The sequence below is a fragment of the Desmodus rotundus genome, chromosome 4, assembly GCF_022682495.2.
Source record: "Desmodus rotundus isolate HL8 chromosome 4, HLdesRot8A.1, whole genome shotgun sequence".
NCBI lineage: Eukaryota > Metazoa > Chordata > Mammalia > Chiroptera > Phyllostomidae > Desmodus > Desmodus rotundus.
The window spans coordinates 158,092,116-158,236,294 of record NC_071390.1 but is presented as its reverse complement, the minus strand read 5'-3'; the positions used below and the strand labels follow the sequence as shown (position 1 = coordinate 158,236,294).

The following is a 144,179-nucleotide window of genomic DNA, read 5'->3' as shown; positions in this document are numbered from 1 at the left end:
CGGGAGGACTGATCTAGTCTGGATAGTATGCTTTCTGAGTGTGGTAAGCAAAATCCCTGCCACTGATGTCTCTGCGGTTTATCTGGAGTCAGGAAGTGCTGCTATAAGCTCGGGGCCTATGCAAGTTTATTGGGCTTATGGTTGTTGATACCCATTGCAGGTCCTCCAAGAAATGTACTGGCTCATTTGTTTGATTACTGCCATGAATTGGGTAAGTCCTTTGATTAGTACACTATAAATACTTCAAGAATGATAGATAAAGTTTTAAGATCAGGGCTTTACCTAATGTCAGTAGTTCTGGATCTGAGACTCTGGGGTTCTGAGGGAACTCAGAAAATGTGGACTATGAGCGCCCCCTGCTGAGAGGAGGACCCAGAAGTTTGGGGCCTCAAGTTCAGAGCCAGGGGGTCTTCTGAGGGTTCTTGGAGCATCTCCTGTTCCTCTCAGTTGACTCTTCTAGGACTGGGTCATATAACAGTAGTTCAAAGCTACATGGCTTAGTGGTAAAAAGGGTAAGCTCTACAGCCAGACTGCCTGGGTTCAAGTCCTGTCTCTGCCACTGCTGTGTGACTTTGGATAGGTCACTAAACCTCTCTATGCCTTACCGTCCTCAGCTGTAATATCAGGATGATAATATTAGAACACATCTCCTAGAGCAGTTATAAGACATAAATGAAGCAATATGTCAAGCACTGAGAAATAAATGAGTATTATAATTGTTAATTATATATTATATAATTATGTGTTGATTACTGCTATTAGTGCTAGCATCATTATTCTCATTCTTATCATTAATAAAATCTAAGAAAAAAACTTCCTTTCTCTCAACTTTGAGGATCATTCCTGACCATCAAAAATCCTAACAATTTGGGAGTCACTAATGGGCAGATACCTCAGTAAACCTTCAATTCCCGTCAGTCATTCACACTTCGGCATGTATCACAGAGGCACATTATCCTAGGCGGCAAAGGAAAGAAAGAAACCATTAGCGACACTTCAGTAAAAAAGCATTCTCAGAGGAAAAAGGTAGAATAATTCTGTATGAGCCAAGCATCTCCAAAGTTTGTCGGGTCTGTTGGCTTTCTACGATTGCAAAGTAAGAAGTGTAAGAAGCGGTAGGCTGCCTTCTGTTTCTGCTTTTGGGGAAATTTAATAGTTTGATGTCTGAAGTAACAACAGGTAACCATCAACTGAACAATTTTTCTTGGGTATTTGGAAATTATACATATGTATATCTATACATGTTTTGTGTGTATGTTATGTATGCAAACACATAACCTATATATTATATTTTAAGGCATTTGCATGTATACACTGAACATTTTTGAGACCATACATATATACATACACACATAAAGCCTTAAAGATGTTTATGGCCCTTTGAGTGCAACATTGGTGGTCATGGGGAGGGAGATAAGCAGGAGAGAGGTTTTCATAGCTTCGGGGCCACACAGAAGTTTGGAACTTGGGCAGGGCAGGCCTTAGATAGGGAGGTACTGGTGGTAGTGGTGCTAGTGATGATGTGTCTAAATGATGCAGCCGATGAGTGGAAGACCCCAATAGCTTGATCTCAGGGGCAGCTGATAGTTGTGGTGGAAAGAGCTTTGTCGTCCTTTTGCCTGGAGAAACTTGTGCTCAGCATCACTACCTGTGGAAAGCCTTTCCCAAGCCTCCGCAGCACCCTTCGCGGGCCCTGCACTTGTTACTCTCTTCTCTGACCTCTCCTGAGAAAGGGAGTTTCGTGGGAGTGAGGCTGTGCCTTTCCTTTTCACTTCTGTATCTCCAGCACAGAGTTGGCATGTGAGACATATTTGTGGTATGGATGAATGTTTCCATAGGAAAGGCAGATGGACACATGTATCAATAGATGAGTGAATGAGTGAATGAATGAGTAAATGAATAAGAGCACGGGGCCGGGTGTCTGGCACTGAGAATGAGTCCTACCTGAGGAGTTTCAGGAGGCGGAGTGAGCGCCTACGGTCTATCTAATGCATTTGCCTCCTGGTAGAAAGAGGATCAATGGCAACAGCGGGTTGCCGCAGCCCAAGCACATAATTTAGTGTTCTGAGTCAGGAAGGCTTATTTTTCTCAGACTGAAGAATCTCCTAGGTGACATTTTCTAAAGCGGTCAGAACCAGTGGGAAGTCATTTTGGATAAAGCTACTTTGGGGCAGTTTGGGGGAAAAAATACTATCAACACCTTGAGCCTGCAGTTAGAGCATCTTTAGATGCCCCGTAGAGTTCAAACTTCACCTGAGCCTTGTAAAGGAGGCATGGCTATCCTACAGATAAGAAAACTGCACAGCAAAGAGGTTGGGTGACCTGCGTGAAGTGACATTGCCGGTAAGTAGCAGAGCTGGGATTCAACCCCAGCGCTGCTGGTTTAGGTTTCGCTGGCAGCCATTTAGGAAAACAGGAGTGAGGGAGATGAAGAAAGTGAGAAAAGCCTACCTGTTGGTTAGGGCAGCACTCGCTGCTGTAACAGACTCTGAAATTGAGAATCACTCCAACAATACAGGCTCATTTCTCCCTCACATAAAGTCTAAAATGGATTTCTGGATAAACAGATGCTTCTCATCCAAGCAGGGATTCAGGAGCCTATGCTCTTTCCGTCTTGTGGGCCCACCACCTTCAGCCGGTGCCTTCCAGCTGCCCATCTGCACTGAGCAGGCAGTAAGAGAAAGATTGCAGAGGGCGGGAGGCCTTAGGGGTCACACTTGGAAGTGGTACATGTCTTGTCCAATCACATTCCTTTGGCCAGAGCTCAGTTATTTCATCAATAAGGCAAGGGAGGCTACAAGATGATGTTTAGCTCTATTCCCAGGAAAGAAAAGGAAATAAGGTTGGGAGAGCGGGGGAGTCCTTGCCACCACCCATTTTCAACAAGAAGGAATGTGAGATTCCCAAACAGAGCAAAAGCCCACATCAGAGCTCCACTGGGGACATTAGCCCCCAGGCAAGCTTGCAGGAAGCCAAACTTTCAGGGGTACCTCAAGCTGCAAACGCCCCAAAGCCCTTCTGTGATAAGCCTTGTTTGTTTCGTCCTGTTCTTTGGGGAACTACTACTCTCCAATTTCAACCTTGCCAGTCCCAGGACCCCCAGATCCAATGGCTAGAGATGGGCACATGCCCCAGGTGGGCCCAATCATATTTCCTCCTCACCTTCGAATCAGAGGTGGGTATGGGAAGGTCATGTGATCCAAGGATAGCCTATTAGCATCCTTCTCTAACAAACTAAGAAGGCTCTTAATTCTCCAGTTGTAAAGCTATAAGGATGGAAGTGTGGGAGTGCTCTAGCAACATCCCTGCAGCCTCAAGGACACAGCCAGGAGAATGAAGGCAGTGGGTGGAAGAGAGCAGAGGAAGAGAAAGAGAAGTTCCTGGATCTTCCAGGCTATTCCTTCCTTCCCTACGATTTCAGTAGTTTGATTATATAAGCCAATACATTCTCTCGTTGCTTAATCTAGTTCAAGTGTGCAATACAAAACATTCACAAGGTTTGTGCTCAAAGTGAGAAATCACGCAAGTATCCCAAAATTAAACAAGTTCAATCCCCAAACCGTTCAGACAAGTGAATTGCAAATTGTGTCACTTTGGTTCTAAAACATAAATATTCTCTCTCCCTCTCCCTCTCCCTCTCTTCCCCTCCCTCCCTCCCTCCCAAACTATATTGGTCTCCACATGGCACAGAACTTCATCGAGTGATTTTGGTGACAATTACACAGTTATTATAATTTAAAATACTCTTTAAATGTCCTGTGACCCTGCCATTTGAGCATTGATAATGTGGTAGTTCAGAGACACAGCAAAAGCCACACATTTATTCCGGACTTTCAGTGTCATCAAAGGTTCTGAAGAAGACTTCACAGCCATTATGATATAACATGCTAGCAGTTTAGCAGATTCATTTCTGCAAAACATCAGAGATCATGCTGAGGAAGGGAAAAGTGCCATTAAAAGGAAGTTACACACCAATGGATGTAGATTTATATGCTCTGGGAACATACTCCACCACACTTTAAATTTATTAATATGGGAAAATTCGCTTTGAATTTCATGAGTCTTGAATAATGCAAAGTCTTCAAGAATACATCCAGTGCATAAAATGAACACAAACTAAAGAAATCATTACTTGCTCCCAGGAAGTTAAATATCCAATGAACTCAGTAGCTATATTTTTCATTATGATTTATAATTGAAAGTTGATTCATACATCAGTCCTTACTGAGCTTGATTATCAAGAGTTGCCTCTGGAAATACTGAAGAAAAGCATTTTCCTTGTTCGTAAGCTGAGGCCCTGCCATTTTACTGGGCCCCTGCAGCCCCTGTTATGTGAAAGCATCCAGTAAGCCCAGCTGGGCCCCCGTTCCATCCCCTCGTTTTACCACAACGTGGACAGAGAGCCAGGGCTTCGGAGGGGCAAACGGAAGATACGCAGTGGCATACACAGCCTTCAGCATATGATAGTAGCTTCCATTTATTAGTTGCTTTTAGTATGTAAGACATAATCCTTAGTATTTTACATGCATTATTTAATTTTATTGACCCAACAATCCATGTGTTGAATAACTTTTTTTCAGGTCATTAATCAGAATGTGGCAGAGATGGTTGTTTCAATGTCTACAATTTACTTTTAAATAGTTCCATATACAGGGGTGGGCAAAAGTAGGTTAAATGACCAGCCATCATTACCCAGAAGATAAATCATAAGTAAGGATACTAAATAACAATAATAAGAAAAATAATACAAATAAATAATACAATAATTAATGAATAAATATTACAAGAATAAGTGGTTGCATGTACTCACAACTGTAAGCCTACTTGTGTCAGCCCCTGGATACTGTGTAGTACATGTATTACTTTGGTTGAGAAAAGCTCAGGTGGTCTGTTCTAATAAAGAATCCGCAGTCTGGTGTGAGCACACACACACACCACAGCTTGCAGTTAGTTTTTTAGTGCTTCACTCTTAAATATAACATGCTTGCTAAAGGTAACCAAACATCAGAGATTACAGTGTAATAAAAAGAAACTGAGATCATAACAATCCTCTTTTAAAGAGTTGATAAAAAGAGAAATAATGCAAGGAACAGAAGAAAGTTGACAAAGCTATAATTAATATGCTCAGAGAAAAAAAAGAAGGAATTTAGGAATTTATATAAAAGCTCATTGGAAGACCAAAGCTTGAGCTCTTGGAAATTAAACTATGACAGTAGACATGCAAGATGCAATAAGAAGATTGGAAAGCAGAAGAAATATCAAAGGTAAAAAATATAAGAGAAAAAAAGAAAGAAAATTTGGAGACCAGGCCAAGAATTGTAATATTCAAAGAAAATAGGAGACCCAGAAAGAGAGAACAGAGAATATGAGTTCCTCAGACCTGAAGGACATGAGTTTTCATGTTGAGAGGCCTCACTGAGTCCCCTGCATAATGGGTTTAAAGTTTCACACCAAGACACATCATCATAAAATCTGGCATCCCAAGGACTAAGAGAAAATTCTAAACACCAGAAAAATTCCAGAAAAAAACCCCCAAAAAACCCAGCCATCAAAGATAAAATAGCAGACTCTCAATAGCTGTCCGGGAAGCTAGAAGAGCAGTGCCTTCAAATTTCTAAGAGAAAAAAATATTTGTAACTTAGAATTCTATACCTAGCCCAACTATCAATCATGTATAGAAGTGAAATAATATTTCAGACATTCATGATCTGGAAGCTACCTAAGGATGTCCTCACTCAAAATGAAAATGTAAAGCAAGAAGGAGGATTTTGTGGGAGAGAAAAAAAAGATCCATGTAGGGGAGAACCTTAAGGAATTTTGAGGCTGATAGTGAAAGGGCATCCCAGGGCGACACCTGTGCAGCAGAATAGCCAGTCCTGGTCACAGCAGGAGAGGGAGCTCCAGCAAGGATATCTTGTCCCAAAAATTTTACAGTGTCACAACATAGCAAGAAGAAAATTTACATTTCTGGTAGAGAGTTTGGGAATGATTTAAGTAGTTGGTACATAGAAAGCTAAGTACAATATTGTGATTTATAGTAAGGAATATGCAATATTTGGTCTCTATCCCCATTCCTTGGAATTTCCTAAGTGATGAGAGTGACAAAGGTATCTTTTGTTAGGTTAATGAAGTGACTCTTGGGAAGCCTCCAAGTCACCTAAAGATTGGAACTGGTTGCCAGGAGAACCAACCATGTGATTAAGGGGTTGGAACTTTCAGTCCTACCCCCTGACCTCTGGGGAGGAGAGAAGGGCTAGAGGTTGAATCAATTGCCAATGGTCAATGATTTATTCAATTATGACTATGTGTTGAAGCCTCCACAAAACACAAAAAGACATGGTCCAAAGAGCTTCCTGGTTGGTGGACACTTGGGGATTTGGGAAGAGTGGCCCACTCAATAGAGCATGGAAGCCATGTGCCCATTCCCCATATCTTGCCTTATGTTCTCTTCCATCTGGCTGTGCCTGAGTTATAGCCTCTTATAATAAACTGGTAATCTAGTAAGTAAAATGTTTCTGAGTTCTGTGAGCTGCTCTAGAAAGTTAATTACCAAGGAGGGGGGCTGTGGGAACCTCTGATTTATAGCCAGTCATTCAGAAGAACAGGGGACACACCTGAGTTTATGACTGTCGCCCAAAGTGGGATGGGTGGGGGGCTGTCCTATAGGACTGAGCCCTGTGGAATCTGATGCTACCACCAGGTAGACAGTGTCAGAATTGAGTTCAATTGTAATACAACCACCTGGTGCCAGAGAATCACACTAAGCAAAGGAAAAAAAAAAGAGAGAGATAATGATTAACTCCAATGAGGAAGAAAATATAATCATAATATTTCATATGGCTTGGCTATAGGTTTTCAAGGTTAAAATATATAAACACTAAATATAGATCTTAAAAATTTATGATAGAAAAATATTGGCCAGCAAGCAGGAGGGGGAACTTTGTGTGTATGTAATAGGGCATCATAACATACTGTTTTTATAGTAGGAAGACTACAGATAATAATGAAAACCGAAAAGTTCATGTAACAACAATGCCAAGCACTTTCAAAAGTGCTTTCTCTGAATTAATTCCCTTTAATGCTCATACAGAACTTTGAGGTTTTTAAACTCACTTTATAAATAAAGATATGAAAAATGGCAATATAAGCATAATTTAGAAATATGGAGACAAACTCCACAAGAAACAGCTTTAAGAAAAAGCAGTTGCCCCTGTGGAGAGGAAATCAGGGTCGGAAAAGGAGAATAGGAGACCGCTGGCCTTCCACAGAAGCCTCATAAACCCATCTGACCTGTTGTTAATCTCTGTCCATGCTGAACGCTGATAAAACTAAAAAACTAATTAGCCAATGCATACTCATAATACATTATTTTTAATTCATCAGGACAATCTACCTGTTGTAATCAGCTCAATGGGAAAAACCTCACAGGAAGCAACCCTCAGACTTGCCTCCTGCCAGCCCAGGCTCTCGGGGACACACTTCCCCATCCTGCAGACCCCCAGCCCAGCAAACCCGCCATTGGGTCCCCCTCTCAGCAACAGTGGAAGGCTCTATGGCACAGACTGATGACCAGTCTTCTTCCAAGATGTTCAGCAAGTGTGTGCACATACCCACATGCATATAAATCAGATTAAAGACAACTTAAACCAAAAACATTAATGCTCATCATTACGAACATTTGAAAACTGAAAGCCCTGTGCAATCACTTTCCATCCAAATAACCCCTCTGGGGGCTATGTGGTCTCCTGCTGTATTTTCTGAGGAGAAACCTGTTAAACAGATATAGTAAGCCCAATTACAACATCTAGTTTTATTTTATTTTTTTAACATCTAGTTTTAGTTAAAATACAAAATTAAACACCACATTTATTTTGGTCAGTTCTAAGGATGATCATCCTACTGATATTTTCATCAGGAAAACAGTTGCTAATTAATACATGCTAGAGAGAGAAACAAAGAATAATGAATGCTTCATTCATTATGCCAGCTGCCCTGGAGTCCTTGTTTTAATCTCCTGTTAAGCCATTCTTTTAGTTCTGTTCCTTTTAAGGCTGAAATTTTTTCACTGTCACTCAAGGCAAAAACAGAAGACTCCTTAAATTATGTTAGAAACAGATCAGCTCCCAGATAACATGCTTCCATCAAAGAAAGGAAGGAAGGAAGGAAAGAATTAACCCCTGATGTACATGGTGGAACTTTACTCTCAAACTCCAAGGCAGAGAAGCAAACACTAAAAACGGCACCCATGATTGTACTGAGCTGATTGGTGAGGAGTTTGGGGAGAGGGAAGGAGGAATCCCTAGGCTCTTATATTCAAATGAGCCTTTTTAAAAATAGCCTTTGGTTTTTAGAGAAGTTTTGGGTTCACAGCAAATTTGAGTGGGAAGAAAAAAATAGCTGAAGGGAAAGCACGGAGATTTCCCATGCAGCCCCCTCCCCATGCAAGTGCAGGCTCCCTGCCCTCGTTACCCGAGCAGTACACACGTGACAACCTGTGCACTAACATGGACACATCACTAACACCCAACGCCTGCAGTTTACATTATCGTCCACTCTCAGGGCCGCACATTCTGTGGGTTTGGACAAATATCCGACGCCACGCATTCCCATCACAGTATCCCACGGAATAGCCCCAGTGCCCTAAAAGCCCCCTGTGGTCTGTCCCCCACGCCCCCTCCCTGGCCCCGGGTGACATGTGGTACATTTTACTTTTCCCATTATTCTGCCTTTTTCAGAATGTCATACTAGTTGTAATCACTCAGTCTGTGAGCTTTTCAGATGGGATTCTTTCATTTAGCGATTAATATGCATTTAAATTTCTCCCATGTCTTTTCGAGGCTTGATTTTTAAAAGAATCTTAGCATATCTACTGCAGAATATATGTTTATACTTTAAAACCTCAGAGAAATGCAATACGCTTCCACTCACTTCCTAGTTCTCCCCTTTCCACGTTCTAGAGGGTCCAGGGACCTGATGGAAGCCATGGCCCACCATCCACTAATGTGTGCACCGTCTGTCATAGACCTCTGTCCTGACTACCCTGTTTGCAGAGCCAAGGGCCCAATACTTAGTGGTGCAGGACCCACATGCACTTCTGATGGCCACAGATTCTGTGGGTCACGAGTTTGGGTTACCTGGTCTCTGCCTCCGGTGGCTCAGGTTTCGGCTGGGAGACGAGGCCTGAAGGGTGGAATTGTCTGAGGGCTCGTTCACTCACCTGGCGGTGGAACCGGCTGTCAGCTGGGGCATCATTTGTTCCCCACATGATTTAGTTTAGGCTTCCTCCTCACAGTCTGGTGGCTGATTTCAAGGGTGAATGTCCTGTGAAAATCAATGAACAGAAACCTCAGTCAAAGTGGAGTTGTGCCCTGGCCAGTGTGGCTCGTTGGTCGGCACATTGTCCTGCAACCTTTGGTCGCAGGTTCGATTCCCATCAGGGTGTGCGCGATCCCGCTCCAAGAGCGCATGGGAGGCCGCCAACAGACGCTTCTCTCTCTCTCTCTCTCTCCTCTCTCTCTCTCTCTCTCTCTCCCTCTCTCTCTCCCTCCCTCTCTCTCTCTCTCTCTCTCTCCCTCTCTGTCTAAAAAGCAATGAAAAAAGGTCCTCAGTTGAGGCTAAAAAATTTGTTTAAAGGAGTCGGGATGCTAGAAGACAGAACTCCCACCCAGGTCACTCAACACTACTACTGACCTCAGTGGCACGTGACCTACCTGGCCCCTCCCACAGGAAGTGACACTCCTTCAGTCCTCAGACGGAGGAAGAAAGGATTCCCCCGGACCAGTAACAGCTCAGCCAATGGGAGACTGCCACAGCTCAGCCAATGAAAAGTCACTACGCAACTGGAACTTTCAGTTTTCTCCAATGGGCTCTTTATTTACAGCGGCCCCTCCCGAGTCCTTAAAAAAAAAAAAAAAAAAAAGCATTCCCCTCCTTTGTGTCTCTGGGCTTGCACGTGGTTCACTCTTAGTCTGCCAGTCCTGAGTTAAAATTCTTCGTTGTTTCTGAATAAATCCAATTTGCTGGAAAAATATCTGACTATCTAATTGTTTAAGGTCAACAGTCCCAAGGAAGGGAGCATCAGGCAGAAGCCTCGTTGCTTATTATAATCTAGCCTTGGAAATCAAGCATTCGGCGGCACTCTGTTCACTGAAACTGCCCCCAGGTCTTCCCTCCCCCAACCCTGGATCTTGGGGAAGGGGAAATAGATTCTGCCTCCTGGTGGGGAGTGGGCAGTTTGTGGAAGAACACTTGAAACTGAAAATAATGCTGATGCTAACTTTGGAAAACAGAATCACTTTTGTATTGCGGGGACTTGGCTAGGTCCTGGGCATTGCTAGTGAAAAACCTGGTTGCTGACCTGAAGACCAGAGAAAGGGTGCAGGAGGGTTGAGTGAGCAGGCAATAACGCTCACAATTTTAACTTCCAGGGTAGTGAATAACCAGGGTGCTTTGAAAAATAGAGAAATGGCATCCTAACCCAACTTTGGATCTCAAGATAGGTTTCACAAGGAAATTGTTGCAGAATTCGATGCAAAATCATGCAAATTCGATGCAAATTCGATGCAAAATCATACCTTCGTGTGAACACGAAGATGTGGATCTGAGGGGTCCTGTTGCCACACAGGCTACAGCGCTACCTCCCGACACCACGAGTCCAGCGCCCGTGGGCACTCACCTCCGAGATGGGTTGTCCCAAGTCCTCCTCAGTCTCCTAAGAGAAAGACGTGACGTTAGCAAAGACCTTTCATACTTCCTATAAGGTGGCAACATGGACCAAACCAGTGCAGAGGCAGTGGCTCTGATCCCCGGAGTCCATGGAATTGTTGACCGAATTAGCCCGTCCCAGAAACAGGGCTGTGAGGTTTAACTGCTCCACCAGGTTGTGTTGGAAATGGTCTGAGGTCAGAGATAATGGAAGCAGACCTGGGCTAATTTGCTCCATTACTGTTTCCATTTCCCCTTCTTTCACCTGTTGCAGGCTTCAGAGAGGACTCAGGAGAGTATTGTTGGGAGAAAACTGATCTAGTTTGCACCTTTAGTTTACAGAGAGGAAACGAACAGCCAGACAGATTGAAGTGACTCATTCAAGATGACCCAAACCCAAGGTTGGTGTGTTGTTGCTGTTGTTTGTTTTGTTTTATTTTTTTGTTTTGTTTTGATTTCATACTATGTAAAGTGCCAGAAAACATTCCTTTGAAATGTGTCAACAAATGTCCAATTTGTAGTGAGATTTTGGAAGATTATCTCTAAATCAATTCCCTAATTCATTAATTAGCATTTGGGATGCCTCGGAGAGAAACATAGGTGGGTACTCTTACTTCTTAATCATTACCACCCCTGTCTGGGAGATGCAGACCTCCCCCCTCTCCCCCACTGCCCTGAAGCACACTCGGTTCTGTCAGAGCTGAGAGGTGATTGAGGCGAAATGAATGATACAGCCTTTTAATTTGCTTTTAATTACTGTGGCCTGCTAACCCTTCCAAAGATCCTTCACAGAGAGTAGTTTTATTTTTCCACTTATTAACCTCATTCACTAGACTGGAAAAAGAATTCCCATCACTCAAGACCTCTCTCACTTTCATTCTTCTAATTCCTTCCTTTCTTTCTTTCTTTCTTTTTTTTTTTTCCAGCACCAGGAAAGTAATGTGTGTAAAACCAGAGCCAAGTATATTGTGGTTTCAAACACAAGCCTGTTTGGAGCAGAAGCCCGTGGGATTGTAGCGTTTCAGCCTAAGGGGATGGCCCCGGTGGCCTTAGTCTGTGAAAGGGAGGGGCCTGAATGGCCCTTTGATTCAGCCCAAATCTGGGTGTACAGGCTGGGGTAGGGGCAGGCCTGTCATTTGACACTCTCTGTTGGGCTTGGCCCTGGGCCTCTTTCCCCATTCAGGCCTCCCTGGAGCCTGCGGGCCCCTCTGAGGATGCCCTGACTTGGCCAGAGCTGCAACGCCTGAAATTCCTTGCTCCTGGGGAAGTATAACAGCAGTCCCAAGGGTCTGTGAATTCCATTTGCATTGAAAAAGCTGCTCTTCGTGAAGTTACCAACACACACACACACACACACACACACACACACACACTCCTTGCCCTTTGCCCTGCTTTAACAGGGTCTTAACCACGGGTTTTCTAGTTGATTTTTAAAGTATTTATTGTTTTTGTTGTTTGCATGGCAAACATAAGAGCAAAAACAGTCGAATGATTAGAATTAATGCAAGAGGTTAACCCAGGTTGAGAGGTGAATATAGTGTGGTTATAACCCGGAATATTAGACAATGAGTTTGGATCCTGGCTCCACCACGTATGATCTTGGACAACTGCCTTCACCTCCCTGAACTTCTCTGGACCTGAGTTCCCTCATCTGCAAATACTTATAATAACAGAACCTGCTTCACAGAGTCATTGTGAGATTGAATGAATTCTATTCATATAAGACACTTAGAAGAGTACCTGGCACCTGGTGAGGGTTATATACATGTTTGCTATTTATAATACACATTGCTGGTTTTGAGATCAATATACAAAATTGATTATATTTTATGCTCTGCCAAAAATAGTTAAAAGATGTAATTCTTTAAAGATCACTTTAATATCACTTGTAACACCATAAAAATAAAATATCTAGGACTAAATCTAACAAATGATGTGCATAACCTTTAAGAAGAAAATTATTACATTTTTATTGAATATAACTAAAGATGACCTAAATAAATGGACAGATATTCCATGTTCATGGAGAGGAAGATTCATTATCTTGAAGACCTTTTCCCCCCATATTAATTTTTAATCCAAAGAAATTGCAAACAAAATATCGATTGATATTTTTAGTGCATATATATGGAACTTGACAAGTTGATTCTAAAGGAAGATTAAAGAGCATATGATTGAGAAGTGCGATACCAGCACAAAGGTTGATGAGTAGAATAATGAAACAGACAAGAGAGTCTAGGGGGACACTTCTGCATTTATGGAAACTTGATACATGACAAAGGTGGCATTACAGATCAGTGGGAATAGAATAAGTTAGGCAAAAAAAAAAAAAAATGCTGGGGCAATTGATCAGTAACTAGAAAAACCTCAAAATTGGATCCCTGACTCCCACAGTGATGCCCTCTCTATGGCAACTTTGGATGCCTGCTTGGAGAGTAGGCACAATATATATCTCCACACAGCTGAGTTTGAGCTTGACCATGGGACTTACTTTGGCCAATCGAATGTAGAATAACGTGTATGACACTCAACTAGAGATTTTTTTTTGACAAGAAGACAAATTCATCTTACTTATTTACTTTTCATTAAGGTTCTTTCCTTGAGGGGTACAGTGTTACACAGATTCTGTGTCTAAAGGCCTTAGCAGAAAGGTTGCTTTGGAATTTAGCAGGAACCAGCCACTGTTTCCTTGAGCACAAGCTCCCTCTCCCCAGGACACTGGTTTTGTTCCATTAGCCACCAGGAGTCGCTGTGTTGTTCTTTCCTATGTATACGTTAGCATAGCTCTTGTCCAGACAGAATTCAGTTTCATCTCGAGCATAAACACCTTCAATTTTAAGAAGAGCTATGTGCTTCCTATAGACCCTGCCTATAGCTGGCAAGAATGGCCTCAAACCACAGCCTTGCGGACCACATTTGTGGTTCCAGAGGACCTGCTCCCAGCAGGCCTCTGCGGGCTCCAAGGTGCCAGGAGAAAAGTCAACCAGAGATTTTGAATGTGTTTTTGTGGCTCACCTTGCCCCCTACCATCTATCATGAGAACAGCGTGCTCTGAGTAACTGTCTTCCAATGAGAGGTGCCTGGAGCAGACATGCCCCCACCTGAAGTCTGAAACAGAACTGGCCAGCCAACCAGCAGTCCTCTGAGTTAGGAAAATAAAATTTTGTTGGTATTAACCACTGAGGTTTTGAGGGTTTTTTTTTTAATACAACATATTCTAGCAATAGCTGACTAGCACATTAACTTAATAAAAAAATTTCTGAAGGATGTTGGGAGCTCACAGAATCAATAAGAGGTACAGGCTTGGAAACAGGCAGGAAGTAGAACGTTCCTGGAGGATAGGATTCAAAGGCCACCAAGAAATGTAAAAGCAGGCTGTCGAAGGCCAGGGCACCACTTCTGGGTTGGAGTAGAATTGTTGTCTGTTTCTTTGATCCCCTGGTCAATATTCAAATACCAGGGAGAGAGCATGCAAATGTTTTAGGAGCTTGAGCCACCTCTATACTAACTAGAGAGTGCTGGAGACTTCTCTCCCAGACTATACCCAGTGGGAAGAAAAAAATGCCTCAAAAAGAAATGATACGCTTTTAGGAAGAGAAGATGGGCACTGGGCAGGCAGAAACAAAAAGTGGCCAAAACTCACACTGGCCAAGCAAGCTTCCACCGGGGGCCTGTGGAAGTTACTACCCACTGGCACGTGCACTTATTTGGTCAACTCAGTAATTCTGATTTTCCCGGTAAGCTAGTGTGGTCTTGAAAGAAGGCCCTCTGACTGTTACTTGCCCAGAACTGTTTTCCTGTGTCTGTGTAGGACCTAACTCTGCATTCCAAGTAACAAAATCAATGGAATGCTTGCCGGAAGGGTCACCATAGCCACTAACTGGCCTCCTAGAGGTCTTCTCTGAGGCCATGATTCTCCACTGGCACCACAGAGGACAAGAGAAATAGTCTAGCCAGAGCACAGGGGAAGGGAGTAGCAACAAGCAGGTGGGTCGGTGTTAGCTTTTGCTTTGAAAACCTAGGTAGTCAAAATAGGTTTTATCTTATGTAACCAGTTGGACATAGTTGGAGGTAATTCTGAGTTGGGGAATAACCCCGACAGAACTGTGTTTGGAAAATTATTCTTCTCAGGGAGTATAGGTTGAGGAATAGAAAGGAGAGATTGGTTACAGAGCCTGTTTGTTTCTATAGCGTAGCTTCTCAAACTAAGAAGGATACCATGGGCGACTTCTTTGAAGTCCGTCTCCCATCCAAGGCCAAGGCAGGCCTGGTCCTGCTAGACCTCAGAGACCAGATGAAATTAGGTGTGTTCAGAATTGTACGGTATGGCATCAGTAAAGCATTTGGGCTGTGCTTCTCCACTGGAGTTCCCAGACTGTGGGCCACAAGTCCTTTGGAGAGCCTTGGAGCTGTTGCAAGAGGCCCCAATCTCTATGTGTCCCAACCACAGTCCGAGGCTGGGTAGATAACATATCTTGTATGCCTGCACTATTCTCCTCTAAATATATATAGAAGTGATTGGGTTTAATTCAATGCAAATTCATTTTCAACAGTTACTAGATTCATAGTAATAGTTTCTTGTTAGCATAGATTTTTCTCAACCAGCAAATACGACAGATGAAATTACTGTCGGATGGGCTTCTACAAGATGGAGATAATATAGCACCTGTCTCACTGAACTGCTGTGAGGTTTAAGTGACTAAGTGCATACAGGTGCTTCAAACAGTGCTTAAAAAAAGGAAATGTTTGATAATTATCCACCATTATTATAAGACAACCCCCATCCCTGAGAGGGGGAGACCACCCATCTAGATAATCTCTAAAATCACCCCTGTGCCTCTGAGTTTTAATGGTCTTACAAATTTTGTGAAAAATCTTGTGAAAGGGAAAGAAATTCTTTGAGATGTGACGATCCTGTTGTTTCTAAATCAGACAAGGGCTCAACTTATTAACTGCCCGAAGCTCCGGAAGGAGGCGTCCTTGGAAGAGGGCCCACATCTCCTCAATTGTCAACGTAGTGGAGAGAAGCCAACCCGGAGACCTCTGGACACTAGTACAAGGGTCATCTGTTTCCTGCAGTGATGAATGAACTAACTGCTGTTCTGCCCCACTCAGCTTGCCCACCGGAACGCTCAACAGCAGCTGCTAAAGTAACCACAAGGTGTCGCTGTGACCCCAAATTTCACACAAGGACCCGCCCCTGGGGGCAAGACCTCTCAGCTCATTTCTTTTTTAGACCTCAGTTCATTTTTATGTATTTTATTTTTTATTGAATTTATCGGGGAGACATTGGTTAATTAACTTATATAGGTTTCAAGTTTATAATTCTATAATACATCATCTGTATATTGCATTGTGTGTTCACCATCCCAAGTCAAGTCTCCTCTCACCATTTATCCCCCCTTTACCCTCTTCTACCTTCCCCCACCCAACTTTTTTTGCTGTAGTCACCACACTGTTGTCTGTGTCTGTAAGTTTTTTCTCAATCCCTTCACCATGTTCACCCAGCCCTCAACCTGCCTCTCCTCTGATGGCTGTCAGTCTGTTCTGTGTACCTAAGAGTCTGTTTCTATTTTGTTTGTTAATTTATTGTGTTCATTAGATTCCTCATATAATTGAAATCATATGGTACTTGTCTTTCTCTCACTGCCTTATTTCACTTTGCATAATACTCTCCAGGTAAGATTTCCTTCTTTTTTATCCTCAGTTTATTTGTTAACACATTCTTTCCAGTATTTCTCAAACCTTACTGTGCATAAGAATCAGCTGGGGAAGTCTTGTTAAAATGCAGATTCTAATTCAGTAGATCTGAGATGGAGTCCAAATTCTTCATTAATAAATTCTCAGGTGATACCTATGCTGCAGCAAGGTTCTAGTTTTCAGCAATTTTCCATCATTGTCTACCGTTTTTCCCAATGGTTTCTGATTTGGGACAGGAGTAAGAATTAAGTAGACCCCAAGAGTGGCCTCATTCTACTCCTTTTGGAGGAAGGGAAGAGGAAGAAGAAAGAAAATGAGAAGCAGCAAAATAAAAGCCAGGGTAGCTTTCTCTTAACACTACAATCCCAAGAGTCTCTGGAAGTTCCGTCCTCTGAAGGATGACTCTGATGTAGTGGGTGTCCAAGGTCAAGGTGAGCTGTGGAGGTCAGACGGTTCTTCCCTGCACATTTTTTCTCTGACATGAGGATTCATTAAGGCATTTATTGTAGAATTTACAAAACACTAAGTGGCCGAATGCTTCAGCAAACACTCCATAGCTTCCCCCCAAAGCAAAGTCAGGGTTTCTGATAGAGTCCATAAAAACAGGCTGCAAAGAGCCACCCTGAGAATTGAAGAAGTAGATAACAGGAAGAGATGCTTGGCTGGTAGCGTTACTCTTGCATGCACAATGCATCTATTTTAATATCATGAGCTTCTGCTTTCCCCAGCCACAAGGGCTGGTGGGGAGCAATCAATGAAATAAAACTGCTTCTAACCCCTTTGCTGAGCGTTTGACTCCTATGGTCTTCTTGCTTTAAGGTTAGGTACATTATGCAAAACGAGAAGTTTTGGTGTAGTTGGTTCCTGCTGTGCTGCTTTTCTCTTGCTCCTTTCTTTTCTTTTTCCTGTTTGGTTTGTTGGGTTTTTTACCTTTTTAAAAATCTTCATATATCATTTTTGTTCTTTCCATTCTTGGGCCTGAAGCTGAGTTTAGGACAGAGAGATTTTGTAATTAAGAACAAAATAATTCCGTTTTTATCTAGTATATCTGTTCAGTGTAACGGTTATCCAGCTTCCTGCTTGTGAAGGCTAAGGAAGATAATGACTCCAAGTTCTCTAAGTCTGACAGTGGAGTTAATTTCCCACCTCCACCCTCTCCTGGGCTTCCTTAGGGGGCAAACCTCCCCACCCAATTTGCAGGGTATCCTAGCTGAACCCAAACGTGGAACAAAAGGTTGGCTGATTGGGTGAAGCTCACTCCCCTCCATTTATATGCATAAATTGATGCGCATAGGCAGGAGAAGAGGTAAGTATCGTCAAGGTTGCAAAGGAGAGGTGGGAAGGAATAAGGACCATGGAAGGGATGGGGAGCAAATTCCCACCCTGGCCCCCGCCCCCCTCCGCACACGGGCTTACAGTGATGTCATGGCTCAGTGACACTCTGGGTCCCAGCACAGCGGCCTGGGAACGCCAAGGTGCTGACACCCAGTTTTGAGGAGAGAGTTGTTTGTTTGATTTAAATCTTACATAACGCTTGTAGTTCAGCTATTTGTTTTGATTACATAAACTGTGTTCTTGGCTTGGGGGAGCTGATTTTCTGAACTTTTAAAAAAAATCCAAGTTTTGAAGTTTTCATTGAAATTTACTATATATATTGTAATGGCTAAGAAATAGAACACAACTTTATGGTCTTTGCATAATTGTGAATCTTGGAACGACAAGGTGCAAAAACTGGAAAGGGAAACAGCAAAAGACCGAAGTTTGATTTTGCTCAATTGACTGATTATTCACAATTTCATCCTCATAAACTTATTATTATTTATTTATTATTAAGCATCAAAAGATGTAGTGATTTTCTTCACTTTTACTTTCGGAAAAGATAGTACAGAAAAGAGTCTAAATGAATGTTTGACAATGTTTTAAAAATGGACAGGGTTTTAAATATGCATGTTGTGGTAGTTACAGAAAGATTTCACCAGCTCATTAGGTAGATTACGCATATTCATGGCGCTGTTGTTATTAGAATGAATATGCAGAGTTTTCATGCTTTACTTGGCACCTCTAATTATGAAGGCTTCTAAGACTCTATATTTAAAAAGTTAATTGGCCATTATTTTATAGATTTGGCGGTTTATAATGTATATTTATGTGCATCTAATTAAATAATAATTTCTAGTTTTGTTTTTGAAAGTTTATTTCTTTATTTTCTAACAGTCACTTAACATGATATTAGATTTCAAATTATTAGTCATTTTAAAATAATCTCCAAGCACTGGTAGGATTGTCTTATTCCCCACCCCACCCCCAGTTTTTTTAATTGAGGCATAATTGACATAACATTATATTAGTTTCAGGTGTACAACATAATGATTCGGTATGTGTATATAGTGCAAAATGATCACCACAATAAGTCTACTTAACATCTATCACCATACATAGTTACAAAGAGTTTTTTCTTGTGATGAGGACTTTTAAGATCTACTCTCTTACCAGCTTTCAAATATGCCATATGATATTATTAACTGTAGTTTCCAAGCTGTGCGTCACACGCCCACGACTTATTTATAACTGGAAATGTGTATCTTTTGATCCCCTTCACACCCATACCCACACACTCACACACCACTTCCCATGTCCGGCAACCACCAGTCTGTTCTCCGCATCGATGGGCTTGGTTTGCGGGGCAGGAGTTCTTTGTGTTTTGAGTCTGAGCCTTGTGTCAGACTCCGGCTCAGCTTGTGTTAGGTTTACATATGAGTGAGTTCATAGCGCATTGTCTTTGTCTAACTTGTTTGACTTAGCATAATGTCCTTAAAGCCCATCCATGTTGTCACAAATGGCAAGATTTTATTCTTTTTTATGGCTGAGTCATATTCCATTGTGTGTGTGTGTGTGTATGTGTGTGTGTACACACTTCTTTATCCACCATCCACTGATGGGCAACTTAGATTATTTGCATATTTTGGCTATTATAAATAATGCTGTAATGACATATGGATGCACTTTTCTTTTGAATTAGTGCTGTTTTTTCTTTGGATAAATACCCAGAAGTGGGATGGTTGGATTGTATGGTAGTTCTAGTTTTAATTTTGTTGAGGAATATCCCTACTGTTGGCTGCACCAACTTCCATTCCCACCAACCGTGCACAAGAGTTCCTTTTTCTCCACATCCTCACCAACATGTGCAAGCTCTTGCCTGTTTGATGACAGCCATTTTAACAGGCACGAAGTGGTATCTTGTTGTGGTTTTGATTTGCATGTCCCTGGTGATTTGTGGCGTTGGGCTTGCTGTTTCAGTGAGACTCTCCATCCCAGCCCCGCAGCTCTGGGATGCTGAGATGTTAACATCAGCTTTGAGGAGAGAAGTATTGAACCTCTCGTGGAACCACTACGTGGAACTCAGCAGGGCTCCCATCATAAGTATAAGCAAATTGGGGATTACTGAGAGATAGCATCATTAGCCTGGACGCTAGCACCCTCCAGAAGGCACCTTCATTTGGCAATGCCAATAGTGCGAGGCTCTTTCAAGGACCTTGCAAGGTCCCAGGTCTAGCCACCTGAGGTAACGGAAGTGAAATAAACCATGGTGGCCCCCACAGTGAGTGCAGCTGACAGTGTAGTATGAGAGCACAGCGAGGCTCCTTGGGCTCTTGCAGAAGTATTCTAGGGGACCTTTGCAGGAGGGCCAAAAGTGCTGCTTAAGCAGGTGGGGCAAAGACAAGAATTTGGTGTCATTGATGTTGATGTGCCTCCTTTGTAGCCACAGGCTGGTGAGGACTGGCAGCCTTTGGGTCACACACTGATGAGGATGGTTCTCGAAAAGGTACTTCCCTCCAAGAGTAGGGTTTAGCAAGAACAAGTATTTCCAGCAACTATAAATATGAAACAGTAGTTAATTATGAAGCTCCTGGAAGACAGCAGAGCAGAAATGAAAGCAGGCTCTATAACCTGGGATTTCTGTCATTTACCAGCCATGAAAACCTTAACTTTTTGATACCTTGGGTACCTTCTCTGTTGCCTGAGAAGAAGAATGAAATTTAAGCCACAGTCATGGAAATGAACAAGTATAACTTGTGACAGCCTTAGAACAGTGACTGGTACATAGAATCTTCAAGAAGGGTTAGCAATGTGTACCATAACATACAAGGCCAGCATAGTAAAAACAGCATCAAGGAAAGCTGTTCATCGTTTTTCCAGAAATAAAGGAACTAGGAGGAGGTTGAGGGCTGATGGGTTGCTGGGTGGCCTCAGGGCTAGAAGGAATGAAAAGAAGTTATTCCTCACGGACTAGTACATCTAGCCTAGTGCAGCTTCTTCTAGTATCTTTTTCTGATTTATTTTTTCTTGGGGCCAAAGGTACTGCTTTAAGGAACTCAGACACTTCAGGTTGTTAGGTTTACAAAGTTCCTAGGCACAACTAAGGATCTCACTTCCTCTGTGCGGAGAACAGAACTTAATGCGGTGCTTTAACACAATGAAACATATAATAAGAAATGACTCTTCTCCTTTCAATTTTTTCTTAAAGCCATAAGAGGAACTTCCAACAACCTTATAATATTGTGCCACTAGAATTTGCCTGTTCCAATCTGTCAGACCCATCAATTTTTAATTTTTATTTTATTTTTCAATTATAGTTTACACTCAATACTATTTTGCATTGGCTTCAGGTGTACAGCATAGTGGTTAGACAATCATATACTTTACAACATGCTCTGCCCAACGTCGCCAGTACCCACCCGGCACCAAACACAGTTATTGCGACATTATTGACTACATGCTCTATGCTGTGCTTCGCAGCCCCAGGAGGATTTTGTTACTGCCATTTTGTACTTCTTACTTAATCCCTTCACTTTTTTCACCAATCCCCCAATGCCCCTCCTCTCTGCCATCCATCAGTCTATCAGACCCATCAGTTTTACCCCTGAATTTCCCCGCATTACCTGTCAATTAGCACTTGAGACAAATCGTCCTGCTGCCAGTGACTTACTCTGAAACTGAAACAAGTCGTTGTGCCACCAAGAATTAAGAAGCAATGTTTGTTCCGGCTGCACAAGCCAGGACGTTCTCCTTCTCAGAGCTGCTCTACGGTGTACAGGCCCCCGGAAAAAGATTTTTGACAGTGCAGAGCTTCTGTCTGTACAAATAATTTGATTTTAAGTGGTTTCCAAATGTATGGATATGTGTGAGGTTTCGTGACTTCTGAATGGAGATGGGTAGAGAAGAGAGCCTTCTGCATTGTTTACTGTCCAGTGGGTGCACTGAAAGATTATTTGTAGGGTCCAAGCACCTTCTCTCCCTGCTCAAACCCGGGAACCATATCTCCGGGTGCTATCTTGTCCATGGTACTCCTCCTGGTTAATTTTTATGTCCCACCAGGGGAAAATAGTAGCGGTGCTGTAATTAATCACAAGGACATGACTCTTCAGAAGCTGTTTTATACTACACAGTATAGATCTTGCCTCCCCGTTCCCTAACAGCATGGATGTAATGCTGGTTACATTTTCACCTGTGATGTCGCACCACTCACCCACACTGCCTTTAGTGACTCTCTCGCAGAGGTTGGTACTGTGCTTCCTTGATGCAAGTGTTCCCCAAAGTACGCAGGAAAATGTGAACCAGTGTTTGTTTTCTGGTTCTGTTAAGCTTACCATTGAGAATTTTATGGGATACATGTAGAATAAGGCATATTCTAGCTGTGGCTTCTCTTGGACTCAAGGTGGTAATCACTGCATTCCTAGAATTGGAACTTGGGATGTTGACTGAATCCTTGTCTTCTGCACTCCACCACCAGCGGGGAGGGCTGGGAGGAGTCCACGCATGAAGAGAGAGGCACAGTCCCACTCCCGCAAGACATGTCTTTCCCTCATCACCACGGCTGAAGACAGGGAGAGCACAATGTCAGCGCGTTAATGGGAGGCAAGACAGGATGTTGGTCAAAAGGCCCATTGGTGTTCAGTCTTGAAAGCCGTCCTTGAAGGACGGCATGACACAGGGCACAGAGCCAGCAGCAGTGGTGGTTATCACCTTGAATTCCAAGGCTGGGGGACAAGGGGGACTACAGGGTAGAGGACATCTGCTACCATGCCTGCCATCCTCAGGTGCTAGAGACAGGAGGTGACACCACGATCAAAACAGATGGACATAGGCCCACACAGGTGGCTCAAGCCCAGGGGTTGGTGGTAAACTGTTGGTAGCCCAGACCCCCAAAATCATCTTGTGTTCAATGTGAGCATCACCCCAAATCAACATGTCAACGCCATGCTGGTGGCTCAGTCTGGGTGATCCCGCACTGCTCTGGCCAGTAGGAATGACCTCCTTGCCTAAATGTCTACCTCAGAGGAGGGCCAAACAACCAGTCTCTGAGAGGACCCCATAGGTATGAGCTTCAGAGCCCCTCAGAATACCTGGGTGACCTTATATGCAAGGTGGTGGGCCAAAAATGCCCCACAGGAGACAAATGGAGACCAGGGGGTCTGGGTCTCACTCATCCTTCTCAGAGAGCACCTTCAGTCCTGGCAGCTCCAGGCCCCAAAGACTTAGACAATTCAAGGAAGGTCCCAAAGAGCTGGCAGTGGTGGCAGAGGCCGGGGCCTGAGGCATGGGCTCAGAACTTCCCCTTTTCCTCTTCAAAGGCTGAGACAACAATAAGCCCAGAGGCAGGGGTGGGGGAACCCAAAAACCCCATTTGTGGTGACTCATATAATCTTCAGACTCTGAAATAGTGCAAAAGCTGCTCACAGCAAATCCCCAAGATCAAGCAGATCCCAGTAGGAGGAAGTGAAGAGAAGAGCCAAAGGTGGGGGTGTGGGGAGACAACCCAGTGATGGCAGCTCCCAGAAAGTGTAAGCAACCACACGCTTACTAAAGGTGAGGAACACTCCTAACGAGTAAAATCTGTATCTCTGATTTAACATTTTAAAAAAGATTTTCATTTTTTTACTTTTAGAGAGAGGAGAAGGGAGGCAGAAAGGGAGAGAAACATCGATGGGTTGCCTCTCATACATGCCCCAACCAGGACCAATCCTGCAAACCAGGCACGTGCCCTGACCGGGAATCAAACCAGTTACCCTTCACTTTGCAGGACAACACCTAACCAATTGAGCCACATCGGTCAGAGCTAGCCCTGATTTGCAACAACTGGGGATGACACTAAAGTGGGCAGCCTTATCCACAAAGAATCCACAAACAAACTCTGCTTCCTTCAGAAAAGACTCAGAGTGGCTACTTGCTGGTCACTGTTCTAGGCAGAGTTGGAGACAACGTCTGTGAGCAACACGGAGGAGAATCTCCTCTCTAAAGGCATTTGCATTCCAGTGGGGGAAGACAGAGGAGAGGCACGACAGACAGAATAATAATCCAGTCATTTAGGAGGCTGCAAATGCTACTGAGAAATAAAAAGCAAGGAAGGTGGACAATGAGTGCCATCATTTTCAACTAGGTCATCCAGGAAGTCTTCACTGGAAATGTGGTTGGAGCAAAGATTCGAAAGGCAAAGTCTGTATTGACATGTTTTGGGGAAATGTGAATGGATTTAGAATCTATTCCATTGGATTTTATTCAAATTTTTAAAGTAATTTTTAGAATGTGCATGCATTGTTAGTATTTACCACTGAGCCACTTCGGACACCACTAACAAGGCACATTCTGGAGATAAATACCTGTCACTGAAGAAGGAGACTTCCGGCTGCTACCTAGAGCTGTGCTGGCAGGAAGGCCCCACCCAACCTCTGTAACCCTGACTCTGAACAATTCCACCTTTGGCTGCACCTTTGTCCTTGGACAACTGAACGTAAAGGACTTCAGCAACTCCATAATGGCTTGTCTGTGAAGGTGGCAGAGTGTCAGCCGCTGGCTGTTGAAATAGATGTCCAGGTTAGAACACCTCCTTATCCACAGTGAGGAGGTCTCCACTGTGCTTGCCGCCTGTGGGGACTTCCGAACACACTATCAGACCTTCGTGTAGTTTGGTGGAGGACTGATGTCAATACCAGCAGCACACCTGTCACCACAGCACACCAGTGAAAAATGGAGCTCAGGGACTATGGGAAGCATCTCCACACAGAGTACCAGCGATGTCCTCAAAACATCCAGGGAAATCAGGCTCCCTGTTATTCTTTATGCTTTACACTGACAACCATCTTGGGAACAAAGAGGGGATGCCCTGAGGAGCTACCTCATAACATGTTACTGAGAGAATGTTGTTTTAGGGGTGTGAATTCAGTGGCAGATGCAGGCTGCTTTGGTAGTGTGGAGAGACTGCAGACAGAGTCCAGATCTCAAATGATTATGGGGAATATAGGGCTCCGATCTTGGCAATGAAAATGAAAGGCTCAAGATAATAAAGTCAAATGTGAAAAATAAAGGCCACCTAGTTGTGGATTGGAAGGAAATATGTTCATTAAGGAGTTAAAAGACTAATGTTTGGCCACAGGCTTCGGTGAGTTATTTAAAATTCTAAAGACTCATTTTCCCCATTTGAAAGTAAGAACTAATACTTGAAAAGTTCTAAATTCTCACTCAGTTTAATTATTCCTCATTTATGCTTTTTTTTGGACCGGCTTGTTATAATAGATAAAGGAGTTGAACCTTTTAGGAACATTTGCCCTAAGTTAGATTTAAAATTCTTACTTTCCCCCTCTGAGTCACTTGGGAGTCGAGGACTACAGTCCCATCTCAGTCCTCTCTGCCGCCTAAGCCTAAGTATCGACACCGAGCTGTCGTCATCCAGCCAGTCCCACCATTGATCTGCAGAGATGCACAGTGGTTATGAAGGGCCTCAAAGCAACCCACAGGTGGACTCCAATCACATTGGTGCAGCGGGCAAAAATACCCTTGGGGGGAAATGGGAGAAGCTCTAGGCTGACCCATGGCCAGGTCATTATAAGGAACGTGCAAGTTTACAAGTCTGGAGTCATTCTCAAAACAAGATCAAAGCTGTGGCACTGGCTTCCATTACCTCGTGCTCCTGTGCATGTTCGCTTCCCTGTCAGCATCACGGCCACTTGGTGAGGTCTGAAATTCCCTGGGGAAAAGTATATCATCAGGCTTGTTTGAGGCTAGGTGCTATTGTATCTCAAACCCCACCGGTAAACTCGTGTATACTTCGTTTTCTCTTATCATGAGCCATAGCAGTCAAAACCAAGTGGGTTAGTACATGGATGGTAATCAAAGTTTCTGAGAAGGAAGAGTACAATGTGATCTGACAGGTAAGATTTAAGGGAAGTCCAGTTGCTGAAACAAGAAGTTGCTGAGAGCTAAGCCCAATGTGTTATTTTTTCATTGTAATAAAAATATTTCTATTTTAAAAACCATATGACTAAACTGAGGATTCTACTATGGTGTACTACTGGTGACTTTCAGGCAAATGTTACCTACTTTGCATGTTACTAATTAATCTTTAAAGGTACGAGTCGCACACTGACTAATGTACTCAAGATTTACAAGATCCTCATATGGTATTTGTGTGGCTCCTCCAGAAGTCACGCATGAATCACACTGCTTAACTGTCAGCAGCCCAGCTGCTGGGAGCCTGGGAGGAAAGCCCTTCTGCCGCTTCTCTGCCCTCACCCCACTGTGGTTTCCTTGGGCTTTCCCTTCTACCAACAGACTTGGACTCAGCAGGAAGGAAGAAGAGAGACACAGCCTCGTGGTTTCTGGACTTGAGCTCCTCAGAGTAGACTGGCCGTTGGACAAACGGTAGCTCACCTGGCTTCTAGATACACACCCAGCCCTCTCCTTATAATTTCAGGTTGACTGTCTTGAGTACAATTTTTCAAATGACTACTAGCCTAAGGAATTCATGAGACCACAACCATAAGGAAAGAAAGCAGATGAAGAACCAATTTCCCCCTGCTCAGGAGATGAGTTTTATTAGACAGAATGAGATAAAAACATGTTGTTGGAGGTCAAGAGCAACCAAATATTGACAGTTTTACATGACTCAAGCTGTACTCAGGAATCCTTCAATTCTGGATGCTCTGTCTTCTCACCTGGCTTTAACCTGTTCTTGATCTTCCTGTCCAGCTCCCCAGAATTTGCCTTCAAATTCCACGATCTCTCCTGAAGCCTGTGGAGTCCCCACTAAGTTCCTTCAGTTAACCCAACACCCACTTCAACATTCACTGAGCACCTTCTCTGAACCAGGGACTGAGCGAGTTCGGTACAAGGTACAAGGACAAGGTACAAGGACAGAGGGAAGTCTGTCCCAGCCTTTGATCTAGTGAGAAATGGAAACTTTAAAAGCATGCATTATCACTTCGGTGACAGAAATATGTCTGAAGTGTTATAATCAAGTGTTAATCAAGTAGCATCATGTTTTGGGGAAGAAGTGGGGAAGGTTTCAAAAAAAAGTTGGCTTTTTGGGTTGTGCCTTGAAGGGTGTGTAAGATTTCCTGAATAAGCAAGGGGAAAGGATATCACAGGCAGTCACAGCACCAAAGACTCGGCAGGGGTGTCCAAGCTTTTGGCGTCTCTATGTCACACGGGAAGAAGAGTTGTCTTGGGTCACACATTAAACACATTGCGACACATATTCACAAAAAATTTCATAATTTTTAAAATAAATTTACAGTTTTGTGTTAGGCCTCATTCACAGCCATTCTGGGCTGCATGCGGGCCACAGGCCACAGGTTGGACACCCCTGTGCTAGAGCCTGGGGGCCTGAAAGAAGATGGAATGTTCTGGGAAAAGATCAGTAAGTTGATAGGGCTCAGTGACAGGGCACAAGAAGGTGAGAGGACAGTGGTGTCAGACCTTACAGGAGCTTGGCATTTCCTTCCTTTATCATGGGAGTGAGCCACAGACATTTTTCTAAGCAGGGAAGTAACGTGTTTTGAAGTATAATGTTGCAAAATTTCAAGAAAGCTGATTTTTCCTTTGATGATCTGTGAGACTAGAAGAGAAGAATTAAACAAAATGAATAGGTTTTAAAAATAATCTTTATTGGGTTTTTTTCCTGATAAAAGTAATAAGAGATTCATTCTAAGCAACTCCAACATTATAGGAATATACAACATAGAAACTAAGTGCTCCTTGTGTCCAGTCTCCCAAACTCAAACCACTGTGATATACCAAAGTACTGACACAGATTCCTTTAGACTGTTATTTCAGCGAATAAACCACCAGATTGATAGAATGTTCCCCATACCAGTAAATATAGGGCTACCTCATTCTTTTCAATGGTGGTGTAATGTTCTATTGCATTAATGTATTTATAATTTATAGAATCAATCCTTATTTTGTGGACATTTGAGCTGTTTTCTACTGTTCATGATTATAAACAATGCTGGGACAAACACTTTTTTAAATAAATAAATTTTAAAAACTATTTTATTTATTTATTTTTAAAGAGAGGGGAAGGGAGGGAGAAAGAGAGGGAGAGAAACATCAATCAGTTTCCCCAGGTGCCCCCAAGTGGGAACCTGGCCCACAATCCAGGCATGTGCCCTGACTGAGAATCGAACTGGAAAACACCTTTTTACATAAACCTTTGCAAACCCCTGTTTCTATAGGACACATTCTTAGAAAACCTTTATGGAATTAATATGAAGGAGCGATCGTGTTTCATTTTAACGGACATTGACAAATTGTCATCCTAAAGGTTGTATCAACTTGTATCCCAACAGTGTATATGGGCCCCAATTTCCCTAAGGGAGAATGGGGTTTCATACGTAGTCTGTTCTTATCAGAGAGATTGCAGAACCTCGAGACTCTTCATTCAACTCTGCGAATGTCTGCAGTTCATACGTGTCCCTGGTTTCTAATAAATTAACATTAATATTGGCTCGAAGGTTTGCCCAAAAAAGCCCACATTTACGCCTATCCTTGGGCCATTCCAAGTATGCTTTCTTTTCCAAGAGGGCTTTCAGCGTTGGGTACCTAGTAGGAATGCAGTAGAGTGGAATGGGCTCCAGCAAGATGAGGATTATGCGATGAGAAATTTCATCGAGGAGAGAGTGGTGGGCAAAGTAGAGTTCATAATGGCACCACTCACTCAGGACAAAGCTGGGAGACAAAACCAATATACACTTACAGCTTCCCTCAATGCAGTTTAGGATATTTTCAATAACTGTCTGGCTGGTGTCAAAGTTTCCCTCAGGAAGGCAAATCAAAACAGAGCCATCTTCTTTCTCTAGAGTGGGGATCAGTTCATGCTTCACCCAGGCGGAATCAGGTTCACTGTAGGAAATGAACAAATGGAATTGGACATTTCTCTTGAGCTGTTGGGTTGTCTTCCTAACCCTGTGCCACATCCGTGTCCACTGGCCCAGCATCCGGACATACCAGAGCAGATCAAAGTAGTGGCAGCAGAAGGCCACAGCCGCCCCCAGAGCTAGCATGACGGCCACAACAGTGACGACCAACAGAGCTGTGTTGCAGGATAATTCGGGGAGGTAAACATCCTTTAACTGAGTCCCCTTTAGATTCAAAGGGTGTTCACAGATGTATGAATCTGACCATCCAACCATCATGCCCTTGGAATATTTTTCAAGCTGAATGAAATCTCTTAATTCACACGTACACCGGAATGGATTTCTTCCTGCATTTAGAGTCTTAACTCCTGGGCAGCTCTGAAAAAAATTCGGAGATGGGCTGAGAATTAAGTTCATTTCAATGTTTAGAACTGAGAGTCTTTTAAAAGGACTGCACCCAGGAAGATCAGTTAGGACATTAAATGCAAGATTTAGCTCTTGCAAAGACTGCAGATGAATAATCTCTTTAGGGACAGTTTGAATTTGGTTATTATTCAGGTCAAGTATTTGAACACTTGTGGGCAAACACCGGAAAACAGAATCAACAAATTTGTTGGATGACAGGTTCATGGTGGTCAAGGTTTCTGGCCAAAAGCAATTTTCATTATTTTCATGTTGTAACAGATTTTGGCTTAGATCCAAGAACTGCAAAGTTGTGTTCTTAGCAAAATAACTCACTAAGGAAAGTGTTTCCAATTTGTTGCCCTTCAGAATGAGAGTTTTCAAATGAGGCAACTGGATAGGGTTTTTAAATAGTTCATCTGTTAAGATATTATCAGCAAAATTTAAATATTGGAACCTTGTAGGGTAAACAGGGAATAGCATGTGAGGCATCTGTGCATCTGATATTGTCAGGTTTTCTATATCCATTTTGGTAAAAAGCAAGTAGACTCTCTCCTGTGGAATATGAAACAATCTCAAACGTATATGCTCCAATTTTACAGTTCTCATTACAGTGTTTGAGTAGTCAAATGAGCTGCGGTCAAGATAAACCACGCCTCCAAAAGTCACGTGCTCAATTTGGAGATATTCTACTGATGTATGCCAAACAAACTGGAGGATAAAGAGAAGATCATCCCAAAGTACATCAACGTTACTAAGTAACAGAGTAGATGTCTTAGAATTCTCTAAAGTAAAGTTGTTTTGAGTTTTGTAACTTGCAAATTGGCTTTTTCCATCTATATTTGTCATTTCTAATATTTTTGAAGTCTTGATTCCATCACGCAAAAGAACCCAGAAATTTGTGTTCACTGGTAAAACAATGTGAAGTTTTGTTGTATTTAAGATGGGCAGGCTGCCTTCTTCGTAATGAGACAGGGTCCTCAATCCTAAAACAACAGTATTTAGATGCAAATAAGCAATTTTCTGGAAATCTGATTTTTGTATTTTTGCCCCACTCAAACCTAAGACTTCCAGGTGAGACATGTTGCTCATCTCCTCACAGATCGGCATGGTGTCAAAGTCGTTGAAAGAAAGGTCTAAATGTCTGAGACCTGCCAGGGAGTACCAAGTCACAGTCTTCAGTACGTTGTAAGACAGGTCTAAGTATTTTAACTCCTGGTTAAATTCAAAGGTCTTGATATCCAGCTCTCGGATTTGGTTGTGGCACAGGATCAAAACTTTCAGTTTAGAGACAGAACGAAAATCTGAACTCTGGAGTTCACAAAGGAGGTTGTAGGATAAGTCCAGTGTGGTTGTGGCTGGGGTCAAGTCTACAGGAACCTTTCTGAGAGACAGGTTGGAGCAGTTGGTCGTCAGTTCCCTTTCTTCCGGTGGCTCTGAAGCCCAGACGTGCACTGACATGACAATACCACAAAGCACACAAATGCTTCTGAGATGTCTCATTGTGATTCCAGGGATTTTATCATTGGTTCCCGCATATGAGTGATGAAGAGGAGGTCAAAATCCTAGAAAGACAGCAAACGATGTTAAGTGGTTATGTGGTTTGTTAAATCCTGTAGGATTTTAATTTTTTAAATGCCTATATGACTATATTCACCAAGAGTTTGAAATAGGGTCCCAATGTGTATGCTGACTCTTTGAACTTGATGTAGGGGCTTGGCTCGTAGACTTCCAAGCCAGTTACTGTGGCATATCTCCATCATGGAGACACGTCAGGATTCCCAGAAGGGAGAAATACAATAATTGGCAGAAGTGCCTCTCTCTTGGTTTAACTCAGGAACTGTACTGCCAGGACATACTCACACCCTCTCTCACAGTCCCTCTGGATAGCCTGAAGGCTTTAAGGAAATTGAAAGCAATTTTTTAAAGACTTTATTTTTTAAGAGCAGTTGAAGTTTCTCGGCAAAATTGAAAGGAAGGTACAGAGATTTATTTTGCCATATCCCCTGCCCCCCCCCCACACACATAGCCTCCTTCCTTGTCAACATCCTCCGCCAGAGTGATACATTTGTTACAATCGATGGACCTACATTGACTTATCACTGTCACTCCAAGTCCATAGTTTACATTATGGTTCACTCCTGTACATCCTGTGATTTAGACAAATGTATGATGACATGTGTCCATCATTATGGTATCATACAGAGCATTTTCACCACCCTAAAAAAAACCTCCGTGCTATGTCATTTTATCTACACACACACACACCCCTAGGCAAGCCCTGATATTTTTATTATCTCCACAGTTCTGTCATTTCCCAAATGTATAGTTGGGATCACACAGTACGCATCTTTTCAGATTGGTTTCTTTCCATTAGTTACATGCACTTAAGTTTCTTCCATGTCTGCATGACTCGGTTGCTCATTTCTTTTTAGTGCTGAATAGAATTCCATTTGTCCAGAGGTACCACAGTTTATTCATTCCTTCACCTTCTGAAGGACATCTCGATTGCTTCAAAGTTTTGGCAATTATGAACAAAGCTGCTGTAAACACCTGTGTGCAGGTTTTAGTGTGGATGTAAGTTCTCAATGAAAGCAATTTTTATCACTTAATACTGTAGGGCCGCTAAATTAATGTTATGAGGTATTCCTCAATTTTTGTAATTTGTGGAAGTAGAGAGTCCCCTCTCTACTATATCTGACTTTGAACACTTACCAACATACATGGAAGGTCCAAAGCATAGAAGTAACCAGAGTGGTCCCCATCCTTACGCCTTCATATGTCTTTGGGTTGGTGCAAAAGCAATCTGAATCCTGCCAAACAATCACAACGATGAAGATGAACACATTTTCCATTTCTTGGAGGCTTTCTATGTGCCAAGGAAAATACTGAATCCTTCATGTGAATCAGCTCACTGATTTACCACAACGCTCTGAGGGAAGTTCTAGTTCTTGCATTTTACAGGTGAGGAACCTCATGGATGCAGAATTCTGAGGGCTTTGAGAAGAGGCAGGCTTCAAGTTGTTTGATTAGACCCAGAGCGGAGGTGGTCGGAGACCTGAGATTTTCACAGCATTCGTACTTCAAGACATTTATGAAGTACCCACTTGGCCAAAACTTTTCTAGGCACTGGGGATATAGCAGTGAATAGAGCAGACAGAACTTCTGTTCCCACACAGCTTGCATCCCAGTAAGGGGTAAGAAAAGGGAGACTATAAGCAAAATATAAATGTATATCCAAGGTAGTGATATGGACTAGAAAGAAAAAATTAAGATACAGGGGGTGGAGAGTGGCTGGGGAGGGTGATATTTTGCATAGGGCAGTCCAAAAGGGTCCCTCTGATATGGTGGCCTTCGTGCGGAGGTCTGAAGGGAGTGAGGGAGCAAGCCGCTTGTCTGGGGAAAGAAGTGTCCTGCAGAGAAGCACGAGCACAAGGTCAGAGGCCTGGTGGACAGCACACTTGGAGAACGTGAGCAGTAGCTACATTGGGGTTGGGGAAGTGAACTGAAGGGTCAGTCGATCTTGCAAGGACTCTGGATTCTCCTCTGATTGAAATAAGAAATCAGGAGAGGATTTAGGGATGAGAGTCACAGGTTCCCAGGTACGTTTTAAAGAGTCCTCTACTTGTTGGGTGGAAATGGCTGGAACAGCACAAGCCTGACAGGGAACATCTGCTGGGATACTATCAAGTAATTCATGCAAGAAAGAAGGTAGTGCGGGAGGTGGTGAGAAGTGGTGGGATTCTAATATTAAAGCAGTAAACTCTTCAACTTTATGGCCTCCCACACCCAGCACTCGGAAACACCAAGGGAAGGTAAGTAGTGGTGTGAGTTTTCCCGCTTCAACTTGCATGTGTCCGAAACACACCGACCCTCAGACTGGTCACTCCCACACACAAGCAGGAGGGACAAAAGGCTCCCTCCACGTGGCGAGGCGACACCTCGCTGCGCTGTTCTTGCGGGCCGTTGTTGTGAGCAGCTGCGTGTGTGGACAAGCGCCCACCGGCCCCGGTGTGGTGGGGGTGCCGAACTGGCAGAACTCGCACAGCACGACACCCGAAATATCACCTCACTCTCATCTGCATTTCTCTGTCTCTAGAACCTACTCAAGTTTGGGGGTTTTATTTGTTTGTTTGTTGTTGTGAAGAAATTCTAGAAATTGTGGGTATTTCTCTAAGTAACTTAACAGTGAAAATACTTTATAAAATTGTTTCATAGAAAATAGGAAACCAAACACAGAAATGCTCGACCACCTAGTGACATGGCAGCGAAGAGAAAACTTGACTTTGATAGTCCTTGTCCCCTGTCCACGGCGGAAAGGTGCCATGACAGGCTCTTGGTGGGGATGGGATTGAGGAGCTGGTAGCCTGGAACAAGCCCAGGGTTTTCACCTTTGCACTGAGATATTTCCTCCATTTTTCCTCCTTCCAGCCCGGCCGAGGTAGTCCTTGGTCATCTCCTTTTCATGTAAAATTTATTATAGCATCCAACGGTCAATGGAAGAACAACTATGAATATAAAAAGAGCCTCTATGATGTAGCATTATATCTGTAATAATCCTCCGGATTTCAGGAATCCAGCAAAATAAATCGGTCCCCAGTGCCATGATTTCAATCTATTATCCACATTTAGGAAGACATGAGTATGAGTAACTTGTTGCGTTTGATGAATCTATACATTTATATCGACTCAGCAAGTCTGGTGGCATCTCTGCTCCACGTGGACTCATGCTAATGACCCGGGGGCCACTTGATGTCTTTGGGGGCAAGGACAGCCAGGATTCGATGAGCTAAGTAATACTAACCTTATGCAGATGGATCCTCCTGACAGCCAAGCGCTGTCACCACTGCCCCTTTATGGATGCGGAAGGCGGGGGTCAAAGACGCGCCCCACAGTCACTGAGTTACTGCCCTGGGCCCAGGGCCTGGGCTCCGAGCTGCTCCAGGGTGAGTCAAGGCTGATTTGTTCACAGAATGAGCTATACTACCTTAATCACAACGAAACTACATCTCACTAAGTTGTATTGATTCTTTAAAGTCTCCTAATACACAGTCCAAGGAACCTATGAGTGAGTCTGCAAATGTCACCCAATTTAGATTTTATTTCAATTACTTACAACGACACAGATTGAGTCATCATATTGAGCACTAGCTTGTTTAAGCCGCTGTGTTTTGTGACAGCAGCCAGCCTGTGGCCTAACTCACCTCTAATACTAGTCCACGACACGCTCCATGAGCTGCTCTTGCTTCCTTCTGGGATCTTACTTCACATTACTCTTCTCCTGCCCTCTACACTCCAGCCGTACTTGCCCCTCTTTAGCTCCTTGGCCATACTATGCTTGCTCCACCTGAGGGCCTCGGCACTACCTTCTCCCCTGGGCTGGCATGCTCTTCCCCCAGTCCTTCCTTGGCTGGTTTTTTCTTGTCATTTAGATCTTGGCTTAAAGTTTGTCCCCTCTAAGATACCTGATTTGACCACCTAATCTAAAGTGGCCAACTTGCTTTTGGTTCATATCACTCTATTTTAATTCTTCTACAAAATGGAGCGCTTACTAGTATCTAAAACTTTGTTCATTTATTTGTTTATTGATTATCTCCCCCACCTCTCATGCCCAGGAGAGACAAGAGTTGACGGTCCTGTTCACTTCCATACCCCCAGCACATAAGATAGAGCCTGGCACACCGCACATGCTCAGGAAATACTTTTTAAAATGTATATATGAATGAACAAATGATTTCATTTTGTATTTTTTAAGCACACAGTGGTACATAATATGCTCTCAAAAACATGTGTTGAATGAATGAACTGGTGTTGTGAATTCCTGGTCTGATGCAGTGCATGAGGGTTCAGGAATGAGTTTAGGGTAAGGGATTGGTCGATCTGTGTTCAAGTCCAATCTTAGCCACTCACTGGCTGTGCTAGTTTAGATCATTTATTTAGCTGCTGGAGAGTCCCAGCTTCTCATCGGTGAAACAGGTTTTGTGAAAAGGCATAAAAGAGAGAATGTATATAAATCACATGTCACCGTGGCTAGCATATTACAAATGGTAGCACTTATCAGGGCCAAGACTAGGGTGATTTCAGGCACAAATTTTAAGGGACATGAAGTCACTCATTAATCAAGATAACATTTTAACAATTAAAATTAATGCAGACATTCATGATGAACAAAATATTAAAATTTTCCATTGACACAAGACCTGTGTTACTGATTCTCCCTTTTGTCTCAGGCTGCAGGATGGCGTGGCAGGACAATGGCAGGGACAGTCATTAAGCTGATCGAGGTGGTTTGAACAGTATCGTGTCACAGAATGCTTGCAGCTGTGGTCACTTACCTTGAGCTCCTAGGTCTGAGAGCTGTGGCCCTAGAAAAATGCAGCAGAATCTAACCCGGTTGCTTTCTCTGAAATCCCCCAAGTTGAGAGGTCAGAGCTTCCATGGTCTACCCGCCTCTTCTCCCCACCCAATACCACAACCTCATGTAGAACTTATTCTAAAGAAGGGAGAGGAACTAACTCTCTTTAAACTTCTCTTAGTAATAAAAAGATCCTATTTCAGGCAAGCCGTATGCATTATGGCATTTCATTAAAATATTTTAAAAAGTAGGACATAAACTTTTCACAAAACATCCATCCAATAAGTAGTATTTATTATTATTATCATATTCCTACTGCTGTGACTACTCTGCTGAAAGCAGGTGAAAAACAGAATGACTTTCCTTAATAGAGTATGATTTAAAAGCCCAAGTCAAGGACACCATGAAGTGACTATTGGTGGTTTGTCAAAGAATATCTAATCCTCTAATTTCTCTTTCCCAATGATGCAAAAAAAACAAACAAAAAATGGAGGAGGGTTTAAAAACTCAGTGAATGTTGAGTGATCTTGGTAACATAAGAATAAAAATGACTGACATTTGTTAAGTGTTTTTTATCTGCCTGGCATGGAGCTACCTGCTTCCCATACATTATCTTGCTCAATCCTCCTGACAGCCCAACAAAATGGTGGCTACTTTTATCCTGATTGTACAAATGGGAGCTGAAACCCAGAGGTTAAGTAACTTGCCCAAGGTTGACCAGTGAATAAGTGACAGAGCTTGGATTTGAACCCACACCTGTCTAGTCCCTTCTAGAACCCAAGTTGAAGGCGATTTGAACCCTGAAATGAAGTAGTTTGGGAGGTGATTACCCAGGTTGACTCCACCGTCAGGGCCTGCTGCCATGGCGGCCTCTTCCTTCCCACTCCATGTGCCTCTCTCACGAGTGGCAGGCAGCTGCTATGGGACACTCTGCTAGGTGTCACAAGAGTTCAGAAGATTTTGCCTACATGCACAGAGTTACACAGTCACAAGAATTAAAATAAAACTCAGAAAGTGCACCAAACTCTAATATATGGCTTAGCGCAGGTGGTCTGTGAGAAAGCTCTTCTGGGGATCAAATGCCCAGATGCCCCTGATCCATTCCCTACAGCAGCCACATGGTCACTTTGACCACTTTGGACTTCTAGAGGACACTGAGCAAGAGCCACAGTGTACAAAATCCACAAGATGTGCCCTGCTTTTAGACATACGACACACAAGCAGAACTTTTAAACTGTAAATAAGCAACATGTATGCTTTAAACAGCCAAACAGCAGATGTCACTAACATGCATTACAGGAAAATTAAAGCTGGAGGAAACTCACCACGACGCCTGGGACCATCCACTGCAGGCAGAAGGACTAGCCAGGTTTAAGCAGCAACCAGCGAAAGGAAACTCAAACCCCATGCATCTTCAACACAATTCCTCAGGTCAGTAGCCCTGAGGTCTGTCACTATTCATTAATTCTCAGAGTAATAGAGGCAAAATAACAAATACTAGAAATCTGAGTAAGGCTGCGTTTTTCCCACATACATAAGTGCACATGACTCTTGAGGGAAGGCCCCTGCAACCCTCACTGCCTTTCCGTGAGTGTTACGACAAACAAAGCTAACAGCTCTCACTCCCAGGCTCGCAGCGCCCGTCTGAGCCGCAGGTGTGGGTGAATCACTGATGGGCAGAACCGGCTGCAGGAGTGACTGAATCAAGCTTTTCTGTGATGCTGAAAGTCCTTTGCCCTCTACTGCATCCCGGTGGTACTACAGGTTGCCTAAATTGGTTATAATCTCAGAGAGCCTTTTTAAAAAATGCAGTAAACTACAGATACATAGAATGTATCATTTTAACCATCTTAAAGCAGTGTAGTGCCCCCAAGCACATTCCCACTGCTGTGCGACCGTCACCACCATCCACCTCCAGATCTTTTTCCTCACCCCACAGTAAAGCTCTGTCCCCATGGAACGGTAACTCCCGATTTCCCCCTCCTCTCAGCCCCTGGTAAACAATATCCTACTTTCTGTCTCTATAAATTTGACATCTTTCATTACCTCATATAAGTTGAATTATCTACTATGTGTCCCTTTGTAACTGGTTTATTTCATTTAACATAATGTTTTTAAGGGTCTTCCATGTTGTAGCATGAAGGAAATCTGAATTTTCTTCTTTCTTAAGGTTGAACAATATTCCGTTGTGTGTAAATGCTTCATGATGTTTATTCATTCACCCGTCAATGGATACTTGGATTGTCTTTAGCTTTTGGCTATTGTGAATAATGCTGCTCTGAACGTGGGCACATGAATAATCTGTTCAAGACTCTGCTTTCAGTTCTTTGGGGCATATACTTAGAAGTGCAGTTGCTGGGTCACACAGCAATTCTATGTTTAATTCTCTTGTGGACCTGCCATCCTGTGCCCCAGAGCATCTTAGAGCTTTGCTGGCACCTCACTTTAAGGTTCAGATCAGTTACCTCACCCATCACACTGGGGGGAGTGACCAAGTGGCGCTGAGAAGGAATAGAATGCTGGCTCCATAATTTTAGAAATCTGACTGGAAGAGGGTGGGAAGGGGTAATAGAGGCTCTGTCTTGAAATAAAGTGGTAAGACAAGCATGGTACAATTTACAGAGATTGCAGAATGCAGATCAATTTTTCCAAAGCAACACTTCTTGAGGTTTTATTTATACTTAAGAATTAGGTGACATTGCTGGAAATTACTAGTGAAGATGAAAATTTCCAAATGGATTTGTTCATAGGAGGAATGGTCAATTTTTAAATGAATGATAAAATTGGTTTATGTAAATGTGAAATTGGGGAGGGGTACATTGTTAAAACAAGAATGTTTTTACAATATTTTTAAGTAAAAATGTAATAAGTGTATTTCTACACATATTTTAGGGGAAATCATACCATAAATAACTGTCTAAAGAAAAACAATAACAAAAACAGTCTGCTGCCCACATAAACATACACAAACATGTGTGCACACACAAGAAAGCAGGAGCCAGATACACACGCATAGGAATGTTGGAGCGGGTAGTCCTCTCTTGTTGGATGAACCAAGCTCTAACATCTCTTTTATCTCAGAAATTCTCAAACCACTATGATCAGCACATTCATATTCATGATCATCCTCTCAAGGAAAAATAATCAGTTGGGGTTTTCTGTGTCCAAAACCATAATTTTTTCCCAGAGTCCAACATGTTTCAACACTTTACACTGTCAGTAGATGGAGACATTTCCTTTACCTCTTTTTAAAATTTATTTACCAAAAATGAGTTGAGCCAAGTTAGAAAGTAGGATTCTGTGTTACCATGTTCATTACCACTTTAGATTGCATTTACTTCTTAAGTGCAGGGAGTATCACATAGAAGATACCAGCTAATGTTCACAACAGACTACTGAGAAGTTACATATAATTCCCGTTTGACAGATAATGAAATTTGTTCAGAGAGAACAAGAACTTGCTAAGGTCATCATCCAGTAAGAAATGGAGTTCAGATTCAAAACTGAGTCTGTCTGGCTCCGAAGCCTGCGATGATTTCACTACACCAGGTGTGCAAGAGCTTATGTACTATTCCCTCCACCTTCATTTGCAATTTCTAAAAATTTTAAATCCTTATTTTCACTTAGCAGTTAGAATAGGAAGCTCAGAACCATATGTGTTGATAACTTGGAGATGCAATTTTTTTGTTCCCGTCAAAAATCTTGCCTCTTTCCCTTCACTTCCTTTTGAAGCAGTGCACCAGCACACTGCCAGTCCTCACAGAGCCCCGGAACAATGGCAGCCTGGGACAGTGGCTACCACCTGGCCTTCTTGTATCCTCCAAAGTGGGCAGCAGCTATTCTCTATTCTGGTTATGACTGGACTTCTCTTTGACTCTTCCTCTTTCTCAATCTGCTTCTCTTTTCTACCTTTAGCTTCTCTTTATTGCTGTCTTTGCTTCTATAGCCTTTTCTCTGTGTCATGCTTATGGGCAGAGCAGAGGCTCTTCCTGAAGGCATTTCCCTCAAGATAAGAAATCACAGTGGGTCCTTGAATCACCATCCAAACTGGAGCGTCTCTATTGGGCACAGGACCCATGGACTATTGGATAGTCTTCTGGCCTATTTTATGTCTTGCCTTTGATAAGGTACAGGCACCTGGACCAGGCAGATAGGACAGTCACAAAACTCAAGGCTGCCTGCATGGTGGAAGAGGGACTGAGGCTGCTTTCTCCCCACACCACTGAAAGCCTGCTCACAGTTTAGTATGAAGCATGTGTTAATTGAGTAAAGCTCCTCTAGTTCAATTATAAATATCAATAAGAGAAAATAGTGTCCCAGGCTACTTTTTCTGAATTGTGTGTGTGTGTGTATTTGGTTCCTTTTATTTTATTTTTTTTAAAGATTTCATTTATTTACTTTCAGAGAGAGGGGAAGGGAGGGAGAAAAAAGAAAGGACGGAAGGGAGGGAGAGAAACAGCAATGTGTGACACATACATTGATCAGTTGCCTCTCACACGCCCCCAACCAGCAACCTGGCCCAAAACCCAGGCATGTGCCCTGAGTGGGAATTGAACAAATGACCTTTCAGTTAGCAGGCCAGTGCTCAATCCACTGAGCCACACCAGCCAGGGCTGAATTATATTTTTGAAAAATAAATAAAAGGTAATAAAATTCTCACATGGTTAGGAAATGCAAATAGTTTTACTACACTTGACGAGTATAAGGAGGGGAGAAAATTTTAGTTTGAACAAAAAAATTAAATCATCCCAAATATGTAGTGGGAACCTAATGAGAGACTGCAGAGATTTGGTAAATACATCATTATCAAGAGCTATAGCAGCACTATCTAATAGAATATAGAAATAATGCCACTCACATAAGTAACTTTAAAGTATCTAGTAATTATATTAAAAATACAAAAAGAAGCTCCCGGCCAAGATGGAGGCATAGTAGACACACTGTGCCTCCTTGCACAACCAAAAGAAGGACAACAACAATTTAAAAACAAAAAACAACAAGAACTGACAGAAAATCGAACTGTATGGAAGTCCGACAAGCAAGGAGATAAAGAAGAAACACTCACCCAGACCAGTAGGAGGAATGGATACAGGCAGCCGGGGCAGGGAGGACTCACGGCGGCGAGGCGGCGGCTGGCGGACCCAGCGAGGTGGCGAATTGTGGAGCGGGGCAGGCCAGGCTGCAGCTAGCAGAACCCACAAGGTGATGCCTGGCAGACCCTGCGGCCCCACATTCGCTCATAGATAAAACGGAGGAACAGCAGGGGAGCAAAACAGACTGCACAACCCAGGGCTCCAGCATGGGGAAATAAAGCCTCAAACCTCTGAGTGAAAACACCCATGGGGGTTGAGGAGAAACTCCCAGCCTCACAGGAGCATTCATTGGAGAGACCCACAGGGGCCTAGAGTGTGCACAAGCCAACGCACTCAGGAACGCACCAGAGGGGCCCAGTTTGATTGTGGGTAGTAGAGGGAGTGATTGAAATCCAGCAGAGAGCAGAGTAAGCGCCATTGCTCTCTCTAGGCCCCTCCCCCACATACAGCATCACAGCACTACAACCAGCGTTACCCTGCCCTGGTGAACACCTAAGACTCCACCCCTTTACGTGACAGGCACACCAAGACAAAAAAAATGTCCCAAATGAAAGAACAGATCAAAGCTCCAGAAAAAATACAAGTAAGCAACGAAGAGATAGCCAACCTATCAGATGCACAGTTCAAAACACTGGTAATCAGGAAGCTCACAGAATTGGTTGAATTTGGTCGCAAATTAGACGAAAAAATGAAGGCTATGCTAAGAGAAATAAAGGAAAATGTACAGGGAACCAATAGTGATGGGAAGGAAACTGGGACTCAAAGCAACGGTGTGGACCAGAAGGAAGAAAGAAACATCCAGCCAGAAAAGAATGAAGAAACAAAAATTCAAAAACATGAGGAGAGGCTTAGGAACCTCCAGGACATCTTGAAACATTCCAACATCCGAATTATAGGGTGCCAGAAGGAGAAGAGGAAGAACAAAAAAATTGAAAACTTATTTGAACAAATAATGAAGGAGAACTTCCCTAATCTGGCAAAGGAAATAGACTTCCAGGAAGTCCAGGAAGCTCAGAGAATCCCAAAGAAGCTGGACCCAAGGAGGAACACACCAAGGCACATCATAATTACATTGCCTAAGATGAAACAGAAGGAGATAATCTTAGAAGCAGCAAGAGAAAAGGACACAGTTACCTACAAAGGAGTTCCCATAAGACTGTCAGCTGATTTCTCAAAAGAGAACTTACAGGCAAGAAGGGACTGGCAAGAAGTATTCCAAGTCATGAAAGGCAAGGACCTACATCCAAAATTACTCTATCCAGCAAAGCTATCATTTAGAGTGGAAGGGCAGATAAAGTGCTTCTCAGATAAGGTCAAGTTAAAGGAGTTCATCATCACCAAGCCCTTATTATGTGAAATGTTAAAGGGATTAATCTAAGAAAAAGAAGATAAAAAATATGAACAGTAAAAATGACAGAAAACTCACAGTTATTAACAACCACACCTAAAACAAAAACAAAAACAAACAACTAGAACAGGAACAGAACCACAGAAATGGAGATCACATGGAAGGTTATCAACAGGGGAGTGGGAGGGAAAGAGAGGGAGGAAAGGTACAGAGAATAAGTAGCATAAATGGTAGGTAGAAAATAGACAGGGGGAGGGTAAGAATAGTATAGGAAATGTAGAAGCCAAAGAACTTATAAGTATGACCCATGGACATGAACTATAGGGAGGGGAATGCAGGAGGGAGGGGGTGGGCAGGATGGAGTGGAGTGAAGGGGGGAATAGGGACAACTGTAATAGCATAATCAATAAGTATATTTTAAAAAGTACAAAAAGAAATAGGTGAAAATGATTATAATATTCTCTTTAATCTGTATAAACTACATAAAATATTTGCACGTGTTCAATATAAAAAACTATTAACATAGTTCATATTCTTCATTCATACAATGTCTTAGAAATCTTGTATGTGCTACCGCACGCGTCAGACTTGCCACAGGTTAAGCACTCAGTAGCCACATGAGGCCAGCGGCTCTCACGTTGGACAGACAGAGCTAGAGCCTTGTTAATAAATGACCACCCTACAATTAGCCAGCAAACCAGACCTCTAATTCACCCACAAAACTTTCCCCAGTGATGCCAAATATTTTTTAATATATTTTATTGATTATGCTATCATAGCTTTCCCATTTTCTTCCCTTTATTCCCCTCTACCCTGCAACCCCCCTCCCGCTAGCATTGCTCCACCTTAGTTCATGTCCGTAGGTCACACATATAAGTTCTTTGGCTTCTCCATTTCCCATCATATTCTTAAACGCCCCCCCCCCAGTCTATTTTGTACCTACCATTTCTGCTTCTTATTCCCTGTACCTTTTCCCCCATTCTCCCCCATCTGCCTCCCCTCTGATAACCCTCCCTGTGATCTCCATTTCTGTGATTCTGTTCCTGTTCTAGTTGTTTGCTTAGTTGTTTTTTTTTTTTTAGGTTTCAGTTGTTGATAGTTGTAAGTTTGTTGTCACTTTATTGTTCATAGTCGTGATCTTTTTTTTCTTAGATAAGTCTCTATAACATTTCATATAAGAAAGGTTTGGTGATGATGAACTCCTTTAACTTGACCTTATCTGGGAAGCACTTTATCTGCTCTCCCATTCTAAATGATAGCTTTGCTGGGTAGAGTAATCTTGGATGTAGGTTCTTGCCTTTTGTGACTTTGAATACTTCTTTCCAGCCCCTTCTTGCCTGCAATGTTCTTTTGAGAAATCAACTGAAATATTATGGGAACTCCTTTGTAGGTAACTGTCTCATTCTCTCTTGCTGCTTTTAAGATTCTCTCCTTGTCTTTCATCTTGGGTAATGTAATTATGACATGCCTTGGTGTGTGCTTCCTTGGGTGACATTGGTTAAGGGCTGCTTCCAAGGACAATCTCCAGCACTTCTGAATTGCCCATCTTGTGGGCCAAGTGGGTTCTCATGGCCAGAAAGAAAGCCCTTCAGGAAAAGTGTCTCCAGCATTAGCAATAAGCAGCCTTCAACAAATAGAGCCAAATGCTGAGTGGAAATGAAGAATGCACCAACAGTTACAGAAATATGCTATACAAACCCAGCTACTGGTATAAAAAGCAAGGAGTTTTCTATCGTTAACTCTGGGACATGGGAACACATATATCACTGAAGTTGTTGGAACAGGTGCTTCTCTTGATTACATAATAAATTCAGTGAACTCAAGTGAAAAACAAGTGAATCCCTCATAGGCTAGAAATTAATGGTTTATATCAAAATTATATCATTTCATTTATTTTTATTACCATAAATGGTGAGCTGGAGCATGAAAAATATACATTTTTATCTATGTCACAAATTCAAAGTCATATTTAGGTTCATGTTGATGTGAAATAAAGTCATTGTTGGAACTTCCAAAAGCAGCCACAGTGAGAAGGGAATATTTTTAGATGTATGTGTGATTATTCTTTTGCTTGCTCCATCAACTTAATACAAATGGATGCTCTTAGGTTAGCCCAAAAAAGTGCATGTTTGCTTTTCTCCTTGGGCCAATCCAAGTAAGTCCTCTGTGCCATGAGATTTTTGAGTTTGTGATAGGTGCTAGGAATAGAATACTTCGGAATGGGTTCCAGCAAGACCAGGATTAAGTTGTCAGATCCTTCATGAAAGAGATTGTGGTGGGCAAAGTAGAGCTCATAGTGGCACCACTCGCTCTGAACAAAGTTGGGAGATAAAACAAAGATGGACTTGTAACTCTTCTCAATGCAGTTGATGATATTTTCCACAATGCTCTTGCCAGGAACAAAGTTCCTCTCGTGGAGACAAATCCGTATATCTTCCTTTTCTAGGTTTGGCAGTAATTCATTCTTCACCCAGGCAGAATCATGTTCGCTGTAGGAAATAAAAGCATGGAACTGGAGAGTCCTTTGCAGTTTGTCTAAAGGTATGTTCCTAGCCCTGTGCCGGGTCTGGGTCCACTGACACACCATCCTGAGATACCAGGGCAGATCCAGATACATACAGAGGACAGTCAGAATAACAGCTGACACCAGTCCAGTGACCCCAATGGTGACAATCAGCAGAGCTGTGTTGCAGCTTAATGGAGACACGTGAAAATCCTTCAGTAGGGTCCCCTTGTGGCTTCCTGGGTAGTCACACTGGTAAGAGTCAGGCCAACCCTCGACCACCCCACTCGATACTCGGCCTACACTTTGGATAAATTCTCTGAGCTCACACGTACATTGGAATGGATTGTGCCCTGCATTTAGGGACATAATCTTCTGGCAGCTCTGGAAGAAATGAGCGGATGGGTTGGAAATTGAGTTATAGTCAATGATCAGTACAGAGAGGCTGCCAAAGGTACCACATCCAGGCAGGTGGGCTAAGGAATTGAAAGCAACGTTGAGTTCTTGCAAAGCCTCCAGACTGGTGACATCTTCAGGGATCCTTGTTATTCTGTTATTGTGAAGATCAAGAACCCTGACCCTGGAAGGTAAACAACTGAACAGAGAGTCAGTAAGTCTATTTGAGGACATATTTAAACTTAATAAACTTATAGTCCAAGAGCAATATCCTTCACTTTCATCATAACTTAGAGAATTCTGGCTAACATCTAATTGTTGTAGAGATTTCATCTCCTTTGTCATCTGAGCTATATTTACAAGTTTTTTGAATTGATTCATTTGTAAACTAAGTGTCTCTAACCTAGCCAAGGTTCCACAATTGTCAAAAACTGTATCCGTTAAGAGATTATTGGAAAAATCCAAATGCAGAAATGGGCTCATTTGGGATGGGCAAACCATGTGGAGCATGTGTGTGCCAGACACTGTGAGATTCTGGATGTTCATATTTGAAAAGATTCTATAGATGTAACCTTGTTGAAAACTGAACGTGTAACTGACAACTTGGCGTATGGATAAGGCCTTCAGTGAAGTGGCTGAATTATCAAAATTGCTAACATAAAGCTGACCTTGTAGTTTCACATTTGAAATTGAGAAATACTCTACGCTTGTATGCCAAACCAACTGGAGCATCGTAATGAAAGAATACCAATTTGCTTCAATGTTGTTCAAAGTGAGATTTGATAATCTGGAATTATTTTGAAGTTTTGACAGAACATTTAGGAAATAACATCCACTGTCATTTAGCACACATTTAATATTGGACAGTTCCAGATTTACTGCTGTGCTGGCTGACACATCCAGGATAAAGCTGAATTCCTTTCTTGTGGGGAAAACAACATGCAGACTCTCTGTATTAAGCTTTTGAAGGCTCTCAGGGTCTTCTTTTTCCCCATAAAGGTCTCCTAAGATGAGTAAAACCTTATTGATATGCAAATGAGCAATTGGCAGCATACTAGATTTTTGTAACTGTGTGGCACTCAAACCAAGAAATTCTAGCTGAGACATGGCGCCAAACTCTTTGCAGATGGGCAGGGCATCAAAGGCATTAAATGAGAGGTCTAAGTGCTTGAGATTCACAGTAGGATGGCAAGAAATCTCCTTCAACTTGTTGTTGGACAAATCCAAGTATTCCAATTCCTTGTTAAATATGAAAACACTGATGTCAAGATGCTGGATTCTATTATGAGAAATTATCAAAATCTTCAGCTTTGATAGTGATAGCATGTCAGAAGTTCGAATCTCAGATATATTGTTTTGTGATATATCTAAGACTGTTGTTTTCAGGGACAGGTCTTTGGGAACATGGATGAGACCTCTCTTTGATCTGTCAACTACAAATTCACTTTCATCAGATAATTGGATTTTGATCTCAAGTGTTAACATGAAGATGATGGCAAAATGGAAGATGGTAAAATTAGTTTCAGTCATTTTGTCACACTAGACATTACAGGTGCTGTTCTTCAGAGCATGTTGATACAGATCCTAGAAGAAAAAATCCACATTCAATGATGACATTAAATTAGGCATGGCTGACATTAACCATTTTTAACTAGAGACTCATAAAATGAAGGCAACATTCTTTGGCGTCACATAATCAAAAACCAGGGACATACACACACTGATAGATAATTACACTACCTCTAGAGTGTAATGACTTGAATGGTGCTCCCCCACCCCCCGGTAGATACGTCCACCTCCTAACCATGTCAGAATGTCCAGAAACTGTGAATGTTACATTGTTTGGGAAACATGGTCTTTGCAGAGATAATTAAGGATCTTGAGATGATCGTCCTGGATTATCCAGATGGTCCTCAAATCCAATGACAAGTGTTCTTGTAAGAAAAAGGCACAGGGGTATTTGACAACGACACAAGAGCAGACCACAGAGACACAGAGGGAAAGCCATATTAAGACAGAGGTGGAAGTTGGAGGGATACAGCCACAAGGCAAGGAATGACGAAAGCCACCAGGAGCTGGAAGAGGCCCTAGCGACAGTATAGCCTGCTGACACCTAGATTTTGGACTCCTGGTCTCCAGACCATGAGAAAATAAATTTTTGTTGTTTTAAGCTACCAAGTTTATGGTAATTTGTTACAGCAGCCACAGAAATCTAATACAGATGGTTTTACACATCCACAAAGACTCCCAACCCCAACCCTCCCAAGATCATTTAGAATTCAAGTGAGGTGTACCTTTAATGTACACTTTTCTAGGACTTTCTTACAGGTTTTCTTCCCATGTGATTGAATTCAGACCTTTATTACATTAGCTTTTTTATCTACACATGGTTTAGGGCCTAACTTTGGTTTATTCAAAAGGTACTTAGATCATAATAAATGGTCCTTCAGAAAAATCTATTCATTCAATCAGTATTTACTGACAACCTATTGGCATCTTTTAGGAACTGGAGCTAAAGCAGGGAACAGGGTAAAATTCTAATTATCAAGGAGCTTATTACCTAGTTGGGAAACAGAAAATAAACAAGTAAATGACTAAATGTAATATCATATAGTGATAAGTGTTATATAGAAAAGTAAAACAGGGTAGATTAATTAGGAATAATGGCAGGTATGTAACAGTGGTTGATGGGGCCTTTTTAGATGGATTAGTCAGAGACAGCCTTTCTGAGAAAATGGCATTGGGGTAGAAACCAGAACAAAGATCTCGGGGCAGGTGGGGAAGCATTTCTGGTGAAGGGAAAGGCAAGGGGAAAGGTCTTGAGGTGGAAGCGAGGCTGACTTTTCTGAGGCATGGTGAGGAGCTCAGGGCATGGAGTGAGCCAGGATGACAGGGGTCAGGGCCAAAGCTGTACAGGGTGCAGGTCATTGCCAGGAGCTGGGGTTCTATTCTGAGAGTGATGTGGGGACAGTGAACTGTGAGAGGTTTTGAGGATGGGAGAAATTCCCTCCCCTGTCTTATTCAGAGAACTTGTTAAACTCATTTATCCAATATGCATTTATTCTCTATGAAGTGTTTTGTTCTAGGTCATGCTCATTGTTCTAGTTACCAACCCACTACCGTATTTTGCTGTGTATAATGCACACCCACATTTTTGGCCCAAACTTGTAGGAAAAAAATCTTTCATTTTAATTTTTTAATTCAATTTTTAATTTATATATAAAATTGATTACCATATTCCAGGGTATTATTTTGTATACAGATATCATTATTGCTTTCTAGAGTTACACTTTTAACACACATGCATAAATAAAAGAATTAAAAACATTTATGTAGATACCGAACTATTACTACCCACATATAAAGCACATCCTTATGTTTCCCTCAAAAATTTGAGCCAAAAGAAGTGCACATTATACACAGCAAAAGTATGGGTATATCTCAGATACTATTTTGGTACCACCATTTCAATGTCACATGAGACCAGAGGGAGTTGTGTTGGGGTGAACCATAGAGAGCGATACATCCCTCCCTGCCCAGCGACACTTAGAGCTGGTGCTATGTGGCTACACAGATCTTGCAAGGATCTTATTCCAAATCCCTTAGACTGCATTGGACGAGCAAGCCAACTGTATCAGCAAAGTCAAATTCCTCTTCACATATCCCCTCACCTCTATCAGTGAGCACAGAAAGACCTAAATACAGTCAGCCCTCTAAGTCCCGAATTCTGTGTCCATGGATTCAACTAACCTCAGATCAAAAATATCCTTTAAAACATGTTATATTATTTCTGGTTTGTACTATGTTGCTAAGCCTAAGATGGTTGTATCTCTGCTGAACATGTACAGGCTTTTTCCCCCTTGTTATTTCTCCCTCAACAATGTGACTATTTACATAGCATTTCCATTGTATTAGGTTTAAAAGTAACCTAGAAATGATTTAAAGTCTATGGGAGGATGTGCTTAGGTTACATGCAAATACTATGTCATTTTACAATATATAAGAGACTTGAGCATGAGGGTTTTGGTATATGAAGGGAGTCCCGGAACCATCTCCTACGGATACCAAAGGCTGACTCTAATTCAAGCCCCCGAAACAACCCTGTGTTGCAAAAGTTCTCTAAGTTAGATGTGCAAAGGTATCTGGTTTTTGAAACATTGCTTGGACTCACCCTTTTGTAGAGGTGCCCAATGATCCCTTGTTACCCTGCTTTCTCTTAATATAGGAGAGGGCCCAGTAGCACCCCTCCATCACCACTCATGGAGACTCTGCAAGAAAGAGAACACATATATTAAAATGCATGTTCAAAGTCAACATGGCATTTTTATGGCATTGATTGTATTTGACTGAAAGTCCCAGATATTTCCCGATTCTTCCTCCCAGACTTCCTGAAAGAGCTACTCACACAAAGAGAAGTACTTAAGTGAGAATCAAAATAATATTCAATTATTGCCTGGGCCAGTGCTTACTATCTCCAAACAGAACTATCTGGTAAAAGCAGATTGAAGTAAAGTGGCTTGGGCTTAACGTTCAAATGAGGTTCCTTACTTATTCAAAGCCTCAATTCAAAACTGGGGACCTTTCTGCCTTCTGTCCAACTCGAGTTCAAGAAAGCAGCAATTGGTAGAGTCAGGCCTGGAGTACAGACAGCAACCAGAAAGACAAGGGTCGGAGAGAAGACCCTGTGCCTGGGCCATGGACCGTAGCACCTAGTGCACAGTGACCCCACTGCAAGCAAGACCAAAGTTGTCTTCACTTCCTCAACAACGGTAAACACCACAAAGATTTAAACTTTTAAAACTGTCCGTCCCCAAGCATTTGATGAAAACGTGGCATCGGCTTTATATTTAGCAAAATTAATTGATTCAGCTATCTTCTATTTGCCCAACTTCCATTTTACCCTTTCATTTATAGTAATTAATTCGAAGTACTCAGAAGTACCATCCCTATTTCTGTAATCAATGAGTCAAAGTATTTGTACATACTAGAAACTGAGTTTTAGAGACTTGTAAGATCTTTAACTTTTATATATATACCAAACTTGTTAAATCAGTGAAAATCACTATTTTAAAATTAAAGTCCTAATAACCAGCACTGAATCTCATGTATATTAGAATCTGAAAACTGTTTTACTACCCAATAGAATGATTATTTGCTAAGTTGATTAGTAAAAGGATGCTTTAATTTGAAAGTATGTCTGGATGTATCTATGCCAATTTCTGAGAGATAGTAAGTTTAGCCTCCCAGTATATGATATGATGCATCAATTCATTTGAATTACCTTCGTTTGGAGACACTGGGAGCATCAAATCAGGACTCTGACTTGGCTTAACAGATGATCCCACAGTCTATCCAGCCCACCGACTTCAGTCCGCAAATACTAAGTGAGTCTTCTCTGCACCAGGCCAACCAGCTATTTATTAACCACAGGCTGAACAGATCAGAACAAGTTCAAGAGCTTTTCTGCTTTGTTACCTATGTGGTTTTGTGACTCTTTTTTTTGTAAAGACGCACTTACTTTCAATTCTTTTGATCAAATCAGGTGAAACCTGGGAAACATTTTCAAAACCTACAGCTCTACCTGCCCAGGAGCACCGCAGACTAGTTTCAGTGGTCTGAGAAAACAAAAGAATAGCTTGTGGGAACAGCTCAGAGAAGAAAACTGAAATAAACCTGCCCACGAAAGCAGAGGAGCCGTAAGGCAGCACTGCCTGCAGGAGTAATCCGCCCGTCCCATTCTTCTCAGAATTCTCATTGCAAAGAGATGGACAAGGGGCCATATGAAGAGCAATACAACCTGAAGTCAACAGCTAGCAGCTGCATGAGAAAATAATGAGAAAATGTGTGTGACCCAAATACTCATCTCCCAACTCAAATATATCTCTTGCAAGCAAATCCTGCTTGACATGAGGTGTCATTCAAGAAAACACACACACACACACACACACACACACACACCCTTTCTCTGACTTAGGACAAGGAAGTAACAAACAAATGCTAGTTCAAACTGCAGTAAGTATATCAGAAATAACCCACTTAGAAAAACACCCAGAATTGATCATAGCGACTGAGATTTCTGTGTCAAAATACTGGTTATACCATTATTTTCTCTTATAGAATAATAATTTCAAAAAGATAGCACTTACCAAGACAGTCTGCTCTTCCGTGTCACTGGCGGTCTGTGGAAAAGTGAAGCACTTCCTCAAATATCTACTCACTGGTGACCAGATTTAACGCTGGGAGCGGAGCTCTTCTGTGCCATCTAGTGAAGCCCGCTGAAATTACATTGCGTAGTGAGGGTAAACCTTACTACTTTCTCCTATTCGTATGTGGAATATGGACTGAGGGTTAATTCGATAGGCCAGTATTGAAGTAGAATTACATCTTTGGGGCTCTGTATTTCACTACAGTCAACTCACTATTGAACTGAAAGAGGTGGTATTACTAGTCCACAGATCATTGTTGGTCGAATCCAAAATGCTTGTGGGTGTAGCCATGCTGGTGGGGGCGGGAGTGCCAGTCTGAGTGTGTTTTGGGTGTTCTGCTTTCCTCTTGCCTTTTGATCAGACCACTAGTCAGTGACCGAGCAGAAAGAGGGAGGGGTTGAGGTCAAAGTTTTGCTTAAACTCATTCATAAAGAAGAAAGACCTGTCATGTGCTAATATAAAATGTGTACTAGTCATGTCTTTTTTAAAACAAATTGGTTGTCATAGTAAATCTGGTGCTCACATTGTTTTCCATCGATATGTTCAAACGTTCTTCAAAGAGTGATTTTTTAAAATGTTCCTGTGAAGAACATGCTATCTGACAATCTCTATTCTCAGGTAAAGTCTGAAACACTTGCTCTGGGTTGTTGCCAGCACACCCAAGGAATCCACTCTTGTCTTTTAAAATAACAGCAAAATAGCAAAACAAAAAATGGGCAAATAAAGCTAAGAAATGCTAGCTGAATTCCCCTGGACTTGCCCTCGTCCTAGTGTCGCATGATGTCCAGTGACAAACTGCACACGATGCTTTGCTAGGGTCTGCTTTCCTACCCCCGTGAGCAAGGCCAGCTTTCCTAAAGCTTGGGGTATTTATTTCTAGACACATCACCCAAACTTGAGATTTTGGGATTCTTTGTGACGTGTAATGTTCTCTCTCTCTCTCTCTCTCTCTCGATATCTAAATTTGAATATTAATACAATATATACTTTATTCCTGAATTTGTGCTTCCATTCAGAATTCAATAGAATCTATATTTTAAAAAGTTCTCTCTAGATATCTAGAGAGAGAAAGAGAGAGATATATTTCCCCCAGCCCCCTCACATTTTCTTTAAGAGGGGAAATGTGTCTATAAATATATTTCTGAAACTGAACGAATGAACCTTCTCCCCCCTCCACTCCCACCATCTCTTCCCTCAAACCCAAACCTGGAGATGAGTGTGGCTTTTGACTAAGAATTCAGTTCCTGGCTTCCAAAGGCATGCGACCTTATAAACCAGATCTAGAGAGTGCAGACATACCCGCCCCCACCCTCATCCACAGAATATACATTCCAAGATTCCCAATGGATAGTATATATACTATGTTTTCCCTATATAGACATATTTGTCACTTAAAGGAAGCACTTTATGGCTTTTTTTTTTGGCATGTTTGAATCATCAGCATCACTACTTTTGTTCTTTAGGACCATTATTAAATAAAATAAGGGTCATTTGAACCCAAGCAAGCAGATCTCAGTTGGGCTACTCATACCTCATGCGCTCAGTGCTCACATGGCAGTGGCTACCGTATTGGACAGCTCGGGCCTTGCTGGCACTACCACAGCCATGCAAATCAGCACCAGCCCAAGTTCAGTTAATAGCTGCCAAAAGAGCGAACTCAAAACAGAAGTCTACCCACATGTTAGACTCCAGGCACCCCTCTATTTCTCTAAGCAGCAGTTTCTGTCCACCCCCAATTCATCCCCAAGATTTTGGATCTGGGGCAGTGTAAATATCCTGCAATTAAATGTGGCCTATAGTTGTTTTGTTTTAAACAAAAGCTTTATGGAGACATAATTCACATACCATTAACATTTTTCACTCATTTGAAGTGTGAAAATGACAAAGGTACAGGTGCTGACTTACTGAGCATAGAACAATTTGTCAGGATACTCACAGTAGAAACCCCAGCCAAGAAGCGTGACATGCAACAAATGGAGAAGCTGGGAGCAATGCCTGCAAAGGTATCAGCAACGGCAATCGGAGAAGACACAATCCTAGCATCGACCTCTTCCCAAACCTGAGACAGAGAGCACCAGTTTAGGTTATAGAAACAGCAGCAACCTGTTGTAAAAATTAGCAAAAAAGAAGCACTTTGAATCCTTACAGAATCAATAGAAAATCACCAGCAGATCCTATCACACTGTGTATAAATAGATATCAAGTGTATCAAAGCTTCTTCTCCAATCTGTTACTAGTAGGTCTGACACCAATTCAAACCACAGAAAGCAGGCTGCAATACTGGAAATTATAAAACACCATAAACATCCTTCGTCCCAGCACACACATGTAGCATAGCAGAATGTCTGTGTAGTGTCTACAACACAAGGGAACTAATTTGTACTTGGGACTCTAGGGCAACACTATACATGGCAAAACTAATTTGAAAGAAATACCTGTGGAAGCATACATCACAGATGCTGATGAGTTTCTTGAGAGACCCTCTCTGCTGACTTTGGGTTTGTTGACCTCGGACAACATGCTTCCTTCTAGAACATTACGCAGGCAGAGGAACTTACAAAAAGAGATTTCTGTTTCCTGTTTCTGAGAAGGGTGACCTTTCTGTATACAAGTTGGATGACATTGTCTGTGCTAACTCTGTGTGACCAGTAATATTAGCAAAGGGACATAACTGGGATTGGGCACCTGTTCTGCAATTTTTGCTTCTTTCACAGCATATTCATATTATAATATAACTGTTAAATCTTTTTACATTTGAATATTAATACAATATATACTTTATTCCTGAATTTGTGCTTCCATTCAGAATTCAATAGAATCTATATTTTAAAAAGTCCTGAGATTGAAAAAACAAATAAAAATGAAGTGTACAATTCCATGGCTTTAGGTATTTTCACCGAGTTGTGCAACCACCACCACGGTCCATTTAGAAACATTTCATCAGCCCACAAAGAAACACCCCACCCTTGCGCTGTGCCCTCCCACAAGCCCCGCCCCAGACGCCCTCTAGAGCGTGCCCTGGAAGCGCACAGCCGAAGAACGAAGAACATGCTGTCTGTGCTGTTTGTCCCCATCGAGCTGCCCGCAAGGGTGTGTCAGAGTAAACATTTTATATATTCTCCTCAAAAGTAACATTTTACAGGTTTGTCAGTTTTATAGCTGGTGATGTATAGTTTCATTTTAATTTTTTTTATTATAAATGTCTAGGATGGTTTTTCATCTTTTTGGCAATTTGTATCCTTTAATGAATTAACTGCTCACAAAATTTTCCTATTTCTCTTCCAGGGTTATGTTTTTACTAGTTAATTTCACATTCTTTTTTATGTTACTGAAATTGACCCTCTGTCAAACTTTTTGCCAAGGCTCTTCCCCATCATTTACTTTATATTTCATGACCTTTTGAACCAATAAATGCATACATTTTGATACCAACAAGTTGGTTGACTTTGTCTTTGCTATCACTGCCATTTCATTTGGTGCTGGTGAACCAGGTTACCAAAAAGAAAGCCTGATTTGTAGCACTAGTTGGTATGGGTAGTGTATCTATTTCCACTGCAGCTGATTTCCAGCTACCAACTGACCTGCTTGCAAAAATCTGGCAGAAGTAAAGCCTCTGTGAGTGTGGTGGGTAGGGCAATAATATGGGTGTAATAATTTATACTTTTAATTTGAACATTTCACCTAATATGTCATCTGGTGTGCTACAGTGTGACGGTGTTATGTTACAGAATTACATGCTTATGATTTCATAATAAAAGATTTTGTAATAAAAAAAAAGGGCTGTTATTTGTGCTGGACCCTGTGTTTAACAACGGGCTCTCACAGATTTGTGCCAACCCGCTCCAGCAGACCACTGTTACATTGCTTTTAGGTTTACAAAGTTCTTCTCCATAACAAGGTCAAGTAAATAAATGTGCCTGTGTTCTTCCCAAACACAATTTTGTTTCGTTATTTTAATTTTTAATTATCTAAGTAATAAGTATTTACTAAGGAAAAATCAGAAAATAAATAAATAAAAAGACAAATGTCAAATCAATGATAACCTCACCATATAGAGACAATGTAAAATCGTGTTTGTGGCAACGATGCAGACTTTCCCGGGCAGGCTGGGCTCCTGATGCCTCCGGTCACACTGCTGTTCAGAGACTTTGCACCAGTGTGCACTCCTCCCCAACACACAGCATTAAACCACGTGTACTGTTCTGTAACCCGCGTCTCTTATTCCATAACACACCATAAACACCTTTTCATGCCAGTAAGTGTCCATCTACAACTTTCATTACTGGCTGAATAACATTCCATTTTCTTTATAACGTATTTTTAAAGCATTTTAGTAAGAATGTATTTAACCGGCCTTCTCTTACTGGGTATTGAAGTTGTTTTCAGTTTTTGCTACTACAAACAGTGCAGAAGGTGGCTTGTGCAGGCAGCTCCTTGGGGTGTGCGTGAACAGTCACTTCCTCAGGATATTTTCATGAAGCAGATTTTGTGACACAATGGACATACATCCATACGATTGATTTATTCTCTGCCTTTTCTTCTGTTATTTTATTTCATATATTTTTGATTATTTAATTCAAATTGAGCATTTAGGATTTTTAAGTTTCTCATCGGTCATGTAACCCAATAGTTTACCAACAATTTCAGTTCCCCTTTCCAACTGTTGGCTCTGATTACGTAATATGGTATTGACTAGAACTTTTCCTATGTTTTGGGTTCAAAACTGAGAATCAGGAAATGCATAGCCCATTTTCTAAGACAGCTGCCAGCAACTAGGGCCAAACACCTCCCTCAGGGCATTCTAAAAAGCAGCCAAACCAGACAGTGCCACTCCACCAACACCTCGCCCTCACACTTCCCAGCCACCTGAGAACACCAGGGAGGGCAGCGGGAGTGTCAGCAGCACTGGGATACCAGTGCTTGTGATGTAAGGCTGTGCCCTCTTCTCCCCATGGGAGAGGGCGCATCCCCTCCTTCCCAAGACAAGTGAAGAGAGAATGCCAACAGAATCACTCATGGGCACTGGACAAGGGGACGAGACACCTCTGTCCCCAAATGGATACTTGCGCTGATGCAGAAATGTGGACTTCCGACTCCTGCAAAAAGTGGCCCCTGTCTGAGCAGTCATAGAGAACATCACATGAGCCCCTGAAAGTTCAGCACTGTCGGTGAACAGAGGGACTGATATCTACCCTCCCGGAGATTTCTGTTGGAGTAACGCTTGCTCATACACAACTAGAGACTGTGGTGTCAGGCACCTGGAAAAGGTGCTATAGCTGCACCTCAGCTTTCCTTGGTCTGTATACTCAGAGGAAACACAGGAGGACTTCATTCATCCCTGCCAGTCCGTGTAAAGTAGAACAGAGACCAGAAGAGAAGACAAGCTATGAGAAACAGTCAGCTCGCCAACCTGAACCCATGAATAACTTTGTAGAGCACAGACAGCTACCTATTAGAGACCTCCCAACTGTTATTTAAGAAAGAAAGAAATTTCTATTTAATCGAAGTCCCTGCTTCCTTGTTCAACAGCTTCGCCTGTACTTTAACCAACACAATCACTGAAAAGAACATTGGCCTTCCTACCTCCCATTCCTGGTCTCCACGTCAGAAAGCTAGATCTGGGAGAGGGAGGAGCAGGGGGTGTGCATCACAGATTGACGACACTCACCCCCGCGCGTGTGCACATCAACACGGAGCTGTAAGCCTATAAACCTCTGATATGGAGAAAGGCAAGGAGTTTAGGTGGAGTTGGAGATGAAACATATTAAACTAGATTGCACTATTAATACCTCAAAGAAAAAACCTGGAGAGGTGTAAAATCTGCTCCAGATATCATTCAGGGATTAGAAGGGGAGAATTTCAGATTCCAGTTGATGGAATGGCTGGAGGAAGATAAAAACAAAGTCATATTTAGACTTGACACTGTTGAGATGCCTCATAAGCTAACTATAATTAAACCCCCCCCCTGAAAGCCTTGTGACTTCAGAAATCCTTTCAAGTCTTTTTTACTGCTTGTAATTTATCCTGATTCCTTTCTAATCAAATCAGTTTCCAGAAAACTAAACAAAAACTGACTTCCTCCTTTCCCCATATTGCTTCTTTGTGTTCGCCTTCTCATTTAAACTCATACTCTCTCCCCTTCACAACCCAGGCCTCTAGTCACTGCCTCCCATTCTCTCTCACCCATGCATTCTGTTCTCCTTGCCCATGGTTCCCATCTCTGCACTCCTGACTTCCCAAGAGGCTTCTTTCACATTCTTGCTCCCCATGTTAGCATTTGTGTATATGTGGGTGTTGCCATCTCCAGCTGAGTCTCCAAGTCATCAGAGACAGCCATGCCAACCCCAGGGTTAAATAACACCCCACCCATCTAAAAAGTTCATATGCACTTAAACCACAAAATGTAACTTTATTTGAAAATAGGGTCTTTGCAAATATAATGACGGGAAGGATCAAGACAAGTTCATACTGAATTAAAGAGAGCCCTAAATCCAATGAGAGTCCCTATAAGAGACAGAAAACAAGACGACACAGAGAATCAGAGGAAAACGCCACATGAAGACATGGGCAGAGATTGGACTGCTGCAGCTTCAAGCCAAGCAATGCCAAGGACTGCGGGCAACCACCGGAAGGTGGGGGAAAGGCACTGGACGTTCCTCCCTCAGAGCCTCCAGAAGGAACCAATCCCGTGGGCACCTTGATTTTGGGCTTCTGGCCTCTTGAACTGAGAGAGAATCAACTCCTGGTGTTTTAAGCCATCCAGTGTGTGGTAATTTGTTACGGAAGCCATAAAAACAAACACACCCAGCAAAGCTGCCAATTTGCTCATGGTATGCTTTTACTTCCGACTCAGCACCCACTGTGCCCCGGCCGTTGGAGGGCCTTCCCAGCCACAGGCCCAGGACCCTCACGCTGCCCCGGGGTTACCCAAAAGCCTTTCAACAGGGCCCACCCTACCAGCCCTCCCTAATCATCTTTGCCACATCCCATTTCTTCTAACCTGTCACCTTATTAAGGAATCTAATTTTTCTTCTCATCAAGGTGTTAACAACTGAAAACATATTAAGGCAAACCTTTTGAATTGTGGCAGTAGATCGGGGGCATGTGAAGGTCCTGCACAAACATGAACGGAAGGGATGCTCTATTAGTATGTGTTTTTAAGATGAAAGTGAGGAATTTAAAGACATTTCATACTCTATTTGGAGTGGCCACTTGGAGCTATTTATGCATCCAGCAAGTTTTTACTGAGTAGCTGCAATGGGCCACTCACTGTTCTCAGCACTGGGGATAAGCCACAGACGAGGTTTGGAAGTCTCTTATTCTCCCAAAGCATATGTACTTTTGCGGAGGGAAAACAGAAAACAAGTAAACAAGATAATTTCAGGGAGTGATGTCTGCTGTAAAGAAAGCCAAGGGGAGCAATGTGGCAGAGAGAGATTGTAGGGAATGCTCCTTTAGATTGGGAATCACAGGGAGGCCTCTTGGAGGAGGTGACATTTCAGCTGAGACCCAAAGTCAAGAACAAGCTAAGCATGCTCCCGGGAACGACTGATCTCAGTGCAAGTGCCAGGAGCGGAGTGGCAGAGGTGGGAATCAATGTGGCACATCGTGGGGGGAACAGCCTGAAGGCAACTGTGGCTGGAATGTGGTGGGCAAGGGGGAGAGAGGAAAGAGATGCAGAGGGGAAGGAGGGCAGACCTCGGCAGCAGGTCCCGATGAGGAGCTTGACCTCTGTTCTAACTGCAAGGGGAGGTCATTAACAGGTTGTAAGCAGAGGAATGATTTACTGTAATTTACACCTTAAAAACAATCACTCCGACTGCTATTGAGAGAACATGGGAGACAGGAGTAAAAGCAAGGAGGCTGGTTGGGAAGTCACATCGGCACACAGGTGAGAGATGTTGGGGGCTCCGTCAGGATGGCAGATGCTCTGCTTCAGGTTGCCAAGTGAAACATGACCCCTGTCTTCTCGTGTATGTAGTCAGGAAAAGGTCAAAGGCTGTACCACCGCCTGTGTGTTGTGAATGTCTGTACTCATGAGCGTGCAGATGGAGATGCTATATTGATGGGATCTGAAAGTATAGTGGCTTAAACGAGGTGGAAGTTTACTTTCCTCTCACATAAGAGGTGAGCCATCCAAGACTTGGAGAGGGGCTGACTTCAGCTGCACAAAATAGCAGAAGGAGGGCATGTCATCAACAGGCTTTCATCTCCAGGGACTACGAGGTTCCTTCCAATTCTTACCCCTTTTCAAGTGGAAAGACATGACCCATTTTTCTCAGAGATGTGACCCAGACAAGCAGTTAGCTTCCAGCTACATCTTATTGCCCAGAATTTAGTCACATGTCCATATCAAGCTGCAAGGGAGGCTGGGAAATGTAATCTCTAGCTGAGTTGCCCTAATAAAGCTCACACATTCTAGTATTAAATAAAGACAGTATGAATATTGGTGACAACTAAAAATCTCTGTCACAACATTTTTCAATTTATGTGCATAGTCATGTGTTATGGACTGAATTGTGTCCTCTCCAAAATTCACATGTTGAAGCCCTAAATCCCAGTAATTTAGAGTATGACTATATCGGGAGGTAGGGGTTTTAAAGTGAGGTTAAATGAAGGCATAAGGGTGGAGCCCTAATCCGACATGAATGTTGTTCTTATAAGAAGAAAGAGAGACACACAGCTGTGGGCACACAGAGAAAAGGCCATCTGAGGACAAATGAGAAGGCAGCCGTCTACAAGCCAAGGAGAAAGGCCTCAGCAGAAAACAAACCTACTGACACCTGGATCTTGGACTTCCAGGCCTCAGAACTGTGAGAAATAAATTTCTGTTGTTTAAGTCACCAGCCTGTGCTATTTTCCTATGGCAGCCCTAACAGGCCAATACACCATCCTTCTGGATAGTGGTCATGAGGCAGGCAATTCCTGGATCCTCATCCTTACCCCCATCACAGCTAATTCGTCTGGGTAGAAAGACTAGACAGAGAACATTTGGGCAGTTTACTGTCTCTGCTTCCAAACTTTCTTGGAGCTCAGCCTCTGGGTTTTGTGAGACCCCTTGATATCCTTGAAATAAGCACCCCTCTTCTCAAGTTGGTATCTGGAAGAATTCAACAGAGGAGATAGAAAATATTTATCTAAGAAAATCAACTTCTTATGATAGAACTTTCATATGCCTGAAGCATGTGGATATTTTCATATGCGACCAAAATGTAGGTTTTATTTAGTTCTAGTTTAAAATGTCAAAATTCTGTATTTTCAATGTCAACAATATTTTGGGGGGAACATATTGAAACCACTTAAAAATATTTGATCATTTATTGATGTGAGAGAGAAACACTGACTGGTTGCCTCCCGCAGGCACCTGGCCTGGGATCAAACCCTCCACATAGCTGAGTGTCCTGCCGGGGAATCAAACATGAAACTTTTGGGTGCATGGGGTGATGCTCCAACCAACTGAGTCACCTGGCCAAGGCAGGGGAGGATTTTTTTTTTTGTAATTGTACCTTAGGAGCCCTAAGTGGCATCAAGAGGCTACTATCACCTCCCTTAGGAAAAAAAGAATTCTAAATTAGGTAAATGCCTTACAGAGGGAATGGAGGGGAAGAGGTAGAAGGTAGGCAGGGTGGTAGGCACGGGGTGGGGGGGGCTGGAAAGTGAGGGACCTCCTGGGGTTGTTTTAGTAAACCTGGTTTTCTTTCAAGTTACAAGTGCAAAGGTAAAAGGAAAAGTTTTCCAAAGATCCTCCTTTCGTTCCAGTTTACCAGCACGGGTTTCCCTCTGTAAAACTTTTCCTTTTACCTTTGCACTTGCGACTCAAAAGAAAACCAGGTTTACTAAAACAACCCCAGGAGGTCCCTCACTTTCCAGCCCCCACCCCCGTGCCTACCACCCTGCCGACCTTCTACCTCTTCCCCTCCCATCTTTGTCTGCAGATGGGCCATCTGATGCTCAGGCGCCATTTTTCAGTCTTCCCCCCAGGAAACTTTTCCCCTTTTAAGATGTTTGGGGGCCATTCTCTTTGCTTTCGGATCCATAGTTTTTCTTTGGGGTTTTATATCATTGTGCTGTGTGTTTATGCATGTCTATGTATGTCTGTTATAGATATGGTGTTGTTAGATGGATCTGCCAAAAAAGTTGATTTGTAAATTCTAATGTAGACTGTAAAAGGGCCCTAGTTCATTGGCTTAAAACAAACGAGCACTCATACAAGTTGGAAAAATAACAGAAACTAATGCAATTACTTTTAAAGTGCACATGATCTAAGATTAACCTTTAGCAAAGAAAAACTACCTTAAGGATGTTGGTTTAACTAAAGAAATGCGTTTGTCCACTGCTCCCAGCTTCGGAGCTAGCAGACTACATGGGAAACCAGGGTAATAAGGCAGAGACCTTAACGCGTCATTTTATAACACAGGCACGCAAGATGCCTCAGTTTAAGATCCAGACATTTGTGATAAAGCCTGATGAGGATTTTATGGTGATTGGAAATTATTGCATGTATAGAATAAGATGTGTGTTTAGTAAAAGAAGGTATGAGGAATGGAAATGTATTATTATTGAAAAAAAAGAAAGTAATTTTGTTCTAAAGTAAATGCAACAAGGAAATAGGAAAAAAGACGAACGGTTTATAAAAGTTGCAGAAAGTTTGTGTATGTTGTAGAAGTTTTACAGAAATGGAATTTTGAAAAAGAAACCTCACACATGGTCAAACTAAGACTGGAATAGATTTATTTAACTTAAAGTATGGCGATACAGATTTGGAATTAGAGTTTCTGTCACTGTTAAAAGGACAAAAGGTTTTTTCTTTTCCATGCTATTGCTATGTTTTAGTAGGAAATTATAAAGGGAATGTCTCTTTACAAAAGGGGGAAATAAGATGAATGAGGCCTATCTGATGTTTGGAAAGTGCATTTCAATGCAGTTGCCCTCCCTCAAGGATAAAAATGTATTAATGATGATCCACATACATTCTTATTGGGTAGAAGCATTCCCATGCCCAAGGGTTACAGCTACAGCAGTTACTAAATTACTTCTAGAAAGGAGTTTTGCTGCTCAGAAAATCCTGAGTCCCATAAGGAAAGGGGAACCCATTCCACTAGACAAATTCTACACCAGCTACGTAAAACTTGGCCGATATTGTAGTATTGTCATTGTGCTTAGCACCCCCTGTCCTCTGGTTTTATCAAACAAACTGACAAGATCGGTAAAATTCAATTGGTGAAACTTGTTGAATCTTTTAATCTGCCTTGGCCTAAAGCTCTTCACTTGGTATTGCTTAACTTAAGATGTATTCCTTTTGCTAAATATTGATTGTTCTCTTCTAAAATTGATACTGGGAGACCTATCCTATGAAGCTACATCAGGGACTGTGTGAACTTTTGTTATTAAGAAGACCTTCTAACTTACTGCAGAGAACTTACAGAGGCTCCTGAAATCAGCGCAAGCTTGTAGAGCAGTCTTTCCACAGAGCGCTCCTGGGAGACGAAGACAGTGAGCATTACGGCCTACAGCTGGGTGCGTGGTCCGTCAGAGGACATCTCCACAAGGACTCCCCGAGAGGCTGGGCCACACTGGGTGTTGTTAACTAATCCCTGAGTTGCAAGATTAAAGGGTACTGATAAATAATTATGTGGTTTTGAAAAATAAATAAAATATTTGATCATTTAGAATGTGTGACATACTTTGTTGTTGTTTTAGGGGTGGGGGGTTTTTTTAGTGTTTTTTTTAAAAATTTTTATTGTTATTCAATTACAGTTGTGTGCCTTTTCTCCCCATCCCTCCACCCCACCACATCCAAACCCCCCTCCCTCCCCCTTTTTTAGTGTTTTTGTTTTTTAGTTTATGCAATAGTCCACTGGCGGCTGAGGAAAGTTCACTGCTTGGGAGAGGGTCTGGCCAGCGCTCTCCCGCAAGCAAGGAAGAAGACTGCTTGAATAAAATTTCATTAAGAGTTATTACCTTACAATGATTAATTATGAAACGGGTCTGTTGAATAAGTCCATAAGGAAAGGGCTTCCTTTTTCTCTTTAACTGCTGCCTTACAACCAGGTTTTGTGGACTCTCGCTCCGTCAGGATCTTTTCTGAATTTGGGGCAGACCCCATTGCTTTTAGTGACAAGTCTCATTTCAGCAATTGCCCCTGTACTTCAGGCATTAAAATGTCCAAGCCAGTCCAATTTCACACCCAACTGGCACCCAATTCAAAAGTGTGCCTGGCCCTGGCTCAGGCCTTCCTTGCTGGGAAGTGTGGGAGGAGTGTGGTCAGTGTCTTCACCCTTCCTCCATCTCCTCTGTGTTTTCCACGTTCTGGATGTCCCCAGGCTACCGCAAGAGAAGAGTACAGTGGATAGGGAGGAGCATATCTCCCTGAAGATAACTATTGGGTAGGGCAGCCAGGCCCTGTGCCTCTGCCTCTTACGATGGCGGGTCCAAATGTTGGCTGTTTCACAGGATGCACCTGTGGGTTATTCAGAAGCTTCGGGCAAATCCCATATTGAACAGTTCCTTGATGTAAGTGGCACATTCTCTGGCTGACCTCTAGCAGCCATCCCCATTTCCCCCAACACACACCTCTTCCCCCTAGCCCTATGGCCTTGTACTACTATGGTCCCTCTATTGTACAAAAGGCTGTCCAGATAGCTGAGGTCCCCTCATGACAACTCCATCCCACTGCCCTTTCCGTGGTCGACATGGCCCGCAGGAAGTTTGCCATGCTGACTAATGGGAGGGCAGACTACAGTCGCTTTTTCCTTTCTCTCCTCATCCTGCCTCTTGGGGGCTGCCCAAGCCAACCTTTCACCTTCTGAATTCTCCAGGTGGGAAGCACTTGTTCATTCGTTCAATATTTATCAGACACTTATATGTGTAAGGCATTGTTCACCAGTCTCTACACTCACTGCCCACCGCGGCACCAACTCTAGGACACACTTGTCAAGCTCCTCCAGGAGCTCTCACCCCACCTGCCCTGGACTATGGATTCCGTTTGCCCGGCGAGCCTTCAGGTGGAGGGTGGGCGCCAGACTATGCTTCTACTATGCTCAGAGCCCCTCTTGTTTGCCTTTGGAAGAAATCCAAAGTCATCTCCCCACAGGTCTAGCACCTCTACTTCATGAATCCCTATTCACCCTTTTGAACCTTCTGTAAATGGTAAAATGAATTGAGGGTTACTGGTCTCTTTTTGCTATTTTTTCTGTAAGTCCAACCTAGCTGTGCCTAATATTTCTGTCTAACATGTGCTTTTTGTTAGCTTTGAGGCATTCTCCAAAATTCTAATGCACCAAAATGCCCTATACAATAACCAGTTACAAATAAATTTGGTTCTGAGGGGGTTTTTTGCTTCTTTGGCAGGGGGAGGGTGGCTGAGGGTTTTGGCAAGCAGGTAAACCCATGTCTTTGGCCTCAACAGCCTAGGACTAAGGCTGTATTTCCTTTCATACACACAAACTACTGCATTTGTGTAGCTAGGTCAAAAGTTTAACGATTATTCAGACGTGAAGAAAAGCTGTCTTTATTTTCCACACCTGGTCTAACTTTTCCCCAAGCTCTAAAGCTGAGCAGGAGGACAAAGCTTGCCCAGAGGCGATGAGGACGCACAGGACACTCGAAGGGGCACTGCGCTCAGTTGTGAGGGTGGCTCTTTCCTCGCTGCCGTGAAGCCCCATCAACTCCTGCTCACACGGAGCCCATTGGGAAAGGGGACAGGAGGGGAAGGGTCTTTGAATGACTGAGCCTTTAACCCAAACGGGACTGTTTCCATTTGAAACAGAATGGTTCAATCAGAACAGACTGAGCTATCTGTAATGGCCAATTTGGGCACCACCTCAGCCCCAGCCTGCTTCCCTGGCCCAATGAAGCACGGCTGTTGCTCCATGTTTCTTGAACACATACAGAGAATGTCGGCACCATTTAGGCAGTAACTTAACTCCATGATGTTGGTTGGAATCCATGTGTATGAGTTTCTTAAGTTGGATTTCCTGGCTTTTTTTTTTTACATTTCCACATCACTGTTTTCAGTGTTTAGTACTAATTTCACATTAAAAGCAGCTCTAATGTTAGCCCAAAAAAGTCCACGTTTGCTCTTCTCCTTCGGCCATTCCAAATAAGTCCGCTGTGTCATGAGCGACTTCAGCTTGTGGTACTTGCTAGGAATGTCGTTTTGTGGGATGGGTTCCAGCAAGACCAGGATTAAGTTGTCAGATCCTTCATGAAAGAGATTGTGGTGGGCAAAGTAGAGCTCATAGTGGCACCACTCGCTCTGAACAAAGTTGGGAGATAAAACAAAGATGGACTTGTAACTCTTCTCAATGCAGTTGATGATATTTTCCACAATGCTCTTGCCAGGAACAAAGTTCCTCTCGTGGAGACAAATCCGTATATCTTCCTTTTCTAGGTTTGGCAGTAATTCATTCTTCACCCAGGCAGAATCATGTTCGCTGTAGGAAATAAAAGCATGGAACTGGAGAGTCCTTTGCAGTTTGTCTAAAGGTATGTTCCTAGCCCTGCGCCGGGTCTGGGTCCACTGACACACCATCCTGAGATACCAGGGCAGATCCAGATACATACAGAGGACAGTCAGAATAACAGCTGACACCAGTCCAGTGACCCCAATGGTGACAATCAGCAGAGCTGTGTTGCAGCTTAATGGAGACACGTGAAAATCCTTCAGTAGGGTCCCCTTGTGGCTTCCTGGGTAGTCACACTGGTAAGAGTCAGGCCAACCCTCGACCACCCCACTCGATACTTGGCTTACACTTTGGATAAATTCTCTGAGCTCACACGTACATTGGAATGGATTGTGCCCTGCATTTAGGGACCTAATCTTCTGGCAGCTCTGGAAGAAATGAGCAGATGGGTTGGAAATTGAGTTATAGTCAATGATCAGTACAGAGAGGCTGCCAAAGGTACCACATCCAGGAAGATGGGTTAAGGAATTGAAAGCAACATTGAGTTCTTTCAAAGCCTCCAGACTGGTGACATCTTCAGGGATCCTTGTTATTCTGTTATTGTGAAGATCAAGAACCCTGACCCTGGAAGGTAAACAACTGAACACAGAGTCAGTAAGTACATTTGAGGACAAATTTAACACCACTATACTCCCAACCCAAGTGCAATTTCTGTCGTGTCTATCATATTCCAAATAATTCCAGCTCACATCCAGTGTCTCCAAAGACAGCATATCCTTAGTCATGAGACCCACTTTGAAAAGGTCTTTTAATTCATTCTTTTGTAAGATCAGTGTCTCCAATCTAACCAAAGTGGAGCACTTTTGAAAAATACTGTCTGTGAAAACATTCCGGGTAAAGTTCAAGACCTTAAATGTGCTTGTGGCTGGAGGACAAAGCATGTGTATAAAGTGTGTATCTGATATGGTTAACATCATAATGTTCATCTCAGAAAACACTCTGTATAATGCCTTCTGGGAATAAATAAAAACTCTATTTGTAACATGTTCGATTGTCAATGCTTTCAAAGATGTTTCAGGATAAGTAAAATCTTCTTCATCAATGCTTTCAACAATTGTTAGATTGTAAATATCGAGGTATTCTACAGGCCTGGGCCAAAGGAATTGAAAAACTCTGACCAAGCATTGCCAAGTGGTTTCCACGTGGTTGAGTGTAAAATTCAGTAAATTTGGACCTCTAGTTAGTTGTGATAAAAATTTAATAAAAACTTGACAGTTCATATCATTCAACTTAATATTATTCAGTTGTAGGCATTTCAAACTGTTAACTGATATGTTTGCTTGGACAGAGAAGAAATTATTTGGGTGAAAAACCAAGTGAAGTGTTTTTGTATTCAGAATTTGAAGACCTTCTGTCTCATGTTCTTTCACGTAATAACCTTCCAAATCCAGGAGGATGCCACTTACATGCAAGTGAGCAATTGGTAGCAGATCCCATGGTTCTAGCTTTTTAGCACTTAATCCCAAGAAATTCAGTTGAGTCAAATTACTGAATTCCTTACAGATGGGCAGAGCATCAAAGTCATTGAATGAGAGGTCCAAATGCTTGAGGTTGGTGATAGGATGGCAGGATATCTTCTGCAACTGATTGTGTGATAAATCCAAATATTCCAAATCCTGGTTGAACTTGAAAATACTAATATCAAGGCACTGAAGTCTATTATGGGAAAGCCTCAGAACTTTCAGCCGTGAGAGAAAGCTGATGTCAGAGAGGTGAAGCTCAGATACATAGTTTTGAGACATATCTAAGACTTCGGTTTTGGGTGGCAGGCCTTTTGGAACATGAGTAAGGCCTTGGTTTGACTTGTTTACTGCAAACTCACTTTCGTCAGAGAAATGGGTTGAGGTTCCAACTACTAAGGTTACGATGTAAACAAAATGAAAGCTTCTGATAGTGGTTTCTCTGTCCTTGATCATGATGTGGAAGCAGCTATGCCCCAAAGGGTTGTTGCTGTTCTTCAGAGCATCTTGATAAGCACCCAAACTCTAGAAATAAAATATACATTAAGACGCATAAAGACTGGGGAATTGTTTTCAAACCTCCACTTAAAATTAAACACAAAATCTCAACTATTTCTTTATTCACGATTCCCATCAAATGCATATGTGTTTTTCCAACTCACATTAGACCAGAAGCAGTACATTCAAAGAGACAGGATTCAGCACTCGATCATCTGTAAACATCGAGTTCCTACAGCTGACACACTGATAAAACAGGAAAAGACAGATAAATGTTAATAAGCACATTGAGGAAGTCAGAAGGCAGGTCAGGCTAAAAGCTGCTGTGTGTGCAAGAGAACAGTTTCCCATAACCAGGACTTCTCACCGTACTACAACGTGGCCTAATAGTGATTTTCGTGACAATCAGTGAACGAGAAGATGACCTGGCTGAGGGTTGGAGGCAGGTGAACAGGCCCACAGACTCCGTATTTGTGACCAGAACAAAGCATTGGAACTTTGAGAGTTACTGGACTGCATTCAAGATTTTAAAAAACCATCTAGGAGCCCCCAGGGAATGAGAGCAGGCAACAACATTTCTACACAAGTACGACCTTGTGTAGCAGGAATAATTGGGAGCAGACTTTGACTAGTTGTTGTTCAGTTTTATTAAGAAAACTACCCACTGTTCATCACCTGAGGGTGTATTGGAATAGAAAAGCAGTTAAGAGATTAGTAGGGTTTCAATTCACCAATTCAAAACACCTCAAGGAGTTTGTAATGAGCTAGTGCTTGGATTATAAGGGGACCAGGCCACTTCTTTTCTTTTCTTTTTTTGACCGAAATCCTTTTTCTTGATCCCTTTACCTTTTTCACCCAATGCCTCAAACTCCCTCCCCCCTGGCATCCATTAGTCTGTTCTCCGTTTCTATGAGTCTGTTTCTGTTTTGTTTGTACATTTATTTTGTTCTTTAAATTTCACATATAAGTGAAATCATATGGTATTTGTCCTTCTCTGACTTATTGCATTTAGCATAATTGCCTTCTAGGTCCATCCATGCTGTTACAAATGTTAAGACTTCATCCTTTTTTATGGCCAAGAAATATTCCACTGTGTGTGTGTGTGTGTGTGTGTGTGTGTGTGTGTGTATCACAGCTTTTTTATCCACTGTTCTACTGATAGGCACTTGGGCTGCTGCCATATCTTGGCTACTGTAAACAACACTGCGGTAAACATGGGGTCGATATATTCTTTCAAATTAGTGTTTCGGGTTTCTTCAGATATATACCCAGAGGTGGAATTGCTGGGTCATAAGGCATTCCATTTTTAGTTTTTTGAGGAAACCACATACTATTTTCCATAGTGGCTGTACCAGTCTATGTTCCCACCAACAGTGCAGTAGGGTTCCCTTTTCTCCACATCCTCGCCAACACTTGTTATTTGTTGATGTACTGATGATGGCCATTCTGACAGATGTGAGGTACCATCTCATTGTGGTTTTAATTTGCATCTCTATGATGACTAGTGACATTGAGCATCTTTTCATATGCCTCTAGGCCGTCTGTATGTCCTCTTTGAGGAAGTGCCTATTCAGGTCCTCTGCCCACAAAATGGCATATTTTTAAAGCCAATTATACTTCAATTTTTAAAAAATGGCATATACAAAAATTTTAAATATCAAAAAAATTAAAAATGGCATATGATTAAAAGTCCCTCACCACTCCTTCCATACAGCCTCTCCCAGTTATTCACAAAAATAACCATGAAAACACAGGTACCCTGGAAAACCACCGTGCCACCTAAAACATAGAAAGATGGAAAATCAATGGCAGAATCCAAAAGCATTTACACTCATGAAAAAGAAACTGAGCTGTATTAAGGGAAGTCCAGTGTACTCAAGCTTTGTCTCAGGAAAATAGACTCCCTGACAAGAGGTGTGAATACATTTTATCCCTCTATCTGTTCGTCTCTGATTCAAACACAAAGGGTGAGCAACAACCAGGTAATTAAGTAGTATTTCTGTTCCCCCAATGGTACTGGTGCAGATGGGTCACAACACTGAGTTTTCCTTCTACAGCCACCGTCCTCCAACCCCTCATCATACAATGATAGATACTCAGGTAACAGCTGAGCAAGAAGTACTCTTACCAGTTCTATTCAACACACTATATGGGAAGTCCTAGCCAGAGTCAATTAGACAATAAAAAGAAACAAAAAGGATCCAAACTGGGAATGAAGAAATAAAATTACCTCTGTTTTCAGATGATATGATCTTACATGTAAAGAATCCTAAAGAGTCCACCAAAAAGACTTTTGGAGCTAATATACAAATTCAGTAAAGCTGCAGGATACAAAACTAAAGAAAATCAGTTGTTTCTCTATACACTAATAACAAACTATCTGGAAAAGAAATAAACAAAACAATCCTATTTACAACTGCATGAAAAAGAATAAAATACATAGGAATAAATTCAACGAAGGAGGTGAAAGACCTATACACTGAACACATAAGACATTGAAGAAAGAAATTGAAGACACAAATAAATGGAAAGATATCCTGTGCTCATGGATCAGAAGAAAAAATATTGTTATAAATGTCTATACTACCCAAAGCCATATATAGATTCGATGCAATAGCTATCAAAATTCCAATGGTATTTTTCACAGAAATAGGAAAAAATTATAAAATTCCTATAGAACCACTAAAGAACCCAAATAACCAAGCAATTCTGAGAGAGAACAAAGCTGGAGGCATCACACTTCCTGATTTCAAACTATATTACATAGCTACAGTAATCAAAACAGTGTGGTATTCACATAAAAACAGACACATGGACCAAAGGAACAGAACTGAGAGCCCAGAAATAAATCCATGCATACACTGTCAACCAATATTTGACAAGGGGGTCAAAAATACTCAATGGGGAAAGGATAGTCTCTTCAATAATTGGTGTCAGGAAAACTGTATATGCACGTGCAAAAGAAAAGTTTGACCCCTATCTTATCCCACTCACAAAAAATTTTCTCCAAATAGATGAAAAACTTAAATGTAAGACCTAAAACCACAAAACTCCCAGAAGTCAACACAATGTCAGCTTCTCCTAGAAGAAAACCTGACATTGGTTTTGGTGATGATTTTTTGTACCTGACACCAAAAACAGAAGCAACAAAAATAAAACTGAAAAAGTGGGGCTATACCAAAATAAAAGACTTCTGCAAAGCAAAAGAAACAATCAAAAAATGAAAAGTCCACCTACACGCTGGGAGAAAACACATATGAACCATATAATCTGATAAGGGGTCAATATCCAAAATGTATAAGGAACTCATATATCCCAATAGCAAAAAAAGTAAGAACACAACCAAATAATTCGATTAAAAAACTGGCAGAAGACTTAACCAGACATTTTTCCAAAGAAAGCACACAAATCACCAACAGGTACATGAAAACATGCTTGATATCTCTAATCATTGGGGAAATGCAAATCAAAATCACAATGAAACATCACCTGACATCTGTTAGAAAGGCTGTTATAAAAAAGACAAGAGAGCCCTGGCTGGTGTGGCTCAGTTGGTTGGAGCATCGTTCCATAAAATGAAAGGTTGCTTGTTCCATTCCCAGTTAGGGCACAACCTAGGTTATGGGTTCCATCCCCAATTGGTCCCCGATCAAGGCATGTAGGGGGGTCAGCTAATTGATGTTTCTCTCCTCATATTGATATTTCTCTCTCTGTCTCTCTCTCAAAGCAATGAAAAAATGTCCTTCAGTGAGGATTTTTAAAAAAGGGAAGAGATAACAAGTGTTGGCAAGGGTGTGAACAGAAGGGACCCTTGAGCACTCCCGGTGGGAATGTACATTGGTGCCACCACTATGGAAAATAATAAAGAGTTTCCTCAAAAGTAATATAAATAGAACTACCATATGATCCAGCACTTCCATTTCCAGGTATATATCTAAAGGAAATAAAATCACTATCTCAAAGATGGAGTTTCCCCATGTTTGCTGACACATTACTCACGATAAGACATGGAAACAACCTAAGTGTCCATTGACGGATGAAAGGGTAAATAAAATGATATGTAAATACAGAGTCCAGCACAAATGACGCCCCTTTTTCATTACAAAATCTTTTTTTCAAAATCATAAGTGTGCAATTCTATAATACAACAACATCACAGTCAAGCACATCATATGACATTTTAGGTGAGATGTTCAAATTAAAACTATAAATTATTACACCCATATTATTACCCTACCAACCACACTCAGGTAAGCCTTACTTCAGGCCTTACTTCTGCTGGACTCTCTATGTATATGTCAAGTCATTAGCAACTGTAGCACAATATTTCTTCTGCTCTGGTAGCAGAAGCTGCTGAATGAATTTTGCCACAAGATGTTTCATGCCACAGTCTTGTATCAAAATCTCGGACACAGTGATTTTGGAACCCCCAGAGCAGCTTCCAGTTTTCACACTGTCAGTTGCCGATCTTTGTTGATTGCAGCCCATACATATTCTACATTCTGAGGTGTTCTGCTTGTTGCAGGCCTTCCAAAATGTGGATCACTTTCAATAGATTCTCAGTCATCTTTGAAGCATTTGTGCCACACTTTTATTGGTGCTGCACTTGTTGCATTGCCCCTGAAAGCCTCTGAATCATCCAAATAGTTTCTGCAGAGGATGTTCAAGCTTAACACAAAACTGGACACTGATTTGTTGCTCTAATCTCTCAGTCATTTTGACTGTGATGGCCACACAGTACACACGCTCACTCAACAGTGTCTACGGCCCCCACTGACTAGTACAATGAGTCGTCATTGTTCACACATGCGCATTCCAGTCCTCTCTCCTTAGCTGCCAGGCTACAAACTGCTCTTGTTATATTAACAATGGCTGGACTTTTCCCAGACAGATCTCGCGCATGTGTGTGTGTATCACCCTGACACCTTGATGGCATTACACTTAAGTGAAATTAAGTCAGAGAAAGACAAATACTGTAGGATCTCATGTATACATGGAATCTAAAAAAGCGAAAGAAAGGTGGTTGCCAGGAGCTGGGAGGTGAGAAAAAAAGGAGACGGTCAAAGGTACCAACTTCTAGCTGCAAGACAAATGCGTTCTGGGGATCGCATATGCGGCCCAGTGACTGGAGTTAACAGCATTGCATCGAATACCTGAATGTTGCTAGAAGAGGAAATCTTAAATATTCTCACCACAAAAAAGGTAATTATGTGCGGTGATTGATGTGTTAACTAACCTTAGCGTGGTAATCATTTTGCAATATATATGTTATCAAATTATCACATTGTAGACTTAAACTTACAGAATGTTATATGTCTGTTATATCTCAATAAAGATAGAAGAAAAAGAACTGGGCAAGAGGTAGGGAGGAACCTGAGGGGGCACACTGCATTCTGAGATGCAGAAGCCATACACAGTACATGTGAAAGGGAAAGAAGATAAGAACACACGTGGGTGTATTCATCAGGAATTATAGTTTGTATGCATAAAACTCCATTACGTCAAAGTATCAGAGAATCTGGTCAACAGGGTAAGAGAAGGTACTACTTTATACTACTGAAAATAAATCACTTGTGATGAAAATATAACTAGTAGGAACACTTACGCACTGAATAGGAGACTTCTGGCCAAGATGGAGGCGTAGGTAGACACACTGTACCTCCTTGTACAACCAAAAGAAGAACAACAATTTAAAAACAAAAAACAACCAGAACTGACAGAAAATCGAACTGTATGGAAGTCTGACGACCCAGGAGATAAAGAAGAAACATTTATCCAGACCAGTAGGAGGGGCAGAGACGGACAGCCGGGGAGGAGAGGATGCATGGCTGGTGGACCAGGCCAGGCAAAGCTGCAGCTGGCAGGCAAGGCAGCAGTTGATGAACTTGGCACCAGACCGCACAACCCAGGGTCCCAGCATAGGGAAATAAAGCCTGAAACCTTTCACTGAAAACACCTGTTGGGGCAGCAGTGGGAGAAACTCCCAGCCTCACAGGAGAGTTCATTGGAGAGACCCACAGGGGCCTAGAGCGTGCACAAGACCATGCACATGGGAATCAGCACCAGAGGGGCCCAATTTGATTGTGAGTAGCAGAGGGAGTGAATGAAATCCGGCAGAGAGTGGAGCAAGTGCCATTGCTCCCTCTCGGACCCCTCCCCCACAAACAGCATCACAGTGCAGAGACCAGTGTTACCCTGCCCTGGTGAACATCTAAGGCTCCGCCCCTTACTACATAACAGGCTCATCAAGACAAAAAAATGGCCTAAATGAAAGAACAGATCCAATAAAAAATTTTTAAAAAAGAAAGAAAGAACAGATCAAAGCTCCAGAAAAAATACAACTAAGCAATGAAGAGATAGCCAACCTATCAGATGCACAGTTCAAGACACTGGTAATCAGGAAGCTCACAGAATTGGTTGAATTTGGTCACAAATTAGATGAAAAATGAAGGCCACGCTCAGAGAAACAAAAGAAAATGTACAGGGAACCAATAGTGATGGGAAGGAAACTGGGACTCAAAGCAACCGTGTGGACCAGAAGGAAGAAAGAAACATCCAACCAGAAAAGAATGAAGAAACAAGAATTCAAAAAAATGAGGAGAGGCTTAGGAACCTCCAGGATATCTTGAAACATTCCAACATCCAAATTATAAGGGTGCCAGAAGGAGAAGAGGAAGAGCAACAAATTGAAAACTTATTTGAAAAAATAATGAAGGAGAACTTCCCTAACCTGGCAAAGGAAATAGACTTCCAGGAAGTCCAGGAAGCTCAGAGAGTCCCAAAGAAGCTGGACCCAAGGAGGAACACACCAAGGCACATCATAATTACATTCCCCAAGATTACACAGAAGGAGAGAATCTTAGAAGCAGCAAGAGAAAAGAACACAGTTACCTACAAAGGAGTTCCCATAAGACTGTCAGCTGATTTCTCAAAAGAGACCTTACAGGCAAGATGGGGCTGGAAAGAAGTATTCCAAGTCATGAAAGGCAAGGGCCTACATCCAAGATTACTGTATCCAGCAAAGCTTTCATTTAGAATGGAAGGGCAGATAAAGTGCTTCTCAGATAAGGTCAAGTTAAAGGAGTTCGTCATCACGGAGTCCTTATTATATGAAATGTTAAAGGGATTTATCTAAGAAAAAGAAGATAAAAAATATGAACAGTAAAAATGACAGCAAACTCAAAGCTATTAACAACCTAAAACAAAAATAAAAACAAACTAAGCAAACAACTAGAACAGGAACAGAATCACAGAAATGGAGATAACATGAAGGGTTATGAACAGGGGAGTGGGAGGGGGAGAGAGGGGGAAAAGGTACAGAGAATAAGTAGCATAAATGGTAGGTAGAAAATAAACAGGGGGAGGGTAAGAATAGTATAGGAAATGTAAGAGCCAAAGAACTTATATGTACGACCCATGGACATGAACTAAAGGGGGACAATGTGGGTAGGAGGGGGTATGCAGGGAGGAGGGGAGTGAAGGGGGGAAAATAAGACAACTATAATAGCATAATCAATAAAATATATTTTTTTAAAAAAGAACACTTATGCACTGAATAATATTGCATCAAAATTTACATGCTAAAAACACAAGGAGACATTGATAGTGAAATTATTTAGTGTATTTTTCTGGGTTACAGTTAGATTAATTAGCAAAAAGTAAACATAATGGAGGACTTGAATAAAATGACTGGTAAAAGTTTAACAAAGACTGATAAACATTGGACCTCCTAAAAGAGAACTTTGTATATCTAAATTCCCAGTGTTCATGGAGCATTTACTAAAATTAACTGTTCCTTTGGTCAAATAAAATTTTAAATAAATACCCTAAAGCAAATATTATTAAAGTCACATTTCTCACTACAAAACAAACTTCTTCAACCACTTTTTAAAATGTTATAAATATTTTCTGGATCAAGAAAATCACATTTTTAATTGGAATTATGAGAGGCAACAGCATGGCGCGCACCTGCACCAGCGTCCTCCTCCGACCTAAATCCCCCAAACGATGAAACACACACCCACACACACACACGTAAAAGCAAGAAGGGAAGGTCTTAGGGAACGGACGCCAAGAGGAGTCTGTGAAGTTCACACACAGATCGGACCACAGTAGACAGAACACTAGCTTCACGAAGATGTTCACTCCCTGACTCCAGAACTTGGGAACATGCTCTTACATGGGAAAAGGGAATGAACATTCCAGCCGGCGCTGAGGCTGCTAGTCAGCTGACCTGAAAATAGGAAGACTATCCTAATAGAACCACCAGAGTCCTGACAAGTGGAAGAAGGAGGCAGGAACAACCACTGTCAGTTTCTACCCGCCAGCAGAAATGAAAAATTAGCCCGACCTTTCTGAAGGGCAATTCGGTCAGTTGTATAAATTCTTTAAACATTTGCTTACCCTTATTTTAGCAATCCCAGTTCTCAGAATAGTCTTCTAAAGGAATTAACAGAGATATGCTTAAAAATATTACTATGGCAATGCTTGTGACATAATGAAAAGTTGAAAAAAAATGATAATGTCTAGTGTAGAAAATGGTTTAATCAATTGTGGCACACTCATAACATGGAATAGCATGAAGTCTCAAATACTGCACTTTTGGGAAAAAATACGGTCTACGATATTATGTTACATGAATAAAAGAATACAAAATTGTGCATGTGGTAGGACTCTAATTTTGTAAAATATGATTGAAACCTCACATATACACAAAGCTTAGGGAAAGAAAGAATGGCAAGAAATGTATCAAATGCAGACAGCAGTTATCTCTGGATCTCTGAATCATAACGTTAATTTCCTTTCTTATGCTTTTGCATATTTTCAAAATTTCTAATTTTGAACATCTTTTATACATCAAAAAAAGTTTGTCTTAAAATACAGCTAATGTAAAAATATTTTATATTTAAAGAAACATGCTTGTATTAATTGCATAGAAAGAGAATTCCTTCCACGTGTTGTAGATAACTGGCGTTTATGAATGAGAACCTACCTAGAGGTCCTTCTATGGCAGCTGTGTTCAGGGGCCATGTGTTTAGCCCCCACGGGGTAGTTGATCGGCTGCCCTTACAGTGCCCTGGCCCCAGACATAATATTCCTTCAGGGGCATTTATGCCTTCAAGCATTTCCCAGTATCTACACTTAACAAACTAGCCAGGAGCTTTTATAGTTAAGAAAAAATAAAGGAGAGAAAAAAAGGGAGATGAGAGTGGATGATTGGAGAGTTCATAACTTTTTTTAAAGGAAGTAAAAAGAGATAAAAAGGAAAAAGTTGTTTCTTCCTTTTCTGTAATGCATCAAATGAAAAGAGGAAGAAAAAAGACAGATGGAAGAAGCTCTTTTTCAAGAAAAAAAAAGCCACCGTGGGGAGGATCTATGAAAATTAAAACTATAAGAAAGGGAAGAAAAGAAAAACGTGGAGTTCAGTGAGATACCATAATCAAGTCAACAAGTGTGCGAGAGAAACACTGTTTTGCTTGTCCAAGTGTAGTGAGAACCCCAGAGAAAGTCAGTCCCTGCCATTTCTTTCACATAACTGTTTATTCAGAGTGTACTACTTGCCAGGACCTTGCTGGGCATTAGGCGCTGGAGATATAAATATGAATTTTCCCCTAACTATGACTACAAGTGCTGTTCATGATAGTCATATCTTTTTCTTTGTTACAGATTTAAAAGGACACGTGCAACATTAAAAAAAACCACTTCAAATCATCTTGCAAAAATATCAAAGAAATGTTACATACTTCCTATACAATCGCTAGCATTTTCTTGCTTGTTTGAAGTAATTATATCATAATTTGAAAAAGCCACAAAAGCTTGCTTACTTACCGAGATTTCTTTCTCAGGAGAAGAGAAAATAACATATAAATGCAGAAAAATAAGTGCCTGACGAAGTGAAAGCCCTTTAAAGCAATACCATCGAAACGGTTTGGGGCCATCTGTTGGACCTTCCTGGAATTACTCCTATTGGTGAATTTCCCTTTCAAAGGTTACAGGTCAAAGCTGTGAGTAAGCAGGTTTCTATGGGCTACAGACTATAACAGTCGTCAGATTTTTAAATCACATGAGTGAGCAGTTTGTGACAATTTCAGTGTGAAGAAAGCTGTTTCTAAGGTAATATTTTTCTGTAAAAGTTTGCGGCCTGTATGTGAAATTGTCACCAGAGTGGAAACTTACTGAACTTTGCCTGTTTTCTATTGTCACCGTACTTAACATTTCTGAAGCTATTGCAACGACATGACTGAGCAATTTTGGAGCACTATCTTAGCTGGATGAGGTACGTTAAAATAAAACAAGCTCAGGTCCAAGATTTTTTTTTTAAGTCACCCTTCAAGGAAAGTTTAGTGGGTGACGCGTGCACTGGTGTAGAGCCACACCTGGGGGGTGCATCCTGTTTCCCCACATTCTGACCAACGCTTAGTGTTACTAGAGGTTTTAATTCTAGATTCCAGAATCATAAACAAGACTGAGAGCCTACAGGACTAATTAAAAAATCAGTTTTCTAAAGGGAATCTAGAATAATTTCAGCACGCTATTGTCAAATAGACTCAAAGGGAGTCTGGAGGCTTTGGCTAGAAGTAAGTGATACAGGTTTATTCAAGGGTCTTTCTTAGAGTTTAGAAACTGGAAACACAGGGAGGACAAAAACCCAGAAGTGTTCCAAAGAAGAAAGAAAAGGCCCAAGTTCCCAGGCTAATTAAAACACGAATAGACTCCTTTCCTCATTTCTAAACCTACTTGATTTAGGTAATTCAGCAGCTTGACTATAGTGACTCCATTTTATTCCTTCACTCTATTTCTCTAGATTAACAAGGGTTGATACAAAAAGAGGGTGTCTGGTTAACCAGACTTCAGGCAGCCAAAAATCCCTACTCCTGACACTCTCCACTTAATCGAGGTCCTGTAAAGAGCTGAACATGGGAGTTAAATAATCATTCTGTAATCGGTCCCACTATCTGACATTGACCTCATCTTACACAAAAACAAGTTAAGACCCTAGGGTTTGACACAAGACAAAGTCGGACATCTGGGAAGAATCACTTCTGCTTTCAGAGGGAAAGGAAAGACCAGCTTGTTACTATTCATCCTTACTCACCAAACAGAACAGGAAGTCTTCTCGGGGCTGGTCAGCACATAGATGGGCCTCTGTGGGACCAACAAAAGGAGACAGCAGGAGAGCAGTGGGTATCTGTGGAAACAGGCAGAGGGGAGAGGGGCCAGCTGGGGCTTTGAGGAAATTTCAAGCCACACTGGACTGAAGTCTTTAAGGAAATATACATGCAGGCACGCACACACGCATGTGTCACTGTAGATGTGCTCATGCTGCACAGTGACTAACCAACGGCATTGCGTTGTCTTTAGGGCATTGCATAATACTGCTGGTTTAGAGGAACAAGGAGACTGTTTTGTTGCAGCTGTTATAATTCCAAGAAATGTCTTTATGAAGAGGACAAAAGTCAGGTAACATGGAAGAGGACATGGCCAACACGCAGGCCGCACCGGCTGACCGCGTTCACAATGCCAGGTACCTGATGTGTGGCCCTGGCTGGGCAAGTTGCTTAACCTCACAGACACTCCGTTTATTCATCCACCAAATAGGAATACTTGTGATTTGTAGGAAAGATGACGAATACAGAGTGGCTGCAAAAGGGACTGACACAGAAGAGGAGTCATTACGGTAAGCAGCTTTGGAATTTTATGCAAGCCTTACCTTTTCATACTCTGAGGCGGAAAGGCTTCGGGATATGATATGAAGAAAAGTAAGGCATAGAACAATGTGGAGAGTGAGACAGCATTTGTGTAAAATCTGGTCGGTAAGACATCTGCATAGGTGAGCCTGCAAGGCATTGTTCCTAGTGCTTTACAAGTATGAACTCATAAAGGTGCTCTGAGACAAGTACCATCATTATTCCCACTCTGGGGAGAAAGGGGAGAGTAGTTAGTTAACTATCCAAACTTGCACCGCTGCCCAGTGGTGGGGCTGGGGTTTGAACCCAGATGCAATCTGTCCCTTGTGGCCCTGTGACTCAGCATTACACTACGGTGCCTATAAGACACCAGGTGTCCTTGTAAGACACACTCAGGAAGACAGAGAGAGAGCGGCAGGCCATTCTGGAAACAGAGGCAGAGACTGGAGTTCTGCAGCCTCAAGTCAAGAAATGACTGGAACCCCCAGAACCTAGTAGACTTGCCAACTCCTTGGTTTGGGACATCTGGCTTCCAAAACTATTAAGAGAATAAATTTCTGTTGTTTTCAACCACGTAATTTGTGGAAATTTCTTATGGCAGACACAGGAAAGGGACACAAGAGTCTGCATACATATGCTGAGAGACGCATGATTTTTTTTCTGAGAGGATACCTAACTGTTACCTTTGAGCTCGTGAGCCAAGGGAGAGACATATTTTTATTACCATTGCATGCTCTTTTGCTCTGTTTGAATTTTTTAAATAGGCACATGCACTCCTATTTAATGCATTTTTTCTTTATAAAATGAAGTGGTATCACAGCAGGATGAGGAAGACGGCGTAGGTGAAGGCCAGTGCACATACTGTCCCAATACGAACTGAGGTAAAGCTGCCTTTCTCTTTCCCTAGGAAAAAAATTGTTATTCGTGTCTACCAATAGCTTTGAAACAAACTTTATAAAAAATCATCAAAATACACAAGCCACAAACAATAAAATTGATAACTTAGATATTAAATATTGCTATTAAACCCAAATTATCTGCTGCATTAAAAAGAATCAGCCAAAGTTTGGGAAAGATATTTGTAACACATATAACCACAAAGGATTAATATACAAAGTATATAAAGAATTTCTGCAAATCAATAAAAAAATAACTAAGAAGCGCTATGGGAAGATTAGCAAAGAATATAAACAGATGGAAAACAGAAAAGGAAATAGAAATATCTCCAACATGTGATAAGGAAAACATCCACATTAAATATGGGAAATGCAAATTAAGAGAACTAGGAGACAGCATTGTACGCCCTTGAGAAGGAAGAGAGAATGAAAGCATCTAACAACATCGAACCATTGGTAAGAATGTGAGAAAACAGCTGTCAAACATGTCCAGAGATTCCGACTTAAATTGTGTGGGATGGCGCCGGGCATCAGTATTATTTTAAAAGCTCTTCAAGTGATTCCATGGAAACACAGTGAGGATCTGACCGCTCTGAGACGGAAACTCTGTCCTGAGCACACCGCCCTCTACTGGTCCCTGTTTTCTCAACCGCATCCTTCATACCTCAGAGCCTGCAGGAAAGAGAGGTGTCCTTAACTCTCAGCTGCTACTTCCAGGTCACTGTTCCTCCCACAGCCCTTGAAACCTACCCCTCCTGGCTGCGGTGGCCCACGGAGCCCCATCACTCCCTCATTTGTATTTTAGCACCGCCCACTGTCTATGCCCAACACCACCCCTGCTGTACATTAACTCCAGTGATTTCAATCGCTATGTAGACATTCTTTAATGCCCTTGGCTTCTTAGTTATTTGATATTCTCTCTCCTAATGATCTTTTACTGCAAGCTACCTCATTCCTGCACTCCCCTATTATAACTCAGATATTATGATGACCAATGGCTGTTCCCTCTCCATAATCTCATTTGCCAGCATCCCGCTTTCCAGGTACCACCTCCAACTCTTTCCCTCTGATGTCAACAATTCCTTACCCACTTGACTGGACTGAAAGATCATGATCGATCCTTTCAATCATCCCTCTGCACTCACCCACAGCTACTTGACTCTTCTCTCCTCAACCTGGGTTAAATCCAACTTGCCACTGGTCTACACCAAGCAGCTGAATGTAGTTAGAAAAATACACACCCATGACGACCGTCACACTTAACATTCATGACTGGGTCCAACCTGCAGAGGGGCAGCAATATTACCTGTTCCACTCCCCTTCCCCAGCCCACTGACTCTCCCCCTCTCTTATCTCACGCCTCTTCCTCTCTCTACACTTCTAACACCTCCTTCCCTCTGGCTCCCGGCTGATGATGATGCTTTACTGTTCACAGAGAAAATAGCTGCAACCAGAAGAGCATTTCCACATGTGTGTTACATGCCATTACGCTATGACAACACTATGACTGAGTGACGTCCCCAGCGTCCTGTCCTCAGCAGCCCCGCTCAGCTCCTGCAGACTCTGCCTGCGGCTTCTTTCGTGGAGTCAATCTCTCTCTTATTTGGTCTTCCTCTTTTCTTTCTGCCCTCTGTTTTTCCTGGCATTATTGTCTGGGAAATAAGATATGCCCCAAATAGGACAGTTTCAATTCTGTCATTTTAGCCTCCAGGGATGTTTCATGCTTAATTTTCTCCAGTCCTCACTTGTTCGTCTTTCTGGAAGTCCAGGGTATCTGTAGAGCTCTCCTCCAACACCATGTTTCAAATGAATTTATTTTGTTCCTATCAGCCTTTTCCACAGTCCAACTTTCACTTTGTAAATAGTAACTGGGAATGCAAGGATGTGGATGAGCTTAGTCACATCCTCCCCTCAAACTCTACTAGCCTACCTGCTCTGCCTCCTGAATAAACTCCCTGTGTCAAGAGCCAAGTCTTCCCCACCGAGCCCTTAACCCCGCTCCTGCTCGCCTACTGAAGGAAATCGCTCTCGCTGTTAGCCTCCCTACTGCGTCACCATCTGTCTGTAATGGATGATTCTAGTAGGCATATAATGCTAGAATTTTCCCCATATTTAAAAATAAATTCTTTCCTTCGAACCTACAGCATCTTCCTCTGCTCCTTTTTACACCAGAACTCCTTGAAAAAGTGCTGTTTTACTCACTGTCTCCAATTATTTTCCTCCCATTCTCTCCAGCCCTCTCCAGGTAGGTTTCCTTCTCCACCACTCCAGAGAAATAGCTCATCAGGGTTACCAATGACCTCCACATTGTCAAGTCCAAAGGTCAATTCTCAAGTTTCTTTTTTTAAAATTACATAGTATTGATTATGCTATTACAATTGTCCTAATATTTCCTCTTTGCTCCCCTCCAACCAGCACCCTCCACGCTCTCAGGCAACACTCCCACCCTTGTTCATGTCCATGAGTCATATGTACAAGTCCTTTGGCTACTCCATGTCCTATACTGTACTTTACATCCCCATGGCTATTCTGTACCTGCCATTCTTAATTTCCTCACCTCTTCACCCATTCTCCCACACACCCACTCCCATTTCTTTATCTTTAACCTTAGGCATTTTAATTATGATGTGTCTTGGTGTGGGCCTCTTTGCATCCATCTTGTTTGGGACTCTGTGCTTCCTGCACTTGCATCTCTCTGTCCTTCACCAAATTAGGGAAGTTTTCTTTCATTATTTTTTCAAATAGATTTCCAATTTCTTGCACTTTCTCTTCTCCTCCTGGCACCCCCATGAAGTGAATGTTGGATTGTTTAAAGTGGTCCCACAGGCTGCTTACACTATCCTCTTTTTTTTAATTCTCTTTTCTTCTTGTTGTTCTGAACAGTTGTTTTTTGCTTCCTTCTGTTCCAAATCATTGAATTGACTCTCAGCTTCATCCACTCTACTGTTGTTTCCCTGTAAATTGTTTATTTCAATTAGTGTATCCTTCATTTCCGACTGGATCATTTTTATGCTGTTAAGGACCTCACTAAATTCCTTGAGCATCCTAATAACCAGTGTTTTGAACTCTGCATCTGATAGATTGCTTAATCTCAATTTCATTTAGCTCTTTCTCTGGAGTTTTTTGATCTGTCCTTTCATTTAGGCCTTGTTTCTTTGTCTCCTCATTTCGGCAGCTTCCCTGTGTTTGTTTCTATGTATCAGGTAGAGCTGCTTTGACTCTGTGTCTTGGTAGTGTGGCCTAATGTTAGGATGTGTCCTGTAGGGTCACCGCCTCCCCTATCACCCAAGCTGGGTACTCGAAGTGCACCCTTTGTGTGGGCTGAGTACACCCTCCTCTTGTAGTTGAGCCTCGGTTGCTGCTGTTGGCAGATCAACAGGAGGGAGTTACCCAGGCCAGTCAGCTGCAAGGATTGGCTGTGACCACTTGCCACCAACCTTCGCCCTCCGTGGAGAATCAGGTGTGCAGTGGCAGGGTGGTGGTGCTTTGACGTGATCTGTAGCTGTCCACTGGGTGTGTTGGCCCTGGGGTTTCCAGGGTGGTGCAGAGCAAGGTCAGCCCCCGCCTGTATTTTCCCCAGGGCCACCCTGCCTGAGTTATAAAGCAGTCTGATATAGCAGCTTCTTCTGCTGGGCTTGGAGATTTCCAGGCATAGCCAAGCTGTGAATCTAGGCTACTAGTGCCATGTCTGGGGCTCACTGAGGCCACCTGCTGCTTGTTTAAGAGGATTTAGGAAGTTGTGAAGCATGAGCCATTCATACTGAAAAGCAGCTTTCGTAGGCCTGTAAATGGGATGGGATGGAGTCTCAGGGGATCTCCAGGACAGGGCAACTAGGGCGTTAGCCAGGTTGATGGAAGCTTAGATATGGCACCAGTCTGCTGACTCTGTGGGGGGAAGGCCCAGAAAACGGACAATGGCCTCTGCTCACATTCATGCTAATCACCTCAGCCTCCCCCTGCACGCCACCACTGGTGCCCTTCAGGCAGCCTCCCCCAGTGCCCGAGCCCAGAGGGAGGAAGTGAATCTGAGTAGGTGAGTGTGTGTGTGTGTGTGTGGGGGGGGGGGGGGGGGCTGCAGTTCTTTAAGAGGAACTGCTTGGAGCTTCAGAAGTTTCTTCCACCGACTCAATCACCGCTGGCTTTTGCAACCAGAAGTTGTGGGGACTTATCTTCCTGGCACTGGAACCCCAGGCTGGGGGGGGGGCTGGTGTGGGGCTGGGACTCCTCGTTCCTGAGATATCCCTCCCCAAATTTTATCCACCACATGTGGGTGAGGGACCAGCCTGTTTCACATCTGCACCCCTCCTACCAGTCTGGATGGATGTGGTCTCTTTAATTCCGTAGTTGTCATACTTCCATTCAACTCGATTTCTGACGTTGCTGAGTGATGGTTGTTCTATATTTTAGTTGTAATTTTGATATGCTTGCACAAAGAGGCCAGCCATGTTTGCCTATGCCTCCATCTCCACCAGAAGTCCTCTTTCACTCCAGATTTTTCTAAAGAATGAAAAAACTTTTAAGTTGCAGAAAACTAAAAGTTTTGAAATAAAGCCTGGTGGGCTTGGAAACAACATTTGAGTAAAAGGTCATAATTTACAGTCGACAACAAAACTTGCTGCTAGGATTAATATTCTTTTGTTTTGGGTCAGAGGAGAAAAAGGAAACCAGCCCTATAAAAGGGAGGATCTGATTGGGCTGTTGCCACAGCAGAGAGGGGCAGGTGCAGCAAAGTTTCAAGCTGTCCCACTGGCAAGGGTGTTTTGTCTATGGGACACCAAAAGACACCTGTCACACCTGGAACACAATTTGCTAACACAATCACAGAACTCAGAAAGACTCACGGTTTTAAAAGTTATAAAATATATACAAATATTTTACAGGAATAGGCTTATACTATGTGTGCACTCTTCTCAGCTTCCCCTGCCCTTGACCTAATATTCCGATATGGCCTTCCTTCCCTATCAATGAATTCCACCTGCAGACATAATTCGTAATGGCTACAGTTTACCTGACTACTGGAAATTAACTTACTCCAGCAGCCCTTCATTGTGGGGCAGGCTGGTTCGGGTTTTCTCTAATATAAACAACTACAATAAACATGTTTGCACGTTCGACTCTTAGGACAAATTCGCAGGTGCGGAATTCCTGGGCCAAAGCTAACGTATTTGAATTTTTATTCACATCTCCCAAAAGACCTTCTAGAAAGTGCTTTTGTTTGTTTGGCCGTTCGGTTTTAAATCAGATCACTCTCCCACAAAAAGAGTAAGAGAAAGCTGTTTGACGCACAATCAGCGGATCGCAAGCTCTTACTGAACTTCGGGCACGCCTTCCCAGTATAACCCGGCGGACTTTTCAGGGCACTTTTAAAGGAAGACAAGGGATCCGGCGAATCCGAGACTGTGAGGGGTGGAGCGGACGCCCCTCCGGCTCTCGCTGCAGGCGCAAAGCTGGAAAAGCAAAGTTTCTCCCGGGGGGTCGAAAGCGCAGCTGGGACCCTCCCAGGCTGGGGGAAGGGGGTGCCGAAGCGCCCCAGCCGCACTCTGGGGCTGCGGCGGGGAGCACCCGGGGCAGGCCGGACCTTGGGCCAGCCAGGGGCGGGGCGCTGGGCTGTGAGTCCCCCTCCAGGCCCGCCCAGCGGCCGCGTCCCCGCTGGCCCTGCCGACGTGGCGGGGCGGGACCCGCCTGGAGCTCCTGCGCGCGCTCGCCAGCCTGAGCGGTAAGGTCCCGGGGCACCCTCTCCCAGTCCCCTTCTCCCGGGCAGCGGGGACCAGGGGTGGTGGGGAAACCCGCTGTCGCTCCTTGTTCTGGTCCCTTCATCCTGCCCGCTGCGTTAGTGAGAAACTGTCGGCAAGGGCATGTCACCGTGCACGGGACCCGGGAGGATCCCGCTTGGGGGTGAAGGTCCGGGGAGGCGCGGCCGGCGCTACCGAGGGCCCTGCGTGGGTGCGGGCGTGTGAGTGTGTGTGTGTGAGTGTGTGTCGCTCCGGGTCCACGCTCATGCACACACCCACACGCCTGCTCTCCGGGTCTGCACCCTCGGCCGGCGGGAACCTCCGCGGAGCCTGCCCTGGGCACCCAGCACCAAGCACATCTGAAAAAGTTGCCCCAACGTCCCAGGTCGGAGTCAGAGGCAGGCTGCGGGGTCCAGGCGGCGGAGGGCACAGAGGGTCCTGTACCAGAGGCCCTGGTAAGGCAAAGGCCTACATCCTGGGGTTGCCCTGCCTTTGGACTTGGGAAACCGAATGCAGGCCTTGACCTCCCACTCCCATCCAAGTTCATCATCCCTCCCCCTGCCTTCCACCCTGGCCTACATCCCAGACCGGCACCACGTTGATGCACAGCCCCCACCTCCCAACACCGGGTTGATTACTACTCAGCCCAGCCCAGCCCAGCCCCACCCACCCAGTCTTCTTCTATTCTCCCCTGGTGAGTACGTGCAGCTCTCTCGGATCAGGCACCTGAACTTCACTGCCTTTTCCAAGAGTAGGAAGACATCTCTGTGTGGGCTGTGAGAGCTCTCCCTGTGCCCTGCTGTGTCCCACATCTTGGGGGATACAAACAGGCAACTTTTAAAATCAATGTCTCTTGAGCTCCAGGAGACCTCAGCCCACCTGAGGAAACTGAGGATGAGGCTGCCTTCTTCCTTAGAGGCCTCTTTCTGCACTATTTTCTTCATGATGGCCCCTTTCCTGCCTCACTCATGGTTGTTCCTTGCTCTTTCCTTCCTTTCCTCCATCCGAATCTGAGCTCAGGAAAGAATCTGATAACCTCCTTGCACTGCAAACTTTAAGCAAACTTCAGGGTGGAATTTGAGGCACAAGTGAGCCAGTGCAGAAGGAATTTGAGGGTGGGAGGGGGCCTTCATGAATCTCGTGGATTCCATCTATATAAGTAGTCACTTATTGTATTTATAAGACCAGCTTAAATCAAACATTGTTTCTCTTTACTCAATATCAAACAGTATATTTCAGTTCAGTAAATATTTGAGGGATAAACCAAGCTAGGTGCTTGTCGGTCACAGTCCTAGAGGAGACAATAATATAGAAACAAATACTCCTTATAAATGCAATAGAAGTATCTCAAATGTATTGCAAAAACATAGGCAAGGCAGCAATTAATTCTTCGGAAGGAGAAGGGCAAATTAAGGACAATTTCAGAGTAAAGATGACATTAGGTGTTGAAAAACAAGTAGGAGTTTGCCAGGCATTTGGAGGCAGGGCAGCTGGGTAGAGGAGCCAGCATAAGCAAAGGCAGGGAGATGTGGGCTCCTCTGATGGAAAGTCAAGTGAGGCAAGAGTGCAGGGTATGATAAGAGATGCAGGAGCGGAGCAAGATTGGAGTTGGATGATGAGGGGCCACAGATGCTGTGCAAGGGTGTTTAAACCTAATGCTTTCTAAGCAGGAAAACAGAGTTGTCACCTGTTTCAAAAAAAATAACTGGCAGACACATGGAAGAAAAAGAGACTGGGGCCTGGACATGTGTCCTTGTCATAGGAAGTCTTTCTTTTCTTTTCTTTTTTAAAGATTTTATTTATTTATTTTTAGAGAGAGGGGAAGGGAGGGAGAAAGAGAGGGGGAGAAACATCAATGTGTGGTTGCCTCTCACGTGGCCCCCACTGGGGACCATGCTCACAACCTAGGCATTTGCCCTGCCTGGGAATCAAACCGGCAACCCTTTGGTTCGCAGCCCACACTCAATCCACTGATCTACACCAGCGAGGACAGAAGTCTTTCTTACAAACCAAATCAGAACCTCTCATCCAGAGTGTTTGGCCCCCATCCTTTAATGACCAGCACTTTTTTAAATTGGAGAAAGTGATTCCACACAGGGCACTGTGTTACCAAATTCTTATTTTGCCAAATGAAGCCATTAAAAAAAAATCCATCCCCTATACCACTACTTCATAAGAATGAAAGACATTTTAATACCAAGAAAAGCATGAAGGCTAACCTTGCAAGATGCAGGCAATCCTTTACATTTAATAAATTTAGATTGATGAAAAACTCGCAATCCTGTCCTCCTTTTTCTCTGTCATCATGGATGGTCCCAGTCCTGCAGGCTGGTGTTCGAGAACAAGGCGCTCAGATCGTTTTGTCCATCCTCACTTTACAAGGGAGGAAATGAGGAAGCCCAGCATCAATGAGTGAGCTGTGTGCACACAGAGAGATGGTGGGACCGGAGCGCAACTCCTTCCACCTCAGAAAGCCATCCTTCCCACCCTCACTATTCTTCCACATGGCCACTTGGCCCGGCCACACAGGCGTCCATCCTGTATCTCTAGAATTCACTTCTGATGCTGGACATTTGCTATACTCTTATTCCATCATGCTTAAATAACCATATCAAAGCTATTTTCAAGGTTCTCCTTTGCACAAGGTTGGTCTAGTTCATCTTTTCCTTATTGATATGTTTTGCATCATCGCTTAACTAGTTCCTGTTAGCTGAACTCACTTCCTGCACCTTCACTGATCAGGAATAAAATATGAACACATTATTTGTTTCCTGAAGGATAGTAATCATGTCTTCTCTTTTAACGTTACTTTTGGAACTATGATGCTGCTGCTCCAATATCTAGCACAGATCCGGGCGCATTTTAGGTATGATTGAATTCACTCATGAAAGAAACTAACTTATTCCCAGCCCACAATGCTTCTTTATATGCCACTCCTCCTCTCCTTGGAGTTTACTGAAGAAGCCCCCTCGTTTCTGTGGGTTGAGCCTCCCTGGCATCAAAAAGCCACAGACTTAGCCACAGTGATCAATGTTCTAAACCATACATGAAGAGAGGGGTCGGAGCCTGACAGCCTATGGGGTGCCCAGGCAGAGATGGGGGCTGTCCCAGGAAACAGCGTGGGTCGCAGCTGTGGTCCTGGTGGACTCCATCAGTAACTGCTCAGAACCAGCTGCGTGTTTAGAACACACAATTTCTGATGATTACAGACAAAAGGGCACAAAATGATTCATTCTCTCTGGTCATAGTAATATCCACAGTAGGTAAAGATCTACCAAAACAAACAAAAAAGACCTCTCTCATTTGGGGTTAGGGGAAAAGGTAGACATATAACAGGTATAAGTAATAGACCGGAGATATGTATAATCGGAAGTTAAAGTAGGGCTGAATAGTAAAGTTACCATTTTTACTATATAAACAGATGTAAAATAGTCTTACTGAAATTTGTAAGTTGTCCATAAATATTTTTTAACAGTATCAGTTCAACACTGTTGAGCGGACTTCTTGGGTATTCTGAAGGAATGGCTTCGTGTTGGTTGAATGTAGAGCAAACACAGGGAAGAGAGGTTCTGCTACAGCAATTTTTCTAGCATTGAGGTGAACTGACCTAAGGCAATTTGGCCATTAGAGATGGGTGAGGGCTGTAGGTTTCCTTCTGTGCAACCTCCCTACCAAGAGTGATGTTACCACGAAGTTCTCAGGAAGAGTTCTGCTGCTCACTTGCAAATACACTAGCAACTGGGTTCTGTTATACAGCTTTCCCTGTAAGCTTGATGAAGTCTTAGCTCTGTGTTTTTAGGCCTTGGGGGAGGACTCAGGTAACCTTCTCGTCTGCTTCAGGTTTGGGTGTTCTCCCGCAATCAGCCAGAGAACTAGAAAAATTCTACTCCACGGGCCAATAAGCTGCTGGGCTCAATTAACCCTTATGCCCTGGTAATGGAAGGGCAAAAAGAACCTGTACGTTATTTTTGCCAGTCCACATATCTTAAGCCCCATTTCCATGTCCTCAGTGAGAATGATTTCTAATATTCCCTATGGTCATTAGCACACCCTGGAGGACCTATCCAAGAAACTGAAAGTTGGGCCCTCTCAAGAGGTGAGCTCTCAATTACAGATATTGAAACGCTAACTAAAGACCTCTGGAGAGCATGGGCCTGAATAAGGCTCTTCAGATGTTAACCAACCATTCCAGAGCATAAATGACAACACCCACACGTCACCAGGTATATGTTGAAGTATTTTAGCATTATGCATGGTGTCATAACACACTTAGGGCGAAGCACACACAACAAAGTGTCCATAATGCTTTTTATTTGCCCACGAATATTTGTCACAGCCAGGTTTGTGTTCCTGCTTGTACTGTAGAAAAGTGAAATCATTTGGAGCTTCTTAATAATCCAGATTAATGACAAGGATTTTCAAATTATCTTGCAAAGAAATAAATATGCAGTGTCTATGACCAGCTATTGATGAACCAAAAATGGGGATAAAAGTGATGTCTCAGCCTCATGTATTCACACACCCATTCTCCTTATGTCCCTGCCCCTGAAACCCAGTTGAGGACAGGGTTAGTGAGGACGGTGAGCGCTGGCCATGGCAGTCAAGCAGTGTCCTAGGCTATGAGTCAGCAAGCATTTTCTGTAAAGGGCCAGATAGTAAACATTTTAAGCTTTGTGCCTTTGTGGACCATATCATCTCTGTCACAACTACTCAAGCCATAGACAACGTATAAACAAATGAGCATGTCTGTATTCCAATAAAACTTTAGGCCATAGTTTGCCAACCTCCATCCTAAGCCAATCCTGACAAGGCTTTCACAAAGATTTTATAAGTTTCCAGATGACAATAACTTTTCAAGTGCCCTCCCTCCATCCCACTCCCCTCCCACGAACCAAAGTAACTACCCTTTTCTGTACAGTGGCCTTGGGTCATTCTTTACTGTTTCAACTAGGTACTGACCATACTCATTGACAGACCCCCCCCCAACCTAGAGTATCCTGGGCAACTGGGGAAACGTGGGTGTCATTAAATGAAACACAAAAATTAGGATCTAGGTAATGGAAAGACCACAGGTTTCTTTTTGGACAAGAAGAGATGTCCCACTGGCCATTAGAACTACTTCTCCAGAGGTAGAGTTTCTTTATAACAGCATTATTAAGATATTACACTATATATTATATATATTCTTAGTAAATTAAGATGTAATTTACATGCCATAAAATTCACATACTGCAAAATTTACTCTGTTAAAGTGCACAGTGCAGTGGTTTTTAATACATTCACACTCTCGTACAGCCATTATCACTACCTAATTTTAGAACATTTCATCACCCGTGAAAGAAGTCTGTGCCATTAACGGCCACTCCTCATTCCCCCTCCCTTCAGCCTCTGGAAACCACTAATTTATGTTCTGTCTCTGTGGACTGGGGGAGACATTCGAGACTCACAACATGAAAGTGGTGTGTAAAACAGAAAGGAATGTGCTTCACCAAGGGGGAGAACAGAGCAGGAAAAGGAAATAGCCAGACAACAGCTATTTGAGGGGATCGTAGGGTTGGCTTGTGCACTTGAGTTCTTTCTAAGCCACCAGGTGGCTGGTATGTTAAATGGCTTCTCCCATTCCGTGGTTTTAGCAGCAACCTGAGATTTGACCAACTGGTAAACACTGAGGTCAACAAAAATACCCATTGATTTGCCTGAGACTTTGCTTCTTGTGTAGTGAGAACACTCTTCATTTTATCCAAAAAATTATCATCTTGAACTAGCCTTCTAGATCTGTGCTATCCAGTAAGGTAGCTACTAGCCATATATGCCTATGTGAAATGAAAATTTATATTATTTAAAATTAAATTTAAAAAACGTAATGGGGCACTAGCTGCATTCCACATGTGGCTATTAGCTACCTCACTGGACAGTGCAGATATAAACCATTTTCATCATCACAGAAAGTTTTATTGGGCAGCACTGGTTTACATGATACCAAGTTTTCTGTGTTGTAGGTTGTTTTGTAATGACTACATTCCTCTTATGGCTTAATACACCACTTCTTCCCATTTCCTTCTTGTGTATCCCTGTCTAAACTATTGTCCCAACAGAGCCCAGGCCTTCACCAACTGGTACCCAACAAAGCACACTTATGTGTATACGTGTCTCCTTCTTAATGAGAATCTCTGATGACACGGCAGAGCTAAATGTCAAGTATTTTTTGATAAGCTATTGGGTATTTTCTATGCTTATGCTCATTATTGCTACAAATAAAATCAATGAAGTCATACTAAATAAATAATTTCACAGATACAAGTAATACTCCTAGTTACCATATGCATATCCCTGCATACCAAACAAGAGATCCATGAAAGGTAAAAGATAGTTCTGTAGGTTTTATTAGTTTCCTGTTGCTGCTGTAACAAATGACAGCAACTGTAGTGACTTACAACGACACAAATTCATTCTCTTACAGCTCTGGTCAGAGGTCCAAAATCAGTTTCATTGGGCTAATGCCAAATGTTGGTAGGGCTGGTTCCTTCTGGAGTCTCTGAGAGGAGAACGATTTCCTTGAGTTTTCCAGCTTCCGGTGGTCACCTGTGTTCCTTGGCTTGTGGCCCCCTCCTTGGTTTTCAAAGTACAGCTCTCCAATCTCTGCTCCTGTCATCACACCACCTTTTCCTTTTTGTAGTCGAGTCTGCCTCTGCTTCTCTCTAGTAAGGACACTTGGGACTTCATTGAGGACCCACCTAGACAATCCAAGCTAATGTCCCCAATATAAGGTCCTTAATTGGATCACACCTGCAAAGTCCCTTCTGCCACACAAGGTAAAATTTGCAGATCCAGGGATTAGGACCTGGGTGTCTTTGGGATATTGATTCAGTCTACCCCAAGGTTACATCAACTTTCTTATTGGTTGAAGAAAGTTTATTAGTAATTTAATTATTCAGGGCTTCGAATTAAAGTCTGACAATTCAGATTAAAGCAGAAAGTTTTTCTTTGTAATCATGTTGACAGATAATAAAAAAATCATGTCTGGTGATGCTGGTGACACTTTAGCCACTGGAGACAAAGCAGAAATTACCGAGATGCCCAACAGTGATCCTTTACCCAACAACGCAGAGGTGCACTGTGATCCAGTGAGGATTTCAAATGAGCCGACCCTGGCCGACCCCAGAGGGGAGGTGCATGCAAATGCAGCTGCTCAGGGTGCAGAGACTGCTGACACTGGGCACCCTGAGCAGCCCAAAGACACCAGTGCCATGGACTCCCCACTCAATGGAGAAGTGACTGAGGATGTGCTTGCTGAATGCATTGACGCTGTCAGCCTGGAGGCAGAACTTGGATCCGAAATACCCCTGAAAGAACAGAATAATACGGTAGGAGTGGTTTCTTTGATTCAGTTCAACCTAAGTTCTTACTGATACCTACCATGGGAACAGACTTGTGCCAAGCTCTGTGGGTGGCGTTGGGGGTTCAGAATATACTGTGATATCACCTCTGTCATCAAAAATGTGTTGTGTGGTAAGAAAGGAATATTTGAGAATATTTGGTCATTATATTTGCATTTTTTAAATATCTTTTATATTTGCACTTTTTAGAAGATTTTATTTATTTATTTTTAGAGAGAGGGGAAGGAAGGAGAAAGAGAGGGAGAGAAACATCAATGTGTGGTTGCCTCTTGTGCGCCCCCCACAAGCAAGGGACACGCCCTGACTGGAAATCAAACCAGCAACCTTTTGGTTTGCAGGCCAGCATCCAATCCACTGAACCACACCAGCCAGGGTGTATATTTGCATTTTGAGAATTATGTTATTAATAATAATAACAGCCACCAATAATTGGATACATCCTGTGTGCCAGGCACTCTGCTGGCCACTTTATGTTATGTAATTCACTCCATACAATAGTTCTTGGAGGTTCTAAGATGGATGTTATAAACCTCAGTTTACAAACAAGGCAACAAGGCTTAGAGATTTTAAACAACCTAGTAAGATATTAAGCTGCTCAGTAGTAAAGTGGAAAACATTGTAATATTGCACACGAGTCCAAATTATTAATGAGCCCAATTCTACCCTAACCAAGTCAATGTTGCTTTAACGTTCCTTAAATTTTAATGCATACTTACAAATCCGCTGTGGAGATCTTAGACATTCAGATCACATTCAGACACTCAGATCCTCATCCACCTTCCTGCCTTCCAGGAAGCCAGAGACAGAGTATGGTCACAGCTGGTTTCCCTCCATGCCTGCACCTGTCTCACTGGGGGAAAAGACCACCGTCTCCCAATTGGTACCTTGTGCCCATCAACACAACCACTGAGCTGAGTTCCACTGACAGCTTCACCTCCATCCGTGTGAGGATGGGCGCGTGTGGGGAGGCTGCTTGCCTCCAGTCCTGCCTTCTGGAGTGATGGGGGAGTGTGGGTCGTCCCTCAGCCAGGCCCCTGCCCTGCTGGTCCTGAACTATGCCACCTCAGATCACCTCTTTTTAAAAAACTTTATTGTTGTTCAATTACAGTTCTCCCCCTTCTTCCCCCATTACTCTCCCCTGCCCTGCCCATTCCCTCCCACATTCAATCCTCCCCCTCCCCCCACCGCCATTGTCCTTGTTCATGGGTCCTTTATACGCTTTCCATGACTTGACCCTTCTCCTTCTCTCCCCCATTATCTCCCTCCTTATTCCCCCTGGTTACTGTCCATTTGTTCTTTATTTCTGTGTCTCTGGTTCTTTTTTGCTCACTTGTTCGTTTTGTTGATTAGGTTCCACTTAACCTAATTAGGTTCCATCTGGCTTATTTCCCTTAACATAATACTCTCCAGTTCCATCCATGCTGTCGAGAAGGGTAGGAGCTCCTTCTTTCTTTCTGCTGCATAGTATTCCATTGTGTAAATGTACCAGAGTTTTTTGATACACTCATTTACTGATGGGCACTTAGGCTGTTTCCAGCACTAGGATATTGTAAATAACACTGCTATGAACATTGGGTGCAGAGGTTCTTTTGAATTGGTGTTTCAGGATTCTTAGGGTATAATTCCAGCAGTGGAATTGCCAGGTCAGAAGGCAGTTCCCTTTTTAGTTTTTTAGGAAATTCCGTACTGTTTTCCATAGTGGCTGCACCAGTCTGCATTCCCACCAACAGTGCACTAGGGTTCCCTTTTCTCCACATCCTCACCAGCACTTGTTGTTTGTTGATGTATTAATGATGGTCATTATTACTGGAGTGAAGTGGTATCCAATTGTGGTTTTAATTTGCATCTCTCTGATGGCTAATGATGCTGAACATCCTTTCATATGTCTCTGGGCCCTCTGTATGTCCTCCTTGGAGAAATGTCTGTTCAGGTCCTTTGCCCATTTTTTAATTGGATTGTTTGTCTTCCTGGTGTGGAGTCATGTGAGTTCTTTATGTATTTTGGAGATCAAACCATTGTCTGAGGTAGCATTGGCAAATATGTTTTCCCGTATGTCTGGTTCCCTTTTTATTTTGCTAATATTTTCTCTAGCCATGCAGAAGCTTTTTAACTTGAGGTATCCCATTTGTTTATTCTTTCCTTTATGTCCCTGGCTCTAGGGGACATTCAGTGAAAATATTGCTGTGTGGAATATCCAAGATTTTCCTGCCTATGTTCTCCTCTAGGACTTTTATGGTATCGCGACTCATATTTAAGTCTTTTATACATCTTGAGTTTATTTTTGTGTATGGTGTAAATTGGTGGTCAAGTTTCATTTTTTGCGTGTAGCTGTTCAGATCTCCCAACACCATTTGTTGAAAAAGCTATTTTTACTCCATTTTATGCTCCTGCCCCCTTTGTTGAAAATTAGTTGACTATGGAGACATGGGCTCATTTCTGGGCTCTCTATTCTGTTCCATTGATCTGTGTGTCTGTTCTTATGCCAGTACCGGACTGTTTTGATTACCGTGGCCTTGTAAGAGTTTGATATCAGGTATTATGATCAGAGTACCTCTATGAAGGGACTCTGCTGCATGCTGTGAGGGAAGGGAACTAAACAGGAAACCAGGGTGGGGCAGAGGAGGTCTGGGCTTTCATTCTGCAACGTATCAAGAAGTCTGTTAATTTAGGCAAGACATCTAATTTCTCTGTGTCTCAGTTTTTTCCTCTATAAAATGAAAAACTTGCGTGTGAAGACCACTAGATATCCTTCTGACTAATGTTTTATGATTCTTTTATGCAAAATCTACTTCTTTTTAAATTTCTTTTTCAATTACAGTTTACATTCAATATTGTTCTGCAGTAGTTTCAGGCATACAGCATAGTGGGTTAGACAGTCAGGCCCTTTACAAAGTGTTCCCCCAATATTTTCCATTCCCATCTGGCACCAAATATAGTTTTCACAATATTACTGACTATATTCCCTATGCTGTACTTTACATCCCTGAGACTGTTCTGTAACTGCCAATCTGTACTTCTCAATCCCTTCACCTTTTTCACCCAGTCCCCCAAAATTGGCTTCTTAGTTTCCTTAGATCTGTTCTAAGATGAGATGGGCTTTCTAGGGGAAGAGGGTGTTTTCCAAGACTGGAGATGTTTAAACAAAACCAAACGGTTATTTTGCAAGGATGTCAGCTGGAAGTTTAGATCAGGTATGGTCAACATAAATGCACAATTTTGTCTCTGAATTCAGAATTCACGGACCCTTTGAAGCCATCCATGGACCCTACAAGGGCTTAAGAACTCCCAGGCTACAGGTTCTCAACCCTAGGTGAACATTTCAACCCTGGGAAAGCTTTAAAAAATACTGATGCCAGGGTCTGTATTAGGTTGGGTTTTCCAGAGAAACAGAACCAATAAGATACACATTTATGTCTCCTGTACCTATGAATACCTGTATAGCTGACTCTGGAACCCATTTTCCCTCCACACTATCTGTTGTGGGGAGCACTGATGCCCAATTTTTATTGTAAGTGCCACTGTCAATAAATACCTTTGTCCATGAAGAAAACTGTATCTGAGCCACACCATTCTGACATGAGATGACTTAAAGAAACTACACAAGTTCTGCTAATTCAAAATATATATGCTCCTCATGCCTAGGTTATACATTTCAGTTTCAGACTTCTCATACCTGTAACAAGCTTGTTGATAAAGATAACACAATAAAAAGTCAGTATGCTCCTATACCTCTGCCTTCTTAAATTGTTTGAGCAAATCGAGTGGATCCTGCTTTTGAAAGCACTTTGTAAATCTCCTTGGTGCTGTGAGAATGAGCTGATGGGCAGACAGACACGCCCCTGCTCTCCCCACACATCACTGGTGGCTTTCAAGGACTTTGTGAAGGTGAACATTTCCTCAGAATGAAGTGTCACAGAAGTATCTGGAAGTGCAGACATTGGCCACAGAGTTGGGACCGGGGCTCTGGATAGGTGAGTGTGGCGTTGCCCTAGGGAGCTCAGGTAGAGCCAAGGTGTGGGAGGAACACCTGGGAGTGTGTTTGTTCTGAGAAAGACAGAAAGCCGATAGGGCTGCTTGGAAAGGATATCGCTTTCACTGGGTCATGTTTAAACCCTTCTAGGTGCTTGCAAATTTAGTCACTTTTTAAGGATTCCCAGAAAAGGTGATTCAACTGTCTCTTTTGGTAACTTATTCTTTTCTCTTAAGTTAATGTGAGAAGTCAGTTTTGTGCCTCATCTTCAAGCATTGTTCATTGGCTCTATTTTATTTGCCCTTTGTTGGACACTTACAAGATGTCCTCCTGCAGTGATGAAAATGACTCTTCTTCTGATGCAAAAAGAGGATGAATTCTACAAAAAATCTTGAATCAAAAGTTGATGTGCAAGTTGACTATTTGGATCTTGAACACAGGTCCCCAAGGAATGGCAGGTCCTATAGGAAACAGCCAAACTCAAAAGCCTATTTGATCCCAGGTATACTGGAGCCGAAAAGCATCTCATCACCCCTTTTAAAAAACTTCTATGGGAAAATGTCTGCTCAAAAAAAGAAAACTTGGTAGAATGTCCTTTTAGAAAGTATAAACCTATATCTTCTAGGACACACTAGATTTGGTAATAATGTGCTTAAATGTGTATATCTTTCTCTAAGTAGTTTGTATCTGCAAAGTAACTTTGCATACGGGGTCCCTTAAAGCCCACATTATTCGCTTCACCTTTGTCTAAGGCAGCACGGTGGCCATAACTTGGCAGGGAGGGTGGTGTGGCCAGGAGGGGACCTAGTGAAGAGGAAGAAACCAGTGGTTCTTCCCGCTGAAGGGTCTCTACTTTGAAGGGTCACACCATTCACAGTTTATGCCCTCAGAGAAGCTATCTCATCCTTGCTGCTCCTACTCTTTTTCATCGCTTCAGATGTACAGACTAAAGCCACTGACTTGAGGCTTCCTGAAGGAATCCATGCCATAGTATCCATGAGACGTGTTGGACTAGGTTCTCAAAGGCCTTGGTCAGTCCCCTGATGCTGCGTGTTGTGCCCAGGTATCTGAGTGGTACAGCTACCTTAAGGATGCCTACAGGCTAGTTGGGGAAGGCAGTGTTATTCGCAGTGCCTGTAGCATGTCCTGTAGTACTAGGTAGTACAGCTAGATAATAAAAGCACGAGGGAAGCCTTAGGTGGAACATTTACTCTTAAGGAGTCAGGAAAGTCTTCAGCCTCAATTCAGAGATGTTTGTGTTGGGTGCTAATCAGGAGTGATATTTATTCCCAGAAATCTTGTAGGACCGTATTATACACCAATCAATTGCCCCCTAAAAGATCCCATCTAGATCAAACATCCCTAAATTCTTAACACCCAGAAATATGCCCAAAGTAAAAAAATGTCATCCCTACTATTCAATGCCAATGCATAAGGACAATTATGAAGGTAACGAATTCCAGAAAGTACTCTTGAGGGAAAACGCAGACTACCACCAGATAAGTTCTCCCCTTAGAAAAGGAAAAGCAGAATGCTTAAGTTATAAAATTGCTATTGCCTTGGCCAGTGTGGCTCAGTTGGACCATCATCTCATAACCACAAGGTTGCAGGTTTGATCCCCAGTCAGGGTGTGTATGGGAGGCAACCAATTGATGTTTCTCTCTCATATTGACGTTTTTCTCTCTCCCATCCCCTCTCCTTCCCTCGGTCTTTCTGGGGGGGGGGGGGGAGCAATGAAAAAGTGTCCTCGGGTAAGAATAAAAAAATAATAAAAATAAAAAATAAAATGAAATTGCTGTTGAAGGAGACAAAGGAGAGAGAACATAGGCCAAGTCCTGCTGATAGCAGATTTTCGCCTCTTCAGTGAGTGAACAGAGTTTGCTCCAGTTCGTTTATTTCCCCTATTAGCCTGCTCTCCATGATGGCGCTCGGTTTTTGACTTGAGCAACCAGGTGATGCTGGTGCCATTTGGCCCTGGAGGGCAGTGCTTCCTAAATCTGGGGGTGCACTGGAATCACCTGGGAAGTTTGTTACAGATGTTTAAATGACCTCCCGTTGAGTTTCAGATATTCCTCTTGATCACGCCAAATCTGATTTGCTCTACTTCTGGGATTGTATAAAGAGGGGGCAGGGAGTTTAGAGAGTCGTCATAAGATGATTTGTTGTTTTCTCTGTAAAACAGGATGTGAAGCTATATGATAAAGGAGGTGGGGATTACGTGGCATGAGGGTGAGAAAAAAGCTTTAAAATAACCATATTTAACAATAGAAGATCTGAGTAGATCCATTCTGCCTACTTTATATTCTCATAAGTGTGTGACATTAAAGCCATGTGAAGTGGAGACAGTACTCATGATGACATAGATTTATAACTCATGCTGAACATTCAGCTTATATGGTTTGGGCATTAAATGAGCACATGTAGTTATTTCAGTATTTGCCACTGATAAATATTCTTTGTAGCTGATCGGGAGGTCACAGCTCAATGTCAAAGGAGCTTGATTAATAAATCAACTGAAGTCACTTATTATACTGAAAAAGTTCTAGATTCATTTCACACTTATTTCCATTTGCTACTCAATTACCAGCTGTCAGAGCATATTAAGTATTATAAATTTGAGTCAGAAGCTGTCACCCTTAAGTGTATTAACTCTCCTTAATCACATAGGTAGTGATTTTTCCTATAAAAGAATGATATTCATCATCAGCTTATATCTGTCTTCATGATGCTATAAAATTGCCATTGGCTTCCATTGCCAAAATGAAGTAAATCAACACAGACACCGAAAATGAAAGCTTATAGTCATGAATCATGAGTATTACCATATATTAACAGGCTTCTCATTGTTTCCAACAGAAAAAAATGTCACCCAACTTTCAAAGCTTTTTATTTCTTAGTATTAAAAATGTAGTTTATTATTATTACTATTACTAGTTAACATTTATGAAGTATTTATTAAGTGCCAGGCACTATGCTCACAGCTTTACAAGAATGATTTCTTTTAATACTCACAGTAAACCTCTGAGGCTTTTTGTTTTCATCCTACCCTACCTTGTGTTCTGTAATGAAGGAAACAGTGGTTTAAAGGACTTGGGTAACTTGTTGCCTAAAATGGCAGAGCCTGGAATGAAACCTGAGCAATTTAATTCCATAACCTTTTCTCTTCACCAGTAGCCTACACTGATGGGTAGTGTTTAATGTTTACTGGGTAGATCATTTAGGAATGCATTTGGGTGCAAGTAACTAAAATCCAACTTATAGTAGCTCATAAGATGGCAATTTGGTTTTTTCTCTCTTAACAGAAAGAATGGAGATAGGCAGGTACTCACATTGGTTTAGTAGCTCAGTAGTGCCAGGACCGGCGTCTGGGATTCCCTGGCCTTTCTCTCACAGCAGCAGAAATGGCTGCTTCTCTTTCAAGCACTGTCTCCACATTCAGGACAGGAAGAAGGGAGGGGAAAAGAGCTGGCACTGGCCATAACTGTATAATCTGTTATGAAAAGCATGACTTTCCCAGTTATGGCTCATTGATTTAAAACTGTTTCACATGTCCACTCGTATCTGCAAGCATGACAAGCAGCAGGGAGAAGGAAGCTGGAGACCACTGATGGAACAGCTTTGGGTCAAGAGTTATAGAATCTACAAACTTTGTGGGAATTTTTCACTTCTTTCTTCAGTATGTTCTTTCTTTTTCTTTTTGGAGTGAAAGAGCTGTGATTCTTCAACTCCTAAGGTGTTCTTGCCTCTTTTTCTAGAATGTATTCCTAGAGAGTAAGAGAAAGCTGTGGTTTCACTAATTGGATCTGAATGCATTGGTTGCAAATAACAGAAACTGTTGTACACTTAAGAAAACAGATGAGTTTCAGTTATTTACTCAACAAATAAATGTATTAAGCACTCATTATATGCCATGTGCTCTTCTTGGCTCTGGGGATACATCAGTGGAGAGGAGGAGAGCGAGAGAAACAGACAGACACACACACACACACACACACACACACACTGTGCAAGAATGTCATGGAACCCAAAGATAGAAATGCAGCAGAGCCTTGAAGAGGGATAGGAACCAGGGGCTAAGAAGTTATGAAGAATTCAAACAGCTCCTCTAAACATATCTTCTTAATTCTGCTCCCTCTTAATTCTTAATCTGCATGGTAGATAGAATATGGTTACCCTACACCACCTGAGTTTTCATCTTCTATGCAAGCAACCAACTCAAGCAACCTGCCACTCAGTCCCAACTCAAATACCTAAACAAAAGAATTTGAACCTACTAAGCCCACAGAGAGATATAGGGTTCAGAGGTCATTGTGAGTGGAGTGGACACTTTGAAAGGTGTCTACCTTAAAAGGCTACCTGTTGCTGCTACCACCTCCAGACTCATTGATACTTTTGTAGATGCTTTGCCTGTATCACTCATGGCAAAGTTCCTCCTACCACCCCAGAGACCTGAAAGTTAACTCTGCCTTGAAGAACACAGTTGTTTAGTTCTATAAAAATTGCATGTGTCAAAGTTGTTTTGAACTTTCTCATACCACTCTTGTGCCCTAATATATTAAATCATTTCCCCCCCACATCCCTGTCCCTGCCTTCCAGATAATGGGAGGTCTTGGTTAACATTAAACTCCCTTCTTCTCACTTCAAGCCAAGCCTTCAGAAGCCAACACCACTACTAATCAATTTGGTTCCAAAGGGCATAGTGCACTGTGGGTTGGTAAATTCTTTTATGGCCCTTATAAACTACAAGCCAGTGAGACATGGTTGTTGGTGATTTAAAAAACAAAATGAAACAAAACACTTCTCTTTGTTTCAAACCAATGCATGTTTTTCTATTCAGGGATAAAATGAATTGCTGACCTTGTGGCTGATCTGTTTTTCTACAGGCTGTGGATCCCCCTCCACGTGGAGGGGCATGGGCAGGCTGGGGCTCCTGGGGCAAATCTCTGCTCTCATCTGCATCTGCCACAGTAGGTAAGCATTGTATCTTGCATTCGAATGGATAAAGTTCAGACTCCTAATAGGATATGATAGTTCAGTCATACCATGTGCTGACAGAGTTTAACATTAGCCCATGAGATAATAAAGACCTTTAGTGCTTATTGTTCTAAGTGCTTCATATATGTTAATACATTTATTCCTCAAAATCACCCTAGAAGAAGGTACTCTTACTTTCTCCATTTTAGAGAAAAGGAAGCTGAATCACAAAGGCAAAGACCTTGCCCAAAGTCAGGAGCTGCTGGGTTGAGAACCAAGTAGTATAACTTTTTATATAAAAGCCACTATGTTATATTGACTCTTAAAATATAAGATTTTGGCTTTTAAAAATATATTGCTAAAGCTTTGTGTTTATCATTCCACTTAAATGTTTTAAAATCTACAACTAACTTATCCCCCGAAAGGATCTATAAAAGGCACTTCATCGGCAGAGCCCTGAAACACAAATACAAATGGAAAAAGTGCGGGTGGAAAGGACACATGGACTCTGTGCCATGACTGACCCAGAAAAGCCCAAAGAGGTAACTGCCCGTGAACCAGCATGACCCTGTGTCACGCTGCCACTGCTGGCATGTTCCCTCTTATGTTTGGATGGTGGAGATATGGTTCCTCCGAGAGTGTATGACATTGCACATTGGCCTATAAAGTATCAAAATGATGTTGGGTTTATCCTCTTGCACTCGTTTCTATTGCTAACAAATTACCACACACTTAGTAGCTTAAAACAACACACGCCGGTTAGCGCACAGCTCCTGTGGAGCAAGAGTTCCGGCACCAGGCAGCTAAGGCCTCTGCTCAGTGCCTTACCAGGCTGAAATCAAGGCATCATTGCATTCTCACCTGTGTTCAGGGTCATCTTTTAAGGTTATACAGGGTGTTGACAGAATTTAGTTCCTTACAATTGCAGGACTTATATTCCTGTTTTCTGTTGGTCACTCTCAGCTTCTTGAAACTTCCCTCAGGTCCTTCTTTAAAGCCAGGAAGATAATCTCCCTCCAACTTTAAATCTCTCCCTTTAGAAAGGGCCCATTGCCTGTTAAAGACTCACCTGATTAGTTCAGGCCCATCAAGGATGATCTCTTTTGATGAACTCAAATCCAACTGATTAAGGACCTTAATTACATTTGTGAAATCCCTTCACTTTGGCCGGGTAACATAACCTACCCACGGGGGTGACAATCCCATTATACTCACAATCCTGCCCACACTCTAAGGAGAAGGAGGTGTTTGCACAGGGCGTGTACACCAGGAGGCGAGAATCTTGGGGGGCCATCTCTCCATACTGCCTACCCCACTGCCCTTGTCTGTGTGAAGTCCTCATCACTTACACCACCAATTCTAGAAACTTAGTACCATTTTGTGGCTCTGGCTACATGATAGAATTTTGAAGTGTTTGAGTCTTGGCATTTGTCTCTTGTTTGCACCGACTGTGGTCAAAGGACACACGAAGGAAACTGAAGACATTTGGAAATGTTGAGGCTCATCCTAAGAGTCCCTTTGGACAAACCGGAGCCATCTTTAGAAAAATAGAGACTAAATTTGCTCATCCTCCCTGGTCACCACGACCCCAATGCATGCAAAAGCAGTGTGACTGAATACCACCCATAAGTTGCTCCTGAGGCATATTTCGGAGATTTCTGGTCCAGATGTGCTGTGACTTTACACAATGATACTACTTAAATGATACCAATATATACTTTAAAACTAGATAACTATCTTTGTGGACCTAATAGAAAACTAAAATATGTAGCATAAGGAGAGGCTGAACTCATGGGTTCCAAAGCTAGAAACAGGAAGTGGTGGTGGTTGGGAGTTGGACTCCCAAAATGTAATAGGGATCACAAATGTCCCACAAATGGAGAGGCGCCAGTGCTGGGCGCACAGCCTGAAACAGGGTTGGAATAGGGTTCAGCCATCTGTGAACAGAGGCTTGAAAAAGTTATGGGTAGCATCCTGGATTGTGTTCTATATTGAATTGAGAGAGGCAAGCTAGGCACGCCTTCCGTTACGTAGAGGCATAATATCCACCGGGGCTTTGCAGCATTAATAGTTTATTCCCATAAGGCAAAGAAACTTATTGGAAAACAGAGCACTCAGAGCCGTAGACAAGCTCTTGAACATTTACAAATTGCCTGTAGAAAATAAAGAAAGAAAATAACCATGTATTCCACTGCAATTGATTTCAGTAACCTCATGTTACCCCCAGGGCGATTCCAATTGCAGACAGGAGTGCAGAACACATGGTCTGTAACAGAACACAGAGCTGTCGTTCAGCACTAGAAACAGAAACCAATACTTCTCACAGTGCTGAAAAACTGCCGTCACAATAGTTAGAACTATTTAGAGTTGGCAGGAGAATACCATATTTAGCTGTGTATAATGCGCTCCTGAGCATAATGTTTTAGTTCTAATTCCCATGTATCATTTGCATTGTAATTATATAATTAAAATTATGTACTACCCATACAATAATATGTGTATACATATAATTATACATGTTTATAATTATCTATGTATACATGCCTATCATATTGTGTATATGTATATGTATAGGTATACGTGTGTGTATGTATATATGTGTATACATATTGTGTACGTATACAATTGTATATGTATACAAACCTATATACATATATAATTATGCATATATGTCTAAATAATTACATGGGAATTAGTATTACCCATGTATAATGTGCATCCTTATTTTTCCCTCAAACATTTGGGGGGAAAAATGCACATTATACACAGCAAAATACAGTAATTGGAAAATGGAAATAATTAGAAAGTGGTTCTCTCTTGGAAAGAGCACTGTACCAGGAGTCACAAGACCTGAGACCAGGCCCTGACTGCTGCTAGCTTGTGGTCACAAAGGCTGTCACTAACTGGCTGCATCACGCACTTCACCTCTCTGAGACTCAGCTTCCTTATTTGGAAAAGTGCGGATGAGGGAACCTGACAAATTCTAAGATTCCTCCCAACTTCTGGAACATGATGATTCCATGTTCTGTAGCTACATATAGAAGGAGAAAGATACTTGTAAGTACTGTGCTAAGTGGAAAAATATGGACAATTGATTGACTTTCTGCTACTCTGTATTTTTCTATTTCGTCTTTGCCTCACTACATTGACCCAAAAGTTAAGGGAAAATGAGAGAAACTGACTTCCCAACGCTTATATAAAACCAGACATTTCTCAGCCAACAATTATTTTTAGAAAGGCCATAATCCTGCATTAGTTTCATCCGCAGCTGCACTGTCATCACATCCTAAGAAGACTTGGTCACCTGTCACCCATGCCTTAGGACAAGTCCATAAAATTCCATTAAAAAATGGTTATTATTTAAGACCCAGCCAGAAACCAGAATGGGAAAGGGAAATGGAAAAAAAACAAGATTTTGTTGATAATTTCAAAGTGATGCTGTGAGAACCAGATGTGACTTTCCACAAGCATCTTAGAGACCTGGCTTGTTCATAGAATATACCAAGAGCGATAGACCAATAATCAGAATGAAAGTGGACAATGCTGACACTGTTCTGCCAAGTAAAGGTTCCACGGCAGAACAGAGCACTGTATTCCTACATACTACATAAGACCCAAATGCTCATTTAAAATTCTAGTCTCGGCAGTTTTATGAGTCCAAACACCTTCTGCAACAGGACCCAAGGCAGAGGAGGCGCATCTGATCTGCCTGTTTACCTTTCAAAGTTACCATTGCCCCCTTCTGCCTCCTTTCCCAAGTTACACGATGTTTTTCCTTCTGCACATTTTAATGAAACCCTTCCACCAGCACTGTCAGAAATATTGACAGCGTTTATTATAGAGAATGGCAAACTTCTCAAAATGATACTAAAATGAGAACTCTTAGCTGTGTAAATCACTATTAATGTCCCATGAATTCATATGACATTGCTGATGGGATAAGAATTCTCAAGAATCATGATTGGAGATGGATTCGTGGTCACTTTCTACTGGTCCCATATGCTAAAGGACCCACAAGTAGGGCACCAGCTAACTCATGCAGGGGGTTCCCCCCTTTTAGATTGCTTTAATTTTTAATATAACATTTCTTTCCTTTCTTTTCATATCATTCCTGTCTTTACTTTTCCTTTTCAAAAATGAATACATAAAAGAAAAACTAAAGAAAGTAGGATTCACAATCTTTTACAGTCTGTGAATATGGCCCAGGGGTTAATGAATTTCTGTTTGACGGCCAGGCAAACACTGTCAGTTCAGAAACACTTCTTGTCAATTTTGACCCTCAAGGGCCATCTGACGACAGAGGGGACATCAACCATCGTCATGGAGCAGGAAGAGCTTTCCAAAGGGAAGATTGGTGGGTCCCCTCTTTGCTGCACTGAAGGTTGCTGTAGCCGAGCACAGAACACCATCTGTGTGTTTTTCTAAACAACTGCTCCTCACAACTTCCTATAATATCTTGAATTCACTGATACAAGAGGCTGAAACGCAGTCAATACAGGGCGGGGCAAAAGTAGGTTTGCAGTTGAGAATAAACAAAGAATAAACAAAATGGTTTATTCTTATATTGTGATTTATTAATTATTGTATTATTTTCCATATGAACAACTGTGAACCTACCTTTGCCCCACCCTTTATTTTTAAATTTGTTCTATTTCTCAAAAACACACACAAATAAGAGTATAAATTGATGCAACTCTTGGAAGAACAATTAGCACTATCTATAAAATTTAAATGCATGTACTTCTGGCCCAGCGATTCCACTGTTGATTCTTTGAAAAGGTTCATTAATATATATGTACAGAATGTTCCATATGGAATTCACTCAGCAAGTAGTTCCCATGCCAGGCTCTATGCTAGGCACTAGAGATAAAGCAGTGAGCAAATACATCAAAGGCCCTAGCCCTGGCAGAGTTTACATGCTATTGGAAGGAGACAGGCAATGAACAATGCATATATGGAGTAGAAACACCATGTCCAGGGCTAGAAAGTGGTAAGTCTATCAAATATTAAGTTCAGCAGGTAAGATGGGTCAGGAGTACAGGTTAAGGCTTTTAAAATGGTGGTGAGGGGTAAACCTTAGGAAGGTGACATTTGAGCAAAGATTTGAAGGAGGTGAGGGAGTTCAGCAGAATTTATGAACATCTTGAAACAACAAGTGTCCACTTACCGAGAATGTGGAAAGGTGATATAGCCATTCAGTGGAATAATGCTGTGCAACTATTAGAAAGAATGAGGTAGTTCTGCAATCTAGGTCAGATGCCCAGGAGAGACTGAGGCAGCGATGACTCTACTAGAGTTTCACTGTCTAGCACTCTCAGCAGCAAGCCTTGCAGGAGAGTGAAGGATTGGGAAACAGAGCAGAGCCAAGCAATAAGTTAAACTACCATGCAGCTGCCCTGGAGACCTCAGTCTATCCCATCAGGAGCTTGGGGGTTGGAATGACTCTTCAGAGATGTCCCACGAATGCACAAGACCAGGGCTTTGTATCACAGACCCCCCCCCCCACACCCCTAGACCAGTCACTGCAGGACAGTTGTGCAGGATCCAATTCCCTTTGGCCCAGGGAAGTGTTCGGCTGAGGCACGCAGCCAGTGGGGCTGAGGAGCACATGACCCCAGGCAGCACATACAACCTCCACCACTGTCTGTGTGGCTGAAACCTCCATTGTATACTGTGAAGTGGAAAAGCTGAGTCCAGAACACGTACATTTAGGTATATTCTTTTTTTTTTTTCCTGAAGGGAATTACAAGAAACATTAATAGAGTTGTTATTTTTAGAAGGAAATGGGGGGAAGGGCTAGGAAGTCAGGTCCATTTTAAGTCTTTTAAGAGCTCCAAATACTCCTCCTTTTGGAAGTCCCTCTTATATTACACAAATATAATAAAATGCACTCACATTCCTTATTAAATATATAATTTACATATAACTATATGAGTTGAATTTATTCGAACAATAGTTGACCTAATATTACGTTTTGAATACACTAAAGAAAATAATAATTAACTTCTAATTTGGAAATTTCCTTTTTTGTCTTTGATAACGGATAGTTTTTCAGGTCTCAACTATTTCCACAGGCTCCTGACCTCCTAGACTCTGCTACCTATAAGTCAGGGGCCCTGGGGAGGAAGCGGCTAGACCTCCTCCTGTTGTCTGGGTTTCCATACTCTGGGAATTTACAAATATTTTTCATGTTTTTATTTTGAAAATCAATCTGGAAAGTGAGATTATGGGACTTTTTAATTTTCTTTTTTATATATTTATTTTTTTTTAAGAAAAAATAAAGATGTGAGATGAAAAGGAAGGAATGCCATACTAAAAATTAGAGCCATCCAACAATGGGGCGTTCTCCCAATGCGTTAGCTGGTTCCCTCCTGGGGTTTCCCTTAGCATGTGGGAGCAGTAGAAAACACCCTCAGAGCTACCCAGGCATCCGGAGAGCTGCCTGGACTGCTGTTGCCCCCCTGCGTCACCACTTGATCCAGAGACCCCCTGACCCACAACAAATATTTTTATCCTGCAGGTAAAGGGGAGAACCCCTTCGAAAGGGTTTTGATCTCAGTGGGACTCTCAAGAAGAGGGCCTGGTGAAACCGTAGTGCTTTTTTTTTTTTTAAAGATTTTATTTATTTCTTTTTCAGAGAGGGGAAGAGAGGGAGTAAGGGAGGGAGAAACATCAGTGTATGGTTGCCTCTCGCACGCCCCCTACTGGGGACCTGGCCCATAACCCAGGCATGTGCTCTAGACTGGGAATCCAACCAGTGACCCTTTGATTCGCAGGCAGGCACTCAACCACTGAGCCACACCAACCAGGACCATAGTGATTTTTGAGAAGAAAAATTCCACTGGAGGTGTAAGAAAGCACCGCACAGTGTCTCATGATCTGTGCCCGCACAGCACAGGGCTGATCCTGAAAACACCAAGCTGTGCCAGGCCAAGGTGTGTCTGGAAGGGGCGGGGTTAGATCTCCAAATCCTCCCTGCAGGGGTGACCTTCACTTTGCTGTTAGGTCAAGGTAAAGTAAGTCAAGCTAATCTTAGCATAAACCAATATTTTAAAAATGGGGATGCTCCTCATCAAAGATCTAATTTTCAAGGAGTTATAGAAAAATGGACTAAGATGACATTTAATCAATTATAAATGGCATGTAAAACTTTAATATAACATAGTGATTGAGCATGTGAGTCCTAGAGTCAGAAGGATTAGATTCAAATCCTGCCTCCGCTGCTTATTGGCTTTGGGACCTGGGGCAAGTGGTATAACATCACCAGGTCTCAGTTTTCTTGATTGTTAAATGGGTATAATAATATCCCTTATCTCATAAGGTTGTTGAGAAGATTCATTGAGATAGTTCACTGGACTAAAAATATTTAGTCATGCCCTGGCCAGGGAGCTCAGTTAGTTGGAGCATCTATCCCATACACAAAAATATTGTGGGTTCAATTCCTGGTGAAAGCACATACCTAGGTTATGGGTTTGATTCCCAGGAAGCGTACAGGAGCAACTGATCGATGTTCCTCTCTCTTTCTCTCTCCCCTCACCCTCCCTCTCTCTCTAAAATCAGTAAATATATATCCTTGGGTGAGGATTAAAAAAATTAAAATAAAAATATTTAGTCCCATGCCTGGGACATGGTAAGTGCTCCATATTAGGCCATACCAAACGTTTCCTATTTCTCCTCAGTGACCTTACAAAACCATGGGAGGAAGATGTTCTCTTTCGGAGAACACACAAGGGCAGAAACTCAGAGAGGTTAAGCAACTCCAAGGTCACACAGCTAATAAGTGAAGAAATCGAAATTCCTCCACAAGACTCCTGACTCCTAAGTTTAGGATCTTTTCCACTAGAGTGTAGGTGATAGATTAAACACCAGCCAATCACGTAACATTTGTTTTTAAATTATATAGTATCACAGAATTTATACAACATTCTTACCTTCTTGGCAATATTGCACCATGTCAAGGGGTAGAGGATATTCCGTCTCCAGAAGCATGGAATTTGGAGGGTTTTTATTTCTGTGAGGATACTGGGGTGTGCGATGACATGTGACGGAACTAATGTAGGAAGTGTACGCTACAGTGTTGTTTGTGTTGTTCTCCTCTGTGTGGGGTAGGACTGCTCAGTACCTGAGACTGAATCCCTCCCAGTCAAAAGGCAACAGTGGCTCCTTATTTTTACTTCCTGCTTCTGAGCACTAGATGTCACACTCAGCAAAGTTTTAGAAGTTATTCTTCAAAGTAGGGCGTGGTGTACAGTACGAACCCTAGCAATGAAAAACCATCGCTTTAGGTTTCTAGTGGAGTTCAGTAAAGGTGTACTTTTACTAACAAAGGAATTCAGAAACAAGGACTATTTATCAGAATATATAATTGGAGGAACCGTAAATACATGCAATTCTTGGTATGTAATTATACCTCAATAAAGCTGTGCATGTGTGTAGTTGGAGTAGCAGCCTATTGTCATGTCTGTGAAACAGACACATCCCATTTATATGCACATAAAAATGGGACTTCCTTCAGAAACAAAGTGATTTTTCTAGAGGCAGCTTATGTGTACATATCTGTGATCATTTGTGTTCTGAGATGGTGAGAAGCTGTTCTTCCCTGGGCAGACATGACCCTAACCCACAAAAGGTGGAGAAGATGAAAGGGGAGATAATGACAATGAGGTTTAATAAACCCTGAATGGTCTCAGAGGAGAGGTGGAATCATCTTTCTCACACAGCTTATGCAAAGAAGCTGCAGCAAATATCTCCCAGCCTTTTCCAAATCATTTATTCCTCGATTTCAGCTCTCAGAAATCTAGATGAGAATCACAGTTTCAGATCTGGGTGTACATTATTTCCATTTGAGAAATATGTTTTTAAAAGAGGGCAAGGAATATGGACTCAGTGTGTAAACATGTTAGATGATTATGTTCTATAATTAAATGTGTTACTGTAACTCCAGTAAGTTCCCATTGAAATGTGTGGAGTTCATTGGAAGCTAGAGAGAATTAATTCAAGTATTACTTTTATCAATGACAGTGCGTCTTTTTTCCCAAGTAACTCAACAATGAATTTGACCTGTATTTAATGATCTGCACATGAATAGAGACCTATATTTCTATATGTAACTAATGTTGTAAACATTGTAAATAGTGTTTCAGGTTTTCTAGATCGTGTATAATGACAGGCGATTCCCACTGGATATAATTAGTCCTGTGTCATGTAAATATCAGTATCCTAATTATGTTACAATAGCTCTGAGGATGTGACAATTGATACAGTACTACTGTTTGGGTTTGGGATACATCCTGTCTTTCTCTTATTCAGGAGGTGGGCAGCTGGTCATTTTAACAGTGCCTTGTAAGCCCAGGAGCTTCTCTTTGGCTCTAAGTGCTGCCGTGACTTGGGACTTTCCCCCCATGTAGTAGATTGCTGCCGCCTTGGGTTTTACCAGCCTGAGGTCGCCCAGACCCGAGCGCCATCTTCCACTCCCCCAGGGAACTCGGGCGGAGGTGAGTCTCTCCCCCGAGGACTCCAACTGCCACTTAGGAGCATCAGTAGACTGTTAACTTTTTGTTTAGTTTGGGAGCTCTGAGAAAGTGATAGCTCATCATGAGGGCCTCTAAGGAGGAGGAAAAAACCCCTGCAGAATAAAATGTAGACATAATAGTTATCAAGCCAAGGGTGTGTGTGTGTGTGTGTGTGTGTGTGTGTGTGTGTGTGTGTGTGTGTGTGTGTGTGTGTTGGAGGTAGGACAGGGGATGAGACGGTCAGCTCTGTATTTACGGAATAGTCACTGAATACCCACTGTCCCGGGCCAGGGGGACGCAGACATCGCCCCTGTGCAGATGGAGTGAAACCGATGCCCTTCATCCTGCCTGACCATTCCCACAGCGTGTGTGTGCCGTTACTGCCTGAGACGACAGTCAGAGCTGTTGGGTGCCCTCGCTGGTTTTCCCACTGACTTGCCTTTTGATTTTGACACATCAGACCATGCGAAAGGAGTAACTAACACAGTGAAAGAGCAGGTTAAAGCTCAACCGATTTCAGTTCACCAAATAACAGTGGAGAGCCTGCAAGGAATGAAAAAATGAACAACACATACCTGCCTGGAGGAGTTGGGAAAAGAGAAAAGAGGACGAGACAGGAATGCTATTCACAGATAATATCTAAGGGTTGTTGGGAATTAACCAGATGGCTAGTTAGCCTGTGTGAGAAGCCAAAGGGAGCACCTGAGAGCACTTGACAAAGGTTTCTCTCATTGCTCCTCCCAACAGTAATGAAGAAAGCGAGTCACTGACAGAATAGGAAACTTCTCCAAGATCGCTGAACTAGGCAGAGGCTGAGCTGGGATTCGAACCCACGTCTGGAGGCTGCAAAGTCTCTGCTCTTCATCACCACACCACACTTTCTTACAGCAACTCTGGAAGATGAGCTGTGGAATTTACAGGCTGTGGATTTCTGTTGTACCCACGAATCACATTTTTCTTTCCTGATAGGTCACGGGCTGACTGCAGTCAAGGAAAAAGCAGGGGCCACTCTGCGGATTCCTGGTGGGAATTCCGGCTCTTCCGAAGGAGCCCAGCCTGATGCGGAAAACGGTGCCCCTCAAAGTGAGTGGCACATTTATTTGGGGGGATTCTTGGACTTGGGCTGTGTTATGCTATGTGCACAAATAGAAACTTTCAGATCAGCGGAATGAACTCTGAAAAGACGTTTCTGTCTTTGACAGCAGATGCGGCCGCAGATCAGAGCCCTGCGGAAGGCCCACCCTCTTCTCCTTCATCGGGGTCTCGGGGCATGCTGTCAGCCATCACCAACGTGGTTCAAAACACAGTAGGTCCTTAGGTGCTTCCTCTGTTTCCCTGGCGCCTCCCTGCGCCTTCTTTTGATATCTCTATTTACCAGTGACCTAGATACAGCAGAGAGAAGATGGCCTTGCTCATGACTTCGGATCATGGTTTTGTGCTGCTTTCTTCTGCAGAGTAGGTGTAACCTTGGAACCAAAATAATAAGGGCAAAACAAAATGCGTTTTATGTTTAAAAGAAAGCTGCTGCTTCAAAGGCACATTTTTCGGTCTGATGGAATGGTGTCCTCCAGCAGCTGAAAGGACAGCGTCTGCTTGGGGGTGGGGGGAGGGCTCTTTCTTAGAGCTGGGACAGCTGTTTTCCCTCAGAGCTCTGTGTCCCTAAACCTTCCATTTGAAACATTAGATAAACCATTTAAATAAAAATAAACGCTGGTAAAGGGTCAGGAACAACATCCCCGAGATGTTTCTAAAGTGTTTCCAGATAACTAAGACGAATATTCTTCCCAATTTCCACTCTCACTTCCTCCAATAACCCAAAGTCTCCCCCTCCCCACACCCGCCCCTAGCTGGGGGAGCTGCCTGCCTCTTAAAGAAACTTGCTATTGGCAACAAAACAGATGAATAATGAAAAAATGAGATGCAGCTAGCGGGTCTTCAGGGCCAGGAAGAAAAGGTTTATTCTGAGCTATGTAAAACCAACTAACTGGTTTTTCTAGAAATGTAGTTCCTGTTCAGTGCATTCCTTTATTCATGTTTTAAAAAGATAATTAACCATTATACACCAGGAGCTACACTAGATGCTGAGTGAGCAAATGCTGACAAGTGAGAGGACACAATATCCTGGAAGATGGGGACAACGCAGTGCCACACGCGCCAGGAGGGGCTGTGGGCACACAAAGGAGTGCACCCCCTCTCCCCCGAAGGCTTCAGGTCAGGGCATGCCGGCCATAGAAAAGGACTGCTCCTGTCCTTGACTCTTGAGAGCCTCTAGACTAAGTAGAGTGAACGAGGAGCAGCAAACGTGTTTTAGGATCAAATAGCAATACAGTCTGGTATGCCCTGGGGAGTCGTGGGGCTGGGGGTGGGAAGGAGCTCTTTCAGTATCTCTGGTATAAGAAATGAATTCATGGTCTCCCTGAGCTACAGTGCAAGGCACTCCGAGTTTGTCTTCAGCACCTGCACATTCCTTTCTGTGTCCTCTCCCACCTTCTGGTACAGGGGTCCGCCCTTCCCTACGAGGGATGTGCTCTAGGCCCCCCAGTGGATACCTGAAACCATGGATAGCACTAAACCCTATTTGTACTGCTTGTTTTCCTGTACATACTCTCCTTTCCACTTGAAAGAAGTGTGGCTTCTCTTTGGTGTATCCAAATTGCCAGCATCACTACTCTTGTGCTTTGGGGACATTGTTAAGTAAAATAAGGGTGACTCGAACACCAGCAGTGTGAGACCACCACAGTCGACCTGATACCTGAGACAGCCACCAAGTGACTAATGGCGGGGAGCGGATACAGTGTGGATCCGCTACACAAACGGATGAAGGGATGAGTGGCACTCGGGGTGGGAGAGAGCAGGATGGCATGAGCTTTCATTGCACTACTCAGAATGGCGCATGACTTAAAACCTATGAAGTGTTTATTTCTGGAATTTTCCATGTAATATCTTTGAACTGCAGTTGACCACAGGTAGCTGAAACCATGGACAGTGAAACCATGGAGCAGAGGGTGCTGTATTTCTCCTTCCCAAGCTCTAGCACCCCCACCAGGTCTCCCCTCACTCAAAATTCCTATGACCTTCCTTCTCCCACTTTATTCTCTGCTGAAGTAATCCCCCACAGAATGGTGAGAGAAAATAAATCCAATTATGCAAAAGTGTGAATTGCTGGTATCCCCTAGTCCTCCCAAAGTAGGTGTATTTTAAGATCTGTTTTATTGGGTGACTATGGATTACTCCCAAATACGAGAACAAAGTCTAAATGTCCAAGATGGAAATAATAGATAAAGTACATTAATTCAGTGAAGTCAAATGTTGCTATTGAAGTGGTAATTATAAAGATAGGAAAAGGCATATAGGTAACCATATAATAATAAAATGTAATGTATAAAATTTATGTAAGGTGGGAAAAAACACAGATGCATGCACATTGCAATTGCTGCCATGTAGTTGGAGGATAGGACAGAAGTTGCAAATAATTTAAGCAGTTCTGTTTATATGAACAGTTTATGTGAGTAAATCTTGATTGTTTTACTCTTGTTTTTAAGGAAAACAATGGCTGACAAAGGGATTTGCAAGAGGATAACTACATAATAGAACAGGTTCTAAAACCAGTAGCGTATGGAAAGCAGCCTGTCTTATTTCACGAATATGCCAATTATAGGCAGTTGTTACTAGTTCCTGAAAGTGCTCAAGAGCCATCTGAAATAGCCTGAGGGTCCTACCCTCCAGGGCCCTAGATTAAAGAATTCCCTAAATTGGCAAGAGTATTTGACATTTTAATAGATTGCTCCAAATAACTCTGTTACTTGGATTAAAATTTTTTCAAACAAAAGTAGCAATTGGGTCACCTATTAATTTTATGTCTTAAATACATATCTATTCATATGCACAGAGCAGGGTAAAATTAATCCCAAATATGCTTTGGCTTTTCCCCCTAACCATCCTTTTTAAAATAACATTATATATCCTACAAATTATATGATGTGCTCTTCGAAGGGAAAGAAAATCGGATTAAATGGATGATAAATTCCAATGAAAGAATTGTGAGTTTATATTGATTTTAATATTTGAGGATAGAGCCATCTAGGAGTTGCTGACTGCTGCGAAAGAGCAAAATGTAAAAATCTAATCTCAGGCAATTATCTCCTCTGCAGGGGAAAAGTGTCTTAACAGGCGGGCTTGACGCTTTGGAGTTCATCGGCAAGAAAACCATGACTGTGCTTGCAGAGAGCGACCCGGGCTTCAGACGGACCAAGACGCTCATGGAGAGAACCGTTTCCTTATCTCAGGTGGGGTGATATACTTCTGCAAGTTTTTCTTTCAGTCAATAAAATAAATACATTCCTAATTATCTTTTTTATTAGGCATCTTTAAGATTTATTTATTTTAGATAAAGGGGAAGAGAGGGAGAAACAGAGGGAGAGGAACACCAATATGTGAGAAATACATCAATCAGTTGCCTCTCACACGCCCCTCCTGGGGACCAGGCCCACAACCCAGGCATGTGCCCTGACTGGGAATCGAACCGGTGACGTTTTGGTTCGTAGGCCTGCACCAGCAGGGCTTTTATTAGGCATTTTAAAGCACACAATTCAAATTCAAATGATACAAAATAATAGAGAGTAAAAACTGAGTTTCTAACACACCCCTTGCCCTGGTCTCTTAGTTTCACACCGGAGACAACCACTGTGACAGCTGCGTACGGATTCTATCAGAATTACCGTAGGGATATAGACACAGAGATAGAGATAGACATAGAGCTATATGTAGCTACACACACATTCGTATGCACATGTATATGTACACACTTTTTCAACCAGTGGTAGCTTACTCACCACACTCTTTTGTGCCTCGCTTTATTCATTTAATACTTTCCTGAAGATTATTCCATTTGTGCCATTTATCTGTGTCCATTCAGGTTGCTGTAACAAAATACCACAGACAGGGTGGCTTATACACAGCAAACGTTGGTTTCTTATAGTTCTAAAAGTTCACACCCCTGTAAAAGGAAGAATTGGACCTGGCCAGTTTCCCAGGTCACCACAGTTTCTGAGCCTCCTTCACAACGTTTATCGGTCTCTGTATTGAATCTTCTGATAAAAAGCGAGCGGCCATACTCAATGAAATACGTCACCCAAGAAGCCGCACGGACCATCTGCAGTGTTTGTTCTAGTTACTCATCTGAAACATGTGCAAAACACGTGCAAAACATGTAGCGCCCGATATTCCGGGGCAACTTGAGCACTGCCCCTGTAACTCACATGGCCTGCTTCAGCTGGGTCACCAGAGTACTGCCACCTTTACCCTGCTGCTACACAGTAATTTTCATTCATTCCACAAATGCATTTAAAGTGTCCACCGTGTATCAGGCACTGTCCCAAGCACTTGAGATACATCTAGTAACCAAATAGATAAAAATTCCTGTACTTCAGGAGCTTTTCTCCCAGTGAAGAGAGGCAAGCAAATTACCTAGTATTTTAGAAAGTAATGAGTGCTGTGGAAAAAAAGAAAAAGTCGACCAGAAAGAGAGTAATCAGGAATGTGGTCATGAGGGGCAAGTTAAGGATAAAGTTGGATTGTGAACGGGGGGCTCACGGAGATAGATGATGACATCTGAGCAAATGCCCGAAGGAGACGAAAGGCTTGACCATGTAGAAATCGGAGTAAAGCACGTTCCAGTCAGAAAGAACAGCTTGTGCAAAGGCCCTGGGGCAGGAGTATCTGGTATGAACAAAAAACAGCAAGGATGCTTTGTGGTGGGAGAGGAGCGAGCTGGGATGAAAGTAGTTGAAGATAAGGCCAGAATGGTAATGGGCGGCAGACGATGGCAGATCATGGAGGGCGTTTGTAAAGACCTTGGTGTTACTGTCGGTGAAATGGGGGAGCCATTGCAGCATTTTGAAAAGAAGAGTGGTAAACCTGACTTCACAAGGATCACTGGAATTACTGTGTTAAAAATAAACTGGGTAGGGAGGAGGGTCAAGGGCAGGGAGACCAGTTAAGACACATATTAGTTGAAGTCCTCCCACAAACAGAAGCCAAGATGGACTTAAATGTGCAAGCATTTCACTAGAGAAAATACCTGTGTGAGAGAAAATTGGGAGTTGGGTACTCAGGAAGGCTGAGAGAGCCATCAGACCAAGATACAAGTCTGATCCCAGTGTTGGGGGAGGGAGAGAAGTTTGGGTGGGAGCACCCTAGACTGCTGTGCCATCCAAGGAAGGTTTGGGGGAGTCCTTCAGTCAAAGTCCCCTGACAAAGGAGTTCCAGTCTCCCGGGAACAGGTCTGCCTTGATGTTCCTGATGGGAGGCGTGACCTTGGTGCAAATGAGGGATGGATTTCAAAGCGCAGCACCTGAGGCCCTTGGTCATTTATGCTCCAGTGTCTCGGCCTCTACAGGAGGCAACTGCACTGATTTAAACAGGAGGAGGTGGCGGCTGGGAGCAGGGTGGAGCCATGCAGGTAGTCACGAGTCTGATTCTGGGCGAAGTTGAAGTTCGAAGGCCTGTCCTGATTTCCTGAAGGGTTGAAGGTGGGGTGTGAGGTAAAAGGAGGAGGCAAGGATGGCTCCAAGGTGTTAGTCCTGAGCAACTGGAAGGATGAAGCTGCCATTTACTGAGATAGGGACATCCGTTAGGTTTTTCCTAATCCACACTAGATAACTATAGGGACCAGAAGTGCTCATCCGCACACGACGCAAATCCCTCACGTGTTCTATCCCAGTGAAACGCTCTCAGGAACGTTTCTCGGATCCCACCCCAGAACCACTCCTCGCACTTAAACCCATCTCCTTTGCTTCTCCGGAGGGAAAAATAGAACCAACATCCTGGGTAAAGTCAGTTCTTCTTTAGGCAACTTGAATTTCACTCTCCATTTTTTTGAGTGAATTCAAATCACTCCAGGATGTTCTCCCTTTACCTTCCATTTCAGCCCTTCCCCCGCTATTCCAAAGTTCAAATTTAGAGATGGAAGTTGGTGTAGACAAGGGAAGCAATTTCAGTGTCACTTGGTTATTTTATTTTACCACCACCAACCCGGTGAGATGAGTAGGGAGGGGTGTGTGTGTACCGGCCCTTGAGTCGGCTCTGACTCCTGGTGACCCTGTGACTGAGTGATGTCCCCAAGTCCTGTCCTCAGCAGCCCTGCTCAGCGCCTGCAGACTCCTGCCTACAGCTTCTTTCATGGAGTCAATTCATCCATCTGCTATTTGGTCTTCCTCTTCTCCTGCTGCCTTCTGTTTTCCCAGCCTTTTCCAAAGAACCCAGCCTTCCCAGGAGGTGCCCAAAGTAGGACAGCTGCAGCTTTGTCATTTTGGGCTCCAGTGATGTTCCAGGCTTCGTGTGCGCTAGGACCCGCTTGTTCGTCTTTCTGGTGGTTCATCTGTAGCGCTCTCCTCTGACAGCACGTTTCAAATGCATCAACTTTTTTCTCTCAGCCTTCTTCACTAGGTCTTGTTGTGTTAAAAATTCCCAAAGGTTTGATTGTGTTGTCCTGAAAACTTTATAATTCAGAGCTTGCACTTACTAGTTTTAAATACACACAGGAGGGAGAATTCTGTCTGTGACCCTGTGGGTTATCTGCCAACAACCTCAAGACCCAAAACAGCTGATTGTGTTATTGGCACATAATAAAAACAAGATCTGTTGTTCCATAGTCTTCCCTTTGTGACCTCGTGGTGGCCAGCGTGTTTATGGTGCTCTTCACAGATACGAAAAAACACTGTAAACTTAATGCCGCAGTAAACTCGATGAGGAAGCAAATAAACAAGGCTTGGAAGCAAAGAAAGCGAGTGCAGGAAACTGGGAGCGACGGTGGACTTGTGTTCGTTTTGTTGTTGTTTTAGTTAACCAACAGCACGTGGAGAGCAATTCGGTTTACAGTCATATTTCTCATCGTCAACCTAAGAACGCATAAGCCAACATTCTTATTTATATTCAGTATCTAGTAAGAAATACATTATGAGTTTATATTTTATTAATTTTTTCATCAAAGATGTTTAATAACCACACACAAAAAAAAAATTTCTAAATACTGTAACTCAGATAAAATCAGGTGCGTTTTCTTCAGCTTTGAAGTCTGCCTGGGTGCAGCTGCTGCAATTAATCCTGTCATGACAGATTAAACTTCTCTGTTGCATGTAAATTCGCTCATTGTAAAAAAGTTGGACATTTAGAGAATAAGAAAATTAATCACACACAAGGAAAACATTTCAGTGGAAACCAGTGTTGAGCTTTTGTTGTGCCTCTTTCCGGTCCTATTCCCCAGGCACAGAATTTTTGCTTGTTTTGTTGTATACGGAATGAACATGTAAAATTCCAAGTGGAATATTATGTAAAAATTGTCAGTAGAATCAATCAAAGGCGTCATTTTTTAAAGAACCTCCAAAATGACTGCAACCTACTCTTACAAATACAAAGTGAGTCCTTGTCGCTGCCTACGTCTTAAGCAGGAAATGGGGCTTTCGGGCACCACAGAGTGTACAAAGTTTGCATATTTCTGCAGATGTTACGGGAGGCCAAGGAGAAAGAGAAGCAGAGACTGGCGCAGCAGCTCCCGGCCGAGAGGACTGCACACTATGGGATGCTGTTTGACGAGTATCAAGGTTTGTCACACCTGGAAGCTCTGGAAATTCTATCCAATGAAAGTGAAAGCAAGGTATGTCTGCACTGGTCTTTTAAATGACATCTTCATCAATGCATTTTCTTAACAGCAAAGAAACTAGAAAATCTGCCATTAGAACACTCATTTTTAGAGCCTCATTATATGCTAAGGTCACAAATACCGCACAGCCTGTGATCCTTATTATTTCCTCTCTGTCATGTGCTGAGCTGTTTCTCCTCTGCCCATCCCCCCCCTTCCCCAAGAGGGCCAGCACCATAACAGTCATCACTACTTACGTAATGGTGCAAAAGGCTGCTCAAAAGCTTGTCTACCAGGCTCCTGGCCCTGCGCTTCCCTTTGTTGACACAGTACATGCATCAGAGAGGCCCACCAAGCCATTCTTCATTCCCACCCAAAGAAAACAAAGCAGCTGATGTTTCTTCCAGACCATGGAGTTTTAATATTTTTAGTATTATGGCTTATATATTGTATTTAATCGCCCATTTGTTAGACTGTCTGAACTTCAAAGGGCAGGAGTAGCCTACTGGTGGTTACAGTTCTAGTTGGGAAAGCCCCTGAACAGAAACCTTAGAAATTACCCAGCAGCCCTGCATGGTCACGTCTCCCCTAAGGTGATCCCAAAAAACAAAACATGAAGAGCAGAAATCAGCAGGGTTTGGTGATTTATTTTTTAAAAGATCTATGTGGGGGTTGGGTTTAGTTAGCAAACACTTGTACTGGCACTTACATAGTCACTATTCTAAGCACATTAAACCTATTAAATCATTTAATTGTATATATGGCTCTTTTGTGTGGACGCAGGCTTACCATACTCTGGGGTGTTTTTCCAGTGGGGGCCACAGGGCAGTGCCCTCTGGACCTCCCAAGAGAGGCTGTGGGCTACAAGGAGCTCTGGGCTATTCACTGGGGACAGGCAGGTGCTCAGACAGGAAGCTGAACTTGGAAGAGAGCCTCAGAGTGGAGAAAACATCTGGACCCTCTCTAGGCCTTCTCCTTTCATGTTTGGACTTTGAGGAGGCTGAGACAGTCTTCATGGCCACCTCGTCAGGGGAGACGACATCGGCCACATAATGGGCAACCAAGAACGAAACAAGGTAGAGCCCCACATCCCCACTCCCCACCCACGAGATTATCAAGTGACAAGTTACTCCCTGTGTTTGTGTCCTTTTTAGTTATCCGTGAGCCATCTCATGGTTATACCAGCAACGGATAATTTTTTAAAAGCACAATCATTAGTCTTTTACAGATATAAAATGAACGTGAATTAAAGTATTTATTTAGCTCATTAATTAAATGAAGGATCCGACCAGCTATTATAACTGATTCAAAGGAAAAGCCAGAGAAGCACAAATTTACATGGAGTAAAGCAAGTTTGAAATGAATATGCAAACGGACACGAACCTGGTTTTCCCGCAGGAGGCTGTCCCTCCACCGGGCAGAGTTCACTCTGGTGTCTACAGACAAGAGTCATTCCGCACTGCACTCAGCTGTCTACAATTGAATCTGAATCCGATAACCTGGCAGCATGTGCTTTCGGAAACCTACTTTCCCACTGAAGCACAGAGTTGCCTTTACAGAACTTGTGTTTCGGGTCAAATGTTACATGATCAAATACAGCTCAGTAGCTGTATGATTTTCGACCTGTCTTACCTCAGTCTCTTTATCTATTAAATGAAAATAATGAAAACCTACATCATGGGGTTATTAAAATAATTGAGAAAATCCATGTGAAGTTAGTCATAGCATGCCTCATACATAATGAGCACTCAATAAATGTTAGCTGCCATTTTATAAATATGCATGTATATATATGTACAACTATGATGTTGATGCCATTTTATTTTGTATGCATTATGTTACATATATATTTGTTATTATCACTAAAAGCGTTATAGGTGAGCATGGGCTCCTGAAGCTATCATGGTGGTACAGAGAGATTTCGCTCTGGCTGGTTCCATCACAGGTCTCAGCGGAGAAACAGCCTCAGGTCCCCAGAAAAGAGCCCCAGAGAACTGCTGTTGCTAGGAGGGAGGGGGGGCCCTTGGAGGGTTGCATTGCCCTCTGCACACTGCTTTCTCTTCCCAGCCTGGAGATTTTTGTAGTTTTCCTAGTAAGGAATGCAGAATTTTTTTTCTTGGCTTAGTAATGGTAGTTACTGGGTGCTGTGATACACAGTCCTAAAAATGTCTGGGTCAAAACCTTTAGCCAGGAGTTATGCTCACTCCTCTCACAGCCCAAGGTGGGGGTGCCCGATCAGCAGGCAGCCTTCCTGCATTTAGGGAGCCAGGAGTCAGGCTCTGTCCGTCTTGTGCCTCCACTGGACCCATCCTAATATTCATAGGCCTCTGGCAAGAATACAAATGGGGACCTATGCTGGGGCTGTCAGGTTTAACAAATAAAAATACGGGATAACTAGTTAATTTAACTTTAGAAAAACAATGATTACTTTTTTTAGCTTAACTATGTTGTGTGCAATATTTGGGACACAGGTTTATTCAACAAGAATATTCATTGTTTATCCAGAATTCAAATTTAACTAAACGTCTTATATTTCATCTGGCAACCCTATACAAACCAAATATTTACAAGTAAAAGGACCTTTGGAAACAGACTGCTGAAGGAAGTGTATCTGTCACCCTACCTTGACAATCACACTTCCGTAATGACCTGGAAGGTCAGATTCCCATTTAGAACCCTCAGACGCCTCCGATTTCCACAGCCCCCTCCTGCCTGCTCTCCTTCCTTTATCTCCAGTAGGCCCTCCCCTCAGAGCGCCTCCTGAGCGCATGTGAGGAGGGCTTAGTACCAGTTACGCCCGCTCCCTGCAAACAACTTTCTCTTCCTCATCCTTTGGGCCTAGGATCTCTCCAAGATATGGGCCCCTGTAAGGAGCACAGTCTGCTGGGAAAGAGGTTCATTCAGGCTGTGGAAGGGGACCTGGAAGGCCACCTGGAGGAGGGCGGTCTAGAAGGAGGAGCATGGGCTCTAGGCAGGCATCTCCCTTTGTCCTGAGGACTTCCCTGTGTCCAAGGCTGAAATATTGGCTTTAATCATCATCTAGCGTCTCCTTAATCCCACCAGGGTGAGGCGAGAGTGTAGAGGGGACCCTCCCATTTTTGAAAAGCCTTGACCCAGAAATGATTTCTGTCTCCTCTGCTCACTTTGCATTGGCTCATACAATATATTACAGAATATAAGGACTTACTGGCATTACTATCCACTAGGTTGACTCTAGGAGGACAGTTGCAAGGCAGTGTGGTGAAATCGATAAATCTTTAAGGAAAAGCTAATCATTGTATTGCCATCATGCTCAATATTTAACAAAAATATTGGGTTGGCCTTTTAGTTTTTTCCATAAAATAAAAGACACTTGTCTCATTTTCACCAATAACTTTACTGATGTGGATATTTTGAGTATGTCGGCTATCTCCCACTATTGGCTTCTAGTGGGCAGAGGCCAGGGGTGCTGCTAAACATCTTCCAATGCATAACACAGCCCCACAGCAAAGAATTATTTGGCCAAAGCGTCAATAGTACCAAGAATCTTCACAAACCACTTTTGACACATTTGATCAGTCACAGCAGCTTCTCCATACAATGCGCACATCTTTTTGTATGTGTTTCCGTTGTGTTTTTACCTTTCTTGAAATAATAAAGTATCATACACTGAAAATGTTGGTTTTCTTCCACCTTCAATATTAAAATGGCTGCACAATAATTCACCAATTTTGGTAAGTTTTTTTAGATGCTTGCTGATATGAGAGCTGTCACAATACAATCTAACAAAATTGTTTCAAATGAAGTTAAAGACAACGTACTAGAGCCGTCGTACAGAAATAACACAATGGACTTTTTGGCCAACCCAACAGTAAACAAGAATTTTCAAAACAGCCCCCTGCGCCCCCTTTCAGGGAAAAGACCAGTAAGGCAGACTGTCTGCCCTGGCGTTCCTGACAGCACTTAAGCACAGGGCCAATCATAGCCAGCATTCCACAAGTATTTACTGAGGAGTGCATATTTACTTATTTTTCATTATTGGATTGTAGATTTAGTGCACATTGCCTTGGCATGACAGAACGAACTAACTAGGAGGAAGCGGAAAGGATGCTGTAGTAGACATGCTGACAAAAGTCTTTTGCTTAAAAAAAAAAAAAAAGGTAATCCCCTGGAAGGGAATCCCCAAAGCCGAAAACCCCACTGCAATCGCTCCCGGGGACGGCTACCCTCCAGAAGACACAGGAAAACAAAAATGTTCCGCACGTGCGCGTACATTTTCGATAGGTGTTGTACTCCGACACCCTTATTCAACTACCTTTCTTGTTGTACTCTTAGAAAACTTCTGTTGAGGAAATACATTTGAAGTGTATGATGTGGGCGCATCTAGGACGCTGGGGCCTAAACGTGAGTGTGTGAGCTGAAACAGTCTGAAAAGGTCAGACCAAAAGGAGGGGCAGCAGCCACGCTGCAGGGCGCACTTGCTTCCACCTGCTGGACTCAGCTAATGGGGTCCGCGGGGATGACTTGCGCCCAGAGCTCTGGCGCTGGCTGCATGAGCCACGTTTAGGAAAGTGGCGCTCTGGCATACCGATGCCCTCGCTGCCTCTCCCACTTACCCTGCTGTGTGAATCTACCACCACAGTAAATGCTGCAACATTCGAAAGGGCCCAGCGCCTCCTCTGCGGGCTCTCTCTCCAGAGCAAGTGCTGGACCTGCAGAATGAAAAATTAAAAGCCTTACTATTCTACAGTCGTACCTCACTTTTTATGTGGTTCTCCATGCACTTTGGCCATCTTGGAAACTGAGATCAATCTTCAGACTCACAGAGCATGACTGGCCACCTACACAAATAATTTTAAAGTGTGTACAAAGGATCATTTCAAAAGAGGGACTCTGAAGACAATGGGCAGGGAGAACAGCAGGACAGACCTCAGGGAGGACGCCAGAGCTCTGTGAGGTCTCCCCGCACAGCCTCACGCCTCCCTGGGCGTGGGCAGCTCCCTCTCTGGAGCCCCCACTGTGCCTCCGCTCACAACTGTCACGTCTTTATTGGTGAACATGGGCCTCCCTCCTCTAGACAACAAAATCTCTGAGAAGAAAAATGTGTTTTGTGTATTTTTGCAACCCCAGCTCAATAACCCACATCTAGCAACTGTATCTATACCTGTGTGTGTTTATTTATTTATGTTTATTTACATGTGTGCATATGTGCATAGGTATATGTGTGCCTATATATAATTTCTCAATATCACTGTAAGTACTTTTAAGTACCTTATTTCATTTAACCTTCAAATCACCCTTATAAGGTAAATGCTATTAGTCCCTATTTTACCAATAAGGAAGCTGGGTCATAGAAAGGTTAAATAAATTACCTGAGGTCTCACGATTAGTAAGGGAGCAGCTGGTGTTTGAATGCTGGGTTGACATGGAAGTGTGAACATGGAAGTGTGTCTGTGACCACTGTCACAGAAGAGCTATCACCACCGTTCATCTCGCACCTGCTGCGTGCACTTGTACAACGTACTTCATGTTCGTTACCTCGTTTACTGCACCAGGACCTCTGGGAAGTGTGAATCTCACTTCAAACATTTACAAACTGTGGCCGAGGGAACTTAAGTGACTTACCCAAAGTTGCACAGTTAATTGACAACTCATCCCAGTGTTACCTCCCACGCCACGAATCACCTCAGTCCCAGGCGAGCTGGGGACATCCATACGTAAATGTTATTAAGGAGAAGAAAAAGAATGGCAGTTATGCTGACCTACTTCTTTTTTCAGGTTCAGGCATTTCTAGCATCATTTGACGGAGAGAAGCTGGAACTCTTAAAAAATGACCTAATTTCCATTAAAGACATCTTTGTAGCCAAAGAGATGGAGAATGAAGAGAATCAAGAAGAGCAAGGTAAGAAAAATCATCGGTTAATAGAGAGACAAACGGTTGGTGTGACCCTTATGGCACAGCCATTCATAAGCGCACCCCTTTGAACAGGGGTGAATCATTTCATTCACTGCTCGCCCTCCCACTTCCAAAGCACTCCAGGCACCTGCTCGCGTTGCAGGAGCTGGTCACATTGATCTGCAGTCCTTTCGTGCTGGGCGGGAGCCCCAGATGGAGACATCTGGCATCTTCACTTCTCAGGGGCCCAGCACCGTCGCCGGCCCTTCACAGCCACTCAGTGACTGGGTGCAGCCCCATGAACAAGGGGGCTGCGCACTGAGGAGGGTCCTGATAACTAGAGTATATGCCCTGGTGTCTCATTCTTTTATCTGCGCGTGGAGGTTGTTGGATGTGATTGATGTTGGTGGTGGGCTGGTCTCCCAGTGGACTTCCTTTCCTATTTTCTCTCTCCTTTAATTTATATGTGGAGGACTTAGGATGTATGTGTGAGTAGCCTATGCTCAGCCTCAAAATTCATGCAAAGGCACCCAGGACACCAGGGCATTATGTGTCAGGTTGTCAATCGCTGAGCTGAGCCAGGTGCCCTCTCCCGATAACCCTCCAGGGGAAAATGATCTCCAAGGTAGGCATGCTTAGTGATAAAGTCATCCATCTGGGAACAGAATGAGGTAAAGCACTTGGTATGTCCGTGGGCAGTGATTTCTTCCTCGTGTTATCACCTGGCATGACAGCCATGGCATTCGTGTGGGTTATGCCGAAGAGTCAAGCAGCCGTGGACAGTACAGAGCTGGCTTCTGGGACCGTGCGAAAGGTCCCACTTGAAACATTTGCACCACTTACATGCAACGCAGCCTTGAACAAGTGCTGTAACCTTTCTGAAACCCAGTCTCTCCCCTATAAATGCTGACAATGATACATATTTTCAAGGGCTATTGTGAGGGTCAAAATTAGATAATGTATGTAAAAACATACATTACAGTGCCTGGCCCACAGAACCACTCAAAAATGTTAGTCATGATTATTACTTAAAGCGCTCACCCAATGCCAGGAAAACAGTAAAGGTGTAGTAAGTTGTAGCTTTTATTTATGGGAGCCCTTGTTACCCACACACAGAGCAGTTATAATGTGCATCCATTCCGTCAAGTCGCTGCAAGTGTTTTGTGTCCAAGTGTGTTACGTGCCTTTAATCAGAGCTCGAACACAAGCACTCCCCATGCTTCTTCCTCAGTGCTCGGCCCAAAATTATTCTACATATTTGCAAACTGTCATTTACATACCATCTCCCCCTTTAGCCCCACGTACTGACCTTATGTGCCTTCAGTTTAATGAGCTTTATGCTCATTGCTTCAGAACAGAGGAATCAGTTCTACTAAAGCATAGAAAGAGGCCAATATCAAAGAGACTGTTAGAGAATTATGTTTTTGAGCATTTGTACGCTTCTCCAAAGTCACAAAGGACGACAGCCTTGTATCTCTGGGTTAACAATGAAGAAGCTATGAGGCCATCTGTTAAAGGTCATGGAGCTAGTGTTCTGGACTCAGGCTGAAATCATACAGATGCCTAGCTTCCAGGTTAACAGTCGCCACAAAGAGCCAGGCTATTTCTCCTCAGTCTCTTGATGCCTGACCTAGGCCAGGGTCCTATTAGGGATTCACTCGGAAAGGATAAAAAGAGGACCCCAAATTCCCCGTAACGTCAAGGAGGGATTGTTGCCAGTGCAGGTTAAGGCAGCGTTGCTGCCCCAGCTAGTGCTGCTTCCAGGCAAGGAACCTTGATCCAGTCCTGTCAAAGAGAAAACAGTGTGTTCCAGGCTCTATGTAGAGCGTCAGGAGATTGAGATATTTTTTAATATGACAAAAAAGTTAAAGTCCTAAATGGCATGTGTACATATGGTAGGTCTGTCTCTCCTTGAGTGACAGAACCCTGTAATCTCCTGTAGTATATCCATTTTCCCAAAGGCATCTCCAGAGGATCAAACCACTATTAATTTTAATTAATTTAATAAAGAAATGGCATTTGAACACTTAAAGAAGAACTGGGAGAAAGGAATAACAGGGTAGCCATAAATGGATCACGTTATGATGGAGTGTTACAACGTATCGGTGGGGGCGAGCAGACAATCCAGGAGTGAAACTCGGGAAGAAACTAGAGCATCGTCATCAATTTTTTTTCTTGTAAGAGCTTACATTCCTAAAAGCTTCCTAACACCTAAATAATTTATTTGATGGTCTCCAAAAATGTAATAAACTGTCATTTTTAGATATATTGAGTATGGGTCTCCCTGGCAGTTAATAATGTTAGCCAATGATTTACATGTTTGTCTTTCCAGCAGAGTGTGATTTCACCACACCTGCCATGGGTCTCTAATTTGGTTTACCACTGTTGTGAAGAGATTTTTAAAGGGTATTTTCTAGTTTTATTGCCTTGGAGAAGGTTTTCTCACCTTATACATAGACCAAGACTTGTAGTAATAGGTATTCTTTGTTGCAACATTTTTTTATCTTCTGTTTTTGTCTACTTCTATTTTTCACCGATTTTTTTCTAAAATATTTGGCAGAACCTATGGGCGTATTTTCCTGTTTTATAGAATGAATGAACATTTAAAAGCTGGGGCTGCATAAAGTACTTGATTCCTAACTTAGTGTTGATTACTCTTAAATATTTTTAATCTCCTAATGTATCTTTGTAGCACTTAACAATATACTTACATAAAACTTTAGTGTTTGCAAAATACTTCTGCACTTGTTATATTATTCGGTCCTTGCAACACTGCTAAAGAGGAGAGGGGTGGCTTTTATTACCCTACACGTGCAGAGGAGGGTTTGGAAGCTAAGAAGCCCCATGACTGGCCCCGAGTCACAGACCCATTAATGGCTGGAGCCGGGGTGGAACCCACCCTGCAAAGCCCCAGTGCAGGCTCTTTCCGCCCTGTAACACTGCCTCCCACAGAAGGAGAAGGACCAGGCAGTTTGGGAATGAAACCTTGTCAATGCTCAGGTGTGCCCCTGTCCCTCTTACTTTGCCAGCCTAGAGAGGATGAAAGCAAGACGTCAGCCCAGCAGAGAGAGCCTCTCATATTTTGATGAAATCTCTCTCTCTCTCTCCCCCCACTTCTCCCCCTCCCACCCACCCCCAGCTCTTCCTTTGTGTGTGTGACTCCTGCCTTCTCATTCTTGAAAGCTCAGTCCAGATGCCACCTCCTCCATTGAAGCTAATTTGGGTTCCTCAGCACAGTGGCTCTGTGGACAGGAAAGGGCGCCCTGGGTGGCATCGGGGTTGCAATGCTAGACATTCCAGTATTCTAAGTCATAAATACAGTGTTGTCCCAGGTCACTCAGGCCTGAGGAAGGGCATTCATTTGTTCATTCAGTCCTTTCACTGACTAGCTGCTAACCACCTATAGCTGGAAATGAGGCAGGTAAGTCCCTCCCTCTCCTCATTTGCCTCCAGGGCAGCCAGTGGCTCCCTGGCCAGTGCTGTGAGCCCGCACCCAGCAGCAGCACACTGCCTCTCTGCAGTGTCGGGAGGGGGCGAAACTCATCTTTGCCTGGCAGCTGGAGGGCACGCTCTGGGTTGGGAGAACTGCCACATTCTGAAAGATGAAAAATAAATCATGCTTCTTACTTCTGTCATTGTCTGTTTCCAGGCTCAGAAGAAAAGGGAGGAGAATTTGGTAGCATGCTTACAGAGCTTCTCTTTGAATTACATGTTGCAGCCACGCCTGACAAACTCAATAAGGTCAGCACCATCTGAGTGGGAGTTTTCGCCTCTTGGAGGCAGGTCTGAGTTATACAATTCCGGAGATCCACCTGAAATGGAAAAACCCCCAATGGCACGCGGGTGGAGGGAAGTCTGCGGTCAGTAATTAAGGCCTGAGGAGGCTGCATAATGAAGTGTGATGGCAGAGATCAGGCTAGACTGTGTCAGGAGACCTGTGTTTTAGTTGCGACTTCGGCGGTAATTACCTTATGACCTTGAACAAGTCACTTCTCCTCAAAATAGAATTTTATCTCAGAGCGATGGTTATCTCCGGCATAGTGGGGAGAAGAAACACCAAGGGGCTTTTTCAAATGCCACCTCCCTCCCCCACTAAAGCGACAGGCCAGAAGTAGGCAGAAAGAAAGAAGCGCACCAGCCAGGTCAGCCCCCTCCCGCCTGGAATGCTGGGGCTAGGTTGTGGCTCAGAACATCCCAGCTGCCAACGTCTGGGTTCCTCTAACTGTCCACAGCAGGCTTTGCCAGTTAGTGCAAGGTCTTGCCGCAGAGTTTCTTAACGAAGACGCTGTCCATTAATTACTTAAAACTGTGTCATTTGTCCTATTCCCTCTCTTTTTGTTTTCCCTTTTTTCTCTTTAGCCAGCAGGAGTTGGCCCTCATTTATCCAGGTGGGTGAGGAAAGGGCAGAATGAGGCGTGGAGGAGGGAAGATGAGTAATTTCTTTATATCTGATAGAGGTCACCGATTCTGGCAGGTCAGTGACCTGAACACAATGGGAAATTGCCTCATTCATCTCCGTGCAGCACCTGCCACCGCTTGGAGAGCATGTGTGGGCTCCCCGGTTTCCTTACATAGTCAGGTAAACCTTGGTGCCTCCGTGAGGACGCACCAGGGACAGCGTTGCTGGGTTCTGGCTCCCCAAGTCTCCATACCATTAACTTGCCGTTCGACACTCTGACATATTAAATGTTTGATGTGTAAGCTTTCAGATGAGAAGTTTAGCATAAATTCAGATACAACTTTCACTTAAGCAAACAGCTTAAACTAGGATGATAAAAGCTTCCTTTCTAAATTCAGGGGGAAGCAGATGGGAAGGGTGGTTTACCCTTGTCTAATTTAGACATAATTTTTCAGGCACTCCTGTGAAGTTAAACCAGTCACAGAGCAGCACCTAGTCATTCCAACGGCCCTCCTCTCCCCTCCCTTCCCCTGTGAGGTGGGGAGACCCAGCACTGCAAGAGAAGATTAGAGCCATCTCTCACCTTCCCGGCGTGATGTGTTATTAGGTTCATGAAACGCCAAGGGCTTCATAAGACAGAGCAGATGAGGGAATTTGCTTTAGCAATGACCCTGGCTAAATCTCTAACCTATATATTTAAAAAGTACTGGGATTCTTTTACAGTTGGTCATGAAAAGTGAAAAATATACTATCGCTCTTTCAAAGGGACTGTCATTTTTTTTCTTATCTGAGTATCATTTTAGAGTGTTGTTTTTCTTTAAACCCTCTAGGCTTATACAGTTCTCTCCATACGTTCTATTCTGTCCCCTTTTCCTACTTGATGTTCATACAAAAGCAAGGTGTTTGGAAGGAGCTTACAGAATTGCCTGATCATTCTTTAAATACAGAGAACCAGCCTTGACGGTGTAGGGCCACTTGATCCTAGTCTGGAGACTGGAATTTCTTAGTCTCCGTATTCACACAATAAATGTCTTGCTTTGGCTGGGGGCCTTTGCAGGCCATGAAAAAGGCCCATGACTGGGTGGAAGATGATCAAACCATCGTGCCGGTAAATGCAGCAGGTGAGGCAGAGGAGAAAACTAAGGAGGAAGAAAAGGAAGAGAAACCTGAAAACCCTGAAGAAGACAAAAAGGAAGAAAGGAGAGCTAAAACTGTGGAGGTAAATTTATTTTAGATTGTCCACCTGGAGAGCAGTAGTATTATATTAATTTTATTAGCAGCCTAATTTTAAGTGAGGAAAAGCCATTTCATTTTTATTATAGAAATATGAATATTAGTATAATAAACACTAAAATGTCTCCATGCCAAGATAATTTGTGACTTAGCATAGGTATGGTAGCTTTTCTCCATGGCTCTACAAGTATAATTTAAAATGGAAAAAAAAACCCAGATCTTTAAGAATATAGTTGATTTACCTTGAGGGTGAAATTTCATCTTGTATGCAAATTTGAAACCATAAAATGTCTTTATGCCTCATAATTAATGAGTTAATTGAAGCTTTTTTCCAAAAAAACCCTATTGCTGTAGTTGTTATTCTTTAGTTTAATAAATATATGCGTGCATAATTTATATCCTGCCTATGTTCAAAAAAGAGTTTGCAAAAACTTCATCTCACATTGGATATTAATTTTAGAGGAACTAATTTTTAAAATTAGTTCATGTTGAGAAAAATGCCCCTTGAGGCCTATTTCATTCAAACGCCTGCTCACACGCCCTCTGGAGCACCTGCCTGCTGTGTGCCCAGCATGGCTCTGGGAACGAGGGACGTAGCTGTGACTAAGGCTTGCCATGTCCCTGGGAACCCGGCAGCACTTCCATTGTCTGGCAGTGCTTCCACTTAGAAAAGTCTTAGACACGCCTATGAATCTTTGGGTAAACTTTTCAGGTCATATTTGGGTTTTTTAAAAGAATTATATATATCTTTAATATCATAGGGTTTTATTTCTAAAGCATCTGCTTAGTGAATAATTTCCTTACTCGCACTTGCTCACTCCAGGAAGTATACATGCTGGCCATTGAAAGCCTGGCAGAAGTCACAGCACGCTGTATCGAGCAGCTTCACAAAGTAGCAGAGCTAATTCTTCATGGACAAGAAGAGGAAAAACCAGCTCAGGACCAAGCAAAAGTTCTGATAAAGTAAATGTTATTTTAAACTCCTATTTTTCCAATTTTATATGTATATGCCATTCGAATACACAAACACACAGGCTACTAAAGATTCAGATCTCAAGTTAACTAATTCCAGTGTTTATGGTCATGTTAAAAAACAAGGACTGTCTTAAGAAATGAACGATGTTAACAAGGATAACAATAGTTAACTAGACAGTTCAGGAATTATTTATGAAGAGGTTTAAGGGAAGGCATTCAGAGCTAAGTATTTATTTTAATAGACCCAAGTCTTGGAAGTACAGACCTTAGGGCAATTACATTTTCAACATACCACACAAATACTGAAAGGAAACCTTAATGTGACATCTCAGCAAGCTTCACAAAAATATGCAAATGCACCCCCACTGTGCCCAGGGCCTTCTACCAGCTCTAACTATTCTGAACCCTGTCAATGGTGGTCGCTAAAGTGAGTCAGTTCACCGTAGACTGCATGCATGTGGACAAGTGCTGTCATATGTTATATTCTCCAATACATAGACGTTATTAGTTCATCTGGTGAAATAAAAATGTATGTATGTAACTTTATATACATGAACATAGTTGGTATGGAGTTTGTTAAAATAATTGGCATGGAGTGGAAAAATAAGCCATTAACTTTAATACACATGGCTGTGTGTTGTGGTATAGAAAATTACCACGGGTCCGAACATCATCTCATTATTATACAGAAACAGGAACCAAAAATAAGAGCCTCCTAAAAATACATGGGTACATACACACACATCTGAACTCACTCATTTACTTCAGTAGCTAACTGGTCTTTGCTTGTTACTGCATTTGGCATGGTAGGTTGGGGAGAAAATTTTAGTGGAAAGACCTTCCAAAAAGTCAGTATTAGTGGCATTTTTCCTCACTTGTAAGCATGTGTCACCTAGTCTAGGTTTTCATATCTAAACACATAAAAGGCAAAGATGTTATAAGAACAGTACATTCCTATCCTTAATATGCCTAGAAACAAATATTGCTTGCTTCAATGTGTAGAAGGAAGAGGAAAAGGAAAAATAGGAAAAGTTTAAAATAAACTTAAAATAAACCTTAAAATAAAGGTTGATGAAAACGACCTCCGGCCAAGATGGAGGTGTAGGCAGACACACTGTGCTTCCTTGCACAAGCAAAAGAAGGACAAGAACAATTTAAAAACAAAAAACAACCAGAACTGACAGAAAATTGAACTGTATGGAAGTGCAACAGCCAAGGAGATAAAGAAACACTCACCCAGACTGGTAGGAGGGGCGGAGATGGGCAGCCAAGGCGGACAGGACTCCTGGCAAGGCGGCAGCTGGGGGAGCAGCGGTCCCACATTCACGCACAGATAAACCGGGAGGGCCAGCAGGGAAACGAAACAGACCACGCAGCCCAGGGCTTCCTCTCCGGGAAATAAAGCCTCAAACCACTAACTGAAAACACCTGTGGGGGTTGAGGCGGCAGCAGGAGAGACTCCCAGCCTCACAGGAGAGGTCATTGGGGAGACCTACAGGGGCCTAGAGCATGCACAAGCCCACCCACTCGGGAACCAGCACCAGAGGGGCCCAGTTTGATTGTGGGTAGTGGGGGAAGTGACTGAAGTCCGGCAGACAGTGGAGCAGGCGCCATTGCTCCCTCTTGGCCCCTCCTCCAGATACAGCATCACAGCGCAGCAACCAGCATTACCCCACCCCAGTGAACACCTAAGGCTACGCTCCTTTATGAAATAGGTGCACCAAGACAAAAAAAAAAAAGTCTCAAATGAAAGAACAGATCAAAGCTCCAGAAAAAATGCAACTAAGCAACGAAGACATAGCCAACCTATCAGATGCACAGTTCAAAACACTGGTAATCAGGAAGCTCACAGAATTGGTTGAATTTGGTCGCAAATTAGATGAAAAAATGAAGGCTATGCTAAGAGAAACAAAGGAAAATGTACAGGGAACCAATAGTGGTGGGAAGGAAACTGGGACTCCAATCAACAGTGTAGACCAGAAGAAAGAAAGAAACATCCAGCCAGAAAAGAATGAAGAAACAAGAATTCAAAAAATGAGGAGAGGCTTAGGAACCTCCAGGACATCTTTAAACATTCCAACATCCAAATTATAGGGGTATCAGAAGGAGGAGAGGAAGAGCAAAAGATTGAAAACTTATTTGAACAAATAATGAAGGAGAACTTCCCTAATTTGGCAAAGGAAGTAGACTTCCAGGAAGTCCAGGAAGATCAGAAAGTCCCAAAGAAGCTGGACCCAAGGAGGAACACACCAAGGCACATCATAATTACATTAGCCAAGATTACACAGAAGGAGAGAATCTTAGAAGCAGCAAGAGAAAAGGACACAGTTACCTACAAAGAGGTTCCCATAAAACTGTCAGCTGATTTCTCAAAAGATACCTTACAGGCAAGAAGGGGCTGGCAAGAAGTATTCCAAGTCATGAAAGGCAAGGACCTACATCCAAGATTACTGTATCCAGCAAAGCTATCATTTAGAACGGGAGGGCAGATAAGGTGCTTCTCAGATAAGGTCAAGTTAAAGGAGTTCATCATCACCACGCCGTTATTATATGAAATGTTAAAGAGACTTATCTAAGAAAAAGAAGATAAAAAATATGAACAGTAAAATGACAGCAAACTCACAGTTATTAACCACCACACCTAAAACAAAAACAAAACCAAACTAAGCAAACAACTGGGACAGGAACAGAACCACAGAAATGGAGATCACATGAAGGGTTATCAACAGGGGAGTGGGAGGGGGAGAGAGGGGGAAAGGTACAGAGAATAAGTAGCATAAATGGTAGGTAGAAAATAGACAGGGGGAGGGTAAGAATAGTATAGGAAATGTAGAAGCCGAAGAACTTATATGTATGACCCATGGACATGAACAATAGGGGGGGAATGTGGGAGGGAGGGGTGGGCAGGATGGATCGGAGTGAAGGGGGGAAATAGGACAACTGTAACAGCATAATCAATAAATTAGATTTTTAAAAATATTGATTAAAACACTTAAAGTGCTATTTTAGATTTGCTGTGCTGACTTGAAAGGGGAGGGCTGAAGTTCCGACATGTGTACAGAGAACAAGACCTTGCTTTTAGCTTCCTTCTCATTCGCAGTCCCAATCATCCCATCCTTAGCCAGCTGAGCAGCAAAGGGGGTAATCAGAACTCACATTTGTCTGTAAAATAAGTGCCTCTCCACCCACATGCCTAAGAACATAGACAGAATGGCTCAGGGCCATCTCCTAGCTTTACTCCTGACCCTTTCTGCAGAGAAGTTTTGGTGGAGGGACAGATACATGGACGGATAGAGGGCCAGATAGATGAATACTGGTCAGTAAACCTGAATACCTGGCTCAGACAAGAAACCCTATTGCTCAGAACAAAGCTTACTTCTACTTTCTGCACTAGATCTTTTCTTAACTTTGAGTTATTATTTTTCTAATAGCATTTTAATCACTGTTCATAAAAGCCATATATATTATTTTTAAAAATCAGACAGTACCCATGTTGTTAGGTAATTAGGTTTTGTGTTTTTCTCATCTTCTGTAATGTAACACATTGCTTTAGCGAAATATTTGTGTCTATCTTGCATTATTTTCTTGGGGTAATGTCTTAGAAGTGGAATGGCTAGAATAAACTTGGAGTTTTGATATATCTTAAAAACATATTCTACAGGATCTTTCTCTTCAAGCATCTAATAAAAACAATCAAGGTATCAAGAGACACCTGAGTTTAAATACTAGCTCTATCACTTCCTACTGCATGCCCTATGCAAATTATCAATACTTAATGTCCTTAAATGTCATTTTCTTCATCTATAAAATGGGAATAATAATGTTACCCATAAGGTCACTTGAGGATTAAATGTGATTATTTATACAAAAGTACTTAACATAGTACCTCAATCAATGTTCATTATTATTTGAAAATGATCAAGAAGCTAGAGAAAAGTCACTTGGCAAGAATCTTAATCCCTTTACACATGAAGCTCAAGACTGCTAGGTATTCTTCTGCACCAGGTTTTGATTCTAAAAAGAGGTAGGCCAAATTAGATGATTATTCTTCAATTAAGCATGCAAAGAAAACCAGGATTAGATTAAACTGTACTTGTGAATCATTGAAGCTTATTAAGAAAAACATTCCTACAAAGCATCTTCAAATTTGTGTGCCATTCTTTTAAGTGGAATACGGTATTAACACTAGTAATTGTCTTGATGGTTACATTATTTTACTTTATTGAAAATCCCCAAACACTTTTTTTTTAAATTTCAGGTTAACTACTGCAATGTGCAATGAAGTAGACTCCTTATCAAAGAAGTTTACAAATTCCTTAACCACTGTTGGGGTAAGATTGTAATACTGATTCTTTTTTCACCTTTTTAAGGGACATGGGTCTCTGAGGGGCTTTGAGGAAAAGTGGAGGATCCAGGGCCTCCTTTGATAGCTCCACAAAACAGCAGCTCTGCCAGGACGTTTGCTAAAACTAGGCGCAGAGCACCATCTCCAAGGACAGACAGGCAGCTCAGGCTCGCACCTGACTGGGTTTAGCCCTGACACTGCCATCTCAGGCTTCTGAGATGTTGGGTGGGCTTTCAAGCAGCTCCGGGGAACATTCACAGCATTGCTCTCCACTCCTTTTCATGTATGGTGGCTCCCCCACAGAGCTTCTCACACCTGAACGTGCAAGCAAATCACCTGGAGACCGTGTTGAAATGCAGATTCTGACTCTGGCATGAGGACGGAGATTCTGCATTTCTGACAAGCTCCCACATGATAACAATGTTTCTGACCCACAGTCTACAATTTGAGTCCCAAAGCTCAGCAGACAGGCGTCGTACTTGAGTTTGTGTGTGTGTGTGTGTGCGCGCACACACGTGTGCACGTGTGACCCTTGAACAACATAGGTTTAAACTGCTCGGGATCCACTTATATGTGAGTGGTGTTGGGTTTGTTTTACAGTATATACTGTAAATGTATCTTGCTTATGATTTTATTAGTGACATTTTCTTTTCTCTGGCCTACTCTGTTGTAAGAATATAGTATCCAATACATATCACATACAAAATATGTGTTAATTGACTGTTTGTGTAATCTGTAAGGCTTTCTGTCAACAGTAGGCTATTAGTAGTTAAGATCTGGAGGCATCCAAAGTTATCCACAGACTTCTGACTGTGTGGGGGCTCAGGCCCCCTACCCCCCATGTTGTTCAAGGGCCAACCGTATATATACACATGTGTACAAACGTTTACATGCACAAAATCAGAAACACACAAGTTACTATTTTGGAGAAAGGAAACGCTAAGTCTAAATAGAGCTCGCTGAAAGGCCTCTGGCCACAACAGCCCTCCTCATCTTGTACTGTGATGAATCGCTTACCTCCAGTGGTTGCTTCTGTTCTCCACAACAGCCATTACTCATAACTTGAAGTTAATGAGTGTATATTGCTCTCCAGACTCTATTAAAATTGCTTGTACATCTCATTGATTCTGAAAACCAATGTCATTTTACTGCCCTCATTTTTACTATATTTTAGAGGTTTATTGATAATCAAGTAAACATGAAAACAAAAACCATAATGGATTTTCTGGTTACTTACTAAAATGACTGGGCTTTTAAAGATTTTTTTTCACCAAAATTTCATTATGGTTTCTCCAGTAGAGTGATGTCAGCAAAAGGGGGCTGTTCTGGGAAGATGTATTTCATTTACATATTGTACTTTTGTTTACCATAAAGTCTTCTGGGTACAGTAAGGAAAACCATCCACTAAGATTGCCCTCTCGCTTTCCAGTCCCTTTAACTAGTTATTGTCTGAGAATAGATTGAACACTTTAGATAGTGAGACTGTTGATGGATGGACCCATAGTGGAGATAATGATGATGATACTAATGCTAGCTCTCATTTTTGAATACCTACTTTATATCAGGCTCTGTATTCTGTGCTTTACATATTCTTACATTTTGAAAACTGGGATCTCAGACCTGTTTGCAAATTATATTTAAGGTTGTTTTAATTTTGCTGCTGATTTGGAAGACACACCTTATAACCAAATATCCATGTTTTGCATTTACAGGAAGAAGGGGGGGGAGACTAATGAACAGGGCTGGACCTAATGTAGGTAATTAAAGTACTTAGCTCACCTGCAGAATTTAAGGGGGCTTCCCCCAAAAGACAAAGAAACAACTCCAGTCATCCAGATGAATATTTTAATGCAATATTTTAAAAAATCAAAATCAATGCCAAACAGTTTAAGTAAAGGTGGGCTCCAGCCCTGTGCTGCTGCAGCTCGGCCTCACTCCCCTCGGCCTAAGCCCAGACCTGCTACGAGTCTTCCACAGTTAAAAAGGTCTGAGTTTATATTTTTAGCTTCGTGACCTTAAAGTTACTCGACCTTCCGGATTGGTGTTTCGTCACTTTAAATTAGGGTTGTCATGGTATCTACCTATCCACCTCCTAGGATTTCTGTCAAAATTAAATGAGATCATCCAGGGGAAGCAGCAAATAGCAAGCCCGGTCTAGAGTACTCTTTCCACTTCTCCGCTCCTTTCTCTCCACGAGATTCCTCAGCAGAGTCAGTGTATGACATTGCATGTGGCCGGCCGTGCAGTATGAGCACCTAATCTGTCAATTTCATCCTTTTGATTCCTCAGAGTGACAAGAAGGCTGAGGTCCTTAACCCCATGATCGATAGTGTATTGTTAGAGGTAAGTGACCCCGGGGAGAAAGTGCTTCTGAATCAAAGCAAATGTTAGAGCTACACTTTCTCCCCAGGCAGCGAGTGTTACTATGATTCTCAATCATATCATCAGCAGTCTTTTTTTGAGTACATTTGTGGAGCTCCGGTGAAGCAACAATACGTAATTTCCAAGAATTCCTGATGATAAAGAGCAACGCAAAGCTTGCATGCTATTCCTGTCGCTGTTTTCTGTGGCAGAAGCAGATTTCTGTTGCCAACTTTGACAGCAGATTTGACACTGTGATTTTCCTAAAAATGGGCGTTTCCCTTCATTCACAATAACCTTTGGTTTATTCAGCTGGGTCTAAGCTCCAGACTGGCAGGATGACAAGTAGACCATTGACCCTCTGCCTGTTCGGTGACCAGAGGCACCATCCTCTGCAACCACTCACTCCGTGGCCTCTCCACTCACCAGGACTTTATAGCATAGATAGGAGGCTGCCCTGACACCTCGATGTCTCTGCCAGAAAGAGTGACGTAAGAAAGGCTCAGGGACATTCTTGAGTCAGAAGGCACTGCATTCTACCTGTGGTTGGTGGGGGAGAGCCTTCCATGAGGGGCTACACTATATGAAGCAGACATATCTGTAGCCACAGGGCACCCAGCTGATGCCATAAGGGTCTAACAAGTTAAGTTTAAACATGGGCCATGCATATACAGTGGTTTTTTGCAGTTTGAAGTAGGTGTCAGTTGCAAAATTTGGAAATTACAGAACTTCAAGTAAGAGAGGGCTACCTCTTATATACCATGCAGCATTTTAACGAGTCGTGCTTTACTGTTCAGGAAAGCCACCAAGGTGTTACAAAAAAAGTAACAAAGTGGTGGCACCAGGTGTTACTGTATAGGACAGAGCCACATATAGAATGGAGTCAACCAGAAAGGACAAGGCGTATAGGGGCAGGTTCTAGGGGAACAGACACAGTTAAGAGGCAGCCCAAGGAATCAGAGGCAGAATATGGAACAAGGAAATCTCTCCCCTGGCCACCCAGAAGGCATTAGCAGATTAATTTACTATGTCAGTCATGGAGAACATGAGGTCAAGTATTTATTCACTCTCCCAGTGGAACTGCCTCATGTTTTCGTTGCCTGAAACTTTCAATAATAGCCTCTCCCTCCAACGCTGCTGTATGTTAGAGCACCACAGACCCTGCCTGGCAACATCAACTATCCAAGCCAAGTAGAGGTGCCGACGCTTATGGGAGGACGCTAGGGTTCAAGGTTTGCCACAAATAATAGCACAGTATTTCCAGTGAGCTTTATGCAGACCGTTCTTCCTCATTCATCTATAAGTTAGGGCACACTAGAGCCCTCTTCATACTGTGCTTTTGTGTTATTTCAAGACAGTGGGGATAGTTAGCTGGGAAGGGCAGAGTTACGACTAGACATATTGGGTCATGAATAAACACACTGATGTGCCCTCAAAGTTTATGGAAATGGCTTGTCTCGTTATCAGTGAATTCTTCTCTCTGTTAGTATGGATCGTTAAGAGCTAAACACACTCCATCCCAAGGAATGTGTTTACATTTGCTTTAAACACCAATGTTACAATAAAAATGCTATAAAATATTGTGGGGCTTGGTGAGAGGGAACATTGTCAAATTGGAAGATCTGTCAGAATTGAACTATGAAAACACCCCTTGAACCACATTTCTCTCCCCTCTCAGGGCTGCAATAGCACAACATACATCCAGGATGCTTTCCAGTTGCTGCTGCCTGTTCTGCAGGTTTCACACATCCAGACCAGTTGTTCAGAAGCACAGCCACGAGCTGGCCAGACTCCATCCAGTTAGAGGAAACAGCAGGCCACGTTGCTTTGATATATGTATCGTTGAAGGTGATGTTTTCCACGCATCTGGCCACAGACACCCATGTGAGGACACTACAAGCAATTTTGCACAGACAGTACTGAGAATGCAAGTTTAAAGAGAATATCACTTCTCTTAGTGTATATGGTTATTTTACAAATAATTGTGTTTTCTTGGTGTTAATTTAAATGTACACAGCTTTGTATTGATAATTTTCTTTAATCTGAAATTCATTCACACATATTCACTGCCATTTTCCTGGTCAAGCATGCTATACTTGGAAATTTGTGGGCAAACCTTAGACTTTTCTTTTTAATCCTTTAAATTTCCACCTTTCAATCTATTCTTAAAGTATTGCTTTAAGTCAACTCATATACTGAACTTAGTTTTGTTACATAAATGTCATGGACCAAGATAACACTACTTATAGATTTAGCTAAAATAGTTAAAGGGGAACATAAGTATCTCTTTAGAGCCATTCCTTCTTGAAACAAGCATTTATTGAGCTCCTACTGTATGCTCATAGTAGAGGAACATGACCTCACTCCAATAAAGACAAGTATTCTGAAAGAGGGTTTATAATAATTCTTAAACTGCATTAAAATACTAATAAATTTTCTAAACCTTAAAAAATTTCAAGAACAAGGTGCATTTATGGTTTTAAAAAATGTCTACTCTTCAATTTACTGTATTTTCCCATCCTTTCTGAACTCTTTTATCCCAAACTTTGTATATGGTGTAAAAATATACATGACAGGGGGTACTACAGAGTAATTAGTATAAAAGTGACTTCCCATGACCATAAATACATGATAGTAAAATCACAAATCTTGGAAGCGTTCAAATAGAAAATTAAAGGGACTTCAACATGGTAGACTGCTAGGGCTGCGTTTTTAAATCCACTATAGCTGAGTCAGGCTGTCTCATGAATGCACAGATCATACTCACCAGTAGCAAACATTATCATTGCTCCAAGGGGCAAAAAAGGCTGGTGTGTGGGTTGACTGCCTGGTATATTGATCCATGAAGGGCAGCCCAGACGAGCCTGCAGCCAGGAGAGGCATTGCCCATGGGCACTTCTCTTCCTGAAGGCCACACTCTGGTCCCAGTGGGGCGCTCCGTCATGTTTCTCTTTCAGACGTCCTTACAGGCAGTCGCAAGATGTCTTGCCGAGGGGCTCTCTCCAGGGCAAATAAAGCCTATACTTTTCCAAGTGTGGGAAATCCCCCCTTTGCCTTTGCTTTTATCCCCCTGGTGGAGTAGACTTCCTTTGTTCCATGCAGGCAGTCCTTTGTCCGTGTTCTGTATTTCCTTGGTGTGAATGCTGAAACGGCCAAATAGACAACGTCAAAGCAATTTATTTACAATCTGGAAAAACACTATTCAAGGAATCAATTAAAGATGGTTTGTGTTTTTTACTTGCTTTTCGATTGCCTGACATGTTCCTGTTGTTAAATCTAGAAGACAATTAACTGATGAAAATGTTGTTCTACTTCTTCAGAAATTTTAGACTTTTTAGGTATGGAGCAGAGAGGAAAGGACTTACACCATTTCTCCACAGCAGATTTTTTAGCATGAGATAGATTTACAGACATTCACTGTCAAAGAAACAAACCATCTCAAAGAAGCTAGATTTCCAGAATTAGACTTTAAGCCTAACTGCACCCATTTCATGCATAGCAAAATTTTAGTCATAAAATAAAATAGAAACCTATAGAAGAATGAGATAATTATTCTTTTAAAAGTAGGTGACATCATTTACATTGCATTTAAATGTGTTTTAATAGAATATTGAGAGCTGCCAGGTAAAGATATGAGCTGACAGATGATTCCCAGAGCCCAGCTTCATGATCTGTGAATGGTATTGTTTAAGAGAGAATACTCAGTCACTGTAAATTCACCCTCCAGAATTTCTCTCTTTCAGTACTGTTTTTCACCATCACTGTAAATAATTGCTTCTTTGCTTTGCTTTAAAAACTGGCAAAGCACAGGATCCCAATCTGGGCAAAATGTTGGCCAGCTACTGAATGAATGATTTAGCAGGCTTGCTTTGAAAGCTCTCTATTCCTTCAATAATCTTGTACATAAATTGGGTTCATTTCACTCTGCGCAATTACCCTGAACAAGCGTGCCAGATTTTTCTTACATCAAGTGCAAAATAAGTTCTAGTCTAAATAATGAATGTATTTCTGTGCCTGTGCCTTATTAAATAAAAAGCATCAAAAGCCTATTTCACACTCAAAGCAAAAATACGTCCAAGGAAACTTCCTTTGGGGTATTGATACGCACACCACTAAAGGGTGAAATGGAGGCCCAGATCTGAAAGCAGGGGTCCAGTCTTAAACAGCCTCTCCTCCTGAGAACAGACGTCTCCCTTTTCTCTGGGTCTCACTCACACTGGGCTGCACTTCAAGCTCATAGTTAAATGAGTGGTGTGTGTAGCTGGAGACAGTGGCAGGACTGAGCTGTGTTCCTTATCCCAACTAACGAACCATGGACCTCAGCTGCCTTCACAGGAGATGAAAGAAGCCTCGGCCTCTTGCAGAAAGGAGAGTGCTGAGCACTGGGCAGATATGGGAACCCAGAAATGAGAGTGTTTCTGTGTTTGTAGAAGTCAGCTGCCCCAGGTACTCAAGTGTCTGGAAAGTCACCCTCTTCGTGGGCAGCCACGCTCGCTTCAGTTAGAAACAAAAGCAGGCAGATTCCAATCACTGTCATCCCAGAGGTCCAAAACGTAATGTGTCTTAGGGAAGTAATTTAGCAAAAGTCTCTCCTTCCCTAAAAAAATATATGCGTAAACACTTTATGTACATATATGTGTATGTGTGCGGAACAGATGGGGTAGATCATAATTCATGATTTCAATCTCTATTAATTTTATAAAAACAATTATTCTTCAGGGTTAAGGTAATTTTTGTAATGTAAAAATTGCCCTTTGATCTTCCTCTCAAGCATGCCCTACATTTTTATATTCAGATCCAGCTCCAACTTGGTTCTTAAAATCTTGTGTTTGTAAAGGCACATCAGAAGGAATCATACTGAAAA

At 42.6% G+C, this 144,179-nt stretch overlaps 4 protein-coding genes across 12 annotated transcripts; 1 reads left to right on the top strand and 3 right to left on the bottom strand.

Moving 5' to 3' along the window:
* Nucleotides 1-26,655: 26,655 nt before the first annotated feature.
* On the bottom strand, nt 26,656-36,980 carry TLR10 (toll like receptor 10). 3 transcript variants are annotated; one of them, XM_045182604.2, is made up of 4 exons: nt 36,678-36,980; nt 31,713-31,810; nt 28,687-30,562; nt 26,656-28,581 (listed from the first exon to the last, which is right to left on the bottom strand). In XM_045182604.2, the coding sequence occupies exons 3-4, from the start codon at nt 30,498-30,500 to the stop codon at nt 28,068-28,070; spliced, it is 2,328 nt and encodes a 775-aa protein (XP_045038539.2). In that variant the 5' UTR covers nt 30,501-30,562; nt 31,713-31,810; nt 36,678-36,980; the 3' UTR covers nt 26,656-28,067. The 3 variants fall into 3 exon arrangements, with proteins under 3 accessions (XP_045038539.2, XP_045038537.2, XP_024429636.2); XM_045182602.2 differs by having other exon boundaries at nt 26,656-30,562; XM_024573868.3 differs by lacking the exon at nt 31,713-31,810 and having other exon boundaries at nt 26,656-30,562.
* Nucleotides 36,981-42,169: 5,189 nt separating this feature from the next.
* On the bottom strand, nt 42,170-46,232 carry TLR1 (toll like receptor 1). The gene has a single exon (XM_045182671.3). The coding sequence runs from the start codon at nt 46,220-46,222 to the stop codon at nt 43,853-43,855; it is 2,370 nt and encodes a 789-aa protein (XP_045038606.2). The 5' UTR covers nt 46,223-46,232; the 3' UTR covers nt 42,170-43,852.
* A 2,666-nt stretch (nt 46,233-48,898) lies between these two features.
* Nucleotides 48,899-85,496, bottom strand: TLR6 (toll like receptor 6). 6 transcript variants are annotated; one of them, XR_008426613.1, is made up of 5 exons: nt 85,191-85,270; nt 78,417-78,509; nt 67,486-67,567; nt 62,860-67,348; nt 48,899-48,960 (listed from the first exon to the last, which is right to left on the bottom strand). XR_008426613.1 is itself a non-coding variant. In XM_045182666.2 (4 exons), exons 3-4 carry the CDS (start codon nt 67,504-67,506, stop codon nt 64,889-64,891), a joined length of 2,481 nt encoding a protein of 826 aa, XP_045038601.2. In that variant the 5' UTR covers nt 67,507-67,567; nt 78,417-78,509; nt 85,191-85,270; the 3' UTR covers nt 62,730-64,888. The 6 variants fall into 6 exon arrangements, 1 of the variants encoding a protein (XP_045038601.2); XR_008426612.1 differs by lacking the exon at nt 48,899-48,960 and adding an exon at nt 62,408-62,492; XR_008426614.2 differs by lacking the exons at nt 48,899-48,960; nt 67,486-67,567 and adding an exon at nt 62,408-62,492 and having other exon boundaries at nt 85,215-85,496.
* A 2-nt stretch (nt 85,497-85,498) lies between these two features.
* On the top strand, nt 85,499-142,557 carry FAM114A1 (family with sequence similarity 114 member A1). 2 transcript variants are annotated; one of them, XM_024573684.3, is made up of 14 exons: nt 85,499-85,620; nt 92,639-93,000; nt 101,887-101,974; nt 112,459-112,572; nt 112,695-112,795; nt 115,641-115,775; nt 119,990-120,142; nt 125,885-126,008; nt 129,652-129,743; nt 131,459-131,620; nt 132,458-132,597; nt 136,868-136,940; nt 139,244-139,297; nt 140,994-142,557. In XM_024573684.3, the coding sequence occupies exons 2-14, from the start codon at nt 92,653-92,655 to the stop codon at nt 141,117-141,119; spliced, it is 1,710 nt and encodes a 569-aa protein (XP_024429452.2). In that variant the 5' UTR covers nt 85,499-85,620; nt 92,639-92,652; the 3' UTR covers nt 141,120-142,557. The 2 variants fall into 2 exon arrangements, with proteins under 2 accessions (XP_024429452.2, XP_024429451.2); XM_024573683.3 differs by having other exon boundaries at nt 112,692-112,795.
* Nucleotides 142,558-144,179: the final 1,622 nt, after the last annotated feature.

Coding starts and splice junctions, on each gene's coding strand:
- TLR10 (XM_045182602.2), bottom strand. CDS start 30,500: ATGAGACATCTCAGAAGCATTTGTGTGCTTTGTGGTATTGTCATGTCA.
- TLR1 (XM_045182671.3), bottom strand. CDS start 46,222: ATGACTGAAACTAATTTTACCATCTTCCATTTTGCCATCATCTTCATG.
- TLR6 (XM_045182666.2), bottom strand. CDS start 67,506: ATGTACTGCTTCTGGTCTAAT. Junction 67,349..67,485: donor TGTACTGCTTCTGGTCTAAT/GTGAGTTGGAAA, acceptor TTTTATTTCTAG/AGTTTGGGTGCTTATCAAGA.
- FAM114A1 (XM_024573683.3), top strand. CDS start 92,653: ATGTCTGGTGATGCTGGTGACACTTTAGCCACTGGAGACAAAGCAGAA. Junction 112,796..115,640: donor CCAACGTGGTTCAAAACACA/GTAGGTCCTTAG, acceptor TCTCCTCTGCAG/GGGAAAAGTGTCTTAACAGG. Junction 132,598..136,867: donor CAAGCAAAAGTTCTGATAAA/GTAAATGTTATT, acceptor TTTAAATTTCAG/GTTAACTACTGCAATGTGCA.